This window comes from Ceratotherium simum, chromosome 8, assembly GCF_057802395.1.
Source record: "Ceratotherium simum simum isolate JZ-2026a chromosome 8, ASM5780239v1, whole genome shotgun sequence".
Lineage (NCBI taxonomy): Eukaryota > Metazoa > Chordata > Mammalia > Perissodactyla > Rhinocerotidae > Ceratotherium > Ceratotherium simum.
In genome coordinates this window covers 83,383,436-83,527,614 of record NC_141907.1, presented here as the reverse complement: position 1 = coordinate 83,527,614, position 144,179 = coordinate 83,383,436, and positions in this window count along the sequence as shown.

Sequence of the window (144,179 nt, the reverse complement as noted above, 5' to 3'; positions counted from 1 at the left end):
TTTTACCCATTGGATGCAATCTGGTGTTATAGCATGTGATCCATGTAGTTTCTTGGGGTTTTACTTTTAAGCATCAAAAATACTTCAAAAAGTCAGAGCTTATTCCTCCAAGGGTAGCATCTGGAAAGGCTGTTCATCAGTTCCCACAGCCGAGACGCCTCCCTGGAGCTGATTGTGGTCCTTCCCTAGCGTGGTTCTTTCCTTTCCTTACGATTCCGTGAGCTATTTCAATACAGTCCCTGTCTGTTTGTCAACTTTTGCTGCTGTGATCTCTTAGAAGATTGCATTATCTTTCCAGACAACCATTTATACAGCCAAAGCACATTTTACTTGAAATATTCTGACCTCAGGTGGATGTAAACAGCGTCAATCCTCAGTGGTTTGTATAGAAGAGAGAGGGAGATGGAGATGACAATGGAGAAAAAGAGAGCAGAGACAAAGAAATAAGATTAGGAAGCCAGTTATTCTAGGACAAACAAGGCTTAAATTAAATAAATGACATACTGTGCCATAGCTGATATGTAAACTGTCCCCGTTTAATTACTCATTCTGTTTAGTACTTACCTACAGATCCAACCCTGCATAGCAATCCACAAGTCCTTCCATGGTCCCACAGAACCAGTAGAGTTTAGCTGGGTAGACAATCAGAGGCCAATACTTAAGATTTGTGTGATATGCCAATTTTAAATCGTATGATATCATTTTTAGCTGTTCCAAGTAAAGCAATGATGAGCTTAGTTTACTTACACTTTTCTCCCTCTTTTATTCTCATTTTTATACTATTTGTACTTTTTCAAACTACGTTACATTTTCTTTTCATTTTATCACTTTTCACTCTGTTTGCTTTTAGCTTAGATGTGTCTCAAGTATGTTAAAATCTTACCATCTATACTTTCCTGCTATTTTCTAACATACTTTAGTTAGTTGGATTTCATCTCTCAATGATATACTTAGGAGAGGCTTGTGCGAATGATGTTCCTTGAGTTCTTGCAGATATGTCTTAAAAAATCATATCTGGGGGCCGGCCTGGTGGCGTAGGAGTTAAGTCCACACGCTCCACTTCAGCAGCCTGGGGTTCACAGGTTTGGATCCCAGGCGTGGACCTACACACTGCTCATCAAGCCAAGTTGTGGCAGTGTCCCACATACAAAATAGAGGAAGATTGGCACAGATGGCAACTCAGGGACCATCTTCCTCAAGCAAAAAGGGGAAGATTGAAACAGATGTTAGCTCAGGGCCAATCTTCCTCACCAAAAAAATAATCATCATCATCATCACTATCATCATCATGATAATATTTGTCTACAGCCTTTATACTTGAAGGACAATCTGGCTAGGTATAAAAAGCTTGGCTGGCACTCTTTCTCCTTGAGTTTTTTCCTTTCTTTCCTTGGAAGTGTTTCTTCACTGTCTTCTGGTAGAAAATTGCTGGGAAGTCTGATATCAGCTTGATTTTCCTTCATCTAAAATTATCTTGATATTTTTCCTGCTGCCCAAAGATTCTTTATCTTCAAAATTAAATAATTGTTTTCAGGTTCAGTCTCAATATTGACCATTCTGTGTTATAGTGTTCCCCTTCTCTGAGTTATGGTTTCCCTTTCAAGAAGTAGATTCAAGTCTTCTTTTATTTAAGAAACTTTTCTTGAGTTATATTTTAAAATATTGGTTCTCTTCCATTGTTTTGGTTTTCTTTGAGGTTCCAGTAATGTGAATATTGGATATATTTTGCCTGTCTTTCATGTATCATATTCTCTTCAATCCTTTTTATATCTCTATTTCTGTTTATTTTCATTTAGTTTTCTCATTTTCTCACATACATGTCTGATTGTGCTTTCTATGGTGTCACTGTCTCTGTCGCTGTGAGCCTGTAGTTTAGTTTTATTTCTAAAATAATTTTCTTTTCTTTCCACTTTTTTTCTGAATTTTATCAGATTTCACATCTCTAGACATCTGGCTTCTCTTATCCAGTCATATCTTCCTGAGTCCTTGTATTTCCTTCGTGGCTGTAATTGCTTCTTTAATTGTGGTGAAAGGATGTGTTGCAATTTTACCTTTTTGAGACAACATTTTTCTGGAGAATTTTATTTGAAAATAAAAAATTTTTGTTGCTATTCCCTATTTTTATAGTATCTTTGAAAAGATTATATTAGTTTCCTGGGGCTGCCATAAAAAAACTACCACAACAGATGGCTTAAAACAACAGATATTTATTGACCCATCGTTCTGGAGACTAGAAGTCCAAAATCAAATGTCAGCATGGCCATGTTCCCTCTGAAGCCTATAGGGCAGAACCCTTAGCTTCTAGTGGTTTGCCAGCAATCTTTAGCATTCCTTGACTTGCAGCAGTGGCACTTCAATCTCTGCCTCTATCACCATGTATCATTCTCTCCTTGTGTCTCCGTGTCTCTTCTTTTCTTATAAGGACATCAGTCATATTGGATTAAGGATGCATCCTATTCCAGTATGACCACATCTTAACTAATTACATCTGCAACAATCCTATTTCCAAATAAGGTCATATTCTGAGATACTGGGGGTTAGGATTTCAACATACCTTTGTGGGGGACACAATTCAACACCTAGCAGGATGCTGGTTTTTTTTTGTTGCTGTTATTACTTAGATTTGAATGAATTGAATTTTCCAAACAAGATATTAGCAGGACTTTAGTGGGAATGGGGTTTTCCAGGAGTGTGGAGCTAAAGAGATGAGCTGTCTGATATAATATGACCCCTCTGTGCAGCCATGCCTCCTCTCCCTCTCCGACCAAGCCTGAGACTACTGTTCCTTCATAAACACTGCTCCCAAGAGCACAGTCCCTGCATTCCAGAGTGTCCTCTTCTCTTTTGAAAGATGGTGCTTTCTTAGATTTGCCACTGCCAGGTTCCCAGGAGACTTTCAGTACTTTATGTCACAGCAGCTATAGTGATTGTGCATTGTCACAGTAGTTTCCACCTAAGAGGGGTTTTCCTTTCTAGGAGTTAATATGTGCTGTGATTAATATTTTCTAAGATCTGCTGCCTCTAGTCCACTGTTATCCTCTTTTCCCCAGCCCTCGCATTGCTATAGCTTTCATGCCCATTTGCTGGTTTTACTTGCTTTTGCTCACACGTACAGTTTGGAGTTTCCGATGTTCTCTGTCTCCTAGTTTTACTGAAGATAAAGCTTGTAGGCTTTTCCTTCCTACCCTCCTTGTGGCTCTATTTGCTTTCCTAGAGGAGAAGAAAGTAGATTTGGGACTAAGTTGCTATCTAGTTCCTGCTGGGACAAGAAGCTCTTGAACTGCTTTCTACGACAAGTAGACTGAGCTAGCGACATGGATTCTTCCTCCTCCTTCCCCACCCTCCTCCTCTTCTTCTACCTTCTTCTTATATTTTTTTTCTTTTTGAAAAATGGAGTATTAAGATTGGATCCAGAGTTTAACTGCTTTAGATCAGCATTATCCAGTAAAAACTTCTGCAATAACGGAAATGTTCTTTATCTGTGCTGTCCAATATGGTAGCCACTGGCCAGACATGGCTATTGAGCACTTACAATGTGGCTAGTATACCTGAGACACTGAGATTTTAATTTAATTTAATTTAATTTAACTTAAATTTAAATAGCCATGTATGGCTAGTGGTTATCTTTTGAACAATGCAGTTTTAGATGATGGGCAGGAGGAGGCAGAAGCTAGGAGAAGGAGAGGAGGAAGGAAAGAAAAGAGACAAGATACTGTGGTGCATGGGGTGATGGAATAAAAGAGAAATAAGGATACCCAGTTGGGACTTTATTGAGTTTTTCCATCTAATACATGATGTAATATCTCCCTCCATCTCCCTTTCCAAACTGAAAGTAAAATTTCTGTTCCTTACTAATTCCTTTTGGAAAATATTTTCTTTTCCAAAGAAAGGAAGAAGAGAATGAAGAGAAACCCTGAGTTATGCTCCAAAGTTGCTGCAACGTTGTGCATGTGGATCTGGTCATGTTTGGGCTATAATAGTGCCTAACTGTTGTTATTAACATCTTTTTATTGTTTCCTTGGGAACAGGGTGCTTGCAAGTGGGGCGGCATAGATTGTCCACTAAATTGAAGCTCCCAGAGGCCGGGGGGAGGGCTTGAGCCCAGAAAATATATATCTGCAGAAAGGTCAGGGTCTACTGTTGAACATAAGAATTACATCCCAGAAGATAAATAGAGATTAGAATATAGCAGTTGTCTCCTAGAACATGGAAGCTTAGAAAACAAATCTTTTCAGTATTATGTGCACAGACAGGTATTCCCATCACTGTTATTTGAACATTTTGGATACGGAACCAATATGTAGAACTCTGTAGTTATTATAGTAATAGCAAGATGATCTTTTCTTCCCCTCTGGTCATGGGTAAAGCAGGGCACATCTCATGGCAGTGAGTGATGAGTTCATCAGAAAATCAAACTTTTTTTTAAAAACAAACAGTCTGAAACATAATTACAGATGGAAATGGCACCCAAATTAAATTCCTACCAAACACAATGTGTTACCACCGGTGACCCATGTGCACCACGACCCACTTCATCGGTCTTGCCATGTGGTTCCTGCTTGGTTTTGTACATGTGGGTCTTCATTTGCTGAGGTGCATTCACTGTCAGCTCGCACAACCACTTGTTCTAGGAACAGATGCCCCCATGCAGGATCTGTTATACATGGAAGTCAGCACTCTTTGGTTGACTCTAGACTGACAGTGCTCTCGTGTAACCATTCACATTCGCAAATAAAATCACATACTTATCAAATGCATCCTCTGTTTTCTAACGCTTGAATGTAATTCAATTGTTTTCCGTTTTAAATATCTCATCATATACTCACACATATACCTGAATCGAAACATATATTATATTATGGGATGTGGACAGTTTTCACCGTAATTGTACATTTTGGAATATTTATCTCACCCCTGATTTGCTAATGGTCCTGCCTTGTTTCTATGGCAGTGCCTTCAGTTATTACAGCTTCAAGCTTTCTGAAAAAATTTATCTGGTGACACCAGAGAGATGTGGAAGAGGAATGACTGCTATAAACTCTGGTCATCCTCAGGCCCGTGAGTTAGGGACAGATAAACCCAGATGGCTTTCCTCATGCACACATGGTTATCAAGGATCAGTGGGTCAGGAAGCTTGTATTCCTCACTCAGCCACTCTTGCAGGAAGATTTATATATGACAGACATCTTCACAACAGCTCCAGATTGTGGGGAAACAGATCATGGGCCAAAATTCACATCCGTTTCAATCAGGTTAGTAGCATTAAAGAGCTCTTGATTCTATTTGATAAACTGGTTTCCAAGTGTTGTTATCCATTTAAACTTTACTAAAAATCACTACTCCGGAGCCTGTAACCAACTGAGTTTATAGGTTGCAAAATCCACAGGTACAAAAAGCCCAAGTTCCCTCAGCGGAAGAAGTAAACGAACAGGGTACCTTCTATGCAGGCTGCAGGAGGCTGGGACTTCAGGGATCCTTGCAGGTTTGGTTCTGAATTTAGTCATGCTGCTTGTTCTTTAAAAAAGTAACGCTCCTAAGTTTTGGCATAAAGTAGAAGTTCAGTAATTCAGGCACCATTGATTTGGATTTCTAAAATTATTTATTTAGGATTTGAACCATGATTTTCTTTTTCATCTTCTGGGATATAAAAGTTGACTAAGCAAAATGAGGAAAATATGACAACCTATTTGAGAGCTGTTTAAAAAACATTTAAAGAAAATGATTTCAAAAATAATTAATCATAAATTGCAATCAACCTTTTTGTTGTTGTTGTTTTTATTTTTTATTTTCTTATTGAGTCCATTTTACTAAAAAATACAAAACATTTTTAATATATCTTAGAATATTAGCAAAAAAAGTTGAGCATGTTACATTGCACAATATTTAGATAAGCATGCTTTAAAATTATATTTTCTCCCCTTTCAACATAACACATCATAAAAATACATGTAAAAAATTTTTTTGTGTATAATTCCCATAAATGATCATATCCCTATTTATTAAGGAAAAGGCCAGATATGACAAGCATTCACACACTCCTGAAATTTTCCATATAGTAACTACAGAAGGAAAACCAAAGGGTCTGTCAGAACTTTGACATTTGAAACCATTTTAAATACTAGGAGGAATTCAGTTAGCATGAAAATATCATTCCAAATGGGATTTACTTAGTTCATTTCTGTGCTGTCTTTGATTTGTCGTATCTATCTCAGCCAAAGCATTGTTTAAAAGGATTTTTGCCTCCTTGAAATAGTGCCACTGAAGCCAGATGTAAATCATAGTGCATTCAATGAGAGCAGGTCCAGCCTATCTCTGCAAGCAGGGTGCGTCTCCTTTTCGAGATCCACAGTTTTGATGTTCCAGGGTATACTGGCTGCTTCCCCTCAGTCTCTTCCTGCTGTTTGTGGCCTCTAATTACTGCCCTATCTAACTTTTGCTCCCAGACAAGCTTATTGAAAGTCGAGCCTACCCTCACCATCTTCACTTCCCATTCATTCCCTAGCTCACTGCAATGTAGCCTCATCTTCCATTTTTTTCTCAATTAAGTCACAAATAGTATTGCTATGGCCAAAATCAACGGATGCATTTAACACTTTATATTATTGGACCTCTCTACTTATCTTACACAGTCTCTCTCTCTTGAAACTTTTGTCTTTCATGAGCTGTCATTCTTCTTCTGAAATCCTTCAGTAAATTCTCATTATTATTATAGAAAAGTCCAAAGTTATCAGCCTGACTTAGAGATGGCCTTCAGATTCAAGCTCTTGATTACCTCTTTAGCTTCATCTTTGCCACTCTCTCTAACATCCCCTAACCCCTCTCAACATTCAATGTAACCACTAAACTGAGGCCATTCTGAGTCTCTTTTGATTCCATGAACTTACCGTGTCCTTTCTTGACTATTTTCCCTTCCTGAGAGACTCCCTTAACACTCAGGTTTCAGCTTAGCCATCGTTTCTTGCAGAAAGTCTTCTCTGATATTCAAGTCCTAATTAGTAGCCCTCTCTATATGCTTCTATAGGACCATGCATTTCCCTTACCATTAGCGTTTATCAGAATGCACCATAATTGCTGCCTCTATTTTCCTGGCAAGTTTTGGTATAGTATCAAAGAAGAGTATCCACAGTTATCTGAAACAGTATTTAAATACCCCTCCCTTCTCAACTACATATCTGTGTGAGGCCATCATGTCTTCACATACTTGAAGCAAAATAACATATCACACTAGAATAAATGTAAAAGCTGTCTTAGATAAATGAGAATCTGCTATCTTTTATTAAGCCAGATAGATTTGTAAGAAATGTGAAATAGTCTTTTTTTGAGTTTCAGCGTCCTGCACCGTATGGACTGGGTGTGCCCACAGGAGAAAAGTTGCACAAATGCAAACTCATCTACTACAGTTTCTTTATTTTGAGAGTTGATTATCCTTCAATTCTTGATTACTTCTGATGAGTCTCCTGTGCCTTCTAATACTGGAAGTGGAATTACTGATAGCTTTAAGTCTTTCCTCTGAAACAGTGAATAAAATAGCTCAGCGTTGTTGGCTAAAAGGGCAAGAGTTCCTTTTGGAACAAACCATATTTAAGCAACATTTAAATTGAAAACTCTAGTTTTGTCACATTTAACTAGCACATAGTTTTGTGCTATGCTAGAGAGGAAAAATCATTCTCTGTGTTTGTTCCTTATCACAGATAAAATTTTCATGGCTTAGTTATGTGGGGCTAATCAATGGGTACTCAGAGGTTATGTTTAGAGAGTCTTTGCCATGTGCTTGGAACTGTACTAAGTACTTAATGCAGATTATTTCATTTAATCCTTGCAGATCTCTAATAAGGTAAGTGCTAACATTGTCCTTATTATATAGATGAGGAAGTTGAGACTAAATAACTCGCTCTTTCACTACTGGTAAGTAGTAGAGTTAGAATCTAAAACCAAGAACTTTGTCTTCAAAATTAACTCACAACTCTGTTGGTTTACCCTCTCCCTGTTACTACTGAGGGGACATCTGGAAATTCCCTTTCAGGGGAAGCTGGCAGCATGAGGTCTTTCCTGGAACAGAATGGTCAGATAGGTTCCAAATTTTGTGTGCCTTCTCTGTACCAGACACTTTAATCTGCTTATAAATATTATCTCATTTAATTTTCTTAATGGCCCTGTGAGCCTGATATTATTGTTACATTTTATGGATAAGAAAACAGAGGCCTTGAGAGGTTGTATAACAAGCCCCAAATCAGCCCTTGACAGAGGCAGGACGGAGAATGCAAATACCCCAGGCCCTTACTCACTGCACACTGCCCTCTACTCTTCAGCATTGCCTCTTCTGTCCCAGCCACCCCTCCACATCCCTCCTGACCTCCTCACCTGTTACTCTCACTCCAGCCTAACTCTGAACCATAGATGTGATTGCAAAGCCAGTGAAATGGGCTCCAAATGAAACAAATTAAAATTAAAATCCTTTAGTTATCTCTGCTCTTATAAAATGGTGCTTGCTATATTCTTGTCACATGCTCCCTTTTCTCCTTTTTTCTTATTGAGTACACATTTAGGCTTAAAAGATAATACTGGAGAAATTTCCATATGCAGATGCCTTTTTTTTTCTGCATCACAACATTGGTTTGGTTTCTACAAAAACATGAGCAAAGTCTCAGTGGCTTCCAAGGACATGAATTATTTAATATTTTACATTAGTTCATCTCATTTACTGGAGTGTCTCTGGGGCATATTCATTTACAAAGCAAGGATGTCAGGGAAAACATTTTAAAAACTATAATAATAATAACGGCCAAATAGAATTCTGAAATCATTGTAAACCACCTTCTACTCTCAGACTGCATTAAAGTGCATGGGATATTTACAAAATGTTCATGAGGCCTTTAACTTGGCGGAGCTTATTCAAGATGTCCAAAGTACCTATTTGCATCCTGCTCTGAGTAAACTGACTAGATTCAGTTACCTGATACCTCACTCTGAGTCACTGTAATCCAGGTCCCTAGTTAATATACCCCTCCTGTTGTTTGATTATCTCATTCTTCAAGAGCAAAATTATAAAATCAAGCCTTCAAATGCATAAGTCGACTTTCCTCATATGTGCAATAACATTGAGTTACGGAAATTTACTTGAAGTAAATTAGAGTTAATTAGTATCCTCCCACTCGCCCCTTATTTATCCTTCCTTCTTGTTACTAGTTTATGCTCTGACTAGGCAGTGTGTTGTCACTTTCAGTTAAACCAGGAGAGATAATTTCCTGCATCTGCCTCTCTCATCACCACTCCAAGAACAGAGAATTAAATTTGAGTCAGTTGGGTTTGTCACGGCAGATGATTTCCAAACCATCTGCTATCTCAGAAAACAATCCGTCCTGACACCACCCCCCTCCAAGCCAAGTCACAACTCTGATATCGTACTTGAAGGCAACACAAAGATTAGCAACCTGCCATGGCTAACTGTCAAGCTTTGTGACTGAACAAAAATAGAGACTCCAGATTGTACTATCTGGCAAGATGTCCCAAGTGATAAGGTGAACTCCTGTGTTAATTCTTCATTAGGATGGGAAATGCCTGGAGAACTTGTTAATAATGCCTGTGTCATCCCATCTAGGGGACTGCTGAATGGGAATTTCCCTTTACCTCTTATCCTAGAGAAGCTTGCCAGGCCATAATTAAGTCATCCATTAGCCTTCACAAATGGACTGACTATATATTTACCTGAGAGAGATAGGAGTTGCTAGTCATGTTTTGTGAGAAATAGAGTTTTTAAAAAATGTTTTTTCATCTTTAATGGAATGGAATGGAGAGTAATCTCTCATGTTTTCCTATGCTAGAGGACTACATTATTTCCAATCACCAGGTCCTTTTAACTCAATTTGAAGTATTCTCCCCAATCTGACCACTCTCCTCACCGCTCATCCCTCTTCTCCTTCTTTTTGACCTATTGCAACAGCCTCTTTACTGCCCTCCTCCTCGCTGGATTCTTCTTACTTTGGCCCATCTTTCATATTCCACACCCATGTTATCTTTTTTTAGGAGACAAATCTATCTTGCCACATTACCCCTTAAAAATCTCTGTTGACTCTCCATTCCCTCAATTATGAAGCTCTAAAGCTTTACGACAGCATAAAAGAATATTTATAATCTGAAGAAAAATGACTTTGCAGTCTTCCTTTCCTGATGTCCAGTCCCCAATGTACTGAGTGGTACAGCCATGCTGTCACAGACCAGGTGCCTCAAGAAACTCAAAGGTGGGTTTGGAAGCAATTAACTGTTTTTCCAAGTTGTTTCTTTTCCTTTTGTGTGTTAAGGAGATGTAACCACCAGCCATCCTGAAACTGACCAAGCCTGGCCACAAGAGCTAGGCCCATGACCTCTGCCTTATTTTTAATGCAAAGATCTCCCCAAGAGGAGCTTAGGCCTCATTATGTGGAAGCCTGTTCTCCAACTGAGCTTGTGCAAGGGAATACCTGCCTTTCCCTTTTGAATATTCATTCCCCAACCAAATAAAAGTTCCTGCTTCCCTTTGTTTGGGGACGCCATGACTTTGGAAATGATTCCTCGTGGCCTCCTATTTGCTGCAAATACACTTTACTTTGTGAGACAACTTCCACTGGTGTAGAGTCTTATTTAACTCATCAGGAGGCAAGCCCACTTGGTTCAGTATCAGTGCCACACTCCTCCCTGTGACCAGCCTGCCTGGTTGCTCCTCTCTCTGGCCCTTTGACATGCTCTCCTACTGCAGTGTGTTTAGAAATTCGCTCCACGTGGCACAGTCTCTTTCATTCTTTAGAACTCAGTTCATAGGTTTCTTTGCAAAATCTTCCTTACTACTTCAGCCACAGTCAGAAACTACTTTTTCTGAATACCCATAGTACTTTTGTCATAATTCTATAATAGTACCTACCAATTTTTATTGCAATAATATATTTACATGTTTTTCTCTTAGCAGACTATAACATCTTTGAGGAAAGGGTCAGGGTTCTATAGGTCTTCCTATAACTAGGACTTAACAAAATACCTGCCATACATCAGGCGCCCAACAGTTGTTGCTTAATGCATTGATTCAGCTGACTGATCATTCTAGGAGAGCAGGTATTTATCTGAGTTTTCAAAAAAAGAATAGCTTAAAGTAAAGGGTGAAAAAGGAGAATTGCTTCCCTGGTCACATCTTTTTAGAGACTCCTGAGGTATCCCTGGGAGAATCCTAAAGCTCCAAGTTACAGAGTTGGAACTGGACCAGCCCCCTGGTTTTGCTTACGAGGCATCTAAGATGGAGAGAGGCAAAGTGACTTGATAAAGTCACAGTGTTAGAAAGAGAACATGGCTGGATTCACTGACTTCCAGTTGTTTGTTTTGTTTTTATTCATGTAAACCAAGCTTGGAGGATCAAATGTAAACCTGACATAAAAAAAAAAACCATACTCCAACTGAGTAGTTGCAAACTATTCCTACAAACTACAAATACTCAAAGTGCCAGTGGGTAACAACAAAAGACAACCATTGCGGAGGCAATAAAAAATGCTCCCGTTGGAAGTCGACTCTTAAGATAATAATAAAAATGGTTTGGAAAAGAAGAGGTGGGAAAAAGTTCCAGAATAAGAGTAAAAGATACCTGCTCAGGAAAGTTTCTGGGCTGGAGTGATGTTCACTTGTGCTAGGACAAGGAAAAGGGCCACTTGTGAAGTGTTTCATGTTCTGATAATGCCGTTACCTTTTGAACTAACTATTAAAAGATAACTATTTTTAGTAAAACTGAATCTTGAGGTTTGTGTAATAACAAACATGGAGCGGAATGAAGCCATTAAATGTGACCTGTCAGTGTCTCGTCCTCGCTTTGCTGTCTTTGTGCGCAAGCATGTGACTGACCTGATTCCACTCCATCAACAGCCCCCCGTTGCCTTGAGAATGAAAATCAAATTCGTTAGCAGAACATACAGGTTATGTCTTCTTTCACTTTTCCAACCTCATCTCTCCTAAAATTTCCATTTCCCTTCCCAGCTAGGGCTGTACTCACTATTGCATACTTCTGCTTCCTCTCAGTTCTGCAGTTTTGCAATTGCTGTTTCCTGACTGCAGTGCCCCCACCATGCAGTTTTACTACAGTGCCCTATGCCCCCTTCCCTCTTAACATTCACCAACCTGTATGAGAAACATCTGCTGTACTCTGTGCTAGACTGGGATTGTGTGGGATGCCATTACAGTGTCCATATTTATCACAATACCTGACACCAAGTGGAGGCTCAGTAAACAGTTTTGGATGGATTGATGAATGAATATACTGATAGACTTTCAATTTCATCTAGATTCTATTTGATTGGAATAATGCAACTTCAGGGATGCCAACAACTCTGTTTATTTCTACATTTTGCCTAATGTGCTTGCCTGTAATTTATGTCTTTTCCTTGCTTTTATTTTGCAGTGTTCAGGACTCTCTGAAGGTTTTACAAGGTGCGTACATTAAAAAGTGAATCACCAAAAAAATCATTCTTTAGGTTAAATTTTAATCCTATAAATCCAGTTAAAAAAAACAAATCAGGGGCTGGCCCAGTTGCCTAGAGGTTGGGTTCGTGCCCTTCGCTTTGGTGGCCCAGGGTTCGCAGGTTCAGATCCCAAGCACGGACCGTCGCACCACTCATCAAGCCATGCTGTGACAGCGTCCCATATATAAATTAGAGGAAGATGGGCACAGATGTTAACTCAGGGCTAATCTTCCTCAGCAAAAACAGGAGGATTGGCAATGGAGGTTAGCGCAGAGCCAGTCTTCCTCACACACACAAAAAGGCAAATGAATTATTTGCTAGAAGTAAGATGTTGATTTCCTTCACCCAGTGTTACCTAGATGGGAGACTGGAGGCTGTAGGAGTAGACTGGTAAATTCAATAAAAACTCCATGGATCATGATGGCAGGAAACTGTGGGCAGCCTGGAGCAACATAATGATTGAGGAGAGTGAGGCCAGGAGAGGAGACTGATGTTTCCAGAAGCAGAGAAGATAGCAAAGGAAAAAGATACTAGAAGATACTGAATTCAAACATCAACTTATTTTTCATAAAATTTGTAGAGCAGGCTTTCTGATTATATAACATTTCTCTTAGGAGTAGATGATACACATTTTGAGCAGGAATACCCCATGTCCAAGATTATAGTTTCAAATCTATACATCACTAAAAATGAGGCTCGTACAGCAGTAATGGCTGACCTCATCTGAAATATGATACAAATAAATACCATAACCACTCAATGTTGACAGAATCAAGATAAGATTTAATTATGATTTAAAGTCAATTTCAGAACAGCCTCCTTTAAGATCCATAACTAGAATGGTGACCTAAATCATAGATTTTAATTTAGACATTAATCAAAATCACAGATGCAATCCTGACATTAAAATTTTTGACTTTGATAAAAACTATTGTCACAGTTGATCTGATAAGCTGTCACAGTAATAAAATTTAAACACTGACCAGAGGAGGAATGTTAAATAAATTATGATAATTGATATAACTGAAGAAAACATTGTTCTCAATAATTAATAAAATACAGACATATCTATTCTATCTACAAATATAAATGGAATGAATTTATCTATAATAATATTTTCAGATCTCCTAGAAGAAAACATAGGAAAAACTTCCTTGACATGTGTCTTGGCAATGATTTTCTGGATTTGACACCAAAAGCAAAGGCAACAAAAACAAAAATAAACAAATGGGACTATATAAAACTAAAAAGCTACTGCACAGCACAAGAAATGATCAAGAAAAGGAAAAGGCAACCTAAGGAATGGGAGAAAATATTTGCAAATCACACATCTGATGAGGTGTTAATATCCAAAATATGTAAGGAACTCATACAACCCAATAGTAAAAAACCAAATAATCCAACTGAAAAAACAAAGGACCTGAATAGACATTTTTCCAAGAAATATATTCAAATGCCAACAGGTACACGAAATGGTGCTTAACATCACTAATTATCAGGGAAATGCAAACCAAAACCACAATGAGATATCACCTCACACCTGTCAGAATGGCTATCATCAAAAAGTCAAGAGATAACAAACGCTGGCAATGATGTGGAGAAAAGGAAACCCTTGTGCACTATTGGTGGGAATATACACTGCTGCAGCCACTATGAAAGACAGTATGGAGGTTCCTCAGAAAATTGAAAATAGAAATACCATATAATCCAGCAATTACACTTCTGGTATATATTCAAAGGAAATGAAATCACTATCTCGAAGAGATATCTCCACCTGGGGGTGTTTTTATGTATCTATGGTACTTTCACAAAAATTATAAGTATTTTGGGCCTCAAAAAAAATAAAACTTCAATAAATTCCAAAAGAGAAATATTACAGACAAATTCTTTGAACATTATAGCATAAAATGAGAAATCAGTTACAAAATCAGAAAAATCCTGGAAATGTAAAATGTCTATTTTAACAACTCTTGGTCCAAAGGGGAATAGAAAGCAAAAACAGAAACTATAGAGTACAGTGAAAGCCCTGCTCAGAGTAAAGCTTATAGTTGTGAATTTTTAGCAATAAAAATAAAAATGTGAAAATATAAACTAAGCATTTGACTCCAAAATTTAGAAAAACAAAAGTGGATAGGCAGAAAAAAAAGGATAAAGGCAGAAAAAGAAATAAATATAAAAACAAAATTTAATGAATTATAAAGTAAAAAAAGAACAGATATATAAACAAGCTAATTCATTAAAAAATTTAAAAAATAAGTAAACTAGTCTAATCACAAAATAACAATGCACAACTATATAGAATAAGAAATAACAACGAGGAACAACCACATAAAATAAAGAAATAGAAAACTATGAGTTTAAAAAAAACTCTATACAAATAACATGTGAACTTGGATAAAGGGATAATTTTCTAGAAAATATAATTTATAAACTGACTCAGAGAGGAAGAAATAATAAACACGTTTCCAGAAATGAATACAGTTGTCAAAGGTAATCTTCCAAAAGTGTCATGTATAGACAGTTTTACTGGGGAATTCTACCAACCTTTAATTCCAATATTATTGAAATTAAATTTTTTCCAGGGCATAGAAAATGTAGAAAACTTTCTAATATTTTTTTAATGAAGTGAATGTAATATTGACAGCAAAACTGGGAAAAGATGTTATGAAATCTACAGACAAGTCTTTCTTATGCAAATCAATATAAACAATTCAAAATAAAATATCAGAAAAGAGAATTAAGTAGTTCATAAAAAGAGTAACAACTCGAACAAGAGAAGTTCATTCTAGAGAAACAAGGAGGTTTCAATATTAAGAAACCCATAAATGCAATACATGATATGTGTATTATATGATCATCTTTGTAGATGTTGTGACATTCGACAAAATTTAATCCATGTTTGAATTGTAGGAACTATCACTTACACTAAATAGGAACTGAAGGATACTTATTTACCAGTTTTGTGTGTGTCAATGTATAATCAGCCCCAAAGCCAGTAATCACACTTAATGCAGGAATTCCTGATAAAGTTAGGAAAAACACAAGGATATTAGCTATAACTAATTACTGTAACTAATGTTACAGTACTATTGACATGCTACTGGAGTTATAAGTCAATGCAATTAGACAAAAAAAGATATTAGAACTACAGAAATTGGAAAGGAGGAGATGAATTACAACTATTTTAAGAAAAAATAACTAACTGGAAATGCAAGATAATTAACTAAAAATAAGAGAATTCAATAAGGTAAGGAATGTTAGAATTAATATTCACATATACATAGCTTTCGTATACATAAAAATCACCAAATACAAGAAATAATGAATCAGAAAATAACATACATGACACTAACAAAAAAAATCTAGTAACTAATTTGATAAGAAATATGTAAAACCTATATGAGAAAATATTTAAGACATTTCCAAAATACACAAGGATTATATTAAACAAACACATAACATGTTCCTGGTTAAGATTCAACGTTTTAAATATGTCAGTTCTTCCTAAGTTAATTCATATATTTAATGTGATTACAATAAAAATACCAACTTCTCTGAAAATAGACAAGATGATTCTAAATTTCATATAAAAAGAAAAACTAAGAAAAATAAAGAAAACACTCAAAAGAATTAAAATGCTTAATGTGTAGAATTACAAAGTAAAACAAATAGATATAGGCAGCTCACTCAGTAATACTCTTGGTGGTCTTGCCTTTCACCCCAGATGTCTTGTCTGTCTACACCCCTTTCCAAATTGGATCCTTCCTAGGAAGGTGAATTTGCTGCTAAGAAAAGTAAGATTTTGATCACTTGGTTATTTAACTGTTATCCTGATTAGCCAGATCCCTCTGCTTCCCTGACCACTACCCTCCCCAGTCCTCAGAGTTACTGATTGTTTCCCATCAGTCCCTCTGCCTTCTACAACCACTCACATTAACCATAAATTCATAAAGGTTCGGAAAACAATTACTTTTTTCTACCTTCCTATGAACTTGCATCTCTTTTCAGACGTATTTCCTAATAGTATATGTACTCATGCAGGCAAGAAGGTGCACCTGTTTGGGTCTCTCTTTAAGAAAGAACTCACTCTTCAGCTGTAAGGCAAGCAGTCAGCTGATAGCCTCCAGCTGTCCCGGCCCTCAGAATCCATCTCAGCCTTCCAGCCAAGGCCACACTCTTCCCAGGAGGTCCTTGACCTTATTGGCCGGGCTACGAGGGCGCAGCGTTTGTGCTCAACATGAGACTTCTCTGATGGTGGTGTCTGCTCCAGAGCTCCCTGTTGGCTTGGCCAAGAATTTCTCAGTCTCCATAGAACTCTAGGCCCTCCCTGAACCAACCTTCTCTCTTCCCTCCTCTCCTTTCTCGGGATTCAGCCCCCAGTAAACCTCTCCCTCCTGACTCCATCTCAGTCAGCTTCCTGAAGGACCCAGCTGACCACACACTGACTTGCTCCAGCCAATCCAAGGTACCCTGGAAATCCTGTTCAATAAACTCAGAGACGCTTGTGTCCAGAGTGAGGGATTAAGCCCCTCAGTCCTCCCAAAGTTGACTAAGTTAGAAATATGGTAAAACACAATTGCAATTTAACAAGATTGGAGTGGTGAGAGCTAGAGACTGAATCAGTAACAGCCAAAAAATAAGTTTCAGCTGAAAACAAAGAAAGTTACAGAGGCCTAAAAGCATAATAAACTGAAATCCCTTAGTGTAGGGGCAAATCTTGGTTTTGGGCAGGTTTCTGCCTGAGGACCAAGTTTAAGGGATTAGGGCACAAAACAACAACAACATATGTTCATACTGATGACCCTGAATCATTAAGAAAATGTCAATTAATTGATTTCCTCTTTATGGATACAAAAGAGCAGAAAGTATATTTTTGAAAGTTTTTTTTCCTTCTAAAATGTTAAAAATGTTAAAAGCCATCGTAGTTGTAGGACCACATTTTACTAATGGAATATGAATGAATGTAGACACGTCCACCAAGAATCCTTGATGAGTAAGTTAGTGTTGTATCACATCTTTTCAATTACATCTTAAAATGTACAACATCTAGGCTATAATGGAATAATCGGTCTGAAAATCTAACAATGTCAAGACTGGTGAGAATGCCTTGGTGGCCTATGTGAAATTAAATCTGTGATCAAAAATCACTTTTGGCATTTGTCTTTATGGTAGCAAAAAATGGTTTTCTGGGATAAGTGAAAGAAAGTGTGGGTGAAAATAACTGAGCACGTCTTCTTGACACTGGAGCAAGTTTCGGGGCCCAGGAAGGTAGCTGGGGCAGTAGGTATTGGGTTCTCATTACAGCTCTATTTAGTTGGCCATTAAGTCTGTTATAATGTGCTTCCCTGATGGTAGTTCTAGAGTGAAAAAAATGAAGCCATTAGGTTTCTGGAGTGTTGAGGTTATAGTAGTTTTGTGAATACTCAGTAATTAAAATAATCTAGTTTTTACATTTTCAAATAAGTTTGCTGGAAATGGCATATATAAAACCTCCAGTTTAACAAAAGCTCTAAACTAGACATCTATAAAGAAGATATGTGTGTGTGTGTGGGTGTGTGCACGCACGCACCCACACACAGTGATCTGGTTTAAGGTTATGCTTTCGCTGCGTATACACTGATGTTACGCTGAAGCAACCAACAGAGGCTTCAAGTTTTAATTCAACTAGTACCAGCCAATACTTAATTTCTTCTACCAAGCTCAGCAGCAGAGACTTGGGATACAGAGATGATTAAAACTTGGGATACAGAGATGACTAAATCATTCTGTTTTCAGGCAATCTATAATTTAATTAATAGAAAAGACATATATGTAAATAAATTAATAAAATATGGAGCAATAGAAATGTAGTCAAGATGCAGAAGAGAGAGAGTTTCTTTGTTGAGGTGGTGGGAGAAGAGGATAATGGGAGTGCTGCTGGGAAGGTGTAACAGAGGAGAGATGCTGAGGGTGGGTCTTAGAGAGTGAAGAGGAATTTGCCAGGTGAACAAAGGTAGAACACATTCTAGCCTGGGGGCCCCAACACACAGACATGTGAAGAAACTTGGCACATTTGGGGAAATGCAAATCCCAGTTTGGCTGGACAATAACTTGGAAAGGAGGCAGCTGTGAGAAAACCTGGAGCAGTGGGCAGGGGCTGCATCATGGAGTAATTTGTATGACACGTTAAGAGGCAAGGGTGAGGGCCGGCCCCGTGGCTTAGCAGTTAAGTGCACGCGCTCCGCTGCTGGTGGCCTGGGTTCGGATCCCGGGCGCGCATCGACGCACTGCTTCTCCAGCCATGCTGAGGGCGCGTCCCACATATGGCAACTAGAAGGATGTGCAACTATGACATACAACTATCTACTGGGGCTTTGGGGGGAAAAATTAAATAAATAAAAAATTAAAAAAAAAAAGAGGCAAAGGCGAGGAATTGAATTTTTAAAACATTATTCTTCTGATTCTACAGATACCTGCTCATCTTTGTTTTTCACTAGAAAATATGACTAATATTCTGCATTCTTATTTTTTAAAAAATCTTTGCTAATTTGATATGTAAAAATGTTTCAATTTGTAATCTAATTAGAAATATTCTTAAACGTTTTTAAAAACAGAAAAGGTTGTCAGTTGCACGCATTTTCTACTTCAAGAATTATCTGTTCATTCCGTTTGCTCATTTGTACGTCAGCATGTAGTGATTTTCTTATTATTTCTAGGGGTACTTTACATATTAACAATTTAATACGGAGTGTCTGAAAATGTGTTCCTCATTTTTTATTTGACCTTTATTTTTTATGTAGAGAATTTTAAAGATTTGTGTAGTTAAATCTATTGCTCTTTCTTTATTTCTGTCAATGTTTAGAAAGCCTCACTCACCTCAAAACTTTAATATTCACATCAAATTTCTTTTCTTTTTAATTGTAGGGCTTTAAGCAAAGAAATAGCTTGATCAAACCTGCACTCAAGAAAGATAACACCAGCAGGAATTTAAATGATACATTTTTGATATGTACCTACTCTCATCCTCCCCTCAACTTTCCTCCTTTGCTCCCCGTACATTCCTAGTGACTAAGCGATTAACTCACCAGTTCAAACTCTGTCCAAGTTTATTACCACCTCACAACATCTTATCCCCTTGGTTTGACCACTTTTGCAACTATCAACTCCTTCCCTCCTTGTGGCTGGCTTTTCCTAATCCTCGTATAGGTCTCAGGCGCTGAGAAGTCAATGTGACTCTAGTTCTTTCTCTCACACATATGCATACAGGGTGGCAAATGACTGACCTATTGCTTGTTTTGAATAGGTAACAAGACCTCAGAAGTCTCCCATCAGCTGTGCATTTAACAAGGCCTCAGGGGAAACACCTACCAGACACCACCATCTGTTATTTTTAGGGCATTTGGGTTTATTGCCTACCTTCCCGAGGACACATCAGCCAGGCAGTTAGAAGACAAGTGCTTAGTGAGTGCCCACAGCGTGCAATGTGCTAGGTACTTGTCAGTTGCTTTTTTACCACAGTAAAATCTCTGGGAAGGGAGAAGTTCTTCAGAATTGACAAGGATTGATAGAAGCGACAACAGTTAAAAATACACATCAGCAATATGGCACAGTTAAAACTAACAAGCCTAAAAACTAAATGTTTAGCAGGAGTAAAGCATGCCAAAACTCCAGGGTACAGCATCTTTGTCTACTAAGCGTTGCTTCAGCTTATGCCTGAACCATCTTTCTTAAAGTTTATCATTTGAACCTAGAGGAAAAGAATTGGAGAGGGCTCATAAAAAATCAAATTATTTGAACTCACCTCCCTTTCTAACCAAGCAAGCTATTTCCCAGTTTACCCATTTTTCTCAAAAAGTTATCTTTCGTCAACTAGCAAGTCCTCTTCTCTACTTCCTCCTATATCCTACGTGACTCCAGTTGCTAGAGTCTTCCCTTGAGCAATTTCCAAGAGACACTTCTTCTCTCCTCCTTGGCTTCTTCCCTCTAGCCGCTTTTCCTCTGGTTTCCAGCAATCGTAAAGACCTTGCTCATAAATGTAAATCTCCCCATCTTCACACCATTCTTTATAAACTGTCCTGCAAATGCTGTCTACAAATTCTACAAACACATTTTTTTATCAGGCAGTTCTATTGCTTAAGAATTTGAATAATCCTCCACAGACTTTCACGGGATGTGGTGCTAGTGAAAAACTGTTGAAGTTTTAGAAATGTCTTATAGATTCCAAGTCCTTATGCCTATTCCTCACGTGGCTGCTACATTAGGGTGGCACAAGTACTTCAGTTAGTGTTACGTTAAGCATAAACATACATGAAAATAACATGAATATAACACTGATTGCCATCCCATACACACCCATGATAATGCATAGATTTCAACTTTGACAAATAAATACATACATAAACAATAAGGTATCTGCATGACGCAATTCCTAACATTATACTTATTTATTTAAACTTAGATTGGGGTAAAAAAAAATAAGTAACGTAGTTGTTGGGGCCAGCCCTGTGGCACAGTGGTTACGTTCACACACTCTGCTTCAGTGGCCTGGGGTTCGCGGGTTTGGATCCCAGGCGCAGACCTGTGCACCGCTTATCAAGCCGTGCTGTGGTGGTGTCCCACATATAAAATAGAGGAAGATGGGCACAGATGTTAGCTTAGGGCCAATCTTCCTCAGGAAAAAGAGAAAGATGGGCAATGGAGGTTAGCTCAGGGCTAATCTTCCTCACCAAAAATAAATAAATAAATAAAGTAGTTGTCAATCTGTGTTCCCTGGTTCTGATAATGAATGTTTCAGGTCTAAAATGTACAATGGATCAGAAATAACATTCTACTGGTCACGTCAGTAAAAACTGACTAGACAAATGTTTGACTTCCTACTACAATTGTTATAATATAGTCCACCAGCTTCAAGTGCAAATGTGGACACAGATCCAATACTTGCCTAATTAATCACTTGAATTCCACACACAATGAGTGCAGGAAGTCCAGTATCTTCTTCTTGACGCCTTCTCCTTCTACTCCAATTGTCTGAGCCTCAGCAACTTACACTCAAAAAATTTAATCTTCTGTCAGTAGTCCTGTGGAAATATAAATGGAATCTCGTTAGTCCACCAATATTGTGCTGCTTTTCATAGTATTACTTTTGAACTGATGTTGCAGATTTACAAGACAATGCTTGTGAACTGCAACTGGGAAGATCTTGATGGGCTCAGGTGACAATGGCATCTGTATTGTGTGATTCAGCTCTTTTTATTGTAAGTTTCCATGCTCAGCTGTTGTACTCAAGCGTAATCACTCTGCCAGAGTAACTGGGCCCAAGGAACCTTCTACCAAATGCCATGTGCTATGCCAAGACAATTCTTTCATGTGGTCATTCATTTTTTTCAACAAATCTTTATGGAGTATCAATTTTGTATGTGATGTGTTTGCTGTATTATTTAAGACTATTGCATTCTGCTAAAGAAAATAAGATAAATAAGGAGGATAGATACCAAATACAGATGCAAGTAACTTGTGTGAATTGTTAGACATAGATAAAGAAGAGCACATAAGTACTAATAATTCACAAAAAGGGTGTAAAGACCAAGAAGTCCCCTAATTGTACTTGAGCCACCAATGCTCTTAAACTATCCAATATTCATACAGACTTAAGTTGGCCACCCACTTTTGACTCTTTTGTTCTCCACCAGATGCATACAGATAAAATCCATTGCTTTTCATCAGGTCATCAGATGATTTACAGCTGTGTTCAGGCACACTGACTCTTGGTTTTTCTGATAAAGCAAGCTCCAGGCATCTTCTATCTGCTTCCATCTCTCTCAATTCCAGTCCTCATAACCACACCATCAGTAAGAAAGACTGATATGACACAGAGAGAGACAGACAAGACATATGCAGATAATGAACATTTGAGATAATCTGTCTCATTGTGTACTTGGAGGCTACCACTGCATCAAGGTAATTTCCCACATCAACATTGTGCAAGGCACTCTCCTTTAGGTGCTGCAGAGACAGCAGTTAACAAAACCAACGGAAACCTCTGGCTTAGATGAGCTTTGCATTCGGGTGGTGATGGAATTAACACTTGTGCACTACCATAGGTAATCAACCCTCTTCATGAGTGGAATATCCACTCTAGACATTTTTTTTTTAACTCAAAGAATGATTATTTCAGGGGTCTTTTTTGTCATTCTCTTCCACTAGGACTTGATTGGGATGATTCTGATCCATTCCAATTGTTCTGCCTAATTTTTATTCCCAAGGGATTGGGTTTGGATTTCATCCCACCTATAGACCCTGGGATTCTGAGGTAAATCAATTCACCAATTCCTTAATTTGGATTTGGGGAATAAGAGGCCTCGGTTAATCCTCAGTCTATAATATCCTCCCTTCTAGCTTAGCCAATGAATAACTCTCACTTCACAGTTGCATAAGAAAGAGGGAGGGCATTCAAATAACTATTCTCTAAACAAAGAAGACTCATTCCAAGGTTACCTATGAACTCACGCTGAGGCGAAAGGAGGCCAGAATGGTTTTTAACTGCTTCCTCTGCCATTGTCTTATTTTATCTGTATTAGCAGATAGCCTGTTCCGTTAATATTATTTTCCACTAAAGTGAGTTAAAGCAATTAAACAAGTTTTAAATAGCCCCTCATCCCTTTGGCTAAGTCTTCCAGTAAATACGAAGAAATTGCCCAACCTCAGTCTTCTAAAATAAAAACCTCAGGTAGTATTGATGAGTCGAGAGCTGGGGTATTTCTGTTGTACAGAAGCCACAGTGCGAGAGCTCTGTAAGAGGGTTGGAGGCTACTGGAATATAGACTTCCTTTGCTTAGAAGATGCCTGAGACCCAGCTCAACCTCCTTTGACTGCTGGTGTAAGAATACTCTAAGAAACAGAAGGAGGTCCTACACAGTCCCAGCTGTGTTCAAGAAGAATCATTAACATCTCCCCCTCCTCACAGCTACTCTAAGGAAAACGTTCAGTTCTGATGTGCAGCCTGCAGTGGAATACTCCAGGGCTGACAGCGTTCAGCACCATTCATAATCTCTGTCCTTCATTTTCTCTGCAGCACTCTAATAAGAAGGCCTCTCTCCACAGTTAAGTGGAACTTGCCAGTGAGTGAGGAAAACTTGAAAAAGGCCACCATAAATTATTCAAGATAGCTCAAAAGCTGTTTAGCAGGAATACTCTAGAATACTAAAAGGATTAAAAGAGATGCCTCTTAAGTACTGATTAATTACCTTCTCACACACTTCTTTTATTTATTTATTATTTTTTTTCTGTTCTTTCTGACCCTTATTTTTTTTTTTAATTTTTTGTTTATTGCAGTAACATTGGCTTATAATACACTTCCTTTAGAGTTCTGAATTTTTAAGTCATTATTGTTTAAAAAGAAAAACAACTTTCTCCCTCCATTGAAAGGCTTCTGTCCTTTTCATAGCTTATTTATTACAGTTTATATTAAGCTTCTACTTAAAATTTCAGTGATAATTACATCCTCAACCCTGTCCAGCTACTTATTTCTAGAATTAAATGGGTCCACTAACTTCCTACCTCCCAACATGGAGAGGAAGTGTGTGTGTTTGTCTGTTCTTCCTTCTTCACTCCCAGTGTCTCCAGTTACTTCCCTTCACTATCATTCATTTAATTTCTGAATTGCTTTTAAAAATCATTTCACCTAGAAAGGGGTAACTACTCCAACTACACTTACATAATTTATTTAGCAACCCTTGGAACCTACCATTTTTCCACTTAACTGTTTAAAGTCATCACAGACTTCTAATTCTCCTGATATTTTAAAGCCATGAAAAGAAGCAAAGAAAGATTAAGCATGTTTAATAATTCTATTCTCAAATCTCATTTCCTCTTGCTGACATTCAATGCCTTCCAGAACTGTGTCCAACTTTACTTATCCTAGCTGTTTGTCCAGTTTAATTCTAGCCAGGGCAATCTTTGACCATCCCCTATAAACTACCCTCAGGACCACATCTAAGAATTATCTCAGAAGTTGTGTGCTCTTCCCTGAAGTTTTTGTATTCAAGTTCTACCACATGTACGTGACTCCAAATCCTCGTGAATGTATCAGACTTTATTTTCTGTTACCTTGGCACACATTGGTGTATTAAAATATCATCTCACTAATAAGTTTCAGGAGCACTGGAGTAGGGATCATGCTATCTACTTCATTTGCATCCCCAGGGCCCTAGCACAAGGACAGGCATGTAAAGTTGATACATAAATAGTTGTTCACAAACAGAAGAACAAAGTGCTTTAATGACACCCTCCTTTAGAAAGTCTGATGAGTTACAGCTCGGGGAATTTAGATAGTGAAGAATATAAACCAAAGTGGCAAAAGCAGAATTTAGGAAACTTAGGAAATACGACAAAATCTTGTCAACTACGCACACTTGAGTGGGTTAAAGAGTTAAAGACATTTAGGTCCGAGACCCGTAAGGACAACTTAGAGGGCTGTGTTTTCATGCTCTGTGAGGTACTGATGGTTTGCACAGTACAGATGGGATTTTGATATCCTAATAGTGCTATGCTATCAAGAAATTCTAAGAAGGCATTGCTTCTGTGGCCCAGTGTAGCAAAAATGGGAAAATACATAAAATTCCAACCCATATGGCAAAGGCATTTTTGAGAAAACTTGATTTTAACTTTTAAATAAGAAGGCAGCAAAAAAAATATAAAAATAAACTAAAAATTAAAAGGAAACAGTGTTCTTGAACTTCTTAAGGAGAATTATTTTAGTCAGAACAAGTGACTGAGCCTTAGTCATACACTTCTCCTTTGTTCAAATCTTCAGGAGCATATAAGAATCTTTTAGGAAAAGAAAAAAGAGGAATCTGGGAATTATCGTTGTTTATGTTAGGAAAAAGGGGAAATAGTAGAATCCTTGAAAGACTGTCATTTTTTTAGACTGAGGGGAAAGTGAGACAGATTATGACTCTGGACCACTGAAGGATAGAGTTTTAAAACAGATGTAAGGGTAACTTTCCTGCCGGGAGTCCAGGTTAGCCTTTCCAACATTGTCAAACATCCCTGCCACGGGAGGTCACACGCAGCCATCCGTGTTATAATAAACCAGTGCTAGTGAAGCTGACTAGTTTGATATGTATATTACATATACTTCCCAACTAACCTTTAGTTTTCCAATTTCTTTCTTCACTGTAATACTTCAGCATCCTCGGGCTGGGTGCCAGGTGATTGATGGTTGGTACAAGTTGGATCGTATTAAGAGTTAAACCAAAAGACTTCTCCTTGAGAACCCTCAATAGCCCATGTTAGCTGACCTCCTTCCATTTATCTGGATCACCTCCTCTCCTGTGTGTGTGTCTGTGTGTGCAAGGGGTGGGGCTGGAGATGGGGTGTCTCATGTATGTTCCCTTATCCTCACCCCGGCTGTGCCTCTGTGGTTGTCCAGCCCTAGACTCCTGATTTCGGCTCTGTCCAAGGGCCACCATTAATGCACCGACGGTCACCTCCTCCCGGGCTCGCTTTTCTTACTCAAATATTTCCTACATGCCACATTCACTTTGGTTGGGGAAGGGGAATGCGGCTCTCAGATGATCAGAGACACAGCACGTCAATTCTCCACAGCACAGCTGATACCAAGTTGCCACTTTTACTGGGGCTTTACTGAAGGCTCTGGGAAAACAGAAAGGAATCACAAGAAGAGTAACGTTCCCACCACATTTTGCAAGTCACAGCTTGTAGACTGTGCTTCATGGCCCTGGGACTCCTCACGAGGTTTCTCTTCGCCTGGCTGTGGAGCGCTCTCCTACCTTCTCTAGACCCGCTGCCATTTGCTAGCGGCCTGCTTCTCCTCACCCTCAGGAATGCCCTCAAGCTCCTCTAACAGCAGGCTCCAGGCTTGCGGCATTCTGGCACAGAGAAGGGATGGTGCTTTCACTTTACCTCTGATTTGAGTTTGATTTCAGTGCCTTATTTCTTCTTCTACTATTTGTTTCCTCTCAGGATGAGTGACAATGGGAAAGAGCAATCCCTTAAAGGATCTGTCTGCCTAAGGAATACAGCCTCGCCCTTTAGTCAAAATAAAATTATAAAATGTATACACACACATATATAGATATAGATACACGTGCATGTGTATGTAGATACATGTGTATGCGTGTGAATGTCCACACGCATACACACGTATCTATCGATCTCTATCTGTGTCTCTGAACACCACTGCATTTCTCAAGGTCTGAGTTACCCAGCCTTAAATAGCACGTGTAGACCGTGTAGACAGAAATTGTGCAGTCTGGGCTGTGCTTCACCCAGCCAAGTCAGTCTTCACCAGAATGAAGTCAAGTTTTCGTGTTCTTCCGGCTTTTAGATCTTAATCTCCTGTGAACCCCTACTCAAATATAAGCAAGTCTCTATAAGAGCAAACAAGAGTTTTTAGTCACTGAGTAGCCCAAAAGCACATTTAGCAACAGAACTTTCACGTTGACAGAGACGAAATTTTGCCTACAACATAAAACACTGTGTTAGCACACAGAACAGTTTAACTCACTAAAACCTAGTTTATCAAAAGCTTCATTTCAGAAGTGAGTCTTTGTTCCACACTGGTACAATCAAATGTGAAATTCAAGTGTTTACTGGATTAAATAATATCTCCCCCAAATTCATGGCCACCTGGAACCAGTGAATGTGATCTGATTTCAAAATAGGTTCCTTGCAGATGTAATCAAGTTAAGATAAGGTCATACTGGATTAGGATGGGCCCTAATCCAGGGATTTGTGTCCTTAAAAGAAAAGGGGAATTTGGACACGAGGACACACAGGAGAGTGCCATGCGACAATGGAGGCAGAGATTGGATGATGCGGCTACAAGCCCAGGAACGCCAAGAATTGCCAGCAACCACCAGAAACTAGGAGAGAGGCACGGAACAGATTCTCCCTCAGGACCTCCAGAAGAAACCAACCCTGCCAACAACCTGATTTCAGATTTCTAGCCTCCCAAACTGTGAGAGAATAAATTTCTGTTGTTTTGAGCCAGCCAGTTTGTGGTAGTTTGCTATGGTGGCCTTAGCAGTCCTAATACAAAGTACATTTATTACCTTAAGGTATGATCTATAATTTCATTTAAATCTTTGCCTAGTGAGATAAAACATTTTCTGGAGCATCGCAATGAGTTTGTCAAGTCCCATGTAGGTTGTACAATCTTGTTCGAGCCATTTCTTCATCTGGCCATGAAGTTGCTGGGTTCTACATGAGTCCTCTCTTCACACAATACTGGGGAGTCAAATTGAAGCCAGGAACAAAATAAAAGGATGACAGTCATAACTAAGGGGGGGGCGGTTGTCTTAGGCAGGAGGGTACATTTACTTTAACATTTAAAAATCAATGTAATTTACCACATTAAAAGAATATTTTCCATTTTCTGAAAGCTGTTGCTATGATATTTGTTATGTAGAAATTTGTAATTATTGTATCTTCATTGTTAATTGTGACATGCCCTTTAGGTCTATAAAATGTCCTTGTTTTCCTCATTGAATGCTTTTATTCCTGACCTAACTTGTCTAATATTAAGATTACAACTCCTGCTTTCTTTTTCTTTTTGTTTGTATTTGTCTACTATATAATTTTTAATCCTTTTGTTTGGGAAAACGGGAAAAAAATTACTAGATGTCCGCTCTAGCATACTGTTCCTTGCTATTCATGCCTTTCATTGCCTTTGAGCTTTTTTACAAGTCTGTAATTTTAAAAAACTAATAGCAATGCAAATGATTCTTGTCCACAGAAATGCAAAAGAACCAGGTGCAGTGAAGATGCATTGATTATTGATTGTAGCTACTGACCAGTTTTGCATCTATATGTATATACTCATTTCAATATTCCTGATTGCCTGTGTAAATGTGTCCTTTTTGAAATCTACTTTGAAGGGATTATAATATCTTACTGGTTCCCTCCTTAGTTAACAAGTTAAATGAAATCTTTGATATCTGTTTATTCTAAAAATAAATATATATAATAAAAGAATAAAAGAGAAAAAACATCACCTATCATCTCAATAGATGCAGAGGATGTATTTGACAGGTAACATCATAGTTAGTGGTGAAAGACTGAATACTTTCTGATGTTTGGGAGCAAGGCAAGGATGTCCACTCCCATCGCATCTATTCCATATTGTACTGAGGTCTTAGTCATTGCACTGAGGCCAGAAAAAAAATTAAAACAAAAAGAATGTACAGGAAGAATTAAATCTGTCTTGAACAGACAACTTGATAGTGTACATAGAATACAACACTACTAGAACTAATAAATGAATTTAGCAAGATTGCAAGATACACGGATGGCCACACCAGGATTGGCTAGAAGTCTCAAGTCCATTGCGCTACAGGGCCAGCTGTAAGATACATGGATAACACAAAAAAATTGTATTTTAATGTGCTATCATAAACAAATAAAACATGAAATTTAAAAATTATCATTTAAAGAAGCAATTAAACCCAAACATTTAGGGATAAATTTAACAAAAGATGTACGAAACCTCTACATTGAAAATTATATGACGTTGCTCAGGGAAATGGGAAGACAGAATATGTTTACAGATTGGTAGACCCAATATAGTTAAGATGTCAGTTTTCCCCAATTTGATATATAGATTCAATCCAATCTCTATCAAATTCCAACAGATTTTTTTTTTGATAGAAATTGATAAGATGCTTCTAAAATTTATGGGGAAATTCAAAAGACCTAGACTAGCAAAACATTATTGAAAAAGATATCTCAGTTTTAGCCATCCATTATTTTGATATTTATTGACTTAAAAGTACCAAATACTGTTCTAAAGACTGCGTATAAAAAGATAACTAAATTGTGGTCATTGCTTTTATTTATTTATTTATTTATTTTGTGAGGAAGATCAGCCCTGAGCTAACATCCATGCTAATCCTCCACTTTTTGCTGAGGAAGACCGGCTCTGAGCTAACATCTATTGCCAATCTTCCTCCTTTTTTTCCCCCAAAGCCCCAGTAGATAGTTGTATGTCATAGTTGCACATCCTTCTAGTTGCTGTATGTGGGACGCAGCCTCAGCATGGCCGGAGAAGCGGTGCATCGGTGCGCGCCCAGGATCCGAACCCGGGCCGCCAGTAGCGGAGTGCACACACTTAACTGCTAAGCCACGGGGCCGGCCTGTGGTCATTGCTTTTAAAGAGCTTGCAGATCAATGAGGGAGAGATTCAAATTTAGACAATTTACAATATTAAATTCTTAAAAGATCAAATGCAAAATTAGGTGAAAAGAACAGTTTTGAAAAGTTCCAGTGGGCTTCACAGGGTATTTGATAACTGAGACCTAAAAGGCCTATTCTTTTTATTAAAATTTCTCAAGAAATTGTGATCAACTTTACTTGCAGGTAGTCATCTTTTAGAGCAGAGTAGATGTTAGATCTAACAGTAGAGATTTCTAGGCTGGGGGACACAAGGTGGCACATTCTACCCACAGGAAGCCAAGACAAGAATTGGGAGAGAATGAAAGAATTGTACACAAATACTCTTATTCAACACAGGAGCTCTTAAAATAAGTCTGGCAAGAAAAAAATAATATAAATAACACAAGAGCTTGTGCTAAAGCATAGGAATAAAATGAGGGATTCAATTTATTAGGCATTCCTGCGTAGAATGGCTAGATCTTGTAACGAACCAGAAGTGCAAGATAAGAGAAATCAAGAATGAATATTTCTAAAAACCAGGAAAATCAAAGGAATCAAAATCCCATTTTTGACTTATAGCATATGTTTGAGACTTAATTGCCCTTTAATTAGGTCACATATTTTACTTTGGGTAACTAATCATCCAGATTAGGTGTTTGAAGCTGGAACACTCTCTTCAGCATCTCTTAAATTATTCCCTTTCTTTCCATCACTATTTCCAAGTCTCTAATTCTTATCTTTACTGCCACCTGGCCGGATTTTGCAATAGCCTCCTTAATTATTTTCCTGCCTCCAATATCCCTTTCCTTCTGCTGCTTCTTGCACACTGCTACTATCATGTCTTGACTATACTAAAAATTAAAAGAAAAAGAAAAAGTAGTATCCTACTATTTATTTGATACATTTCTAACTCCTTACCCTGCCTATATTCAGAGCCTAAGATCTAACCCCAAGTTTATTCCCACCTAAATCCTATTAATAAATTTACATGGAGTATCTTCTCCAGGCAAAAAGATCCACTTCAGAGCTCCAAAACCTGCCTTAGGATTCCAGCCTCCATGCTTGCGCAGCCTGTCTCACTGGTGGAGGATGGTCCATTTCCCCAGACCAAGTTCTCACCAAACCAAACCTGACAGCTCTCCAGAGGTCCAGCTTTTGTCTCATCTCTTCCAAGCCTTCCTGCCCACCCCTGCTGGATGCTAAGTCTTTCCACATTCAATTTCTCTACTAATCATTGATCAGATTGTTTAAATGGCATCATCAATGGGCTGGTATACTAATATTGTGGGTTTTTTTTTTTAATTTGAAATACATTTTATTTCTCTAACTAGATGGAATGCTCTTGAGTTCACAGATGGTGAATGTTCATTTAAATTTGGATTTAAATGTTGATTCTATTGTCTATCAATTTTGTGAATTCATCCACCTTTTTAACCTCTGAATAAACTTCAATTTCCATAAACTTCAATTTCATCTTCTCTAAAGTGGGGGTAATAATACTGTCCATTAATTCATTCTTCATCCCTGACTTATTCATTAAATATTTAGTAATTGTGTTCCTGCCACACATTGTGCTAGTTGTGCATATAAACAGAGAGAAACAAAACAGAAACAATCCCCGCCCTCATGGAGCTTTCAGAAAGACATAAATAGAACAAAACTTAAAAGAGCACTCAATACATTTTAGTACCCTTCCCTCCCTAACAGTAATAATAATAAAAGCTAATATTTATTGATTTCTTATTACGTGCCAGGTATGTAAAACATTACATGTTTTACATATATAAATGTTTTACATATATCACATACCCTGTGAGGAAGATGCTATTACCAATTCCATTTTTCAGATTAGGAAACAGAGGCCCAAAGACCTTGAGTTTTACCCAAGATCACATACTCATGGACGACGGTGCTAGGAATAAACACAGAAATATGGACTCCTTAGCTCATGAACTTCACTGCTAAGCTACACTGCTTCCTAACCCACAGAAAATCTCACACAGTGTCCTGCTCACAGAATATGCTTAGTCATTGTTTGTAGTTGGTTTCCGTTATAGATTAGTACACTGATATCCAACACAAAAGTAATGCAAGCACAAATGTAATTTGTATGTAATTTAAAATTTTCTAGCAGTCATGTCAAAAAAAGGTCATGCCAAAAAAAATTTACCTTTTTTAAGGTAAATATTAAGGTAAATTAGTATTAATAATATATTTTACTTAACTCAATATAGCCAACATATTATCATTTCAACACGTAATTCCTATACAATTATTAATATGATATTTTGCTTTCTTGTATTTTTTTTCACTAGGTCTTCAAAATCCTGTGTGTATTTTACGGTTACAATGCATCTCAATCCGGACTAGCCACACTTAAGCACTTGATGGCCATAGGTGGCCGGTGGCTGTTGGATTGGACAGAGTAGGATTGACTATTGCTAACTAGAAAGCTTACACGTCACAGAAGCATAACTCGTGTTAAACTGGAGCCATAGGGTCCAATCTTGGAGCACAGCTATGATTAAAGAAATATAGTCCTGAAAATCAAGGTAAATTGAAAAATTTTCAAACTTTTTACTCGTGTTTCACGGAAGCCCTGCAGGGTGACTAAACACAGGAAGCTATAGCACACCTGTTAAAATTCTCTTTTATCGTCTTGCTACGTCCGTTGTATCCTGCAGCAACTCCAACTGCCCCAAACCCTTACATCTCAAATGCTTTCCTAGCCACCCCCATCCCATGTGGCTTTTCTCTCCTTCTTTTCCAGCCTTCCCTCATCATTTGATCATGCAAAGCAACTTAGCAACTTTGGTGAATTCTTCTTCTTTTCCCACTTACTACATTGTGATTCCCTCTATTTATTACAGCATCACAAAAGCCCAAAGAACCCATCAGACAGAGAACACTCCTTGGAAAGTAGGGGAAATGTAGAGAACAGAAATAGGGAAAAGCTGATTTTTCCTTGGCTGGTTGGGTTTTGGGGGGTGAAAGGGTGGAAGTCTCTGATTATTCTCAAGGCAGCAAATAGCTCCAGTTCGGTGGGGTCTTCCTTTTTCCTCACTGAAATGCATAGGCAGTAAGATTGAGTTGAGAGGCACAATCTCCATCAGGAAAGGAACATTCAAGTTCTTCATTCCTGTTCGATTTAAGGAATAAAGGACAATGCAATCCATGGGAGTTAGAGGAACTTCAGCCTGGACAATGCGCAAATGTGACCTTGTTATTTTGCCTCGGATACAAAATCCCTCAGCGTTTTCCCCGTTAGCTAATCTGTAGTGAGGAAGGATGCCAGAGCTTTGCAATTTGTAAAAAAATCAAATTACAGTCCTTTGCTCCTCTTTTTCATTATTAAGTAGTCATTAAGATTCCATTTTTTTTTTGTGGTTCTTATAACAAAACAAACAAAAAAATAATACCCTTATTGAACTAAGGCTTCAAACTTAAATTCTGAAGACAGATAATACTGACGTGCAAGAGCCTGTGTACGATGCTTCGGTCATGGCTCACTCGATCCTTGGTTACTCACTTGCACGCCATGGCTCCTAAGGGAGGAGGGCTTCTGTTTTCCTTCCACTTTTCCTTCTCTCTTTCTGTCTCCCTGGCAAAAATTTACTCATCCTCCAATCCCAATCTAGGAAACTTCTAGGTGGGCTTTTCTGATCCCAACCGCAAGCCAGAATGGAGACCTCCTTCTTTTGTGCTCTGACTGTACCCGAACGGTAGCTGTTGACACCATTACAGCGCATGCCGTTTCCGGGGGTTCCCGTGTCTTGTTCACGTTTCTATCTCCAGCATCGGATGCAGCGGCTGACACATAGTAGGCCCTTGATAAGAGTTCCATGAATGAAATAATAGCTCTCTCCCTTTAAGCCCCTGACACCTTTATCTCAAACTAGCAAAGTTTGTCAAGACTTTGGAAGTCAGTACTATTAAATAAAGATAGTTCTTTATTCTCTGTTTCTCTGGGTTCTTCCTAGACTTAGGAGTAAGGATGTAGTCCAGACATAGATGGATAGTGATTTAGATTGAAATTATTAAAAATGTTAAGAAGTTTAAAAGTCTGGCTTCTAGAATGTGTTCACCAAATAGAGAAAAATCATAACTTTTAGAAAGAAGAAAAAAATCTCGTTTTCACTTGACATCAAAAAAAGTAATTAATGAAGGAGAGGAGAAGTAATATTCTCCATTTTAAGCATTTAAACATCTTCGAGAGCTAGTGATGGGCATCTTGATACCAGAATAATTAATTCGGTGTACCTGTTTTGCTTGTTTTCTCTTCAGAGGGAATTTAATGTCTGAAAGAAGGCAAGCTACAGACTTGGACGTGACAGTGTTTAACAAAAAATAAGAAAAAATTATTTTTATGACAATTAGTAAAACAGAAAGTTAGACTATTAAAGAAACTTTCCTTATATTTGTTTACATGAATTCTCCTTAGAAGGCTGTGGAAGCATTATTCTTCACGATATTCTAGTAACATAAGATGAAAAACAAATGAGCATATCACAATGAGCTGTCCCCAGAGGTGGGAGTAGGTGACCTAATAGCAACTATCAGTTTCTTTCTCATGGTTCTCTCCCAGAAAAATAAATCAACTTTGGTCTTGGAAGATGGTCAAGACTGATGTTAGTGTCAAAGCTGATTTCAACTTTTCCACCTCATAAATGTTTCCAGAAGGATGCGTAGGCACAGATATGCTTTGGTGAAAGGCTCCCAGGGAGTTTTTACAGGGATCAGTGAAGCATATGATAAAGCCCCTCATTTGCAAGTATAACGGGCATTTCCTTCACTGCTGGTAACAACCTGCATTTCCTGATAAGGTTTCTGTATCAAGTAATCTTCCCCGTCTATAATTTTTGTGACCCCCAGAATGAATTGCCAACCTTCTGTCCTGGATCTGTCAGGGAAGGACACACTGATGACGTCGCTGGTAGGTTTACATGCTGCGTATTGTCTCAGGGCAGTCACTCAATTTGTGTAAGGTGGCTAAGCCCAGCAACAAAAAGAGGTTCCATTTCACAGCAGATTTTGTTGCAGAAATTTTCCTTGTTAAATTTACTTTATCTTCTCAGTTCCTGAATATATAGACGTTAAGTATCGAGTAGTGGGAAGATGTGATTGATACAAAATGAGATTGTGCTTTATCAGGAACAGCAGGTTACCACAGTGCAGGATAGTGAGAAAGACCGTGCACGCAGAGGCTGTTTCATCTGATATTCTGGTTGCAGCAAAAACTGGTTTCTGGAGGTGTGGTCAATACTGGACAGAATGGAGAAGGCACTTAGGATAAATTACACCTGGTGTTAGGGAGTCGCAAAGCGTACAACTGTTACCCAGATGCCAGCTAACGTAATCACCTTGTCCCTTAATACCCAGGTAAGGGTGTTCTGAGCCCCTTGTAGAAACTAACTTCCAAAGGTTTCTTTGAGTTGCTTCCATGCTTATCTCGGGCTCTGAGCTTCTGTGCGCACTGAAGTATTTCAGTTGTGGAGAAGGTTTTCCATACTATTCCAGTTGTCCTTCTATCGAACTGTGTTAACCCTGAAATAAAACAAAACTCTATTTCTTACGTTGCATAAGATGTAAGCTACAGAACATTTGCGTGTATAAAAGACCTTACTGAAGGTGGGGACAGAAGCTCACTGTGAGAAACAGGAACGGAGACTTCATTGTTGGGCACTTCTCTTCCTAAACGTGTTTCTGCCAGCCCGCCTCAGTGTTGCTCGGCCCTTGTCTCCTCTCCAGGTTCTCTTCTCCTTGCTTTTCTCTTTCTAGATTTTTCTCACCCCACAAATTCCCCATGCATAATGCTTTAGCAATAAATATGGTGAAGGAGGCCAACAAACGAATGGGCTGGACATGGACATTTGAGTCGGGATAGATGGAGACACCTTTACAAAATCTGCTTGTAGCCTGAGAACGTCGTTTTGTAAAAGGCTGGGAGCTAAAGTAGCTCTTTGACCTGCTCTCACTTGTTTAAAACTAAATCTCCACATTTTAAGTTATTTATACCTCTTGAACTTGCTTTTACCTTTGATTTCTTTGACCATTTGGCAATAGTTGTAGCTTTGAAAATTAAAAAAATAATATTCTTGGTTAAGGGTAAATTGGCAGCTATTAATATGAGAACTATGAAATTTGGGGTAAATTTCTTTTCATTTCATAAACTACACAGGTATGGGAAACTCAAAGACTATCACAAACTGTTGGAGAAGAAAGTGGAAAATTACAATTTGTAACAATAAATATCAGTAAAATTTGAATTTGTAAGCAGGACTCAGGGCGACCAAGTACTCCAATTTGCCTGGGATGATTGCAGTTTTAACAGTGAAAGTCCCAAGTCCCGTCCAGGGAAGTCCCTCAGTCCTGAGCCAACCCACATGGTTGGTCACTCTGGTTGTGATGCTGGCTTCTGCCTCGTATGCACCCAACAGAGTCTCTGTCATCTTTTTTTATCTGGAAATGGAGAGATGTTATTTCCATCTGCATTTATCGAATACAATACACCTGGTAGAAATAAGATTAAATTTTGGCCTGAAGAAGTATGAGAACCACAAATTTCTCTCCACCTAGGATGAGGTAAATATTGTGTACCTTGAAAGAAAGGGATGGAGTAGATGAACTTCCAAATTTTCTCCTAGTGGCTTCAGAGTTTCACTGTGGGCTATAGCACTGGCAAACAGCTGTGCAGTGGCTTGGGTAAACCCTACAGTTATGGGGTTCATATTTGTTAGAAGTCAAATGAGAGAAAGAAATGAAAATTGAGTCTGCTCAGCCTCCTTCATGTTGAAAGGGAGGGTCTCAAGAGTTTTTAACTTAAAAAAAGTTGAGGTTTTTAGACTCTGATAAGTCCTTACTCTAGAAAAGTAGAAGCTTACCCGATCCCCTTCACCTACAGCTGCCCTCACCCCCACCAATGTGAGTGGTGGCAGTTAACAAACACAGCTGCCCCCTTTTATAGAGAATTGTTTTTGACCAAATAGGGGCGTCTTTGCCTGGCGTCCTCCTCCCCATCCTCCACCTCAGCAGACATGGGTTACAGATGGCCAAACCTGCTGCCTCAAGGAGGACAAATTCTGAGCTGTAATTTGTGTAGCAGAGCTTCCTATGCGGCAGCTGAAGCTAGTTCCCACCTGAGATCGCATCCTTCCTTAGCTCCTCCCCTGCCACACAAGAATGGAGATTCATTCTTTGTCTAATCTCCAGAGGCCCAAACAGTACCTAGAAAATACTCAACACTTAATAAGTATTCTGTGAACAAACACATGAGGGATTTCTGATGGGAACTGTAACTGGTACAAGCTTTCTGGAAAGCAATTTGGCAATATGCATCAAAGCATTATGTGATTGTTATTTTCTCATCCATCCACTAGTTCTAAATTTTTAGGAAATTATCTTTTAAAAATATAGTCAAAATGTTGGACAAAGATTTATACAGAGGATGTATATCTATGAATTTTAGTATAATATATCAAAAAGTAGAAATAACACAAAGATCCAAAAGCAGATGAATGCAGTGAAATGAATTAAGGTACCTCCTTCCATAAAATGGAACATTATTTAGCTATTAAAATCCTTGATATGGGGAAAACAGTAGTGGAAATATGAAGTGGAACAGCCATTCTGAAGAGAAATCTGTCAGTGTCTAGTTAAATTAAATATTATATAACCTATTACCCAACAATTTCGCTCCTATGACTACCACAGATTCTCAAGGGACATGTGAGGGAATATAGATTGGAGGCAACATAGGGGCCCATCCCTAGGGGAATACAATATGTGTGCTCCTGAAATAAACACTTCTGCAAATCCATGCACTAACACAACAGGGCTCATGGGAGAAATAGGATAGTCCACTCCAAAGCTTCACAATTTTATAAAATAACTCTAATATAGATAATAATAATCTTAATAAAAATACTGGTACCATTTAAAAAAGACTTGCTAGGGACCAGCCCAGTGATGTAGTGGTTAAGTTCGTACACTCTGCTTCAGTGGCCCAGAGTTCACTGGGTTAGGCATGGACCTACACCACTCATCAAGGCATGCTGTGGTGACGTCTCACATTCAAAATAGAGGAAGATTGGCACAGAGGTTGGCTCAGGGCCAATCTTCCTCACCCCCCCCAAAAAAAGATGTTCAATTTGTAATTAATAAATTTTTTTAAGTACTATTATAAAATATAGATCCTTATCCTTGAAATAAGAAGACTATTGCCTGGTACCAGGAAAGAAGTGTAAAGAAGAGAATGCAAGTTAAAGAGAGGAGGACAGAGAGACATCTTCACAAGTTGCAGATGGAGAAACAATTCGTTTTTGAACAAAATGTAGAGGTGCCAGAAAAAGATTCCTCTGACTCTTGTCTTGTATTTGCTTCTTTTGTGCAGTGATGAGACAGAATCATACAAAAAGCACTTTCAAGACAGTGCCTGTGATCAAAACAGGCAGAAAGGAAAAACATGTGTGGTTGGGGGTCATGAACAATAATGTATTCCTGTGTTGTTTGCTGCATTCAACTGTGTTAGTGTATTTTGTTCTTGTGTATTATTTGCCGATACAATAGATTAACGTGTGTTCACCTATTACATAGCTAAATGACAGATAGATACCTAAAAATTGGTGTGTATATGTACCCACAAACCGACATTGTGTTTTACAAGGATATACACATATCCAAAGACATATATCAAATTTTTTACATGCAGTGTATGTGTAAGGGTAGTGGAAGGGAGCAGGGATTGAGAATAAAGGTAAAAATAAAATAAACCAAGAATGGACCTTGTATTGACCAATGATGATAGAGTGCCTTGAATGGAGTTTCATTATTAAAACTCTTCATTTGTGGTAAAAAATAAACCAAAAACACCCTAAAATTTTAAAACTCAAAGAAAAAAGATCCTATTATCTATATTTATTGATATGGAAATGTTAGCACAGCTACTGGTGAGTTAAAAAGAAGTTACAAAAGAACATCAAAAATTATTTGTGTATCTCTGATATATCTGGAAACCCTATTTTTAAAATGTTAATTTTGGTTATCTTTCAGTGTGATATTTCAGGTGATTTTTATTTTCTGCATTTAAAAAGTATTTTAGAAGGAATTTGTAATCTTTTTATAATCAAACAGAATAAAAGCTATTTTCGTATTTTTAGTAGACAAGAAAAAACTTTAAATATCATATAAGTAGATATCGAGAGTCAGGTGTTTTTGCTTTTGTAAAATACATTCAAACACATTAAGACCTAGTGTGAGAAAAATCAGTTTTCACTGAACAACAGGCATTAAATACCCTAATTAAGATGGAAGAGTGTTTCTTTTGGAAAATATTGACATTAATATTTTTTTTTGAGGAAATTTGACTCTGACCTAACATCTGTTGCCAATATTCCTCTTTTTCTTTTTTCTCCCCAAAGCCCCAGTACATAGTTGTGTATCATAGTTGTAGCTCTTCTATGTGGGATGCCACCTCAGCATGGCTTGATGAGCGGTGAGTAGGTCAGTGCCCAGGATCTGAATCAGCAAACCCTGGGCTGCTGAAGTGGAACAGGCAAACTTAACCGCTACACCACTGGGCCTGTCCCAACATTAATATTTTTAATCCGTGAGAGAATATTACATGGTATTTTTCTACATTTATAGCTTTTTTAAGGAAAATTTTCTGAAAACTTACACAATATGATGTGATATTTCAAAGGGATGCAGCTATTTCTTTTATTAAAAACTTGCTATGTTTTCTGACATCTGGGGAATTTGGCATAGGTTGGTAAAGTGGTGAGTGGCCCAGTGCTCACATTCATTTGTGAACATGCACAGGTGTAACATGTTCTTTACTGAAAGAAAACAAGTCCTACAAGAAGGATCTTGCTATTAAAAAATACCATGTGGGAGCTGGCCCTGTGGTGCAGCAGTTAAGTGTGCGTGCTCAGGGGGCCCGGGGTTCCCAGGTTCGGATATCAGGTGGTCACCAATACACCACTTGTCAAGCCGTCCTGTGGCAGCGTCCCATATAAAGTAGAGGAAGATGGGCACGGATGTTAGCCCAGGGCCAGTCTTCCTCAGCAAAACGAGGAGGATTGGCACGGATATTAGCTCAGGGCTAATCTTCCTCACAAAAAAAAAAACCCCAAAACAAAACACAAACAAAAAAAATGCCATGTGAACCCAGTGGACAGTTGGATGGAAGATGTGCAAAGCTTCAGGCTTTGAACTAACCACCTAGGTAATTCAAGAACAACTGAAAAAAAAGAATGGAAGTGTTACATGAAATTGACCCCTGAAATTTTAAAATCTTAGTTGTGGAAAAAATGGTGAACTTGTACAATCCTGAGCACTATTTATTTTATGAAGACAGCAGATTGAATGGAGCTATAAGTGCTGAATCAGAAGGCCCTGTGTGGTAGGGCTAACATGACTGTCCTGAGACAGCTTCCTAAGGCAGCCTGCGGCGGAGGTCAGTGCACGGGCCTCGGGGTTAGAAGACCTGGAGCCCGCTTTACGGCGGACTAGCCATGGGCTCTTGACTTCTAATCTCTCAGAGGACAGTGACATGCCTCTGTTCAGGTAGCCCTGCTTGTTAGATCAGACGGGATACATTACGTGAAAACACTTAGTAAATTCTAAAGGACTATTCAAATGCAGTTTGTTATGTTTTAATATTCAAAACTAATGGAGTAGCATGTTAAGTGATAAGCATACTTCCTCAGTCAGGAGGTCCGGCTCTAGTTCTGCTCCTGTCACTACTCAACAGCCTGAGCTTAGGCAAGTCATTGACTTCTATGGGCCTCAGTTTCACAAATGCTCATTATGATGTTACCCAATCAACCTACTTCACAGGGTCATTGTAAACAAGAAATGAGATTATGTCTATATAGGTATTTGATCTGAAGTCTTGAGTAATAAGATCATTTATTTCTTTGTAGATGTCCCATCTCTTAAATGTAGAGTGTGGAAATAGCTGAATGCTGAAACCAATTCTAGTTTCAACCTTCTACAACTCTGTTTTAGCCTTTCCTTAAAAATAAAAGCTACTTTATATATTTTGTCTACTTACTATATGCCAGGTACTCTTCTAAAGACTTTACATAAATTAACTCCTTTAATCTTTTCAACACTTTGAAGTAAGTACAATTATTATACATATTTTACAAATGAGAAAAAAGAAACATACAGAGGTTAAGTAACTTGTCTAAAGTCATATGGCTAATAAGTGATAGAAAGAATTAGGATTCAAATTTAGGCAACCTGATTTCAGAGCTTATTTTCTGAACTTCTCCATCATGCTGCATCGTTTACCTCACAAAATCTTTACCTCACAGATGGCATAAACATCCTAGAATATTTGTTTATTGCAGAGTGAGAAATTAGTTTTCACCTAAAAATAATGACTGATGGTGGACAGACCTGGTGCATTTTTGATGGGAAAGGGGAAACAGCTACATCTAAAATTAGAGAGAATTGTGGGAATGATGGAAGTAAAGAGGATATGAATGAGGAGATGGAGGGAAGATAAGGGAGGAAAAGTTATTTTAAGCTTCTGCAGCAGCAGTGACATGAAGGAATTGCAAGGAAAAAAGAATATTATTAATTTTGTTTAGTCTTGTTTTGTCTTCCAACCGAAGAATTAGCAAGATTGAGGCCCTGGAAGACAAGAAAATTAAATGAGAAAAGCTTAGAATTTTCAGGTGAGAAGTGATCCAATTCTGAAGAGAAATCAGTGTATGTAAACAGGGTTTCTGGAACAGCACAGTAAGGAGCTTGGCCAAACTTTCTCCAGCAAAATAATTGTTCAAAATTATTTTAAAAACTTATTCAGGGGCTGGCTCGGTGGTGTAGTGGTTAAGTTCGTGTGCTCTACTTTGGTGGCCTGGGGTTTGTGGGTTTGGATCCCTGGTGCAGACCTACACACTGCTCATCAAACCATGCTGTGGCGGTGTCCCACATATAAAGTAGAGGAAGATAGCCACGGATATTAGCCCAGGGCCAATCTTCCTCAGCAAAAAGAGGAAAGATTGACAACAGACATTAGCTCAGGGCCAATCTTCCTCACCAAAAAAAAAAAATTAAAGTCTATAAATTGTCCTAAGGACATACAGCGAATGGAGAACACTTCATTCAAGAAAATCTATTCAATCTTGGTAAGAACAGTGAGTCTATGGCATTTGAGTCATGACCTGCTCCCTTACCCACCGTCTTATCCCCAAAGCCTCGTGTTATGGATGTTCTACATTGGGCATGAGCAGCAAAGAAGACAGGAGCCCCCTCTCCCCCAGCTCCTGGTCTTAGACTACAGTTTCATCTGAGAAAGAGCAGACTGCCAAGATGTCTCATCTCCCTCCCCCTTAGCCCCAAGTTACAGAAGCATTACTCCGGGTAAGCACAGCTGAAAGGACTGGGTCTTCCTTCTCCCACCTAGCTCCCACTCTTAGAGTGAATGACCTACCTCAGTGTTGGCAGCCCATGAACACTGGCGCTCAGATCACCGCTGCCCCATCTTACTCATAGAGTAGAGGTTCCACTACAGGAAGGACAAGCTGAGAAGGGGCTACCATTTCCCCAGCGCCTAGTCATAGAGTAAGGGTGTTACTGTGAGAAAAGTGGGCCCCTGCCCTCAGGTTTGGTGCATCGGTGCGTAGGTGCTTTTCCCAGTGAGAAAGGCAGGCCATAAGGGAAACAACTCTTCAGCTCTGCTGGAGGAGACTGCCTATATTAGTAACAGAGAATGGAGAACTCCTTGCCTAAGGACTTTGTTGAAAACAATGGAGATCTTGGCAGAGCAATCAAGAGGAAGCTGGTAACTCCATGATACAAGCAAAATGGCACAACAGCCAGAAATTTAATAGAAGAACCAGGGAAAGAGGCCGCTAAAAAGAGTCCTCCTGTGATCATAGTCCCATCTGGGGCTTGGGAAGGCCACGCCCATGCGCTAGGCGCCACCCACTCAGGAGCAGTCAGAGCAGGATGTTGGGCAGACTTGAAAGCATTCCCAAAGCTGCACACAGACCCATCAACACAGGGCAGAAGGCCTGCTGAACAAGGGGCTTAAATAGAACCTCTGACTAAACGCTAACTGAACAATCAGCTACTCTCATGCAGGAGCAACTCCTAGGAAACCAGATTTAAAAATAAAATTGCTTTCATCCCTGGTAGTCTGGAAGACTGTGTGCATGCCCGAAGCTGCACCCTCTCAGAAAGGATTGGAGAGAGAACCTCCAGTCTTCTAGTCCTTGGCTAAACATAGGGCAAACCCCATAAACTCCCTGAACTATGACAGCAGCCTCTGAGCCACACATATGGGAAAGGGTAAAAATATACTGATTAAGAAGGCATAAGCACAACTTTTGATCAATAAGTGGCTTAAGCCAACCCAGGATCACCCTACGGTGATCCGTAGGTAGCCAGAATAAAAGATTAAAATAAGGGGAAAAAAATCTGAGCAATGACATCAGAAATTGCCTACTGCAGGCAAAATGGACTTCTCAGAATTAGTTGAGCAAAGTCACTAAACAAATAAACAAACCAAACAGACAGTAGTAGAGCCCAGGTTGGGAGGAATCAGTACCTATACTTACTACTATACAGTTTCTAAAATGTACAGTTTTCAACAAAAATATTATGAGACATGCAAACAACCCCATACAAGAAAAAAAAGTAAAGCAATAGAAAATGCTTTTTAAGGGGCCTGGATGGTCATCTTAGCAGACAAGGACTTTAAAGAAGCTATGATAATTATGTTCAAAGAACCAAAAGAAACCATGCTTCCCGAATTAAATGAAGATATGATGATGATGTGTCATCAAATAGAAAATATCAATAAAGAGATAGAAGTTATAAAAAAGAACCAAATGGAATTTATGGAGTTGAAAAGTAGAATAACTAGTAGAGAGCTTCAACAGTAGATTTGAACTGACAGAAGAAAGAGTCAGTGATCTTGAAGACAGATCAATAGAGATTACACAATCTGAAAAACAGAAAGAGGATGAAAGAAGATGAACACAAATTCAGAGACAAGTGGGGAACCATTAAGTGGACCAACATATGTGTAGTTGGAGTACCAGAAGGAGAGGAAAGAAAGGGACAAAAAAAATTTGAAAAAACAATGATGAAAACTTACCAAATTTTTTGATAAACATTAATCTATACATCCAAGAAGCTCAACAATTTCCAAATAGAATAAACTCAAAGGGATCCACAATCTGATACATCATAGTTAAAATGTTGAAAGCCAAAAATAAAGAGAAAATCTCAAAAACAGTAAGAGAAAAATGACTCACCATGCACAAGGAAATCCCATAAGATGAATGGTGACTTCTCACCAGGAACAAAGCAGGCCAGACAACAGTTGAGGACACCACCAAAGTGCTGAGGGTAAAACTGCCAACCAGGCATCTTCTACTTAGCAAAACTCTCTTCCAAAAATGAAGGCAAAATAGACATTCTCAGATAAACAAAAACTGAGAGATTTGCTGCTAGCACACCTGCCTTTAGAAATATAAAAGAAAACTAGTAACACCAGATGGTAATTCAAATCTATATGAAAAATCAAAGAGAACCAATAAAGGTCATTATGCAGGTAAATACAAAAGACAGTATAATTGCATATTTCTCCTTTTTTCTCCTACTTGAGAAGGATTAATTGCCACGAGAATTGCCTTCTTGCTTTAGACAACTAGAATAATGAACAAAATTTGTGAAACCTGAGTTTTCAGACATTGGATAACAGGCAGTCCAGATCACTATCCAGAAGACAGAAGAAACAAACTGGGTGAGTCCTGTGGTTGCACCAGCTTACTTCCTGAAGGCATGTCCAGGCCCAGGAGCAAGGAGGGGGATTTGACATAGAGACTAGTGGTCTCACTGAATTGAACAGACAGAGGTCAGAGTTCGGGGAAACCAAGGTGGATAGAATTTGTGGGGCAGAGTATCAAAATGGAGCTAGCTGCTTATAGAGAGAGACCACAGCATCTGCACAGGGGTCCCACTGGACATTTACACCTATCTGTCTGTGTGTAGGATAAAACTCTCCCATGTCTGAAGGAAAACACACCAGAAAGCAGTACATAGAATAATCTTCTGAGTTTACACTGGAGGTAGTTTGTGTTCCCACCAGCAAGAGTAGAGAGACCTCATAATATGCACGCCATTAGATACAGCCCTCAAAAAGGTCATCCTTTAGTAATGAGGCTAAACGATCCCCAGAAGCAAGGAGTTCTGGGCTCACTGGAGCAAAGCTTATAAAGTAAGTCTCAAAATGCTCTAACTGATCCTCAGACAATTTAACACCTACCAGAGCAAAATCCAATACTCTTTAAAGGGGGAAAGTCCCTGACGAAATCCAGTGCTCAACAATGTAAAATTTACAGTGTCTGGAACCTGAGGAAAAACTACCAGCGATGCAAAGAAGCAGAAGAATATGAGCTGTAATCAGAAGAAAAAAATATCACTAGAATAGAAACAGAAATGACAGAATTGGCACATAAAGGTCTTCAAAGAACTGGTATAGGCATATAAATACGTTAAAGGAAGTAAAAGAAAACATGAAACAATACATACAGAATTAAAAAATAAAAAATGCAAAAGAATTTTTAAAGATTAAAAATATAGAATCTGAAATGAAAAATACACTAAGTAGTATTAAAAAGAATATTTGAAATTGAAGAGATCAGAGAACTTGAAGACATACGAGTGAAGACTATCCAAAAAAGCACACCAAGAAAAAAGACTGAAAATTAACGCAAAAACCCTCAATGACCTATGAGAACCAAAATGAGACAAGCATAACAGGTCACACACTGCATGATTCCAATTACGTGAAATTCTAAACAAAGCAAGCCAATGGGGTGGAAAGATCAGTGGTAGCTTGGGCCTGAGGGAGAGAGAATGGACCAGAAAGGTCCACAGGGGGACTTTTTTGGGATGATGACAATGTTTTCAATCTTGATTGCTATGGATTTCATCAAATTGTCCACTTAAAATTGGTGAATTTTATTGGATATATTATACTTAATAAAATTTATGTAAATTAGAGAAAATGTTTACTAGGCTTCCAAATTGTGGGGAAGAAGCAAGAACAGTTCTTAATATAAGGCAAAGATGAATGGTTTAGGAGAAACTCTTGGAAGTTTGTTTTTTTAACAGAATCTTGTTACATGCTGAACTTGAGAAAGACAACTTCTCTCTCTAGCTCAAAAATAACCCTGAAAAACACTTGAAATAATAATTTCTTAATAATTTATTTGTTCTTTTATTTTTAAAATAATCTGTTCAATTAGAAAGAACTTACGACTTGATTCTAGCGTCATTTTGTCAGTAATTCCTTTCATTTCCTTCAGGGAAGGAACTCACAACATGAGTAAGAAACTACACAGATCTATCTGAGATGTGCTTTTGGTACCAATTTTGGCATTAAATTCACACGGAGCCTCAATTCTCCTGATTCCTGCCTATCTTATATGGTTCAATTGATGTTGGCAAATGGATAATAAGAGCCATGAAAACCTGGCCAAGTCATGGCTCCCCATAAAGTTCATCAATAGCTCTCCATTGTCCTTAGGATAAATCCCAGATTTCTTAAAGCGGCCCACATAACGTGGCTGAACTAGCCTCCTGTTCCTTGCAGTCTCCTTTATCCCCCTCTCTCATCTCTTCACACTGCGCTGTGGTCGAGCCACACCGTCGCATGCTCTCTCCACTTCTGTTTCAAGCATTTCTTTTCCACAACTTTGCTGCTGTAATTTTGCTCATGCTTCAGATGTCATCTTAACGTGACTTCTTCATTGTGACTTTCCTTGATTCCCTGATAAAATTGTTTTACTATGTACTCCCACCATAGCACCCTGTATTTGTCATTTTAGTAAAATTGATTACAGTCAATTCTCATTATTCGTTGTAGTTATGCCCCAAACACTGAATTATCAAATACTGAAACACTGCTCCTGGGGAAATGTATCTTTATATATCTACATGTAGATACATTTATATCTATTTCTATATCTATACATCTCACACAGTTTACAGTCTGAAATCCTCAAAATAACTCCTGGGAGATTCTATTTTCTTTATTTTACAAGAGAGAAAATGAGCCTCAGAAGTGTTAAGTGACTTGTCTGAGGACACTCCATTAACGCGTGCCAGGTTGGGATTCAAATCGGTCTACTGGCACTGGAGCCAGAGCTCCTTGCACCCCACTGCCCACTATCGTGTCCATCATCTGGTCATCTCTGTCTGAGAGAAAGCTCACGTAAGAAGGCAGACTGTCTCTTAGTTCAGCCTCAGTTGAACTTGTGCATGTGGTGACGCTAATTTATCACAGCTCTGAGCATATCCACCTATGACCGCAAAAGCACAGTGGGTATTGATTTAGGGGTTATGAATAAATTGTAGCGAGCTGGTGAATTCATGAATATAGAATCTGAATAATGAGGAACGACTTATTTTTAATTCTTTCTTTAATAACTGTCTTGCTCATCTGTAATTTTCAGGAGGGCAGGTACCATCTCTATCTTGTTTACCGCCACTCCATCCATATACCCAGCAAATTGCTGGCTATATCAGGTCTTCAGTAGTGACGGTGAATAAAGGAATGAATGGATGAATGAATGTATTAGCAGTCCTCCTAGACCTAGAGGAAGTAGCTTCTAGTGGTTGTAGTGTTGCCTGCTGGATGAATTTCACCTGTCTAAGTATCTATTAAAGTGTCAGCTGTAGCTTTCCTATCTAACTTTCTCTCCGCAGAGCGATCCTGGCTCACCCACAGTACCTGCATCCAAGCTAGGAATCTCACCCCTGCCGATCTTTTCTTCTAGGGCTGAGGCTTGTTTCTATTATACCTAACATAGCCTTTCTCCTCCATGATTCATGGCCCAGCTTTCTACTCATACTGGTCCAAGTTCTTGAGTGCATAAAACAAGAAACTGACTCAGATTAACTGAAGCAGAAACAGAATTTTTTAGAAAGTGTCAAATCACAGAAGTAATGAGAAGGATGGAGAAAGAAGTTTGAGTAGTAAGCAAAGGAATTCTAGACTGTATCTGAGTTTGCACCAGGCTTCTTAAATAGCTTCCTTCACCAGATTCTCTTTTCTCCTCTCCCCATAGAAGATGCAAGGAGATAGGATCATGTTTCTCAAAATCTAATCAAATTTTAGGTTCTTTGGTTAGTGTAGCAGGTACTTTTATGAGGAAGCCAGTCCTAATTTAAGTACATATAAAAGAAATAGATCTGTAATACCCTGACAAGGTCATTTTTTGCCACCTCCATTCCTCATCCTTGATTCAGGGAAAACATAAGGTGTGGGCTACGGAGAAACTCTGAGGTGGAGGAGAAGAGATAGATCACCTCCTCTGTCCCAAGGTGTTTCATATTTTTCCAATATTGTCAAAACAATGCAATCACTCTTTGTTGGATCTTTAACCCTTCTGTTGTATGTCTCTGGAGGCTTTTGAAAATAAATATGGATAATACCAAGCAATTAATTTTTATTTAGAGAGTATAATTAAAATCCAGAATCTAAAGTCTTTCAGAACCTAAAACGTATTCAAAATTTTAAACAAGTGATATTTGATAGCATCTATCTTTAATGTGTATTGCTTGTTTGTCTTTTCCAGTAGACTGCAAGTTCCACATAGACAGAAGCAGTCTAGCTTACTTACCATATCTCCAGCACCCTGAACAGTAACTAAAACAGAGAAGCCAAGAATATATATATGTATATTCAGCTCTATAAGATTTCCAGTTTCTAATTTTGTTGTGGATACACAGTAGACACTCAATAAATGTTTGATGAAATTAGTTGGAAGAACATAGGAAAGGAAGATAAGTAAAACTACACACGTAAATAAATTAACTGAGAAGAGGAAACTTTTGTTGTTGAAAAGAATTTTTGTTTTGTATCAAATTGGGCAGAAGGAAAACATTATAGGTCCTTTGTAAGAGCAAATTTTCTCATCTTCCAGTGGAAAATAACGGCCTTGAGTGAAGGAATGGGCTGACACTATTAAGGGTACTTTCTATAAAATGCGGCAGTACATCTCGAGATTAACCTGGGCAGACTGGCCACATGCAGATCCCGGGACCCACTTCTCCAGGACTCTGACTTGTGGGGTTGCATGCAGCTGGAATCTGCATGCAGCTGGTTCTCAAACACTCTGTGAGAGAGAAGGCAACTGGGAATGGGCTGCACAGGCTGGGGTTTGACTTGAGGCTGCTGCTGCTGTCTACAAAGTGTGAGGCTCTGGAGCCTTGTTCCTTGAATTTTGTGGTTCCAACTTACTTATTCACTTGTTTGTTTATTTACAAGAGAAAATCTTTTATTTCCCTCAGCCTCCAAAGTTGGGAGAAAGTTTTTACAGAAGAAGAGCTTGGATCAGAATGTCCTGAAATCTCTTTTTGAGGAGGAAATTCTCCCTAATCATGAATGGTTAACCTATCTGGCATCCCACACAAAGTCTTTCATTTTTTTTCTGTACACTATAGACCCTTGGCTACCGGGTACTGTTGGAACCCTGAATTGCTTGCTTGTGGGGGAGTTGAACAATTTCTACCTTAACCTTACATTACTGTAGCATTTTGCATAATATATATAATTTTTAGTGAAAGCTTTTCATAAAACTGAACACTCTACAGGTATGCCGCCTACATGGCTGTCTAATTTCATACCCCTGATGGATTTCCCTACAATGTTGCTAAGAGACCAAAACACTTCTTAACAAAGGATGCAGAATGTATCAACCATGTGGATATCTACTCCTCCAAATCCATTTGCTTATTGCAAATGTGACTTCCTTAAAATGTGGTGTTTATGACAATACAAGTAACAGTGGGGAAATTGCTCAGCACACTGACGTAGGGGTGCAGTACTCTTCTGAGCAATATCATCATCTTGCTCTTCTCCTTATTTTATGACCACAGAGGTGGAGAGGGCTATGGGGTTTTACGTCTTCATGGGACAAAGACTTACATTTTGCTGCTGTTCTACTCCATTTTAGAACTACAGATAAGAGAACAAGAATTGGAGTGCAAGAGTCAAGGATTGTTGGGAAATAGATTTCTTGCAGTGTTTTCTGAAATTCACCCCTCGTTTTCTTCATTTTCATACCCCTTTGAGGTACATTATGTCAGCCATGGTAGGCCAAGATTCTCTACTGGCATCGTAATTTAATCCTAAAGTGGCAGTCTAATTAGCAAAAATCATATTAGCAATTTTTAAGTTTTAAAAATAATAGAAGTTTCTGATGATAGGTTTTGTTTATCATCAAATGAAACTGTGGGGGCGGTCAATGAGATATCAGTGCAGAAATCCTTTTGGAGTGAGGTACAGATAGAAACTGTCTCCATGGCCATAAACCTGGAACAGCTAAGATTCTGAAAAGCCCAGAACTGGCTAGCCCATGCTCCAGAAGTATTTGACCCAGAAAAAGTTGCTCCTGAGATCTGACACCCAACTGAGCTCTAGCCCTCCATTGCTTATCCTCCCAATCTCTCTTTCTTCTTGACACTCACCTTTTGAATATGTTCCCTTTCTGCTCCAGCAGTCTCCTCTGCCTAGAACACTTCCCATCTGTTTAACTTCCATTGGGCCTTTAAGATGGCAGCTCATTCGTGCCTTTCTCAAGGAAGCCTTCTGTGAACCCTTCCACCTCATCCCAGCTGAGGCCCTTACTATAAACTGTCATGGTAGCTAGTATCTTTTTAAACATTTACAACTGTTGGTGTGATTATTAGATGAACATAATAATGTTCCCCCTCCTGGTTCCATGAAGGCAGAGGCCATGTCTAGATTTGTTCACTGTTACCATCGCAGAAGCCACCATTTATTAGAGGTTTATAAATTGTCAACGTATACTTGTTGACTAAATAACTGAGACACGTAACACTCTCTTCTCCAGCACTCTAATCTCTGTTTCTCTTACCTTTCGTGACCTCTCCTCTGTACTTTCTACTTCCTGGATTTTAGTTTTGTTTCTTTTTCTTCCACCCATATTCCTAAAGCCTGAAGTGATCACCTACTTCCCAAGCTCAGCTAGTCCTGCTGACTTCCACATCTGATGATCCAGCCTTCACTTCTCCCTCTAGCTCTTGTCTTCTATTCTATGCTGTATTTAAGACACAATCACTTGAAGCTTCAACTGTCGCTTCAAATTCTACTTGGATGAAATAGATGAAAGAGCTGAGGCTTTGTTCTTAGAAGTCATAAATATTTAGGGCTGTGCAACTTTGGGAAATTATTTTACCTTTCTGAGTCTCCATTTCCCTACTTATAAAATTGAAATATTGTTTCAATTTTATTTCAAATACTTGTCTTGCAATATTGTTTTACTGAATGAGTACAATACACACACCTGTGTGTGTATATGCGTGTGTGTGTATGTATATATTATGCAAAAATCTTCCTACGTCCCTTAGTACTCAATGCTTGAGACAGTCAGCAGTCAATAATAAGCTATTATTACTTTATATATTTATTAGAATAAATCATCTCCCCAACTTTTTACCTTTTCTCATTTTACTTATCTTTAAAACAATAAAATCCCATTTTTCTTAACCACTTAAGCTCAATATCTTAGTGTTATTTTTCTTTATTTTTAATTTTATTTATTTATTTTTTCCCACAAAGCCCCAGTAGATAGTTGTACGTCATAGTTGCACATCCTTCTAGTTGCTGTATGTGGGACGCGGCCTCAGCATGGCCGAAGAAGCGGTGCGTTGGTGGGCGCCAGGGATCCGAACCCCGGGCCGCCAGCAGCGGAGCATGCGCACTTAACCGCTAAGCCACCGGGCCGGCCCATTAGTGTTATTTTTCTACTTCATAAATAAGTCAAATCAGAAATCAAATCCTATTACTTTTTCCTTCAAACTGTGTCTCTGATTCAACATGTTGAATTCAAAATATTGTTCTCATTTTTACCACCCTGACCCTGGCCCTCGCACTTGGCCCTGGCCATTTAGTTAGACTTCTCAACAAATGTTCTGCCCCATCTCTAACACTGTGCCTGTTACCAGTTTAATCCTCTTAGAACACGTGGTTTTACTCACAAGATCCTCATGGAAATCAAGGCCAGGTTTCTCCTCCCACTTTCAGCTCTTCTCTCTCACCTGTCTAGCCTAACCTCCTTGTGGATCCCGCGAACCAGAGAGCCAGGTAATCTTTTCTCCTTTCTGGACTCCACATACTTCGCACTTCATGATGGTCTCCAGTTGTCTGCTCTTTATCAGGCTGTTCCTTCTCCCTCGAACGGCTTCACAGTCCTTTTCTGCCAATCCCTTTTCTCAAAGCTCACATCCAGGCACATACCCAAATTTCTGTGGCTTTCTCTATCTAAACTCCACGATGATGTAATCTTTGTGTGTTACTTTGACCCTGAAGGTTTCGTGTATGACTTTATTCTAAGTTCCTTGAATATGTGGCTATGTCTTCTATTTTTTCCCCCTTTGTGGGCCCTAAACAATTCTGGCTTTATAAATAGAATTTTTATTTGCATTGTTTACTGTAACCACTCTGGGTTGAAGTGCCGTAGGGAGAAACTGAAAGTTAATAGGTTGAACCGTATGAGGTTATCAATAGTTGACCAGTTTTGACCTATAACAACAATTTTGTATGGTTCTACCTGGTAACTTAATGTCCTGATCTCAGATGACTTGCTAAAATATCGAATGGACTCTTTCTCAGTTTAGAAATAGTTCTTAGAACTTAGAAAAGGGATCGGTTATTGTCCTGCTCACATCTCCTTCCTCATGTTCTAGAAAGCACATTCTCCATTGTTTTTTATTTAAAAGGTAGTCCGAGTTTATTTTCTAAATAGGCTGGTGAAGAAAATGTTAGAGGTGATTAATAAACTTCAGATCCATATTTATTTCTGAAAGAGGAATTTTTCTGATGTACAATGGAGTTATTAACATTTATACCAGGAGAGATCTAGGATCAGGTCTTAACTCTGCCACTACCTTGGGTAGTCTCAAGCAACTTATTTAAATTTCCTGTGTCTTTGGTTCTTTCTCTATACAAAGAGATTGATAACACAAGTACCTACCTCTCAGCCCTACAGTGATTAAATGAATTAATCTAAATAAAGCCTTTAGAACAGTGCTGGCACATAATGAGCACTCAATGAATGTCATTGTTTTTATTACTTCTAATTTTAATAAAGGAAGAGTCTCTGATCTCCCATGGATGTAACCCAATACCATTAAACATAATAGTATCTCTCTGTTTATGTCATGAGGTAACAAATCATCTTAGTTATTCTTCCTGAAATTTTTTTTAGTGAGATTTGAGGCTTCTCAAAACCAGCAAAAATAAATAAGTAAATAAACAACCTCTTCCTATAAAATAAATCATCATAATTTCATATCATCTCTCTTTCTTCTCCTATGTAGATGTGAGGTCAAAGAAGCAGTGTTAAACGAAACCTCTCTCCCTCACTTGTTTCCAGAATATCCCGAGCTTTCTGTAATTGATCATGTTTCCTTCACACCTCTCCCATCTCTGACAAAAACAAAAGACATAGCTCAGAAAACAAATTATCCAAGCAAAGCCCAATCCTTCTTGGACAGTAAAATAAAAATAAATTGAAACCATAATACTGATCAGTGGTATGGATCATCCATGAATTAAGAATTTGTCTGGCTGAAAAGATTTAACACGATGATTGAAAGCACACTGAAATTGTCCAATACTTTCACGACAGCAATGTATTTATATAGGGTTTATTCCTGAATGATTCAATATATTTATAGATTTAACAAATTACTATGTGTAAGCCACTTTTTAAATACCGATTAGGCTGACATAATTTCTGTTGATTCATCTATTTATTAATTTGACAAATATTTATGAAAGGGTTACTATAGGCTAAGCACATAGTAATCCTCGGCTTACTCAAGTTAGGGCTGTCTCTCCTCTTTGGATAAAGCTACTTTGATTCTTTTCTATTGCAGTTTGTCAAAAACTTACATAACCTTTAAGGGCAGACATGGCCAAAGGGTTTACGATCTTTTTATTTCCAGTTTTAAATGGTGCCAATGTAATCATTATTGCCAGCTTCATGTCTATTCCCTGCTTAATGAGATGTGTGTTTTAATTGTAGGACCAGCCTGACTCCCAGTGCTGGTTTCCCTACCTGGCAATGGTAGAGAAGACAGCGGGGTTGCCCCTTACATCATCAAACCTTTGTGAGTCCAACTGAGCAACTATTTCTGGGGAGTGTTCTGAGACTTTTTTTTTTTTTCCTACCTTCTTGGCAGAAATTGATGTTTATCTTGGTGACCTTTAGCACCATGTTCTTACCTTGTCTGGTTCTGGTTTCTCTCTATTCAAACAATCATAATTCCTCAACAAAGGGGCTTGAAGCAAAGGCCTTATGTATATTACAAACCTTTTCCCTTTTATGGATTCTCACCCTACCTTTTAGAACGGGTCCAGAAATCTAGAAATCTTGCTAAGCGTTACTTGAGAACAAAAGTTAACAGTCCTTTAATTCCATCTCTTCCTGAGACAAGGAAAAATTGTTACACAGTTGTGCTGGGGGATTCAAGCCCCATAAATGGTGCTTTCCAAAGGGTCTTTCATCATTCATAATTACATATTTTGGATGAAAAAATTAAAATCAGAGTCAGCTAGATGTGGTAAATGCAGCAGATAAGGCAAATATGTGATCTCTGCTTTCAAAAAGTTTAGAATCTGAGAAAAATAGGTTTTGCAGAAGTGAACAGAAAGGAGGGAAAAGAGCGTTTCTGGGACAGCGTTCCATAGAACCTGAGGCCGAAAAGAGCATGGTGGTTTTAAGGAAATAAAAGAGGATCCTATGGCTGCAATCCAGAAAGATGAAAAGAAGTGGTCTTGGGCCGGCCCCATGGCTTTGTGGTTAAGTGCGTGCGCTCCACTGCTGGTGGCCTGGGTTCGGATCCCGGGCGCACACCGACGCACTGCTTCTCCAGCCATGCTGAGGCCGCGTCCCACATACAGCAACTAGAAGGATGTGCAGCTATGACATACAACTATCTACTGGGGCTTTGGGGGAAAAATAAATAAATAAATAATTAATTAAAAAAATTAAAAAAAAAAAAAAGAAAAGAAGTGGTCTAGATGCTGCAGGCTAGTGAGCTGTTTAGGGTGTTTGCACTTGACCCTAGAGCCAGTGCACTCAGGGCAGGATTTAAACATGGAATGAGTTGTCAGATTCCTGTTTTCAAGGTGTGGAAGCAGAGGACGAGGGAGAACAGAGGGGAGGGAGCCAGCTGTCGTTACAAGTTTCACTGAATTGATCTTTTGTTGGGTTGGGATTTTTTTTCTTTTTTTTTATTGAGGTCATGTTGGCTTATAACATTGTGTAAATTTCAGGTGTACATTGTTATATTTTGGTGTCTGTGCAAACTGTCTCGTGTTCACCACCAATAGTCTAGTTTTTATCCGTCACCAGACATATGTGTCCCTCTATCCCTTTTGACCTTCCCCCACCCCCTTCCCCTCTGGTAACCACTAATCTGTTCTCTTTATCTATGTGTTTGTTTATCTTCCACATGAGTGAAATCATGTGGTATTTGTCTTTCTCTGTCTGGCTTATTTGCTTAGGATAATACCCTCAAGGTCCATCCATGTTGTTGTAGATGGCATGATTTTGTCTTTTTTATGGCTGAGTAGTATTCCAATGTATATATACACCACATCTTCTTTTCCATTCACAATAGCCAAGACGTGGTTGGCATTTTTTAAAATCAGTTCTTAAGTCTTCTTTTAAGTTCTCATCTGTATTCCTCTTGTAGCCCTTTCTAAGACAGTTTCCTTCTGTTCTCTTGTCTGATCTTACCTGTCTTCCGAGGGCCTTGTGGAAGAGCCCTTTTTTAAGGAAACCTTTCCTGATTTTACCATTCATTTATAGTCTTGTGCTATTTGCTTCTTTGTATCATTTTAGCACTTGTTGGCATGGCTCTTTAGCCACTTCCTATAGGTATGGCATGGCGTAGTGAAGAGTTCTTTGAAGCCAGACAGAACTGGGTTCTAATTTCCATGTGATTTAGGGCGTGTCACTTAAACTCATGGAACTTTGCTATTTGTATGTATAATGGAATGTTATGATAATTAGGTGATAGAATATGTGTAAAGAACCTAGCACAGTTTCTGAAATGTAGTGGTTTCTGATTAATAAAGTAGTTTCCTCTTTCTTCCTCTTCTTTCTTTCCTTTTTTAGTTAATAGAAGGAGATCTATCTTGCTTAGCTGTGCATCAGTTGCAGAGCCTTGCATACAATAGCAAATAAATAATTGGTGACCTAAGTGGAAATGATGTCATATCCACACTCTTAATAAATTAAGTTACTTGTTCCAGTGGAATAATGGTGTAACCCAGAGTTAGTATATTCTCTTCTTTTATCTCATGGTATTAGGTATGACTTTGCCCCCATAGATTGCTCTTAAAATTTATTTTTAGTGTGTCTGGAAGAGCACTAGTACTTATGAGCCTGGGATTTTATCTCTACCCTGATTTCCTATTGTTTAGACAGTGATTCATTGTTCTAGAGGCTGGTCTGATTCTCTTTAGATCCCAAGCATTCGCCCCTATTCTTCAGGTTCTCCATGATTTCTGAGAGGTTCCGGATGCACTGTGGAGATGAGCTTCAGTGCCTAGGACCTTCTCTGTGCCACTCCAATCGCGTCTCCTAGGTTCTGTGTTTGTACTCCTGTGTAATTGAATTATAATGAAAGGATGAATAGTTCTGTGATAAAGAATGATGACATTTTTTTTTTGTTCTGTGTCTAAATGGACTTAGGCAGCTTCCAAATGTAAGCTAAGTGAGAGAAATAGTACAGATAACATTAATTGAAATATTTAAATAATATTTACAACATAGGTTGAGGGGCATAGATTATTTCCCTGAAATAAAATAAATAACAATAAAAAACACTTCTATAACATTCTTTAATAATCAAGATAAGTAAAATCTCTGGTCTGTGAATTGGCTTAGAATACTGACATTTAAACCGTGAAGAAATATTAGTGTTAAAAAGCTTAAAACTGACACAACTTCCTTAAATTCCCTAAAGGATGGTTTGTCAACTTTTATGGTTTCCAGGAAAAAAATATCAGATCTTATGAAAAAAATTCTATCATTTAATTGTGTATGTGATAAATTAAAAAAAAAAAAAAAAGAAACTTCAAAAAAAATCTTTCTTATCTGGTGTACTGAGGAAGATTAAAAAAACAAAATTTAGATGGAGTAATATATCTAATGTTATTAATATTAACATCAATTTATAGTAATTTATACTAACTTAATAAATACTAGTATTTACTTGACACTGAGTAGGATAATTTCTTTCAAATCGTTGAGTAATTCTGGCAGAATACATTACTTCTTCAGGGCTAATACTTTCATTTAAGAAAGCTCAGAGAAATGGACACTTGGAAAATTAGTGTATCTGTTCATTTCCATGGAAAGTGTTATTCTTGGTAGAAATAGTCAAGGCATGTACGAGTTTTAACTTATAGGTGGATGTTAATGGCACTTCACCATGTTCCTCAGTCACAAAGATGACCAGGAGCTTTCCTGATAATGGTTATGCAATGAGGTGATCTGCTCTTCAATTTTTCATCTTCAGAAAAAAATATGAAACTGAAGATATTTTAGCAATACATTATTTTTTTTCCTATACCAAATATAAGACAAAAGTGATAGGAGGAAAATTTACTTCTAGAGTTTGAGCATTCCATGATTTCATAAATGATTCTTTAATTACTGTGCTCAGAAATCATTGTCACATTATATGAAGCAAGTCAAGTTGCAGTGGCTCAGTATAAGACACATATCCAAATTCCTTTTGGTTTGCAGCATTAGATATTTTGACCAAGAATATGGGAGTAATTAAACAACTTTATTGGCAAAGACATCTTATGAAAGACATGAAGAGAATTTAAAAAGCACTATTTGTAAGGAAATGTTGCTAAATTGAACTACACTAAAATTAAGACCTTCTATTAATCAACAGACGCCAAAAAAAGAGTGAAAAAGAAAGCCACAAAGTGGGACAAATAGACAACCTAATAGAACAATGAGCAAATGTTTGACTAAGACCTTCACCAGAAGGCAAACATTGATATAACTGCTTTGGAAAACTTTTTGGCAATATTCACTAAAGCTAAATATCCACATACCTATAACCCAGTAATTCCACTTCTCTGTCTATATCCCGCAGAAATGCAACCACATGGTCATCAAAAGATGTGTATATGAATGCTCATAGAAATATTAAGCTTAGTAGCCCTAATAGAAGCAAACCAAATGTCCATTAAGAGTAGAATAAATATTGGTATACTCATACTATGGGATATTATACAACAATGAGAATAAATGAATGAAAACAATATACTGTAATATGGATGAATCTCACAAACATAATTTTGAGTGAAAAAAGTTAGCTGCAAGAGAGAACATATTTATTATTCAATTTACATAAGATTCAGAAATAGGCAAAGGAATCTTCGGTGTTAATCTTCAGGTTAGTAGTTGTCTATGAGGGACCTGTGACTGGGAGGGGAAAGAGAGGATGTTTTAGAGAGTTGGTAATGATCAGTTTCTTAATCTTTGTGATAGTAACATAGTGTATTCAATTTGTGTAAATTTGTCAAGCTGTTCACTTATGATTTGTGCACATTTTTGTTGGTATGTTGTGCTTCAATAAAAAGTTTACTTAAAATAAAATTGATGATGACCAGTTTGGCAAGGCTTAACAAGCCACTGTGGGAAAATTCCTGTCGATATGGCAGCCATTAATGAATGATCCCTCTCCAGAGTTTTGTTGGCATAGCCCTCAGCGCCAGTGTGTAGAGACAACACAAAGTCAGATAAGTGTCAACTCTTTTAAACAGATATTTAAAAAAAACTTGTTGCATGAATCAATACTATCTACTCCCTCAGTCTTCACTCTCCTTCTCACCATTCTTCTGAAATCCATGGATTTATCATTGATAATCCCTTCCTCTCACCCTAAAAATATCTTAAAAGCTTCAAGCAAGATTTGGAGCCACTACAAAACAGTTGGGAGCCACTGTCTAGAATTAATCTTACACCTCTCTTACATGAAACCAGCTATTACTTTAAAATAGAAAATGAAAATTTAGATCTATGGCATCTAATTCAGTGTCCATCATCCAGTGTCTACCTGGATACCTCCAGCAGTGAGGAATCTAACTACTTCATGAGATAGTTTATTCCATTGTGAGGCAGCACACTTTGCTGACTCTCTTCAGCCGTCTGAAGTAATAGAAACAGTCTTTTTACATGAGAATCCTTCAGTTTATCTTAAGGGACCTATATTCTCTCTCCAAAGCTACATCTTCTTTAGTTTCTTTAACCATTCATTTTATGACATGATTCCAAACAATCTCCTGTTTTGCATCTTCTCTTCTAAACCAAATCTGGGTCGATGTCTGTCTAAAGATAGCGGGCCCAAAGTTAAATATAATACCCATATGCGGTCCCTCCTATCCAGAATACAGTGGTTAATTCTGTCCCATGACCTGGATTCTAAACTGTTTTTAGTGTGCTTCAAGTTGCCATCAGGCCCACACCCTGCTTTACTGTTAACTGACTTTGATGGCTCTGAACACGGCAGTTCTCTTTTTCTGTTAGATTCCACCTTTTCAACTACTTCTTTTGTTTCTCCTCCAACAGGGAAACTTTTTTTATATGTTTTGTGGAATAGCTTAACGATCCTTCTTCTTCCCCCACTCTTGTCTCTCTCCTTCCCCTGTTCCTCAGTAACTCTGTGAAGGTACTGCCCTTGGCTTCCTGAGATTCTTTTTCTAGCTGGCTTTCATCTCACTCTGCCCATAGATCAGTTCTAGCTGTGTGTTCAAGCGTTAGCAACAATTCAAAAGGACAAAAAAACATCTGCCATTTTCACCCAAAACCGTTCTCTCAGTCGGCATCGGCCTCACAGTCAGCATCCACTCCTTGCTGCCAACACACAGAATGGTGGGCTCTCAGGGCGTTTCCCAATCATCTTATTGGATCATTTGATCTTTTCCTCACTTTCCTATGCTATGTGTGGACTAGAAACTCGACTTCTACTCTGGACTAATCTTTCAGAATTAAGCAATTGCTTTGTGAGGAATACTGGAGTCAATACTAAAAAGAAAAATATTCACGTTATAGTATCATGGAATATTAGATGGAATATTAGAAATACTGTCTAGCACAACACTCTAATCAGAGTAGACATTCACCTTAACACATCCCTGCCATCTAGCCTTCTAGCTGCTGCTTGAAGGAGAGGAATGTCAGGGAGATTACTGCTTTTGGGGGCAGCTTATTTAATTTTCAAACATTTCATTCTGTGGGAAGCTTCTTCAATATAAGATAAGTCTACTTTCTTTTCTGGAGCTTTCTACTAAACCTTTCTAGTTATACCTTCTAGTTCAAAAATGAATAAACCTCTTTCACAGACAACCCTAAAAACATTTTATTTATTATGTTTCACCAGGACTTTGTTCTTGAAGAGGCCATTTGGTAGTAGAGTATAAAAATCATATTAATATAGCTGATATTAAGTGCTTTGCTAATTACATTATGTGTTTTTCCTTTGGATATCACAGAGTACTTTTAGGATTTATTGGGCTCATAATTTATAGAGGAGAACCCGAGTAACGGTCACAGACTTAAAGAGTTTGTTTAGGGTCTCTCGGGTAGTCAGTGATGGAGCTTGGTTTTAAATCCAGTTATTTCCTGTAACAGAGCTCAAAGCCTGAAATGCTTCACTCTAGTGTCTACAAGATGACATGGTTTCCATATTCCTCACCATCGCATGTGATCTCCTTTAGATGTCTTTGATTTAAAAATGTGCCTCTAAATGCAGTGCTCAGAAACGAATGTAATGCTCGAGGTGGGAAGTAACCGGCACAAAATGGAATAAAACGTCCTTCCCCTGAACTAGACTTGAGACATTAAGTCCTGCAATGTTTACATAACTTTTCTGTACCCATATTACAAATGCCTTCTCTCTGGTTGTTTGTTTTTTTTGTGTGTGTGTGGAAGATCAGCCCTGAGCTAACATCCAATGCTGATCCGCCTCTTTTTTGCCAAGGACCGTTGGCCCTGAGCTAACATCCGTGCCCATCTTCCTCCACTTTATATGAGACGCCGCCACAGCGTGGTGTGACAAGCAGTGCATCAGTGCGCGCCTGGGATCCGAACCTGCGAACCCTGGGCTGCTGAAGCGGAGTGCGCGCACTTAACCACTTGCGCCACCGGGCCGGCCCCACAAATGCCTTATTGATTAAATACGATTTGTGGCCATCTTCTGTCCAACTCAAAACTTCTTTCTTTTTTTAATAAAAGATAATACTCGGATACCACAGCTCCTTACGTAATTTCACTGTTGACTGTTTAAAAAAATTTCTGTAAAATACATACAGCATAAAATTTACCATCTTAGTCATTTTCAAGTGGGTAGTTCAGTGGTGTTAAGTACATTCACAGTGTTGTACAACCAATTTCCACAATTTTGGATCTTGCAAAACTGAAATACTATACATGTTAAACAACAACTCTTCATTCCTCTCTCCCTTCAGCCCCTGGCAAAACCATTATGCTTTGTATCTCTACAAATCTGACTACTTTAGGCGTTTCATATAAGTAGAATCATACAGTATTTGTTTTTTTGTGACTGACTTATTTCAGTTAACATAATGACCTCAAGATTCATCCATGTTATAGCATGTATCAAAATTTCCTTCCTTTTTAAGGCTGAATGCTATTTCATCGTTACATATATACCATATTTTGCTTATTCATTCATCCATTGATGGACGTGTGGGTTGCCTCTACCTTTTGGCTATTGTGAATAATGCTGCTATGAACATGTATGCACGAACATCACTTTGAGATCCTGCTTTTAATTCTTTTGGATATATACCCAGCAGTGGAATTGCTGGGTCATACGGTAATTCAATTTTTAAGTTTTTCAGGAATCACCATACTGTTTTCCACAGTGGCTGCACCATTTTACATTCCCACTACCACAAAGGTTCTAATTTCTCCACATCCTTGCCAACACTTGTAATTTTCTTTTCCTTCCTTCCTTCTTCCCTCCCTCCCTTCCTTCCTTTCTCCCTCCCTCCCTCCTTCCTTCCTCCCTGCCTCTCTCTCGCTGTCTCTCTCTCTTTCTTTCTTTTTTTTCTTGATAGGAGCCATCCTAATGGGTGTGAGGTGATAGCTCATTGTGGTTTTGATTTCTATTTCCCTAACAATTAATGATATTAAGCATCTTTTCATATGCCTATTGACCATTTGTATATCTTCTTTGAAGAAATCTCTATTCAAGTCTTTTGCCCATTTTTAATTAGATTATTTACTTTTTGTTGTTGCGTTGTAGGAGTTCTTTTTATATTTCGGATATTAATCCCTTATCAGATATATGATTTGTAAATATTTTCTCCCATTACATAAGTTGCCTTTTTACTCTGTTGATTGTGTCCTATGATGCATTGAAGTTTTACATTTTGATGTAGTCTAATATATCTATTTTTACTTTTGTTGATTGTGCTTTTGTTGTGATGTCCAAGAAATTATTGCCTAATCCAATGTCATGAAGATTCTCCCCTATGTTTTCTTCTGAGAGTTTTATAGTTTTGACTTTTACCTTTAGGTCTTTGATCCATTTTGAGTTAATTTTTGAAAAACAATTGACTTTTAACATAAATTTAAGTTTTACACTTAGCTACTTTAAATTTCATATTTTTATTTTGGCTATGTTTCCATCTTATCAAGATCTTTCAAAATCACAATTATCAGTTATTATATTGATTCTCTTTTTTTAAAGAATCTGTGTGTCATCTTAAATTTTTATCAGCATGACGTCTATGTCCTCAACCTAATAATATTGTTTATAAGTCCAACATTCAAGTCCTCCCTCTGAGTTGTCGTGACCAATACTATTTAAGTGGAGTTTTCAATGTTTTTTTGTAAGTTCGATAAGGAAATTATAGGTATTGAGGATATTTACTTTGTAAAGTTTTGCTGAAATCCATATTTACTATGCCCACAGTATCTCTTTAATTCATCAGCCCCAAAATTACATTAATTTGAATTAATGATAGTGATAATATGAACCATTTAATTTAGAATGCAAATTGTAGAAACGATTTTAATTAAATGCATTTTCCATTATTTCCTAGTCCACACACTGCTGAAACATGCTGAAGAGCAAAAGTCCTTCTACACTTCCTCTAATGGAGACACAAGAATATTTTCTAATTACATTGAATAAAACTTTTAAATTAATTGTTTTTCATTTTATATATTGAAAAATCACCTTACAATCTTATTTGCATTAATTTGCTTTCAAATTCTATCTTCATACATTGTACAAAGTACAAAGAAAAACTCTTGATCAAGGCTTCCAAAATTTCATATATTCAGGAGCTGATTATTATGGAAGTGCACAGAACTAATGAGAAGTTAATAAAAACATATTCTTAATGACTGTCTTGCTGTCTGATTCATCCTTCCCATATATATTGGTATGTCACCCAAAACAAATAAGAAATATATGTATATCTATATATGTGTGTATATATATATAGATATAGATATAGATATATATGTTTTTTACTTACAGTCTGCTTATGCTAGGAATTTCAAGACAGAGGAGCTGTAGCACGTTGTAGTCTTATACCAGAAGAGAGTCCCAGGAAAACTTGCATTCACTTAAATCCAAGTTGCTCACTGATGGTTCCTGAGAAGGATGTGACCTCCAGATTAGACAATCAAGGTCTTGTTATTTTTATCAGATCTGCCAAGAAAAATCAATTACTTCCTTCAAAAACAAATTAAACAACAAACCTTTCCTAAGGAAGTCAAACACATTTGTTTATGTAAGTTAAGATCGTTTTTGTGTTCCAAAATACTCACTATCTCAAGAATGCATTGTTAGAAATGAGTCTAAAGTATAAGATTTTGGTATTTTAGATAGATAGAAATACAATATATAGCAATAGTTGGGTCAGCTTTCGTACCTGGTGGTGGAAACTCCACTAGGAGTGTATTTAATGTGCTCCTAGTTTATCATACAAAACCAGAAAATGTGGAATCACTTGAACTGTGAGCATTCAATCTACTATATAATTTTATAGATCTGCATAGTCAAAAAGTGATTTTTTTCAATAACAATTTCTCTTTCCTTTGAATCTATAGCTTTACTAATGTAACTATATTTGTATATATCTACTCTGAAATAATGCAATATGCCCTTTTTGTCTCATCTGTAAATTTATTTCGTGTCTTTGGTTAAAATTCCATACATATAGGATTTGATCCATGACTAAGAATTTTATTTAATAGAAAGAAAAAAAAACAAAAATAATTACATTATCATAATTATACTTTATAATGTATACATATAAATATATTATTAAAGTATATTATTGATAAACTATTATTCATAATTAACAGAAAACATATTTAAAAAATAACTTTAAGCTGAGAGTTTGCAAATTGCAGTACATGAATGTGGCATTGAGGAATGGGAAAACTCCAGTCATTAACTTGCCTACAGTAATTCTTCATAGCATTCTAGAAATCTCATATTATATTTGGATGCTTCTTGTGGCCTCATAATAAGCAAAATAACCTTGCTCCAAAGCCTGGACCTTTACCTTTGCATATCCATGAGTAACAAACAGAAGATTGCAATGTTAGAGAACAGAACAATTCACGTATTCTGAGTGTGCTATATTAAGGGATACAAACAAATTGCAGCAAAACTATTTTCATGAAGCAATGGAAAGGTGTGTATAAATCCATATACATTGACACCAACACATGTATAATTATGTCTAAGTCATGAGGTAGGTTTATTGTATGGTGGTTAATAATGTAAGCTTTGTGCCTGGGTAGAAATCTTTGCTTCTTATGGTCAGATTACTTAACCTCTAAGCTCTTGTTTTCATTCGTAAAATTGGTGAAAGACTTTATACTTGTAAAACATTTAAAAACATGTTTGCATGTAGTAAAGATTCGTAAATGTTAGTTAATATTGTTAGAAATAAACTGCAATGTTAAATGGGTTAAAACAGATGATATGATTAGTGCACTGTTTGACACATAATCGATGTTTTTGTCATCTTTACATCATCTGTGCCGGACTTGCTCAGTGTGGATGGAGTGTTGCTACTCTCTAAACTGCCTCCAGCATTTTCTAGCAATGGACATTGTTTCAAAATGAAGATTCTTGTATTCTTGATGTGATCCTGAAGGTCATATTTTGCTGTTTCAGAATATTCTCAAATGTGCACTATCATATTTGACCTTAAAATATTTTCTTCCGGGAAAAGGGAGAAGTTGTGTAAAGTTTATATGAGGTCAAAAAATGTTTATGGCATACCTGTTGAGTGGAAGCATCTCAAGATATATTACTTCCTTTAATGGGATTTAAAATCAGGATGAGGTTACAAGATAATAATATATAAATACTATGCAATATTATCGAAACTTCAGACTTGATGTGAGACATTAGGACAGCAATTATATAACTGCATCGTTGAAGGTACATAAAGACTTATTCTTTGGTGTTAAGTCCCAATTTTTACTGCTATCAAGCAGAGTTAATTTTTGTAGAAGTCCTGGAATATAAACCTCTGTGGTTCTGAGTTCTAGGGAATTGTAAGTCTCATGATTCCTTTCGATTACTTTTTAATTTCTACTCTTTCTTTTAAATGGTGGGGTGGTTGGGAGGAGGGGACTGCTCTAGCTTTCCACTTCGAGTGTAAATTCGATAGTTCCATTGGATTTCCAGAGCTGGATGTTGCTCCTACCCAACTGGCTTGTTCTGTATCTTAAGATTCATCAGGAAAGTCTTTGTTAGCTGCCAGATGGTATGTTGACCTAAGGAAATGAGTCTTTAACTACTGGAAATCCATTGTGCCAAGTATAACATTCCTAAATAAATGTGGAAGGAGAGATCATTTTTTATGGTCCACATATTCACCTAGAAGAGTTGCTGAGTTCTGGCATTCCAGTAGGGCTGAGGATGGTGAAGTGACAGAAGACTCAGGAGACTACTTGAAAGTATTTTTCCCCACTTAATTAGGCAATAAAGATTTTCCAGGAAACTGTACTTCCTTAGATTAAGAAGATCCTTAATATTGCTGATCTAAGATATTGCAAAAATATGTACTTGAGGCTTAATTTTCAAATATATCCCAACCATCTTATCACCTTCATCACTTCAGCCCTGATCCTAACCACCATCATCTCTCGTGAACCACTTGCAATAGCCTCCTACCTACTCCCTCTGTTTAGTCATTTCTACACACAGAAAACAGATGAACTATTTTAAAATGCAAGTTGGATTGTGATAATCTTCTGCTAAAAACCCTCTAGTGGCTCTCTTTCTCACCCTAATCGAAAGCCAGAATCCTTATGATGGCCCATAAGTTCTAACAGACATTATTTCTGCATCTTATTATGACTCTGCCCTTGCTCACTCAGTTCTCACAACACTGCCTTCCTTGCTGTGCTTTGAACACGGGGTCTGCTCTGACTCAGGGCTTCTGCATACTGTTCCCTCTCTGGGAACACTCTTACCCCGATACCCACAAAGCTTTCCTCTGCTCCTCACTTGCTTTAGGCCTTTGCTGAAATGGTACATCCTTAGCAAGGCTTTCTTTGACCACCCTATATAAAATTATAACACTTCCCAACTTTAACAGTCCATTACACATCTGTAATTTATTTTCTCCAGTAGTGCCAACACACATTATTATATAGTTTACTTACTTATGTGTAATCTACCTCCCACAACCAGAATATAAATTAAATGAAGACACGAATGTTTTTTAAAATTATTTTATTGAGCACATATTGGCTTATAACATTGTGTAAATTTCAGGTGTACATTATTATATTTCAGCTTCTGTATAGACTGCATCATGTTCACCACCAATAGTCTAGTTTTTATCCATCACCATACACACACACCCTTTCACCCCTTTTGCTCTCTCCCCACTCCCTACCCCTCCAGTAACCACCAATCTGGTCTCCTTATCTATGTGTTTGTTTGTTTATCTTCCACACACAAGTGAAATCATACAGTATTTGTCTTTCCCTGTCTGACATATTTCACTTAGCATAGTACCCTCAAGGTCCACCTATGTTGTAGCAAATGGCAGGATTTTCTCTTTTTTTATGGCTGAGTAGTATTCCGTTGTATGTATATACCACTTCTTCTTTATTCATTCATCAGTGGATTGGCACTTGGATTGCTTCCAAGTCTTGGCTATTGTGAATAATACTTCTATGAACATAGAGGTGCGTATATCTTTTTGAATTAGTGATTTCATGTTCTTTGGATAAACACCCAGTAGTGGAATAGCTGGGTCATATGGTATTTCTATTTTTAATTTTTTGTTGAAAATCTTTTCATGTGCCTGTTGGCCATCTGTTTATCTTACTTGAAAAAACATTTTTTCATATCTTGTGCCCATCTTTTGATCATGTTATTCATTTTTTGTTGTTGAGTTGTATGAGTTCTTTATTTATTTTGAAAATTAACCCCTTGTCAGATATATGATTGCAAATATTTTATCCCAGTTGAAGGATTGTTTTTAATTTTGTTGATGATTTCCTATGCTGTACAAAAGCTTTCTAATCTAGTGTACTCCATTTGTTTAGTTTTTCTTCTGTTTCCCTTTCCTGAAAAGACATGGTATTCAAATAGTTACTGCTAAGATCGGCATCAAAGAGCCCATGTTTTCTTCTAGGATTTTTTTGGCTTCAAGTCTTTAATCCATTTTGACTTAATTTTTGTGTTTGGTGTTAGGTAATAGTCTACTTTCATTCTTTTGCATGTGACTGTCCAGTTTTCCCAGCACCATTTCTTTTTTTTGGTGGAAGATCAGCCCTGAGCTAACATCCATGCTAATCCTCCTGTTGTTTGCTGAGGAAGACCCACTCTGAGCTAACATCTATTGCCAATCCTCCTCCTTTTTTAAAAATTTTTCCCCAAAGCCCCAGTAGATAGTTGTATGTCATAGTTGCACATCCTTCTAGTTGCTGTATGTGGGACGTGGCCTCACCATGGCCAGACAAGTCGTGGGTCAATGCGAGCCCGGGATCCAAACCCGGGCTGCTAGTAGCGGAGCATGCACACTCAACCACTAAGCCACGGGGCTAGCCCCCCAGCACCGTTTATTGAAGAGACTTTCCTTTCTCCATTGTATGTTCTTGGCTCCTTTGTCGAAGATTAGCTGTCCATAGGTGTGTGGTTTTATTTCTGAGCTCTCAATTCTGTTTCATTGATCTGTGTGTCTGTTTTTGTGCCAGTATCATGCTGTTTTGATTACTATAGCTTTGTAGTGTATTTTGAAGTCAGAGAGTGTGATACTTCCAGCTTTGTTCTTATTTCTCAGGATTCCTTTTCTATTTGGGGTCTTTTCTTGTTCCATATAAATTTTAGGATTCTTTGGTTTATTTCCGTGAAAAACGTCCTTGGGGTTCTGATTGGGATTGCATTGAATATGTAGATTGCTTTAGGTAATATGGACATTTTAACTATGTTTATCTTCCAGTCCACGAGCATGGAATATCTTTCCATTTCTTTATGTCTTCTTCAATTTCTTTCAATGATGTCTTATAGTTTTCAGAGTATAGGTCTTTCATCTCCTTGGTTAAATTTATTCCTAGGTATTTTGTTCCCTTTGTTGCGATGATAAACGGGATTGCATTCTTGACTTTTCTTTCTGCTAATTTCTTATTAGTGTATACCAATGCAACTGCATTTTGTATGTTGATTTTGTACCCTGCAACTTTTTGTATTTGTTAATTATTTCTAATAGGTTTTTGGTGGATTCTTTAGGGTTTTCTGTAGAATCATGTCATCTGCAAATAGTGATAGTTTTACTTCTTCCTTTCCAATTTGGATCCTTTTTATTTCTTTTTCTTCCCTAATTGCTCTGGCTAAATCTTCCAGTACTATGTTGACTAAGAGTGATGAGAGTGGGCATCCTTGTCCTATTCCTGTTCTCAGAGGGATAGCTTTCAGTTTTTCATCATTGAGTATGATATTGGCTGTAGGGTTGTCATATGTGGCCTTTGTTATGTCGAGGTACTTTCCTTCTATACCCATTTTATTGAGAGTTTTTATCGTAAATTGATGTTGGATCTTCTCAAATGCGGTCTCTGCCTCTATTAAGATGATCATGTGATTGTTATTCTTCATTTTGTTAATGTGGTGTATCACGTTGATTGATTTGTGGATGTTGAACCATCCTTGCATCCCTGGAATAAATCCCACAATCGTGTTTTATGATCCTTTTCATGTATTGTTATTTGATATGCTAATATTTTGTTGAGGATTTTTGCATCCATGTTCATCAGTGATATTGGGCTGGAATTTTCCTTCTTTGTGCTGTCCTTGTCTGATTGTAATGTATTGTAATGTTAGCCTTATAAAATGTGTTAGGAAGCATCTTGTCCTCTTCAATTTTTTGGAAGAGTTTGAGAAGGGTAGGTATTAATCTTCTTTAAATGTTTGGTTGAATTCACCAGAGAAGCTGTCTGGTCCTAGATTTTTGTTTTTTGGGAGGCTTTTGATTCCTATTTCAATCTCTTTACTTGTGATTGATCTATTCAGATTCTCCATTTCTTCTTGATTCCGTTTTGGGAAGTTGTATGACTAAGAATTTATCCATTTCTTCTCGGTTATCCAATTTGTTGGCATATAGTTTTTCAAAGTGTTTTCTTATAATCCTTTGTATTTCTGTGGTATCTGTTGTAATTTCTCCTCTTTCACGTCTAATTTTATTTATCTAATTCTTCTCTCTTTTTTTTTTAGTGAGTCTGGCTAAGAGTTTGTCAATTTTGTTTATCTTCTCAAAGAACCAGCTCTTAGTTTCATTGATCTTTTCTATTGTTTTTTTAGTCTCTATTTCATTTATTTCTGCTCTGATTTTTATTATTTCTTTCCTTCTACTCACTTTGGGCTTTGTTTGTTCTTCTTTTTCTAGTTCTCTTAGGTGCAGTGTAAGCTTATTTATTTGGGATTTTTCTTGTTTGTTAAGGTAGGCTTGTATTGCTATAATTTCCCTCTGAGTACCGCTTTTGTTGCATCCCATAATTTTTGGTATATTGTGTTTTCATTTTCACTTGTGTCTAGGTATTTTTTGACACCTCCTTTGATTTCTTCATTGATCCTATAGTTGTTCAGTAGTATATTGTTTAGTCTCCCCATATTTGTGACTTTCCCAACTTATTTTTTTACGGTTGATTTCTAGTTTCATAGCATTGTGGTTAGAAAAGATGCTTGATATGATTTCAATCTTATTAAGTCTTGCTTTGTTTCCCAACATATGGTCTATCTTTGAGAATATTCCATGTGCACTTGAGAATAGTGTGTATTCTGCTGTTTTTGGATGGAATGTTCTCTATATATCTATTAAGTCCATCTGGTCTAGTGTTTCATTTAAAGCCACTGTTTCATTGTTGACTTTCTGTCTGGATGATCTATCCATTGATATAAGTGGGGTGTTAAAGTCCCCTAGTATTATTGTGTTTCTGTCAATTTCTCTCTTTAGGTCTGTTAGTAGTTGCTTTATATACTTTGGTGTTCTTGTTTTATGTGCACATATGTTAATAACTATTATGTCTTCTCTGTAGAATGTCTTTTTTTTTTTTTTTTTTTGGTGAGAAAGATCAGCCCTGAGCTAACATTTGTCACCAAACCTCCTCTTTTTGCTGAGGAAGATTGGCCCTGGGCTAACATCAGTGCCCATCTTCCTCCACTTTATATGGGACACTGCCACAGCATGGCTTGACAAGCGGTGCATCAGTGTGCACCCAGGATCTGAACCCTGGGCTGCCACTGCAGAGCATGTGCACTTAACCGCTATGCAACCAGGCCAGCCACATAGAATGTCTTTTTTATCATTATATATTGTCAGTTTTTGTCTCTTGTTATCTTTTTTGTCTTGAAGTCTGTTTTGTCTGATATAAATATGCCTGCACCTGCTTTCTTTTGGTTGCCATTTGCTTAGAGTATCATCTTCCATACCTTAACTCTGAGCCTATGTTTGTCTTTTGAGCTGAGATGTGTTTCCTAGAGGCAGCATATTGTTGGGTCTTGTTTTTTAATCCATCCAGCCACTCTGTGTCTTTTTTTTTTTTGCTGAGGAATATTCTCCCTGAGCTAACATCTATAGCCAATCTTCCCCTTTTAGCTTGAGGAAGATTTTTCCTGAGCTAACATCTGTGGCCAACCTTCCTCTATTTTTTCTGTGGGTTGCCACCACAGCATGGCTGATGAATGGTATAGGTCTATGCCTTGGATCCAAACCCATGAACCCATGCCACCAAAGCAGAGCATGCTAAACTTAACCCCTATGCCACCGGGCCAGCCCCCATTCTGTGTCTTTTGATTGGCGATTCAATTCATTTACTTTTAGAGTGATTATGGATATATGAAGGCTTAATACTGCCATTTTATCTTTTGTTTTCTGGTTGTTCTATATTTCCATTGTGTTTCTGTTTGCCATTTCAGTTTGGAGGTTTTTGGGGATGTTTTTCTCAGTTTTCTCTTTATTTATGTTTTGTGACTCTGCTCTCATTTTTGTTTTGTGATTACCATGAGGTTTGTACAAAAGATCTCATAGATGTGATAGTCCTTTTTCTGATAGATTCTTGTCTCCCTTAGCCCTGCATATTCTGTTCTTTTCATCATCCCCTCGTATGTTTTTGTTGTCACAAATTATTCTTTTTTGTTTTGTGAGTTTGTGACCACATTGAAGTATTTAAAGTTATTTTTGATGCTTTCTTTCCTTTTATCCTTCATGTTATAATTAAGTGTGTATTAACCTATTCTGATATAGCAGTTTTCTGATTCTGTCTGCCCATTTATCTCCTTGCTCAAAGTTTTGTAAACCTTTGCCTTTTTGTTTCAGGTAGGAGGGATCCCTTCAACATTTCCTGTAAGGCAGGTCTAGTGGTGATGAGTTCCCTGAGCTTTTGTTTCTCTGGGAAAACTTTTATTTCTCCATCACATCTAAAGGAGAATTTTGCTGATTAGAGTATTCTTGGCTGATAGTGTTTTTCTTTCAATATTCTGAATATGTATTTCCTCTCTCTTGGCCTATAGGGTTTCTGCTGAGAAATCTGTAGAGGTTATTTTCTTCTCTCTTGGTGCCTTTAATATTCTGTTTTTGTCATTGACTTTTGATAGTTTTAATATTATATGCCTTGGAAAACCTACTTTTGCATTGAGATAATTAGGAGTTCTATTAGCTTCATGTACTTGTATGTCCAGTTCCTTCCCCATGTTTGGGAAGTTCTCAGCTATTATTTCTCTGAATAAGCTCTCTGCCTCTTATTCATTCTCTTCTCCTTCTGGGATACCTATTATCCTTATGTTACTTTTCCTAATTGAGCTGGATATCTCTCATAGAATTTCTTCATTTTTTTAAATCTTAGTTCTCTCTCCTCCTCCACCTGTAACATTTCTAGATTTCTATCTTCAAGTTCACTAATTCTTTCTTCCATTTGGTCTGCTCTATTTTTAATGCTTTTTATTTTATTTTTCATCTCTTTAATTGTATTCTTCATCTCAGAATTTCTGTTTGTTTTTTTTTGAGTTTCAGTCTCTTTGGTGAAGTACTCATTCTGTTCATTAATTTTATTCCTGAGCTCGTTGAACTGTCTTTCTGAGTTTTCTTGCAACTCTTTGAGTTTCTTCATGACAGCTATTCTGAATTCTCTCTCAAAGATTGTAATCTTCTGTGACTTCAAGTTTGGTTTCTGGAGAGTTGGCATTCTCTTTCTGTTCTGCCATGTTACTATCGTTCTTTATGGTACTAGGTAAATTGATCCTCTGCCGGTGCATTTGTGGTAATAATCACCTTTCTTATTGGGTACTGTTTTGGTTACACTGGTTCTGATCTCATTCTGGTTGTATTTGAGAGCCTGCACTTTCCACCCTCCACTGCCTCTGTTAGAGGTCAGTGTCCCCTTGTGCTGCTTGTGCCTCTGAGGTTGTTGGTGCCTTGCTGCTCATGAAGTCACTGCAGTCTCAGGAATCCCCACTGGGTCACCAGGCTGTGCACACTTCTGCTGCTTCTGAGGACACTTGGATCTTGTGTTCATCCCCTGGCTCTCCACAGGCTCAGCTGCTGATGACCCCTTCTCTACCTGTGTTGCTCCTCCCAGATTGTCTGGAGGTGCTGGTTGTACCACTGCCAAGGGTGCTGAGTTTCTTGGAGTTGCTGTCACTGTCACCTTCAGGGCCCTGGGGACCTGGGGACTTGTATGCAGCCCCTGATCCTGTGGAGCCAGTGTTGGGGGTGCTGCCACTGGGTGCTGGGTCACTGGTTCTGCTGTGGTTCCTGAAGCCTCTGGTCACAGTTTCCACCTGCAACCGTGGGGAGTGGTGATGCAGAGGCTAAGCAGGGACAAGCTGTTGTTGCTGCTAGCTCATGCAGCCTTTGGTCTCTGGAGTTAGCTGGTGTGTTTTGAAAACTCAAGTCAGGGCACTCTACCCCAGCTGGGAGAATTTGAGTTTTGTATCCTGTCTCCACTGTTTAAAAGACCAGGCTGCTGCCAGGGGCGGGGGAGGGGGTGTGTATACTAGGTCTGTTGGGGGATGGGCAGGGACCCAGCTCTGCCTGTTGTTTCTGCTCCTGCAGCATCCGCCCATAGGTGCCAGTGTGAGGATCCACTCCCTGGAAGGGGTGGGGGCTTCTCCCATAGTTCAACTACCTCCCGGGGGTCGAGTCCACCCACCTTCAGATGTGTAGATGCATGGATCTCAGGCATCCTGTTGTGCTATGTAGGGAATCCTCTTTTGGTCATGGATGTCTGAGTGGTTGTAACTGAGAGGCAAGAGACAAAGGGAACAACTCACTCCTCCATGATGCAGACATCACTCTGGAAGATAAGGATTTTTGTCTGTTACATTCATCGCTAACTCTGGAAACTGGAAGAGTGCCTGGCCTATAGACAACATTCAATAAATGTTTGTTGAATAAATAAAATGAATGAATTGTTCTGGAGATTAAAGTCTTTCTAACCTCCACAGATTTAAGAATGACCTTGAAGTCTTATCAAAATGTCTGAACTGCCTCTTCCCCTCCAGCTAATGAGGTCTGAATAAAGACATAACCTAATGGCTCAATTCGACAGGGAATTTTAGTTCCAATTCTTTGTTTCCTGTGTTATTACATTTTTCCTAACATTAAAACTGGCCACTTTGTGCTGGCTATAAGGAGCATTCTTACGAGACACTTTGGCATGAGAGTGTGAAGGAGACAGATGCATACATTCCAAAGTGAATCTAAGTCACTTTCATGGAAGTCCTTGTAGAGTTCAATGGAGTAGTGGCATAAAAACTTTAACTCTTTAGTGCTTCTTAAAGGGCTTTCCAACATGGACGTTTGAAAACATTTTCCCCACCTTGACTATAAGACAAATATAGAAGAAAGATAGAAAGTATATGTGGATAGAGCACTTCAACAATTTGTGTTGCTAGAAGGCGGATGAAAATAAATGAATTTTCACTTCATTCTAAGCATTTAGTAGAACTTTCAAGTATACTAAATTAATAGAGATAATTGATTAGGTGATTTTTTTTGTATGTGTAATAGGCAAATTGATTCACTATAAAATTCAACAGAGAAAGGAAATTAAATAATTTTAATTCCTATTTAGGATATTTGTAATACATGCTATCAGATGTGATAAAAAGGAAGGTATGATGACTTCATAATGAATGATTGCAAACTGTCAAAGTCAAAGTCTCATATAAGTGATGACAAAAATTATCCTTATGTAATTTTGTCAGATTTCCATTTTCCTATGAAACATTGCCATATTTATACTCAATCTGAAGAGAAAAAAATTTTATTTCACTCAGGTAAGAAATAACAATTGAGGAATACAATGCACAGGTATATGTGTTTTTTATTTTGAAAGCAGAAAAGTTAAGTGACAAAAAGCAATTTTATATTCCAGTTAATACAAGATTTTATTGTTAAGATAATGTCCTTATTTTCATTATGAATGATAATCATTTATTATCAAATGTTATATTTCTATTCTTTCATTACAATTTTTGAATTTCTAGTCTTCTTACTTTACTTCTTACACTCCACCCATGACTGACCTCTCTCCAGCATGACCTCTGATAATACTGACATTGTCCTCTTTAATCCAAAGTTGGAACAGTGAACAATGCCCGTGACCGTTCGTGGGTGCTCTACCTAGTCACGGGCATAATGCTGGTTACTTTGCACATTTAATCACTCAAAATCTTACAAGGTAGATATTTCTATCCCCATTTCATCAATGCAAAGGTTGAGATTTGGAAATTACAAATCTAGGAAAGAGATGGTAAAGCTGAGAATTAAATCAAATCTCTATGATTCCAAAGCCTGTATTTTTTCCTCTATACCACACTCACTTCCTCAAACTATTTTATGTATTTTTTGGATGAAAACTGTACCAGATATTCATGATAACAATTTAATACATGTGAGGAAAGTGTAGGAGAGAATAATACATATTAAGTATTTATTATGTGCAAATCTGTGTTCAATGCTTTCATTATATTATTTCAAAGTAGAGAGGTGAGTGTCATTATTCCAATTTACAGATGAGAAAACTGAATTAGAAAGAAGTGAAGTATAAACAGCTATCAAGGAGTTTAATTGGGATTCATATTTGAATCCACTTGGCTCCAAATGGCACATTACTTATATCACACTAAAGCTGGCAGAAGTAAATATGCCTAAGATATGAGTATATATCATTCATTGAATTAAGGCTACCTTGTTCTTGCTCAGAGAGAAGTGATCAAGTTGAAAATATAAGTGAAATTATAATATTTAGTAATTATTTTTCTGGTACTTTCTCTGTAATCCCTAATTCAGTCGTTATTGACATATAGAAACTGAGCATTTTTCTTGACTTTTATGACAATTCTTGAATATTTTCCCAACTCAAATCATTTAAGAATGTGAATTTAACAAAAAAATTTTTCTAATTATTTGGCCTAACTTAATTTAGACTTAAATTGGAGTTTTTCTCCAATATGTGTGAGAGAGATATTTAGAGAAGAATGAAAAAGAAATTTAAGTTGAAAGGTCAATTGAAAGTGAAACTATAAAACTTCTTCATGCATTTTAAAAACCTTCTTCTGATACTTCTATTTTTTTCCCCTTTCAAATAGATGAAAGTGTACTGTTAAAGTCAGCTACACAGATTAAAAATGGTAGCCATCTTAAATGAGTATTTTCAGAGTAGTTGAGATACTGTACTACACACTTAATGAAAGACCCTGTGTCCCAGGATAATCCTTATGCATGAGAGGGAGAACTAAAGTTGCTGTGGGAGTATTCACACTGGAATTGCTGACTTATTTGGGATTCAAATCAGATAATTAACATTCTGCAAACACAGCCTGCAGGTTAAATTCACTTGGAAGCTAGAATTAGAACTAGCCTCTGAATTTCTCCTCTGGACAAAAACAATAAAACTGACATGGTTCTAATTAATGGCCCTGACTTTGTCTGGGTCCCACACAAACTCCCTTTGTCCCCTTCCACATGGTCACTCACTTCGATCATGCCCTGAACGTCTTACTTTCAAGAGAAATGAGTACAGAAAAAAGGAGAGAAAAACAATCAAGACTTTCTCAAAGGCTGTTCATTATTCCTGCAGTTTTCATGAGGTGGGTGAGATAATTTATTTCTGTCCTCAGAATTTCCATTCACAGACCAAGGATGGGGAGCTGCCTAGTATTTCTGTATTATAGCCAGTTCCAAAAAAAAAACTCACGTTACAAATTTTTATGCACGTACCAAAAATATTAAATAGGAGAAAATTGCTGAATGGATGAAAATGTGACTACCCACAGACTTTCTGTGATTTTACAACTTGTCTACCAAATAACTCTTATCTTTAGAAACTTCAGCAATATTAGTGGAAATTCACAGTCCATTTAAACCTATAGTTCAAATGTACTAATTAGTAAAGCTATACTGTTTTTTAATGGTACAAAACACAGGACTGGCTGACATTGAGTTCATCTGTCTTTGTTCTGTCACCACACCCTATTTCTACACGGGACCTTAAAGTGGGAACTTCTCACCTTGGGAATGCTCAAGGAAATACTCCCCTGCCCATGAAAGATTATGTCTCACTCAATGACTATTATGTGGGCAAGTGAAGTTATTGTTAGTTTTTTCCCTTAAGTTCTAAAGATATGTTTGGAGTTTTAAAGAATAGAAAATAGAGGGGCCAGCCTGGGGGCATAGTGGTTAAGTTCGCATGCTCCACTTCAGTGGCCCAGGGTTCACGGATTTGGATCCCAGGCACGGATATATGCCCCACTTATCAAGCCGTGCTGTGGTGACGTCCCACATACAAAATAGAGGAAGATAGGTACAGATGTTAGCTCAGCGACAATCTTCCTCAAGTAGAAAGAGGAGGAATGGCCACAGATGTTACCTGAGGGCCAATCTTCCTCACCAGAAAAAAAAAAAGAATAGAAAATAGAATAGGTATATATTTACATCTATGACAGAAGTTGAATCACTTACTGAACTATATCCTAAAGTTTTCAAATTGTGACATTTGATTTCTCCTAAATAAGAGATGAAAGGGGATCTAGAAATTGTAGAAGATGTGACAGATTCCAGGAATATTTTAAGATACACCTTAATGTACTGGTATTCTATTTACATATAAAATAAAATTTAAACTAAGTCTTGATTTGGCATATTACCCAAGAACTGGACTTCATGTCTGACACTTAGAACTCTACAAGTTTAGATGGAGAAAGGATGCTTTTCCCTGAGTCACTCATCTAAATAGTGGGAAATGCCAAGATTACAAACCAAGCCTTCTGATTTTCATTCAAGCTTGGGTTTTCTTCAATGCAAAGTCTTATCTTTATGTCAGATGCAGAGTAAACTATTGCTAGGTGATACGTTTGACTATTTTTGTTCCTGGAACCCTTTACTCTTTTGAATTTTGAGTAGTCCTTACTTCTTACATTTTCTTCTCTCCCAGAAAGAGAATAATCAGGAACCAATTCTCATACATGACTCAGCCAAAGGGTCAAATTGCCACTATTCAAAGCCAGTAGAGACACCATCAATAATTCTAACCTTAAGAATGGGAGTTGTGGGGCCGGCCCCGTGGGTTAGCGGTTAAGTGCGCGCGCTCTGCTACTGGCGGCCTGGGTTTGGATCCCGGGCGCCCACCAATGCACCGCGTCTCCCGCCATGCTGAGGCCGTGTCCCACATACAGCAACTAGAAGGATGTGCAACTATGACATACAACTATCTACTGGGGCTTTGGGGAAAAAATAAATAAATAAAATTTAAAAAATATTAAAAACAAAACAAAACAAAAAAACAATGGGAGTTGCATGTCGGTAAATTATGGTCTGCTAATCAGGTAGCCTAAGGCATACAGATGAAAGAGAGTAATAAACCACAAGCATATCAGGGAACCAATCACAGGACACAGGATGGGGAGATGACAAGGAGAAGCTGACATCAGCTCCTTTTCCAAGGAAAGAGTTGATGTTTCATAGTGTTGACAAGTGGAAAAGTGATGCAGTAGCTGCTGCAGCATGGTGCTTTGCTCTTTACCAGGCCCGCCTGGCTGCAGTCCTGTCAGAGGCTGAGGTTTTATAACATGTCACAAGGGAGACGTTACTTCTTCTTAATGTTTTGCTTCTAGTTATGGCCACCAGTTCCATTGGTTAGATGTGCTAGTTTGGATTTAGAAACAAGAATGAAGGAAAAATACTTAAGATCTCTGTAGTGGCCCATCTGGTCTCCTTCTTCCAGGACTGCCAACTGTGAAAACTGACTGCCTTTACCTCCACCTGCAGGCTCAGTTCCACCCCAACCACAGTGACCGATTATTTTTATTGATAAACCAGTTGGTAAATCTTTCCAATTTACATGGAGAAACATAACAGCCATATTTACATTATCCAGTCGTGCATTCTCTCTGGTTGGAAAGGTTGTTTGTGAAACAAAATTAAGATCAGAAGATTGTGAGTTGAATGCCATATCACAGTAAAAGTAATTACATGATTAATTAAAAGATAATGACAATTAATCTATAAAATTATTATTATTAAATACTTCTGGTGTTTAATAGGGGAAATATATTTAATTGTAAAAGACAGGAGAGCTTATAGGATCAGAGACCACCAACTTGCTAAAGGAATGTTGGTGAGATCTTCTGTATGGAGACTGCGGGCATTAAAGAACTATCTCAACTATTAAAATATGTCATGGGGGCAGGCCTGGTGGCATAGTGGTTGAATTTGCATGCTCTGCTTCGGAGCCCCAGGATTTGCGGGTTCGGATCCAGGGTATGGACCTAAGCACTGCTTATCAAGCCATGCTGTGGCAGGCATCCCACATATAAGGTAGAGGAAGATGGGCACGGATATTAGCCCAGGGCCAATCTTCCTCAGCAAAAAGAGGAGGATTGGCAACAGAAGATAACTCAGGGCTAATCCTCCTCCCCCAAAACAAATAGTAATAATAAATAAAAAATAATAAAAAATAATAATTAAAAAAAGGTCTCATAGGAAGATTCTTTCCTGTCTGAAGGCAAGCTGACTCTCCTGGGAGAAGCTTGTCATCACAGGAAGGCAGAATCAGCTTTGGCTTCTTTCTATCCACAACCTCTAATTGCTAGGAGTGTCCTACTGTGAAATAACCTTTACCTGACGTGAAGACCTAGCTTATGCAACTGAATTCAGAAGACACAATTTATGGCCATTCCTTTCTTAAAATGTGAATTACATCTAACCTTATGATATTTTGCTCGTGAATGCTTTACTTTTGCAAGCTTTTCATTTTACATTTGCTTATAAAGTAACTATCCTCCATATCCTTTTTTTAAAGTTATTTTTTATTTTTTTCATTGAGGTAACATTGGTTTATAATATTATATAAACTTCAGGTGTACATCATTGTATTTTGATTTCAGTGTAGATTACATCATGTTCACCACCCAAAGACTAATTACCATCCATCACCGTACACATGTGCCCTATCACTCCTTTTGCCCTCCTCCCCCCCCCCCCCCCCCCCCCGGTAACCACTAATCTAATCTCTGTATCTACGTGTTTGTTTGTTGTTGTTATTGTTTTTATCTTCCACTTACGAGAGAAATCATACAGTATTTAACTTTCTCTGTCTGACTTATTTCACTTAACATAATACCCTCAAGGTCCATCCATGTATCACAAATGGCAAGATTTCATCTTTTTTATGGCTGAGTAGTATTCCATTGCCTATGGTGCTATATATATATATATATACCACATCTTCTTTATCCATTAGTCCCTTGATGGGCACTTAGATTGCTTCCAAGTCTTGGCTATTGTGAATAATGCTGCAATGACATAGGGGTGCAAATATCTTTTGGTATTCATGCTTTTCTGTTCTTTGGATAAATACCCAGCAGTGGAATAGCTGGATCATATGGTAGTTCTATTCTTAATTTTTTGAGGAATCTCCATACTGTTTTCCATAGTGGCTGCACCAGTTTGCACTCCCACCAGCAGTGTATGAGAGTTTCCTTTTCTCCACATCCTCTCCAACACTTGTTGTTTCCTGCCTTGTTCTTTATAGCCATTCTGATGGGTGTGAGGTGATATCTCATTGTAGTTTTGATTTGCATTTCCCTAACAATTAGTGATGTTGAACATCTTTTCATGTGCCTGTTGGCCATCTGAATATCTTCTTTGAAAAAATGTCTGTTTAGATCCTTTGCCCATTTTTTAATTAGGTTGTTTGTTTTTTGTTGTTGAGTTGTATGAGTTCCTTATATATTTTGGATCTTAACCTCTTATCAGATGTATGATTTGCAAATATCTTCTCCCAATTGTTAGGTTGTCTTTTCATTTTGTTGATGGTTTCCTTTGCTGTGCAGAAGCTTTGTAGTTTGATGAGGTCCCATTTGTTTATTTTTTCTCTTGTTTCCCTTGCCTGGTGAGATATGGTATTCAAAAAGGTACTGCTAATACCAAAGTCAAAGAGCGTACTGCCTACGTTTTCTTCTAGAAGTTTTATGGTTTCAGGTCTACATTCAAGTCTTTAATCTGTCCTTCTGAATTTTAATTCTAAATGCAAATTAAATGATAGTTCTATTTGTGTCATCATTCAAAGAGTTATAAAAAGTTTACGAATGTAATCTGATCTGCATTTCTCTTGCCTCCAATAACCTTGCAGTCACAAGGTCATTCTGAGTCCTCCCAGAGCAGAAGATAGAGAATGAAGAATCAGATTAGATCCCAGACCCACTTCTTGTCCAAAGTCCGTGGGTCCCAAGCCTTCTGAACCACATCCCCATTGGGCGTGAGGGTGCTCTTTATCATCACAGCAGTTTGTTTCAGTTCTACTTAGACATTCTTTTGTCCTCAAATAATATTTAAAAATTTACTTCTAGAATTCAAAGCTGAGACAATATGGAAGACAATCACTTCTTAAACAAGTAGAAAATGAAAGAGAACTCTTAGCAACGTTTATAAACTGAAGAATTTACTTGTAACAGCATTTTTTTTTTTTCTTTGCTGTCATTATATTTCTAGTCCTCGATTTATTCCTAATTTCTTATTCTTCCTATTTGCATTCTGGGACAAATATCCAAAGTTGAGATGATTTCTACCAGCAAGTAAAGCAAACTCTCAGAATCCCAGGTTAATCAGTAATTTTCCCAAGAGACAGCTCTTCTGGGATGAGATGATGTCATGTAACTGGTAAGTGGAAAACTGCTTCTTTTCTCATTTATGAAAAGTGAAAAGTTTAGCCATCCACAGACCAATGGTGAATGAGGCAATGCTTTCTCAAGTCTTTTGACCCTGAAGATAGCTATGATTTTTCTCCTTATTTTATTATTCTGTTTGTATCTGGTCCCTGTACAGAACACAAATGATCAGTGTAAAGTTACAAATTCCCTTTCACACTTTCCTTCCAGACTTTTACATTAAGCCAAGTATTATTTTTCCTATTTCTTTCCCATTTTCATTATAATAAATAGAAAATTCCAAATTTTCCTCATTACTAGACAATAATTTGAATTATAAGCCCAATATTGCAAGATCAATAACATCATCTTCATATACGAAGGGAAGGAGATTATTCTTATTACACTATTATTAGTTAAACATTTAGCAATTAAAATTTCACTGTAGAAAAGAAGATAACTGTTCTGATAGAAAAATTCATATTTGTGTGATACTATGAAGATTTTGAAGTGATGAACATTCTATTATGGTTTTCTTTGCTCACGGTAGAGGGCTTTCAGGTATTTTTGAATGGGAGACACACATTTTTTTCCTCCAGCTCCTTACCATTGCTATCTGGAGAGGACAATGCCTCATAAAGAAAATTAGGTGGGTGATTGCTATGGCTGAATGACCCTTCTGTCAGCCCCTGGGCAAGAATGGAGCTGAATTTAACCTTTAGTTCTCAAGGTTAGAGATAGATTAGATAAATGGGAAACAGCTGCTCCTCCCATATCCTGTTCATGGAATGTAGGAAATGACTAAAATAGGGACCAAAGGAAATTTACTGCTCAAACATATCAAGGATTAGATTCTGCAGTACTTAAAAAAAAATCCCAAACTATTGTAAGGAAGAATTCTATTTTCAAAGATGGATTATGTGATTTTGGAGTTACTGAAAAACAATTTTATTTTCCAATTTGTATTTGTCATTGAGTAAACATGGAATCACGTTTATGCCATGGAAACCTGTTACTTGGTTTTCTCAGAGTAAACAGAATTAGTAAAATGCTGCTGACTCATTCCCCTGACTGCTGGGTAATTTACTGTTTGCAATCAATAAAAATAGAGCTCTCCTAACACTGACTTCAAAATTTTGTCAAAGATTGGCGTTGTTTTAGATTATAAACTGAGAATGTATAGATGTGATTTCTGTAGCTTTTCACATACCCAGCATGTTGTACTCCATTAAACACACATAGTTGCTTTAGTTGTTTTAAATAATGGTAGAGACAGAACAAAGGAAAATACAGTAAAATAATTTCTCCATGTACACATCTATGAACTCGAAGCCCTTCTTGCATGTTCCCAAGTCCACACGTCTCTTACCGGCACCTAAGTCCCATTAATGTCAAAGAAAGGACGCACACAGTCGGCCACACGGAGCCCTGAAGGAGGACCAGCTTCTCCGTTGGTTGCTCACAAGCTGCTCTGTGATCAGGGGACTTGACCTTGCCTCTGCTTCAAGCCGCGGAGCTCGCAGTGGTCCCCCTTTCAGAACTTGTTTCCTTGTACTGATCTACAAATAGTCCTTCTACAGCAACAGAGAAAAGTTTGAACCCCGTCTCTAATTTTAAAAAGGTCAAATACTGATTTTTATCATTTTTAGGATTCTCTGTATTCCCCTCCTCCCATATTATCATCACTGCTCTTCTGTGTATCCGCCCACCTCTCTCAATTATTTATTTATTTTTTTTGTGAGGAAGATCAGCCCTGAACCAACACCCAATGCCAATCCTCCTCTTTTTTGCTGAGGATGAGTGGCCCTGGGCTAACATCCATGCCCATCTTCCTCCACCTTATGTGGAACGCCACCACAGCATGGCCTGACAAGCGGTGTGTCTGCGAACCCGGAGCCACGGCAGCGGAGCATGCGCACTTAACCGCTGTGCCACTGGGCCAGCCCCCTCAATTATTTTTATTTTCAGCACAAGCCAGTGAGCAGTGCATGAGGCAAGAGGTGACTGATAAATAATGACTGATAAATCATAATGGATGAAAAAAGTCAGGTTCGTTCTTAGTTACTTCATATTTATTGTTAGAATGGAGAAAGACAAATGGAAATTCCTTTCTGAAAGGTGGCAATGAAGTAAGGAGACTGGATTTTTATGTATGATTCCTCCATTTTAGCACTCCACAGTCCGGACACATAAATAGGGTGAGGGAATGTCAGTTAATGTGTTGTAAGCAAAAGTAGTCACATCAGAGTTACTCATGCTTGGAAATGAAAATAAATGTTAGGAGAACCCCCTACCTGCCTGTCATGTTTCACTCACAGTTTGTACAGGTGAGGCGGGAGAGTCTGGTGATGAAGTCATTCTCCTAGATGTGTAATCTTCGCAGGGGCAGACAGGTGAGTAAAAGGTTTATAGACATGTGTGTTTTCTTTAGTTATAAGAATGCTATTAAAGGAGGATATTGAGGAATAAATTTACCTTGGTTGCCAATCCAGTGCAGAACTGTGATGCTACTATGGGTTCTTGCCTCTAACTCCTCCCACGACCGCTGCCTGGGTGGAGAGTGCCTTTGAGGACCACAGCAAATCCTGAGTTGCTGCAGGCTCTCTCACGGATGGAACAGGGCACCTCTATTTTTAGCAAGTATGAGATTCAAAATTACACCACTCAGGAGCTCAAACTTCACCATTTGTCTCTCTGTAGTCTTTCTCTATTGATCTTGTTCTCTCTCTCTCCCCTCTCTCTCCTCTCCTATCCTATAACTTTTTCTGAATGAGGCTGTGTTGTCCTGATTCTGGACTAATGGTCAGAAGTGGTGAAGGGACATGTCATTTATTTTAAGAATCCTTTGTAGCCACTAAGAAAATTGGCAGAAACTAAGGCGATGCGCTGAGTCTGCAAATTAAAAATGTATTCACGTTACTAATCCACAGGAAGAGAAATAGAAATACCAACAATCACAATCATATGAAAAGATGTTCTATCTCACTCATAATAAGATGGCAATTAGAACAATGGGATACAATTTTCCCCATTCAGACAGGAAAGGTTAAATATGCAATATTACCCAGTATTGGAGTGGATGGGGAAATGTATATAGGCATGTTCCTCTTGGGTAACAATTTGGCACCATCAATCAAAACTTAAAGTGCGCACGCTCTTGTGTTGGGGAAGGTCATCAAGAAGACGTGACCATCCATTTGACCTGAGTAACGGACCTGGGCAACTGGAGGCTCCCCACCCCTCCCCTGTCTTTGGAATGCGTGCCGCACTTGCCTTCCCCAGCGGCAACTCCCAGAAGCTGCCCCAAGGATACAGCCATGAAATAGTAATGTGGTGTTGAGACTATCTGGCCTGGGTTCAGGACTGAACCCAGTTAAGGCCCCATGTGTACGTGACTGAACCCAGTTAAGGCCTCCATATAAACGTTTAAGATTCTGCTGGGCAGGTATGGAAAACTATTTGTCTTGTGGCTGCCTGAGACAAGCCTCGTAAGTTCTCTTGCTTCTTAAACCTGCCACCCGCCCATCTGGAGTGGTCTTGTATTGGTTTCTCCCTGCCCTCCACTTACAGGGGCTGGTTTCAGATTACACCTGCGAAGCTCAGAAGCATGTTGTGTAGCAGTATCTTGCACCCAAATGTTTCATTTCTAAGGACTTTTTCCTATAGATCTATTAATTCAAGCAGTCGAAGATAGGAATGCAAGGATGTTTAATGCAACATTTTGATATTGTATTAATATATAAATATATGCTTTTGTGTGTGTGTGTGTGAGAAAGATTAGCCCCGAGCTAACATCCAACGCCAATCCTCCTCTTTTTGCTAAGGAAGATTGGCCCTGGGCTAACATTAAATATATGCATTTTTATATTGTGTTTTTCAAATTGGAGAAAACTTTTTTGTCTATCAACAAGAGACTAGCTAGATAAATTATGGCATAACCATTCAATAGATTTTATGACAGATTTTAATGTGATAGATCTATAGTTTTCGTTATGGAAAAATGTCAAAGCATACTAAGTGAAAGCAGGATCTATACACACATAACAAGAGCTATATAAACACAAGAAAATGGTCACAGTAGTTGCCTCTGGGGAATGAGAATGAAGATCAGGAGCATTTGGTTTTTTAAGTAAAGAAAATTGGAATGGAGGAAATAGTAATTTTTTTCTCCTGGTCAAACCTGGTTGTCTGTGTTTTCTTTTCTTTTTTAAAAACTTGTTTTTGAATTGAATGACTGTCATAAAAATTTCCTTATACTAATAAACTCTCGAATATAATTTATGCCATATATTCATACTAGACTTTTCCCGTGACTGTAATAAATAATGAAAATGTGAGCCCAGTGAAAGCTCCAGGCTGGCCGGTGAGGCTCCTGGAGACGACGCCTTTGCCGAAGGCTCAGGGCGCTGCCTGTAACTAGCTCCCCAAAGAAAACTGGGTTTCCTGTAAAAATCTCTCTCCAGTCACCGCTCCATAAAGTTCTGAAAACCTGCTTTCTTTATTGCATAACCAAAACTGTGTTATACCCTTACAAAATGCCATTTAAATTTGATTTAATACTTCAATGTGTTTTAGTTATTTGACTACTAGAGGAGAACTTTTGGGGATAAACATTTTCGTTAAATGGTAATCTCTTCTTTTCTCCCTGTTCAGGAAAAGATAATCATCATTAATGAAAACGACACCAGACATTTACGTAAGGCTCTTAAGCCTCAAGGTAGCAACATGCCATTTGCAAGGTATTTCTAGGAATCACTTTATGCACTAATGACTTAGACTCCTCTGGTGTGGAAGCACTTTACAGCTTCTGACATTACTCAGCTACTTGAGTCAGAAAGGAAAGATCTCACACTCTTGTGACTTCATTAAGGTACCCATAGTTTATATAATTACATTTGATATCTGCCTTCAAAGATAGGACGAGACCTATCCATCTATCATCTGTCTGTTTGTCTATCTATCTATCTATCTATCTATCTATCTATCTATCTATCTATCATGTGTCTATCTAAGAGAGACAGAGAGAGTGAATGAGGTAGAAGCACAGAGAGAAAGGGCGAAAGGGGAGAGAAAAGGGAAAGGGAAAGAAAAAAGGCAATCCAAAGGAAAAGAGAAAGAATTAAAGAAATAAAGAGAAGAAAGAAGAGAAATCAATACCTGTAAAAAAGAAATCGAAGTTGCATTAGAAATTTATGCTGAGATTTTTAAAAGATCATTTTGTCTAAGCCATTCATTTGACAGCTGAAGAAACTGAAACCCTGGGAGGTTTCCCTAAGGTTATAAGGAGTCAGGATGACATCGACAATGACAGGACATCTTAACTTTCCCTTCCCCACCTTCTATTTTATACTATTTATATTATTTATCTTGATAGTTAAATATCAAAGAGTAAAACTAAAAGATAGAAATTCAGCCTTGTTTAAACAACACAAGTGGCCAGTGCTCTGAGTGTGCTGGTAGATATACATTGTGTAACTGCCCATTCAAACTTGCAGCACATATTTTGGGTGCCTACTATATGCAAGACATTGTGCTGAGTTCTGGGCATAAGGTGGTTAACAAAAGAAATAAGGTCCCTGTGTTCATGGTGTTTCAGTACTGCAATATCTCAGCTGCTTGCTAGAGGTAGGGTTTCTCTCTCAATAACACCCAGGGAAATCTTTCGGCAGCCTTACCTCTGTCAACCATTTTCAATTATCGTGACAAAGCAAGAGAATCCTTACGCATGCTAGTTTGTGGACCTGACTTCACATTGCCTTTCCCAACACTAATCTTCCTGATAGACCTGGGTAGAGGACAGCTCTATCCTCTTTTAAATTTCCTTTATGTATGACTTTAAAGTATTAAACATTTTCCCTTAATCTAATATACACTTTTTAATTTTATTTAGACTGTCTAAACCCAGAGCACGCAGTGAGCAGTTGGCAACAACAGCACACCACCGCCTTCCAGATGGACAGAGCTGTATGCTGCAAGGGCCCCCCATGGTGCCAATCTTCCTCTGCTCTAGAAGGCAAACCAACCCATCTCTACAATCTTCAGTGTTGATTCTAAATCTGATTGCTTTGAAGTCCCAGGGAACATTCCATTCTCTCTAGGGTTGTGTCGATAAGTGCAACTTCATATCTGGCACTCTGGCAGCCTAAGAATACATCTCTCTGGGTTTGGGTAACTTTAGTATCTTTCCCCAAGAAATTTTGAAGGCTGGTGACAGCTTTGAGAAAATGGAGGAGGAGAAGCTTTCCAATGACAAAAATGGTCTAGCATGAAAATTTACCAATTTGCCTGGTTGAAATTCTTTACTCCTACTCTTGCCTCTTATTCCTTCAACTTTTTAGTGTCTATCATTATGTATTTACAGTAACAACGTCCATTTCAAAATGACTTTACTTTTACACTATTTAAAATGTTTATAATACTGTTTCTCAGGCCACTAATGGCCAATCACTTGAGTGACAGATTCAACTCTCTTCTGCAAGAAAGTGCTCAAGGAAGAACAAGTGGTTTATTCTCAAGGATGCAGTGAAGTCATTATTCTCCCTGTACTGAGAATGCAGTTGAGACTAGCAATGCAGTTTCCCCACTTTACAGTGGTTCTCTTTATCCACAGGTTGACTCAGGTTTCAAATGTGGGTCTTTTCCTGGAGGTTAAACTGGGTAAAGGGAGAGAAGACATGTTTGCTAGAGTTCTCAGAGAATTGCAATTTAGAATACTGAGTCAGGGAATTGCTCTGTGTGTGCGAAATTGAAATGTGGGATTGGGCTTGAGCCTTTAATGTGAAAAATATGTGTCCAAAATTCTAACTAGGTAAGTTTTAAATATGATCCACTATTCATTTTGGTAAATTCTTTAATTTGTTTAAATAGGAAATTAAGTCTTTTTATTTAAGCAATTTTATTTACCTCCACAAACATTTTTGGAGCATTTTACCGGGAATGAGACAGTCTACTTTGTTCAAGAGGGAATTAAAATTAACAATTCTGGTTCTAATAGCCAAGGAACTTACTGGGAGAAATAGGCAATACATAGACATCTCTATATCTCTACCAAGAGACAAAATGAGGTGAATGCTAAAAGAGGGGCACACAAATGTTACAGGAGGACAGAAGTGGGAGAAATTAAATTTGATTAGAAATATAAAGGATGACTTGGAGGAAAGGTACACTTCCAAAAACAATATAGCAAAGATCTTCTAGGCAATGACTTCCAAAGGAGGACTTGCCCAAAATTTTAATTAAGTAAAATTGGATCAATTAGACAGAAAATACTAAAATATCTTTTAATATTTTTAAGCTAATTACTTGAAATTTTATTTTTTCTAACGTGCCAAATATTTTTGTTCAATAATGTGTGATAGTTAATTTTGTGTCAACTTGATTGGTCCACAAGGTGTCCAAATATTTGGTCAAACATTATTCTGGATATGTCTGTGGGGGTGTTTTTGGATGAGATTACATTTGAATCCGTAGGTTCAGCAAGTTGCTCTCTCTAATGTGGGTTGCCCTCATCCGATCAGGTTGAAGGCTTGAGTAGAACAAAAAGGCTGGCCTTCCTGGAAGTCAGAGGAAACTCCTTATGCCTGACTGCTTTCCAGCTTTCAGACCAGAACTTAGACCATTGGATCTCCTTGGTCTCCAGCCTGCTGACTTCAGATCCTGGGCCTTCTCAGCCTTAGTACTCATGTGAGCCAATTCCTTACAATCTCTTTCTCTCAATCTCTCTCTCTCTCTTTTCTACTGTTTCTGTTTCTCTGGAGAACCCTAATACAAATGTATATATTTAGTTCATAAATAAAAAAGCACATACTGAGGTTACACAAGACTGCCCAACTTTTTCTGCTAATAGAGATATGTATTCAAATGTACTACTCTTGAATATTAGAAGTGGAAAGATATTTTTCATTTGAAAAATCAGGAAGTGACAGTTGACCACTGCCCACAGATATTCTCTCTTTAAAGAAAAATTTCTTTTTTATCTTTCCTTAAGACTTTCCTTACTCAGATGTTGCCTCCACTGCCCCATTGGCTGAAACTTAGTAAACGCTTAAATACAAATGGAAAATGAAAGAGAAATAATTGAAAGCACGTAACCCCTCACCCCCACCCCCCAATACCACCACCACCAACACCAACACCACCACAAACATAAAAACAAATCAGGCTTTTAAATGACAGGTTTCTGGTATAATCAAAGCTCACATGCCTGTAAGAATTCTAGACACTGTCCTATCCACACTTCACCCAATAAAATCATCACAGTCCCACTACAAAACACTTAGACGCTCACTTCTCAAGCACTTTGTTTCACATTTCTTTAATATCTCCACATGGTATGTTTATCTTAAATCCTGGTGTACTGGAGCTAGTGGTAACCACGTTGTCATCTTTACAAGTAATGTCCCCTCAAATAATTCTTCCTTTGTAGCTTGCTCAGTACTTGCCAGTGAGTTCCGGTTTCTTGTTTGAAGGATGTGAGTAGAAGGATTATACTGTTGACGCACAGTCACAGTGGATGACAGTGGTTGAGATTTCATTGTATAAGGCAAGAAGTGGTATTGTCCCCATTATTGAGCCCTCTTATAGTAATACTTGAACAATAAATGTAAGAGTCATAAAAGAGTTGTATGTATAAATAAGAGAAGATATATTTATGTTGTTGGGATAAGAGATGTGATAAGATATTCTAGGTCAAAAGAAAAGCAACTACAAAGATGTAAACAGGGGTTGTCCCAGTGGCGTAGTGGTTAAGTTCGCGCATTCCACTTCAGCGGCCCAGGGTTTGCAGGTTCTGATCCCAGGTGCAGACCTATGCACCGCTCATCAGGCCATGCTGTGGTGGCATCCCACATACAAAACAGAGGAAGGTGGGTAGAGATGTTACCTCAGGGCCAATCTTCCTCAGCCAAAAAGAGGAGGATTGGCAATGGATGTTAGCTCAGGGCCAATATTCCTCAGCAAAAAAAAAAAAAAAAAAAAAAAAAGAGTAAACAGCAAAAAGACAGGATATGTTGGAAACCTGAATAGTATGATCTGCCTATAATATGTGATGTTCAGAGGGAGTAGCGATAAAAAAGACCGACAGATGTGGAGAGAATATATTGACTAGATTTTTATTTGTCATGGCAAGGGATCGTGATGATATTTATGGGCCCGTGGTTCCCAACTTTGTGCTGAGGGATCTGTCTCAGCACAGGCACTGATACTCTGGTGACAAACAATCTCTATCAGGTCCCACTTTCTCATGCCTGCATTCTTTAACTACTATTAAGTCTTTCCATTTCTGGTTCAGAAATGAAATTCAGAAAGCATTATTTTTCTTTGTTTTGATCAATTTCACACAATCAGAGCAGAGGAGCTTCAGTGTAAACTCAATCTGCCATCTCAACTCAGAAGTCCCGAAATTCTTCACTCAGGATTTAGTGTCATCCGGTTAGGTAATGACATATTCATGTTGAAACTCTCCAGTGGATCCTCATAGCCTACCTTTTATTCACGGTTTAAATACCCTACAAGAATTGTTCCTATGCCTTTCTTTCTAAATGTTTCTCATACCTACATATCCTGGGCTCAGTAAATTTCCACTCCATTAGTCTTCCTTCTGTTTATTAAACATATCAGACTTTTCTCATCCAGACACTTTACTTTGTTCTCCTGAAAATGCTTGTCCCTCAGATCTTCACATGACTGGCTACTTCTAATTTTTCAGAGAGATGTTCCCTGATCACTGTATCTAATGTAGCACTACTTTGTCATTCTCTATCCAGTCACATTATAATATTCTTCACAGTACTGAAGAATATCCAAAGTCAATAATCATTTATTTTTAGCTCTGTGAAAACAGGGACCATATACTCCACTCTACCCTCAGTGACTAGACCATTGTAACATAATTTTGAACAAAAGAGCTAGTGAATGAGTGATTGAGAAGGTAGTAAATAAAGATTTAGAGAACAGAGATTAGATTTTATAAATGCAGTAGTGCCTAAATTAAAGAAAGCGTGTGTTATTTACTTAGAATTCAATCTCAAATTAAGGAGATTCTATATTATTTATTTAGAATTCAACCCATTCAAAAATGAATAAACTAAGATGGTGGAAGGGAAAATAGAAATTGGAAACAAAAATAATTTTCAAGGAAGTGTCATCAATAGATGGCGGCTAATTTAATATGGGAGAAAAACTATTAGTTGGATAAATAAAAAAAATTGACAGTGAGTCCTCAGTCCTGAGTATCAGGGAAGATAATTTTGTCATTAAAAAAGACTGGGAAAACCCTAAGGGGACATATTTGGATGAGAAAATGCATTTAGTATAGAACACATTGAGTGTGACTGCTCAGCAGGACAGCCAGGTGGAAACATTCAGTGTGCAGCTGAAATTATGGGCTCGAAGGCTGGGGACACAGGTTTGGAGACACAGATCTGGGAATCATCCTCACAGAGGTGATAATTGAAGCTGTGGGAGCCCGTGAGATCAGGTAGAGCATTTTGTCTTTGCTCTTCCTAGACAGTCACAGAAATCATCTCTGTGGAAAGCCTCTTCTTGGGAATGTATGGCCTTTCATGTGCGTCAATGAAAAAGGCTTTGATTTAAAATGAAGAATTGCTGACCTTTAGACAGTGGCATGAGACAGTGATATTTTCTCCTAGCTATTTCACGAGCGTGTTGCCTTTGATAAATGTTAGCCAAACCTACAACTCTGGGTTAAGGGAGTATGGAATACAGCACACTAAGCCTATATTTTGGCAGCACAGATCAAGAATCCAATGGAGAGTAAAGAAACCTTCATTTTAATGCTAAAGTTAATGTTTATTTTAATAAGCTATTTCCTATTTTTGTGTGGAAAACCAATCTAGCATGATTCAGGTGAATTTTCAACAGAGATGCCTATCAGTCAAGGTTTCTCATTGCTCACATTAGGATTCTCTTCACAACGTGTTTGGAAGCAGATTCAGGAAGATAAATCATTAGGATATAACCATGCATCTGATTATCCTGGTGCCTTGAAATGAGAAATTTTTACTTCTCCTAAGGTCTGTCTTAGATTTTAAACATGAAGTTGGTTGGAAGAAATGAGAAGAAAACTCCAGTAGAAAATAAGCTTTTGAAATGGAATAAAGGAAATACCAAAGCTCTGTTGCTTGGTTTCTCAAAATTATAATGAACTGAATTTTCCTATTTGTTTTGCTGGTCTTTTGTATTAACTATCCATCCCTGGCTGATATCTGCATTATTCCTGAATGCTGATAATAGTTGGTCTTTGGACATCTGGACTTTGTTATCTATGACATTTCTCCCATACATGACCTTTAAAACAGTGCACTTTAAAAAGTGCCCACTCTTTTGGTTAGTATCCATAATCACTTCACAGAATAAACAGACCTGAGAAATTTAAGTTTTCCTTCTAAATTCCAGTTTACAGCCCATTAAAACTGCGATGTTATGGCCATTTTAAATCACTGAAACTACTTTAGTACTTAGGAAAATAACTGAAAGTGAAGTTAGATTTTTATATGCATCGAGGAGAATATTGCTTTCATAGTTTTCTAGGTATGAACCATATCTGATGTTTCAGACACTTGGGAGGCTATTTTTAAGAAAATAAAGGAGAACTATAGACACAATTTATTTGGAACTTCCAAAGGATTTTTCTAAAGCACCACACTAGGGGATTAAAGAATTTTGACAAGTATAATGTGAGAAACAGATCACTACCATGGATTTTAACAGTAGTTGTAAGAGAAGACTTGTAAACTTGAAAAAAGTAGTTGATATTTGGTCCAGAAAGTTTCAGGCAACTTAAAGACCTGCATTGAGGGTAGTGTTAATAACTTGTAAGGAGAAGTGCACAATGAGCCTCCTTGACACTGGTCCACTCGGTGAGAGGGGAATCTGATTTTGGTTAAATAGGAAACAAAATAAAAGTTTTACATTATATTTTTTAAAAGACTAACAAGGAAAGAAACAAAATATGAAAGACTTCTTAAATTAAATTTTTTACTTTAAGATAATTGTAGATTCACAAAAAAATCATACAGATAATCTATGTATGACATGCACACTTCTAATAATGCAAATGTCTGATAAATAATTATCTAGAATTCATGTCAGATGGCACTCAGATAGTCAAATGAAATTTAATATCAGTGTGGTATATAATAAAGACAGTGCTCTTTTGTGGCCTATTAAAATTGGAATCTAATGACTATGTGATATAGATTTTAAATAGATTTCTTGCTTTAGTTCTGTAGTGGAGATCTATTGTGGTAGGCCTCCCTTTCCTTGGTGACATCACCCTGATTTCCTTTTGAGGAATTCTTTCTCTTGGATGGCCTGTTGTATTAGCGGGTTGTCAAATTGTCCCCCACCATCACCAGGGGTAGGCATAAGACCCAAGCTGGCCCAGTCAGACTCTTTTGAACAGAACGGCACCAGGATAGAGAATGCAGTCAGGATCAGGCATTCCAGCTGTGACTCACTGATAAAATTGGCAGTCAACTCCTGATGTCCAGACCCCCCAGAGTTGCCCAACTCCAGGTCCTCCTAAGGCGTGGTGCCTCAGCAGCACCTTTGGCTTACTAAGCACCGGAATCGCCTCCTTGTAAATTCCCTTTTAGCCTAAATTATACCAAGTTTTTCTCTGTTCATTGCAACCAAAGACTAATACTGATAAAAATCAGTCTTCCTCTCCCTTTAACAATTGAATATTTTTTCTAATTGTCCAAGTGATATGTCTCAGTGTAGAGAATTTGAAAATGCATGAAGAGTATAAGAAAGAATATAAAAATACTCTGTAATTTTACCAATCAGAGATAGCCACTGTTATTTTCATATTTTCCTTTGTGTTTTTATGTATAAGCATGTGGCTATGTATGTTAAAGAAAATTGAGATTGTAGTTTAGTTATCATGTTCTATTTTTATTATTGCAACTTGGTTTAAATCATGAGAATTTCCCAAAGACTATTTTTCAAATTTTCTTTTACATTTCATTCTTTGAACATATCAAATTTATTAAAATACACCCAAAATACTTCTGGTAAAATGCCAATATTTATTCATAACTTTTTTGGATAAACGTAATTTATCTTTGTTATAGGCTGAATTTTGTCCCCCCAAATTCATGTGTTGCAAGTCCTAACACTCAGTACCTCAGAATGTGACTGTATTTGGAGATTGGGTCTTTAAAGAGGTGATTAAGTTAAAGTGAGGCCATTAGGGTGGGCCCTAATCTAATCTGATTGGTGTCCTTATAAGAAGAGGAAATTTGGACACATAAAGAGACAGTAGGAACACATGGACGTAGAGGGAAGACCATGTGAGGGCACAGCAAGAGGGTGGCCATCTGTAAGCCCCTAAGGAGAGAGGCCTCAGGAAAAACCAAACCACTAATCCCTGATCTTGAACTTCTAGCCTCCAGAACTGTGAGAAAATAAATTTCTGTTGTTTAAACCACCCAATCTGTGCTGCTTAAGTTTGGTAGCCTTAGCAAACTAATACAGATTTTGGTACTGGGAAGTATGGTGCTGTTGTAACAAATACCTAGACTGTGGATATGGCTTTGGAATTGGGTGATAGGTCGAGGCTGGAAGAGTTTTGAGGTGCGTGCTAGGAAAAGCCTAGATTGCCTTGAAGAGACTTAGTAGAAATATGCACCATAAAGGCGCTTCTGGTGAGGCCTCAGATGGAAATGAGGAACGTGTCATTGGCCACTGGAAGAAAGGTGATCTTTATTATAAAGTGACAAAGGACTTGGCTGAATTGTGTTCTGGTGTTGTGTGGAAGGTAAACTTTGTAAGTGACACACTTGGATATTTAGCTAAGGACATTTCTAAGCAAGGTATTAGAGGTATGGCCTGATTTCTCCTTACTGCTTATAATAAAATGTGAGAGGAGAGAGACAAATTGAAGGAGGAATTGTTAAGCAAAAAGGAACCAAAGCTTGAAGATTTGGAAAATTCTCAGCCTATCCACTTTTCGAAAAATGAGAAAGGACGGTCTGGAGAGAACACCAAGGGTGTGGCTGGACAATCAATTTCTAAAGAGATCAAAAGTGTGACTAATGGATGAAATCAGCCATCTCAGCAGAAATCACGAATAGAGATGGGGTTATACCAGTAGAAACACTGCCGGCTTGGACTAGAGGGGACAGGGACGGGACTAAATGAAGGAAAGCGGACAGACTTCTCGGATTCTACAGGATGGGATAATAATGCTATCTGACCAAGGACACGCGTCATCCTTCAGGAAATAGGAGGAAGAACCCAAAAGACGATTCAGAGGTGGGCAGGGCCGCCACTGCCACCACAGTTCTTGGGGATGAGACTGTGTCCTCCTCAGTTTGGAAGGCAGGGCTGCCACCCAGGACCTCAGGGGTGGAGCTGCTCCCTCAATGGGCCCAAAAGTGGGACTGCTACCCTGGTGGGGCTGGAGGACAGGTCATGGAGCCAAAATGGATTATTCTTGAACTTTGGAATCTAATGGAGTTTGTCCGGCTGGGCTTTGGACTCATTTGGGGTGTGTGACCTCTTCTTTCCTTCTGATTTTCCCCTTCAGGGATAGGAATGTCTATCCTAGACCTGTCCCACCATTGTATCTTGGAGGCAGATAATTTGTCTGTTTTCAGGGATTCACAGCTGGAGAAGAATTCTGCCTTAGGATGAACGATACCTCGAGTTTCACCCAATCTCGATTTAGGTGATATTTAGATGAGATTTGGGACTTAGGATTGAGGGTGGAATGACTTAAGATTTTAGGGCTGTTGGCATGGAAGTAAATGTATTTGGTTTGTGAGAAGGACATGAATTTTGGGGGTCCAGAGGGCAAGTGCTATGGGCTTTATGTGCCCCCCAAATTCATTGTCGAAGCCCTAACCTCTAGTACCACAGAATGTGACTGTGTTTAGAGATAGAGCCTTTAAAAGGGAGATTAAGCCAAAATGAGGCCATTAGAGTGGCTCCTAATCCAATATGACTGGTGTCCTAGTAGGAAGAGGAAATTTGGATACACCAAAAGACATCAGGAATGGTCATGCACAGAGGAAGGGCCACGTGAAGACAAAGGGAGAAGGGGGCCATCTGCAAGCCAAGGAAGAGGCCTCAGAGGAAAACAAACCCCCCGACAGCTTGATCTTGGACTTCTACCTCCAGAACTGTGAGAAAATAAATTTCTGTTGTTTAAACCACCTAGACTGTGTGGCACTTTGTTAGGGCAGCTCTAGCAAACTAATACAACATTTGTGTGCAAAATGGGTCCTAGTTGATGGACTATCACACTTAGAAAGTGTAAACAATTTAAAGCAGACATGGTATTCAAGTGTGGTCTAGGGACAGTGCTTCCCAATCTGCTCACTTCTGTACCCCTCATATCTTAGAGCAGCCACGCTATCCTCAAACCATGTAAGTATTCTGATTCCTTTTCCTACTTCAATCTAATAATTGGTCACATATTGCTGAAACTATCTTTACTATGGCTTCTGTACTTGAACTTCCTTTTCAATGCAGCAGCCAGACTGCAATCAATACCTCTCAACTAAAATAATGACACAGCTTAGAAAGGTTCTCTGAGACAATTCCTTCCCACTCCCTTTAAATTCAAAGAAAACTTCCTAAAGCACAAGTGTGAGTATATTATTATTACACCCAAAACTCTTTATTTTTTTGTAAATTATTCTTTTCCATTAAAGCAGCAATAAATGCGTTTTAGAGAGAATCTGAAAACACGAAAAAAATTTAAGAAAAAAATAGGAAGTATCATTCTTACACGCATAATTAAATAGTAATAACGTTTTGTGGGTTTTTTCTCAAATTTTTATTTTCTGCATATGTGATTGTGATCATGGTAATATAGTTATGCACAATGCTTATACATTTAAAACAAAATTGCTTATCACAACAATATAAACTCTATGAAGAAAACTAGAAAAATATTGAAAAACTACAAAGAAGAAAAGGAAAAAACACCAAGAATTCTACTCTGAAAGAAATATAAATAATAAATCCTAAAAAGATTTTAATGCTTCCCCTAGCAATCTTTCCTCTGACTTTTTTATATATATTTGAGGTCTTGCATACAAATTTTAACTAGAGTCAAATAGAAATAGTCATAATTCCTAGATAAAAACAAAAAAAGGAAAGGCGGCCCCATGGCCTAGAGGTTAAGTTCAGCATGCTCTGCTTGGGTAGCCTGGGTTCGGTTCCCAGGTGTGGACCTACACCACTCATCAGCCATGCTGTGGTTGCGACCCACATACAAAATAGAGGAAGATGGGCGTAGATGTTAGCTTAGGGTGAATCTTCCTTAAGCAAAAAGAGAAAGATTGGCAACAGATGTTAGCTCAGGGCGAATCTTCCTCAGCAACAAAACAAAAAAACATAAAAGGAGGAGTTTATTGACAAGCAATATCTACCACTGGATTTTTTTCAGCCACCACCAATTAAATAGCAAAACACGTGCACAAAAATACTTGGGAAGTTCAGTATGATTTTTCAAAGGTACTGATAATCATTATTGAGTTTCTTAGCTATAAAAATGGCCATTGCTTTCCCCTTCAGACTTATACTTAAGGATAAGGAAAGAAGCCTTATGAGTATAATCTCCTATACCATACCCTAACAGTATAAATTATGAGACTTTGCAGGGAAGGGCTGAACCACAGTAGGACCAGTAATTATTTAAATGTATTCAAATATAGTAGAGATTCTTTATCCACCATGGGGTGAAAGATATTTCATCTTGGTAATAGCGAACTGAGTAATTAGTACCAAATCCTCTTGCTGAGGACAAGTAAAAGAGCTGGAAGAAACGTTAAATGAAAGCAAAAACAAACAAAAACAAACAAACAAAAAAACTAACAATATAGTTACATTTGGCCATCCAAAATCTAGGCAAAGATTTACCCAACTAAAACCTAGGAGAAGGCAAGCACCTGGAGGGGAAAGCCTAAAACACAAATCCGTTTTGCCCTGAAGGTCATTTATCCAATTGGGAGCAGCAGCTGTGAACTGAGCTATGGTTTTAGCAGCTTGGCAGGGTTCTGGGATAAAAAGAAAGAAAAAAAGCCCAGTGTTCACCAAGGTAAGGATTTTGAACTCCCCTACATTCCCACTTTGAGAGACCGCCCCCCCCCCCCCCCGGGCTACACCCTTATGGTAAGGATGACTAGACGTAAACCAGCCTTTGTTCTAGACCACCTGGGGCATTTGGTGACCATGAAGTGGAATTCAGATGTAAGAGGACGCTGGATTGGTACCCTCCCAGAGGCCTGGCAGAAGCCGCAATGATCCTCTCTAGAGGGATGTATAATCATCCTGAGCCTCAAAATTATTCCTCCAAATAATTTTCCAAATAATTTGCTGTCAAAGATAACAAAACACATGGGGAAACATGGCATCTGCTGTGAGTGAGAACCAGAAAAACAGGCAATAAAAACAAATGCACAGGCACTTCAGCTATTGAAATTATCTGACATAAAGTATAAAACAACTATGCTTCATATTTTTTAAAAAATAAAAGATCTTGAAAATGTCTGTGGGGTACAAAAAATATAAAAGGTGACAGCAAATTTGAAAAAGAACTCATCAAAACTCATAGGATTGAAAAAGATGATAACTGAAATTAAAAATTCAATGAACTTCACGGTAATTAAATTTAGATAAACACAGTTGAAAAAAGAATTAGTGAATAGCAAGTAAGATTAGACAAATTATCTAGAATGCAATTAAGGGAGGCAAAAATGAAAGAAACAAAAAAGAGAGTATAGAAGACATAGATTGTTGAAAAAGAAAAACCTAACATACAGGAAATTGGAACCCTACAGGGTGAGGTAAGGAAGAATGGGACAGAAACACTATTTAACAAAGTAATAGCTGAGAAATTTCCAGATGTGGTGGACAACATCAATCAACGGATGCAAGAAATAAAACATCTCAAGAAAGATAAATAAAAACAAATTCTTAATTAGGACATGGGATCTAAACATAGTATAATGCATAAAATTATGGTGTGGAGCCTACAACTCAGGAAAAAATTATCTGTGAGAGTAGGTGTGGTGTAAGTCCTAAAATTAAAGTCTGCTGCTTTGACATCTGAAACTGGGAGGGCCTCTAATGATCTAACCTCAAGTTCACCTTCCCATTGTGCTTCTGCAGATAAGGGCCCCGAGCCAAACAACCCTCCTTATCACTGGAAGCAGGCACAGTGTCTGCTTGTCCGTGAGTATGGGGCTTCAGTTCTCTGCCAGCCCGTGAAATTATTCAAACTAGCCAATTACATCCTTCCACAGGGATCACAGGGCACCTCGTGCTCTTTTTACTATAAGATCTGCCTTCCACAGCCTGTTCTTGTTCATTCTGTTGTTGAGGGCAACCCCTGTGAGGCCCTGCGTGGCGAGCGGTGTCCTCCTTCACCCAGGCTGTGAGTATATGTGACTAAAACCTGCTGTTGATCTCATCTGTCCCGTGTCAGGTGCTGTGTGTTCAGCTATGCCTGTAACCCTAGGGCAAGAATCTCTCCTTCATCAACAGGGTGAAGAAAAGGTGATCGTAACGGTAAGAACATATCTGGTTTGCTGTTGCTGTGTTCCCAGCACCTAGTATAATGTCTGGCATATCATAGGCTCACTAAACATTTGTTGAATAAAAAAGAATAAAGAACAACTAAGTGAGTATCTACTTGTCAAGGTGTAATGCAACTGAATAACTTAGTTTGGGTCCAGAATGAATAGGGAAGGAGCTCTCAGTTTTTCTGACTAACATCATTACACTTTTTGAGATTTTAAGTGATTCATCTCTTGTCCAGTTAAAAGACAACTGCATGCATTTTTTTCAAGAAAGACAATCAAGCAGACGCTATTGGTTGCCTGCTCGCATCCTTTTCATGCTTCTCCATCTGTATTGTTTTTACAGAGGCGTGATTTCGTTCAGGCATCCACCCTTCTTGGTTTAAGTAAATTGTGACAATCATATTCCTCATGCAAATAATTGGTTTATGAAGGCAGAGTAAAGTGTACATGACCTAATTCTGGTTAACAAAATGTGTGAGTAAGTATACTGAGACACTTCTGGGAAGTGATTCTGCGCTGGTAGTGCATACACAGGGAGCAATCAACTCTCGTCATTTTCACCTGGTACATCAGTCTTGCGACTAAGATGGAAGTTAGACTAAGAATAAAACAGGATGGCAAGAGACAAAAAGGAAAGGATTTGAGTCCTTGATGTTACTGAGGCACTGAATTATCCAATCTAAAACCCACCGTACTTCTGGATATTTTATTATCATACTGTCCAAGCCACTGTGAGTTTTTGTTGCTGTGGTTGTTGTTGACATTACTTGCAGCCAAAAGCAACCAAATAATACATGTGATTTACATGTTATATTGTGTAGACTCTTGAATATGTTAGAATGTTTTTATATTGCTCCAGCATATAGAAGATAGGTGTGTTAGACTACTTAGACAAGAGCACTCTTTTAAAAACCCTAGATTCTGCAGATGCTGTTCCATTGTCCTCTGATAAGTGATGTTTCTTAGAATTCTGAGATCACTCTGATTTCTATTCATTTGTGAAGAAATAAAATCTTTTTTATCTTCCTAAGGGCTTGTGGATTGTATTTGTCTTATATATTTATAATTTTGCTGGAGTATTTTAGTTGGATTCTATTTCCAAACATTTTGCTTGGAATTCAGTTAGCCCTTTGAAATTGTGAATTACGTAGGTTTTAATTTTTTTTTTTGCTGGGGAAGATTGGCCCTGAGCTAACATCTGTGCCAATCTTCCTCTATTTTGTGTGTGGGTCACTGCCACAGCATGGCTGACAAGTGGTGTAGGTCTGTGCCCGGGATCCGAACCCATAAACCTGGGCCGCCAAAGCAGAGCTCGCTGAACTTAACCACTACACCATGGGGCCAGCCCTGGTTTTAATTTTTTTTTAAAAAATAAAAGTCATGATAGTTTTTATTACTTTATCTTGTCTTTGCTTATTTCTTCTGTCCCAATTTTCCTAGTGTCTTCTTAAAGAATGCCAACAATTGTTAGATTACATTTCTAATCTCTATCCCCATATCCATTGTAGTAGACACCTTTGGTGTCCTTCCCAGGTTCCCTTTACTGGACCTTGTAGCGCTTTCCCAGCTGCTATGAGTATTGGCTGCTAATAGCTAACAGCTGCCTCCTTCTCCTCAGATCACCCCCTGCTCACCCTGGAAAGTATAGGGTCTTATTTGGGAGTACAAAAGGCCAGCCAGCCCGCTTGCCTCAGGGTGGGACATATATCATGTACCTTCCAAAGTTCCCTGTGGGACACACTGAACTTAATCTGCACTAACACCTTTGTCTGGTTGCTTCCTCCCCTTATATGGCTGTACATATCTCTTCTCCTCTTATAAGGACACCAGTCATCTTGGATTTGGTGGCCACCTTACCTCAGTATGACCTTGTATTAACTAATTATATCTGCAACAACCTTATTAAGGTTATTGCAAATAAGGTCACATTCTGAGGTACTGAGGGTTAGGGCTTCAACATATATTTTTGGAGGACACAATTAGACTTATAATAGTATCAGAGTTCCATCTACATGTGATGCCATTGGCCTAGAATTTGTTCTTTTTTTCCTATCCACACTGCTTAGCTCTTGGACACCTTAAAATAGTGAAGACGTGAACACCTGCAATTCATTTGCATACAATATTTGCTATTCTAAATGCTAACCCTCCTTCTGTCCCCACCTATGGCGATTTCATCGGGACGCCTGTCCCTCCCTTGCTGAAATGAAACACCACCAGTTTCCCTTTCTTTTACTTCTTGACAAGTAGGATGTGTTTCCCCATTGGTACAGGAAGTATTAGTGAGGAAACAGAATGAAACATGGAGGAAGAGATTGTTCAAAAAGTCTTTGAAGCAGTAGCACCTACAAGATCGTTTCCAGGTTGTTGAAGACACGTTTCTAAACGTGAAGGACAGAGAGGGGGCAGACACAGCTACTTTCAGGCAGGTGGACCAGATGCTTCCAGAGGAAAAGCTGGTCTTCCAATTATTGTGCTTTTCAATTTAGATCCATCTGCTTTATCACTATTGGATAGTCTTCTTCCCATATTCCAATGAAACATTGACTCTCAGTCCTTGTTTTTGGCTTAAATATGACTTTTCACTTTTTTTCTTTATGTCTATAGGTTGTACTAGGACTGCTAGACAAATTCTTTTTGAAACAGAAAGCATTTTAAATTTAAATGACTACCCCTTGCTTACCAAATTAAATCACAGCTCCTTAGCGGTATGTGATGAAAGACACTTCCTGACATGGCTTCAAACTACTCTTCTGCTTATGTCATCTAATATCACTACATTAACCTGACAGGTGAACTTACCTCTGGAACCAAAGGCGTGGAGGAATCCTAAATAATTCATAACATTTGCAATGCACTAAGTAAAGCACTTTAAATACATTACTTCAATTAATCTTCAAACCAACCTGATGAGAAAAGTCTTATCCTCATTAAAGAGATAATGAAAATGAGCACAGAGAAATCAAGTCATTTATTGGGGGCCATAGAGCTAATAATTAATGAGGCAGAATTTTACCCTTTACTTTGTTGAATTCTAAAGCCCGTGATATTAACCACAAATTATATTTTCCCCTATTTTGGGAAGCCAAAAGAACTTGGTAACTCAGACTCAAAGCAAGCTAGCTTTGATATTCTAAGGTCTGTTTTGTTTCTGGAAGGGCAGTGTATTTGTTCCCAATTGCTGCTGTAGCAGATTACCACAAACATGGTGGCTTAAAACAGCACAGATACACTGTCTTGTAGCTCTAGAGGTCAGAAGGCTGAAATGGATCTCACTGGGCTAAAATCAAGGTGACAGTAGAGCTGCATTCCTTCTGGAGACTCCAGGGTAAAATCTATCTCCTTGCCTTTCCCAGCTTCTAGAGGCTACTTTCCTTCCTTTGTTTGTGATTCTATTCCATCTTCAAAACCAGCAATGACCAGTCAAATCTTTCTCATGCTGCGTCTCTCTATCACCAACTCTCCTTCTTCCTGCTTTCACTTATAAGGACCTTAGTGATTACAGTGGGCCCACCTGGATAATCCAGGGTAATCTCCCCATCTCAAGGCCAGATGATTAGAAACCTTAATTCCATCTTCAACCTTGTAATTCTCCCTTGGCATGTAACAAAACGTATTCACAGATTCCAGTGATGGGAATGTAGATATCTTTAGGGAGCCGTTATTCTGCCTACCACAGACAGGATGAGCGTCTTCACGGTGGTGATGCTCAGAGATAGGCATTATGACAGATACTAATCTGGTTTGGAATAGAATTATTCCAGAAAATGTGGGTTTAAGAAAAGGGGTCCAGTTCTTGGTTGAAAAGTCAGCAAAAATTATATAAGATATCTAATTCCCAGACAAGTTAATTAGGATTCAGAGAAGGATTCTAGACTTGACAGTGGGGATAAATTACAAAGCAGAAGACTAAGACAAAAGTCCTGTTACAGGATCAGGTCAAGGAGATGAGAGAAGGCTGCTGTAGAAAGCTTAATAATTTCACAGGAACCCACAGCTCATTCCAAGCAACTTGGCTTGAGGCAGCAAGGTCAATTCCCTACCCCACTTTCTGCTGGAGATAGTACGTTTAATATTCGTTCACATTTAGTCAGGATAATCTCAGGAAGTAGGTAGTATGGAGCCTTTGCAAGGAAGCATCAACGCCCATAGCTGACAGAGGGCAAGAGCCGGCATTTTCTTCTATTTAGAATGCTATCCCTCCTTCAAAGTTGATGCAAATGCCTCATCCACCTTGGAGCCTGTCCTCGTTCACTCAGCAGGAATCATCTCTCTTTCTTGGATTGCCAAATTACCTCCTCTGTATATCCCTATAGCACTCACAACTCACTTTCTTTAGCCATCACAGTGGTTATTTGTGAATGCCTATACCATTTAGCTGGATGTGTCAGTATCCTAAAGCTGCCTAGGAAATGTACCACAAATTAGATGACTTAAAACAAAAGAAATTTACTTTCTCACAGGTATGGAGGTTGGAAGTCTGAAATCAAGATGTTGCCAGGATCGTATTCTCTCCAGATTCTCTAGGAGTGGATACTTCCTTGCCCCTCCCAGCTTCTGGTAGTCCTAGGCATTCCCTCCTTTGCGACAGCATCCCTCCAATCTCTGCCTCTGTATTCACATGACTGTCTTCCCTCTCCGTGTATCTATGTCCAAATTTTGCTCTTCTAATAAGGACACCAGTCATATTGGATTAGATAGTGCTGAGAACATAGGGGAAACACACACACAAACATTGCCAGTGTACCATCATGGATTATTTATGTATTTATCAACATTTTAGTTAAGAGGCTATTTCAGAAATAAATAGCTTTATATTCCAGCAGCATTTATCAAATAGTATTCAATGAAGAATGCATGTATGTCACTTGTTCATTATAAACCTATAAATTCCCGGTAGTTATTAGCAAAAGCTTTATACATAACACCTTGTACATGGTAAGGCTCAATAAATGCTTCTTAGTTGTTATGCCTTACACTGAAAGGAGTATTTTATAAATATAAAATTTTAAATAAAGAAATTTTCAATTTATCAGATGTTTTTGAATATGTGTGTGATGGGGATGTGTGTGTATCACAGAACACATATTTATCATAGAACGTTCTGGCTAGGCAAATAGTAAAGAAGCCAGTTTTATCTATTACATTATTAATTGCTTGAAAAGAAGTAGGTTGCCAGCAATAATTGTGAAATTATACTTCCGGTAAAACATGTGGAATTCTGCCTTTGTCTACCAGATTGTGGTAGACCAGATTATGTCTTTTAATAGAGAGTATTAATCCTGAAAATTCTAGTTTTTCCTTACCATTTTTATTTGAAAAGATTGCCATCATTACTTGTAAATACACAAAAGAAGGATATATAAAAATGTTTTGTGTATTATCTCATTGAGTATTTTCCATTCATAGAATAGGAATAGATCATAGCCACATAATCTATCATTTGTTCTTTTGTTATTTATTTATTTACTTATTTACCAAGACCGAGGCACAACTGAATCTTCAACTAGTTCTGCTAGTTTCTGTTAGCACTAGAGAAAGTGAAGAGATATTGACCAATTTTGGTTGCTGTGGAGGTGACAGTCTAGCAAAGCAGAACCCAAGGTGTTTAGTTAGCAAGATAGCCTACCTAGTTTTGAGTTTAGGATGTTTTCTTTCCCTCTTGCTTTGTACCTCCTCCTGCCTCATTTGCCTTTGGTTAGAACACTTGCTTTACTTTTGCCAAGGTACTGTCACTTTGGGTATAAATGACTGGGTGGAGGATGTGGTTACACAAATGCTCAGGACTCCCATGATGGCAGCCACCCATGATATAGTCCTTTCACAGGTGAGTCAGCGTTGGAGTATATAAAGGACTATTGTATCTTGGCATCCATGGCTACATCCTTGACCTGTCAAGTCAAAATCTCACTGGGCAATTACAGGATTCTCATAATGCTCCTTAAGTCCCTTCTTTGGCAGACATCTCACAGGTTATGCCATTTTGCATGACATAAAAGGAAAAATGTAGGTAAGACAGAAGCAATAATAGTGGATGGACTATGCCAGTAAGTGTAGAAAATGAATGAGATGACCAAAACAGCAGTTGAGAAGTCAATTTGAAATAAATTGATCAAAGGTGCTATCAGTAGCCCACTGAGTGATGCTGGTACAGGCTTAATGTTAGTGAACCCTAAGACTAGGATATCAAACTGATGGTTATGATTATTCTCAAAGGACCATGGCTAGACTAGTCACAGTCTAGACAACTCTGAGTATCACATGGCCGTAAAGATAGAGCAATGATTGTGTTCCAAACAGGAATAAACCAGCGTTTGAAATATCACGCAACTGGGATACAGTGGAGAGGGATGATATACCAGGTTCTCAATAGGACGTCAGGGATTTAGATTGGTGGTAAACAGGATGATGATTCAGTGAGTTGGGAATGGTGTTTCTGCAAACAGTTTTTTTTTCAAAAGTCTAAGAGGTAATTTTGCTGCACATATAGGTTTAATGATTATTGTTATACATTTATATCTGTCAATCTCATCTTTTTAAAAGCTTATTTAACATATGATATTTGAACTACTGGTTTTTTCTCTGGCAAATTATTGACCAAATCTCATGTGTATTTATTTTGTGACTTACAATGTTTGAAATGACTTTATACTCCTGGTCCATTTCTTAATGATCACAGAACACAATCTCAAAAAAAATTTGATTCTAATAAGTCACAAAAACAACTATTTGTCAACTATGTTTTGGTATCTAACAGGCATCATTACATTTTCAAAGACACGTGAATGTCTAAGTGGGAAGATGTTTGATTTATTGTCCTTACCTTCCCAAGCAATGCTGTTGGGCTGTTTAAGTTGTGAATTTCAAAGTACAGTTCAGAGTAGACTTTGGCTAGGAAACAAAGCAGTTGACTTTATTTATGCACTATGTGAGCAGTTTAAAGAGGACCATATTTACATAACTGCTTATTATGCTTATATTATGTTTCCTAAGACAGAAGTATTTCAACTCACATAAATTATACCAGAGTTTAGCAAACTCCATCAATTGTTGATGAAATGCCTATAATGTGTCATTCTACTTCCTTCCTTCTCTCTTTCCTCCCTTCCTTTCAACAAACATTTGCTGAGTATATACTAAAAACCAGGCACTTTGCTAGGTACTAGACGCTACAGAGAGAATTATAAAACACAAAGTCCCTACCCTCAAAGAGCTTGCAATCAGATGGAGAACAAGATTTGGCGTAGGAGATGGAGAAGCAGTCAGGCATTACAGTATTGTGTGGGGCAGATATGATAGGAAGTCGCACAAGCTGCTCAGGGTGCGGGGGACAGGCAGCCTCTGGCAGAGGAGAGGTAGAGCAAGAGCTATTTATTGGAGGCTTCCAAAAGCCCCACTGCATTACAGATCCAGGAAAAGGGCGGGGCTTGCAATGCAAAGAAGGGAGATAAAAAGTACTACCCAAGGAGGGATCAACGAAGGAAAAGACCACAAGGTAAGAGAAATCCCAATGTGTCCAGAAATCCAAAAGACGTTCTTATTGCTGAAAAGAAGAATGAGAGGGGGGTGGAGGAGAAGGTGATAAGGCTAGAGAGAGAGAAGCAGGGGCCAGATCACAATGGGTCTTGGCTTTTGACCTAAGAAATTTAGACTTTTCTTTAAGGCCACAGATAGGGAAAAATGAAATATTTTTAAGCAGAATAGTGGCACTGTAGTAGTTGAGTTGTCTTCCCTCCTCAGGACAATCTCTGTTTTCAGAAAACTGCACCCCTTCTGTACTATATGACTGCCCATCATCACCCCAGCTCCCAAGGTAGTTTGATGTACCAGTGGTGTCACCTGATCAAAGTTGAGGCAGTCATGTTATCTCTATTAGGGATTTGCCACTCTGACTGACATACTGTGTTCTACACAAGCTGAAAGACGGAAGTGGTGGTCATATGCTTGAAAAAGCAGAGAACGTCAGGATATATAGAGACAGTGAATCAAATGGCAGAATTGCTGGTAAGAAAATGAAGCCTGTGATTATGGCCACGTTGTGAATGCCAACCTAGGAGGATGAAAAAGGACATAGAAAGTACCAAGGATGACAGTAGAGTTTGTGCTGAAAAGCAAAACCATGAGGCAAATTCCAACATATTCAATGAAAGTGGAGACACAGCTAGCAGGTTGTTGTGCAGAAATAATGAAGATGGGGTAGAGATAGCTACTGCCAACTGACAGCCTTCAAAAATAATTTTTAGTAGAATTTAGCATAAATATATAGGCAGCAATGGAAGTCAAGAGAATTATGAGATGCGAGAAAATGAGGCGAAAAAAGGAGTATGGTGTACTCACGGCAAGAGCCATGTTCTCCTTAAGGCCAAGTACTACAGAGAATAAATTATGAAAAAGGTACATATGTACAAGAATTTGTCCTGGAATGACGGTTTCAGAGGGCACAGTGCAAAAGTTTGGGGAGAATGCAGAAACAAGAAATTGGGTTAGGGAGAGGAAACACAAAGTATTAAAGTTGTTTTGGGGACCATCTCACCTGTGCAATGAGGAAAAGAGAGAGAGTATCAGGGGTGCATATAAACTACACCTAGGTTGACAAGGAAGCGTAAATAACTACAAAGTATTTGTAGGCAAAGGTTGACCTTGCATGTTTTAGTTTTAATACTATAAAACTTGTCTCACAATGTATGAAAAGCTGTTGAGCCAACAAAAATTTCCGCGTTCTTGTGGATGGGTTCACAGAGCAAATTGGTAAAGGAGATTTATGTCTCTAACAGTCTTGAAGGAGGTGGGCTGGTCTCGAGCAGCCTGCTTTCTGGTGAGAGGACTGACCTCCAGTCACGGGGTAGAAATGCTGCAAGGAAGCCCTGCTTGTGCTGACGACGTGCTGAGACCTACTTTGACTCATCAGTTCTCCTCTTTTGAAAAACAAATTAAATCTGGGGAACCATACAAGTAACAGATATCAGATTCCTTCAGCAACGGTGGATTCTGTCTAAGTAAATAGTAACATCATTGTTGTTCAGAAGCTCTTGTGTAGATACACGGTGAGGAAAATGACTGCCGTTTACCGAACACTGCTGGACTACGACTATGCCAAGTGTTTACAGCACGCTTTCATTCAGTCCTCCTGACAAAGCTATGCGGGTGGCTGTGGTTATGCCCATTTTACTGATGAAGAAATGGAGGACTAAAAGATTAAATATCTTGCCCAGGTTCTTACCGTTAGTAAGAGTCAGAGCTGAACGGTTTCCACAGTCCATGGCCGCTTTGCAGAATTGCCAACAAATCAATAAAAGAATGGAGAGTTCTTTTCTCTGTTAAGAGTAGCTTTTCCAGACAGTTTCTAAGATTCTTCAAATATCTGTGATGTTTTCTCTCCACTTACCTTTTTGTTTTTTATCCCACATTTACTTATATTATATAAATTTGATGATTTAGGATTAGTCTTCCAGAGGCTATTCTGCATTTTTCCAGACACTATATCTGAAATTTTAGTAAACTAAAATTTTAGTTTTAGTACGGTTTAGTAAACCTCCATGTAGTTAAGGTGTCTGGCCTGCGTTATAACATGTGATCCTGTGGTCTAAATAGCCAGAGTTTCCTACAGATGAGGTTAACTGCATTAAAAATCAACTCTTTTTTCCAATTTCAATAATAAAAATAGGTTAAAACCCTTATGTTAACTGCAACTTTATATTTAACATTGAGACAAAATTTAGATGGAGGTTTTAAGAAATAAGTTGTAGGTAAAATAGATTATCTTTTGTATCAATTTCCACCTGTGTTCAATCTCTTTTTAATATAACTATGGTTTCAAATAGAACACCATTATGTCAACCTGAAGTTTTTCTTAAGGTCAAAATTTATCTAGGGCATTAAAATGCCTCACACTTTAATTTGGCTTTTCTGTCAAACTGGTATCAAAAGTCTTGGAGATAGTTCTCAATTTAACAATTTTCTTTCTCTTTAATGCTAAATACTTAATCATTTCTAACACAAGCAGAAAAGTAAAAGTGCTAATTGGTTTTCTTAGAATTACTTTTAGCTTTTTAATTCTCTTACATCTTCCCTTACTTTTTACAGGAAAGAGAAATAAGTTGCAATACGATTATGCAGAATGCTTAAAATACAGTCTTTTCTCTGTTAAAAGAAGCTTTTCCAGACAGTTTCTAAGATTGTTCAAATATCTATGATGTTTTCTCTCCATCTATCTTCAGCTAGTTTCTTTATTGCCTTCTACCAGTCTGAAGTAATTTTATTTCATGATCTCTGACAGCGTGTTCATTCTTACAGAGGGAAGTCTCATTTTTCTGAGACTATTACAAGACCTAACTTTTAAAAATATTGAAGCAAAACATAATAAGTTTTCCAAGTAGTTCTTCAATAACATAATTTTGCCATAATGTCTAACAAATTCCTTTTAAAGACACAATTCCAAATTCAAGAGGTTTCTATTGTTTTTAAATTACTTAAAATTATTTTCTTTTGTCAACATGGATTTCCAGTTCTAATCTCTTCGTTTTAACTGTATTCTTTGCCTTCCAAGCATTCCCACATGTCTCCCATGGACAATTGGGAATTTTCTGGTAAATTTTGTTGACTCTTGTGTTTGTCTCTCATTTAAATGCAATGCTGGATATCATGCCTGAGAGAATCTTACTTGTTTTCATGATATGAAGCAATTTAAGAAATCTAAATGATTCCATATTACGTTGTTAATCCATTCTCATTTTTTCTGTCTGTTCCTCTCTCTTCTACTTTTGCTCCTAAATTCCTAATTCTAATTCTAAAACCCTGCCTGTGCATATCCTTTAAAATAGATGAGCTAAATGGTGAATTACATAAATCTTTTCCTTTTTACATAGATAAGTATAGAGAGAATAAATATATTCTAAAATATAAATATTTGAGAATAATGTAACCACAGCTATTATTTAAATCTCAAGACTTCCTTAACGCGTATATAAAGTAGTGGGGCATGTTCCTGTCACGTATAAGAAGTTAAGATTTTTGTTTCATCTGCACAGAGAACTAAGCTCAAAGAGAGGGGCATGCAGAACTCTATCTCAACCTAGAATTCTACAGCTTCCAAAAAAAAAAGAAAATTGAACAAACATCATGGAATAGAGTATTCATGCTTGAATATTTGTCCCTATGATTCTTTCACATTCACTGCAAAGTCACCTTAATGTTCCCTGGAGACTTAGCCCACTTGCACAATCTGCAAACAGTGCTGTTTTAAGGAAAGGGAAGTAAAAGGAGGCCAAGTTTCATCAGCTTTGCTATTGTCTTGCTCAGACTCTCTTCCCTGCCCTCATGTGACTGACTTATGATCTAAAAGGGGAGACAGACGATAGATCATCATTCTCTTCTCACTTATTCCCAATTTCTTGGTTGGTTCTTTTCCAATATCCCATTCCAGGGTCTCATTTCTTACCTTATTCTCCAATCTTTCCAGAGACTAAAACCATGTACTATCAGACCCGCCCAAATGTCCTTTTGTATGGATGATATGCTGCTGAACACCTCCCTAATGTCTTGCTCTGTTTAACTCTTTGGATCTTTGCCTGAATCCAGTGTTCCCTAAAAATGACTTTCTGACTGTCTAGAACCCAACTGATTACCTGTGCTCCCTTTTCAAAGCAGACTGGTCTCCCAGGCCTAACCATTCTGTCTCTGATCTGTTGTCACTTTCATAGTATACTCTTTATGACAGTGCAAGAAAGGTTTTGAAATTCTAATCATAACATATGTTGCTAATCACTTAACCAATGATTAGTTGTTTTTTCAAAGCAGGAGAATCAGAGAATGATGGTACATAAAATAAAAGTTGGAAGCTCAACACAGGATTACTGCAAGAGAAAAATGAAGTAGTTTAAATGGGAAAGAAAATGTAGCATTTTAACAACATATAATGAATGATGTTGCATTATTATTGTCAATATTTACATTTTTCGTAGTGACATCATAGTAAGGGTGCACATTGGCAAGTATAATGAAATGAAAATAAAATCTAAATATTTAAATGGTTACTATGTGAGTTTAACTTGAAAGGGAAAAAAAGTTAGTTGTCAACCTAGTTGTCACTTATTGAAAATTATTTTATAAAATAAATTGAACTGAGACTCAAACAGATATTTGTAAATCCGTGTTCATAGTAGCATTTCTCACAATAGCCAAAAGGTAGAAGCAACCCGAGTGTGCGCAGACAGATGAATGGATAAACAAATATGGCTTATACTTACAATGGAATATTATGCAGCCTTAAAAAGGAAGGAAATTCTGACACATGCTACAACATGGAAGCACCTTGAAGGCATTATCCTCAGTGAAATAAGCCCATCACCAAAGGACAAATAGTGTCTGATTCTACTTATATGAAGTACCTAGAGTAGCCAAATTCATGGAGACAGAAAGCAGAATGGTGGTTGCCAGGGGCTGGAGGGACTGGAAAACATGCAGTTCTTGTTTAATGGGTACTGACTTTCAGTTTGGGAAGATAAAAAGTTCTGGACATGGATGGTGGTGATGGTTGCATGATAATATGTGTTTTCTTAATGCAACTAAACTGTACACTTAAAAATGGTTAAAATGTCAAGAGAATAAGAAGACAACCCATAAACTGGGAGAAAATATTTGCAACAGATACATCTGCTAAAGGACTGTTATCTAAAATATAGAAAGAACTCTTAAAACTCAACAATAAGACAATGAACAATTGGATTTAGAAGTGGGCAAGAGACCTGAACAAATACCTCACCAAGGAAGATATACAGATGGCAAGTAAGTATATGAAAAGATGTCCAATACCATATGTCATTAGGGGATTGCAAATTAAAGCAATGAGATACCACTACACACCTATTAGAAGGACCAAAATCCAAAACACTGCCAAGACCAAATGCTGGCAAGGGTGCGGAGCAATAGAAATTCTCACTCATTTCCAGTGGGAATGCAAAATTGTACAGCCATTTTGGAAGACATTTTGGCAATTTCTCACAAAATTAAACATACTTTTACCATACAATTCAGCAATCATGCTCCTTGGTGTATACCCAAATGAACCGAAAACTTGTATCCACATAGAAATCTGCACACAAATATTTACAGCAGCTTTATTCATTATTTGCTGAAGCTTGAAGGCAACTAAGATGGCCTTCAATAGGTGAGCAGCTAAATAAACTGTGTTACATCCAGACAAGAAGAAGCAGAATGAAAGCTGGAGATGCTGTCAAGGTTGCAGAGGAGGTGCCCCCTCCACCCGAAGGGCTGACCCAGCACCTTCAGTCCCAGAAGCTACCCCTCCTCTGCCTGCTAAGACTGGGAACTGGGAGCCTCCAGTGGATTCTACTACAGGTGGACTTGAGCAAGACATGGCACAACTAAATATAACAGAACAAAATTGGGGTTCATTGATTGTAGGTTCATTGATGGTAACAAATGGACCACCCTGCTGGGGGATGTTGATAATAGGGGAGGTTGTATGTGCGGACAGGAGGTATACAGGAACTTTCTGTACTTCCTACTCAATTTAACTGTGAGCCTAAAACTGCTCTAAAAAAAATAAAGTTTATGCATTAAAAAAAATTGTTAAAATGGTAAATTTTATGTCATCTATATTTTACCACAATAAAAAAATACATTGAACTGAACATTTTAGTTGTCAAAATATTTTAATAAATATGTTCATGTTAAAATAAATATTCTCTAAAATCAGAGAGCCATGGGGACATGTCTTTGTTGGAAATGATGTCTCAAGATTGTAACTATACTATACCTATAAATATGGGATAGTGAAAAATGAAATCAATTGAACAGCTCAATGATAAAAAATTTTTAACACTTCTTCCTAACTTCCACACAAAGCTAGCCAATGCACACGATGAAGCTTGAATTGTAAAAATTTAAGATTATTTATTATTTTGGTGACATTTTCATTATTTGTCTCATTTTCTTTAGTCTCATTGTTCTGTATGTTAAGGCTGTTCACCCAGAGCCTGACAACATTAGATCTTCAAAGGGGCCATTTTCAAACACTTTAAACAATGTCTTTAGGATTTTATTCTTCAAGAAGTGGTCATATCAGTTTGACTATTTGGGGTTATACTGCGCTGACACCTTCTTTACATAAAATCAAGGTGATTTTACTTTTTTAAGAAACAATTGATAGACTAACCTTTCCAAATTGATCCTATTACACCTTTTCTTAAAAAGACTTAATAGCTCTCTACCAACTGTGAAACAAATTATTGAAAATCTAGCTCTATTCAAGCATTTTTTCCCCTTCCAGCCACCTAACACAAACCCTCTACTTCATGGATAATTGTCCTCATCAAAAGTTCATCCATTCTAATGCTGGGCTTATGCTCAGTCTATTACTCTTTTCCAGAAAGTTCTTCCCTGGTCCCTTACTTATCCAGATAATAGCAAGTCTCAGTTAACAGAGCTTCTAGCTCTAGACTTGAGAGAATTACTGGTGCTGGATTAACCATCCCACTGTCAATGATGAGAGCTGGATGGATGGTAAAAGGCAACAATTTGGAGGCAGTGGAGTACAGCCAGGCAGGATTTGAGGAGCAATAATCCAGAAAGAAAAGAAGCAAAGATGATCAAGAGGATCTGCTGGTGCTCCATCTGCCTGCCAAAAAAAGGCAAAAATAAATCTAAATAAATCCAAAAGAAAAAGAAAATGCTAACTCTCTTTAGATTACGATGGTAATACCTTGAGTCTCCATAATTTTTCATCCACAATCTCTGGTATGAAATAAAACATTATGAGACAGGTAAACAGCAAACAAACAAAAACACCAGATGACCAAAAGCCAAGAAAAAAGCAACAAACATTATAAATAAACTACAGAGTGATACAGATGTTATTGCTATCAGACAGGGACTTTAAAATCATTATAATTAATATATTCAAAATTTAGAAAGTAGTATTTAGAATTTTAGCAGAGACCTAGAATGCATTGAAAAATAGACAAATTGGAATTCTATAACTAAAATATAAGATAACTGAATTAAATACAATATAATTTCAATGATTCATTTAATAACAGATTAGGCATAGCAGAACAGAGGATTAGTGAACTGGAAAATAGATCAACAGAAATATTCAAACGGATCCATAGAGAGGAAAAAAGTAATGGAAAATACAGAAAGGAGTATAAGAAACATACGGAATATGATAAAATATCTAACACATATAATTAAAGAGAGAAAATGGGACAGAGTCAATATTTTTAAAAATTTTGGCTCACAATTTTTCAAAACTAATGTAAGACACCAAATAATATGGTCCAAGAAGTTCTCCGTTCCCCTACCTTCTAGTGTATAGAAAAAGTAAATTTGAGATAGATGACAGACCTAAATAGAAAAAAAAAAGGAAAAAAAAAAAACTTCTAGAAAAAAACTTAGGAGTCTATCTTCCTGACCTTGGAGTTGGCAAAGATGTTTTAGACAGAATACACAAGTACTATTAAAGTCATTGGTAAAGTTGACTTCACTACAGTCAAGAATTCCTGTCATTAAGGATGCCTTAAAGAGATTAAAAAACAAGCTACAGACTAGGAGAAGAAAATTGCAATGCATTATTCCAACAATGGATTTATATCTAGAAATTTTAAATAATAAATAAATAATAAAAAACAAAAACAGGAAACATAACTACAATAAAAAATAGGCAAAAGAACTGGAAAAGCACTTTACAAAGTGTGATATCAAATTGGCCAAATGAGCGTATGAAAAAAAAATGCTCAACATAATTACTCATCACAGAAATGTAAATTAAATCTGCAATGAGATACACCTCACCCAAAGGGCTAAGATTAAGAAGGCTGATCATATGCAGAACAAGGATGTGATCACCTGGAACTCAAACACATTGCTGATGATGTAATAGTTGGTACAACGAATTTTAAAAATTGTTTGAAATATACAGTGAATCTATACATATACCATTTAATGTATATACCTAAGAAAAAAGGTAAATACGTTTATGTATACACCTAAGGAAAAATGAGTTCTTTTTTTTTTTTTTTTGTGAGGAAGATCAGCCCTGAGCTAACATCCGTGCTAATCCTCCTCTTTTTGCTGAGGAAGACCGGCTCTGAACTAACATCTATTGCCAATCCTCCTCCTTTTTTTTTTCCCCAAAGCCCCAGCAGATAGTTGTATGTCATAGTTGCACATCCTTCTAGTTGCTGTATGTGGGACGCGGCCTCAGCATGGCTGGAGAAGAGGTGCGTCGGTGCGCGCCGGGATCCGAACCTGGGCCTCCAGTAGTGGAGCGCGTGCACTTAACCGCTAAGTCATGGGGCCGGCCCAAAAAATGAGTTCTTAATATCCACAAAAAGATCTTCATAAGAATGTTCATAACTGCTTTATTCAAAATAATCAAAAACTGCACTGCAAATATCCATCAACGGGAAAATGACAGTGAAAAAGAACAATATGGATTAAATCTCACAAACATAATATTGAGCAAAAGAAGTAAGAAACAGAAGAATATGTACCATATGATTTTACTATATGAAAAGCAGAAATAGGCAAAACTAACATATGATTATGGAAGTCAAAATAGTGGTAACCTAACAGGGGAAATTTGACTGAGATGGGTATAGGGAAGACGCTAGGGAGCTGAAAATGATCTACGTCTTTATCTAGATGGTGGTATATAGATTTTTACATATTTAAAATTTCTGAATCTGTATGTTATACTTCAGTAGAGTATTTGCCAATAAAATAATAAATATATATCTTGATGCATTTTCACAAAGTGAGTATAACCCTTTAACTTGATAAAGAAAAAGAACATTATCTGCCTCTCAAAATGCCCTCCATATCCCTTTCCAGTCACTTCCAGTCCCAAGAGTAATCACTTTCCTGACTACTAACACTGTAGATTACTTTTGCCTGTTTTTGAACTTTATATTAATCGAACTGCTTGTAGTTGTGGTTTATTCTCGTTACGTTTTAGGATCCATTGAATGAATATACCACAATTTTATTTTCATTCATTCTACTAGAGATGGCATTTGAGACTTTTCCAGGGCTATTATATATAGCCCTTCTACAGACATTCTTATACATATTTTTGGTGAACATAAATATGTACTTCCGTTAGATATATTCATTTGAATGGCATATCTGAATCTACCAAGATGTCTTTATTGCCCTAAGGTGAAGCATAATTACCCATCCAATGCAAATCTCTTTTAACATTTAACAGTCATTAAGGTTTATCATCTCTGAAATCTAAAAGCACTTGTTCATAATCAGTTATTTGTGCACTCCATCAGTATTCATCTTTACTCAACGATATCTTACGCTTGTTTCTTCTTTTTCCCAATAAGAATGTAAGTTCCCAGAGAAAGAAAGTGGATCTCTCATTCTTTAATTTATAAACATGGTTAGCTCCTTCCTCTTCTCTTTGGCATTAGGCACTTCTTACCCCTAGATACTTTTGCATCTGCTTAGCTTTCCAGCCTTGCCTTCCAAATGCACTATTTTCCCAGTTATCTGTCGTTGATTTATCTCTTTGAATACTATCCTTTCTTCGAATGCTCCAAGGAGCACATCTTCCTTGGAATTTGATGATAAGGACTATCCCTTGTTTCCCAGGTCATCTTTAACCAGGATTTATTCTTTGTTTCTCCTTTGCTCCATGACTCATAGCCTCAGGGCAGTCTCAGTGAAAGGAGAGGTTAGACAAGTATTAAGTAGTTATAATTTTAACAATATTAAGTTATCCTTGGTGAGGGATACAAAGATGAGTAAAAATAAGGTACAGAACCTCTCCTCACGAACTAGTTTGGTTAAAGATATGCCAAGTAAATTCAAATAATGATGTCTGATTAGTACTGTTAGAAATGATAAGCAATGAAAAGATCATGGTGCCCAATATTATCCAAGATAAAAATGACACAAAGCCATAAAGTAAGTGTAAGAATATCCAAATTATTTTCAGTTTTTCCATGATGACAACATCAACCTTTTTTTTTTTTTGCTTGAGGAAGATTCACCCTGAGCTAACATCTGTGGCCAGTCTTCCTCTGTTTTGTATGTGGGTCGCCACCACAGCATGGCCACTGACGAGTGGTGTAGGTCCATCCCTGGGAACTGAACCCAGGCCACGGAAGTGGAGTGTGCCAAACTTAACCACTAGGCCACTGGGCTGGCCCTGACAACCTTAACTTTTTAAAAAAATATATCAACTATGAAATTATTAAAATAAAAAATTCTCGTCTTTTTTATACACCTATATCTTAACCCAGCTTCCCTAGAAAACATAGACAAAGCCATCACTTGTGCATTAACACTCTGTTGGGGAGTGCAAAGCTAAGAAGCAGGAGTCAGTGGAATGCAGACAGAGGCACAGAAGGGAGAATGTATGTAAGAGAGGTCATTGCCAACTGACAGTGGTTTTCTGACAAGCTGATTGTCCAGTCCTTCAGGATGTTTTCATAGAGACCATATATATTTACTGCAGCTCCAAACAGTCCATGGTGGTAGGGGAGTAAATTGATTGTTGTGTCTATTCCAATGTGTGTGTGTGTTTTCGGGAGGCGATTTTCACACAGCACCAAGCAATCATCAGATACCAGGAGAGTGTCCAAGAATTCAACTCAATTCTGATGCTATCTGACCTGGAGATGGCATCAGATTCCACAGCTTAAGAGTTCAGTCCTACAAAACTGCCCCCCGCAACTTCAGACACCAGTCGCAAGCGCCCAGGTCATTAACTGTACTTCTGACTGACTTGCTATAGATTGGAGGTTCCCATGACCTGTTCCTTGGACTTCAGACACCAGTCACGAGTCCAGGCTGTTACCTGTACTGCTGACCAACTGGCTATAAATCAGAGGTTCTCATGACCTCCTTTTTGGGTTCAATTAATTTGCTGGAGCAGTTCGCAGAACTCAGAGAAACATTTTACTTACTGGATCACCAGTCTATTATAAAAGGATATAACTCAGGAACAGCCAGATGGAGGAGATGTATACGGCAAGGTATGAGGAAAGGATGCAGAGGTTCCATGCCCTCTCCTGGTGCACCACTCTCTCCAAATCTCCATGTGTTCACCAACCTGGAAGCTCTCTGAACCCTATCCTCTTGGGTGTTTATGGAGGCTTCATTACATAGTCATGATTGATTAAATCATTGGTTACTGGCAACTGATTCAACCTCCAGGCCCTCTCCCCTCCCAGGAGGGTGGGGGGTGGGACTGAAGTTCCAACCCTCTAATCACATGGTTTGTTTTCCTGGCAACCAGCTTCCATCCTTAGGTTAGGTCCAAAAGTCGCCTCATTAACATAAGAGATACCTTTGTTACTCTCAACACTTGGGCAATTCCAAGGGTTTTGGGAGCTGTGGATGAAGACCAAATATGTATGAGAAATATATTTTGGTCATCTAAATAACCAAGTATATATTTTTCCTATAAATCACAATATCACAGGGAGGAAGAGAGAAGAATTTATGTGTTGACTCCCAACTTCCCCAGGTCCAAACTCCCACCACGAAGCATCTACTCTCCCAAACTTCCAGGTTGCATGTTTATGGATGCCAACTGAGTCCTGAACTATCTCGTGTCTTGGTGGAATCAAGGAAGCACCTGGCATGAAATAAAGATACATGGCATGATGTAAGACAAGGAATATTGAAGCCTGCATGTAAGCAACAGACATAATTGGGAGCAATCTGCAAGGTAGGCTATAGGTCTATAGGGATATTGGTGGCAGCAGCATCAATCTGCAGAACCATGGAAATAGTGTAAGCTGCTGCTCAGGCCCACTCTGACCCAAAAGCAAAGCAAGTGCATGAATCTGGGGTGTCACATAACAAGAACTCTCTTTCAGATCCATTCATTTCTTCTAATGACATCCATGTCTCTCCTAAGGTAAAGATGCTCTCATTTCTTCCTGGGATATGAAGTACAAGTCCAATTCATCAAGTTGGACAGAAAGTTTTAACCTTCCAAAGAACCTTAAAAAGAGTTAGCAAGGCAAGCTCCAGTACCCACTGCTACAATTGGTTCCTAGTCTGTGAGTGATGCTCATCATTTTCCTTCACTATCTTCCATTTTAGGTTTCTCTCACTCTCAGCTAGCACTCTTGCTGGCCTGGGCTGCTAACCTACTAGGATGACCCAGATGTTCATTCCTAAGAGCTCTAAGCCATAGTTGCCTTGCCCTCATCAGGCTGTGGTTGCTACAATTGCCCATTTAAGGTTTTCATTTGACATAGGAGTGCCAAGAGACACCAGTTAATCCCCTGTTCAAGATACTCCTCCCTGTCTTCGTTGTGTAGTAAAAAGCCTAGCTCCTCATGGTATTCAGGCTTGATTACCTCCACTAGTACAATAACTCCTTTCTTTGCCTAAAAAGAGGCCAGATGATACCTGCAACCTCTAGTTCAGTGTAACCTATATTGTGTTCCCTCGCATTCCTCCCTTGATTACACATAATTGTGTATCCCAGAAAACAGCACCCCAACCTCATAGGGTGCTGTCCTCAACTTGGCACCTCAGCTGAGCCCTCAATGGCCTTTCTATCTTTTATCAGGCTGGCTATTTCTGGGTTATGACTACATAGAAAATGAGTGAATGCTATGGTCAGCAGCCCATAGTTGTATGTCCTTCCGTTTAGAATGTGCCCATTGGTCAAAGATGTTGTGTAGGACACTATTTTCACAGATAAGGCATTCTGTTAGCCCTTGGATGATGGTGCAGAAAGAGACACCACAGACAGGGACTGCAAGTCCGTAATCAGAATATATAATGATTCCTGTAAGAACACATCACTGCCCTTTCTAAAGTGGAGAGAGTCAGGTGAAACTGACCTGTCACCAAGAGACTAGCTGGTCTCCTTGAAAAATGAAGCTATATTGAATGCTTAATGTTGGTTTATGCTGCCTGCAGGTTAAGCAGGAGCAGTAGTTAGATCAGCCTTGGTAAGGGAAGGCACATGTGGTCAGGTCAAGGCATAGTCTACAACTCTGCCTCTCTTCTCCCATTACACCAAGTCTAACCCATGGGACTTGAACTCCATCTCGATTGTGGGCCATTCATGTATGGATGTTGAGTAGTTTCTATGGCATCTCACGTCTGCAACAGGAAAGCCCTAGACATAAAATGAGAAGCACGTGGTACATATTTGAAACCTACGTGAGGAAGAAGTTGCCAAGCAGAGCTCCAGATTTATAGTGATAGAGGAACAGTGTATGCTGGTGCTAGGAAGCTTCTGGCCTAAATGCAAAACGAGTGTGTAGATCATGGTGACATACAAACTGAATCTGCTGTGTCCTGATTTTCTGGTGCCTTAAGCAGCTTCTTAGTCTGCTTATTGGGTAAGTCAGCCCTGCAAATATAATAAAAGGCAGAGTACGTGATATACCAAAATTAGGACTGACATTTGCCAGCAGGTACCGCTATGGCATACCGACTAGTGGGTCTGATGGGTCGGTTTCCCTCTGATAAAATTTCAGAAGGCATAAATAGTGGTAAAGAAAGAGATTTATAAAATGGCATCTCAAAGAAAGGCAGAAAGGTAGGAAATAAAATGCATCACAGTGGAATTACTAACCAACTCATTGTTTGTCTTAAATGATACGTTAAAGGCAGGATCCTGAAGGGACTGGGATGGAAAACCAAGAATTTGTTGAAATTTAATAGACAATTAAAGGAGGACTATCAAAGGTTTTTGCCAGAGGAAATATCACAATCAGAACTTGGTTCTAGGACAAGTAAGTCGGTAGTAGTATTTAGGAGAAGAAACTTAAAGGTTAGGGGATAAAATGACTTTACCCTTAGCTGACGCATAAAGAGTCTTGAATTCCACTAACATCAGTGGGAATGGGTAAAAAAGAGGAGATCAAAGTAAGACACTAATAGGCTTGCACACTGACTGGGTGGAAGCAGGGAGGAAAGATACATCAAAGGTGACTTGAAGTGTCAACCCCATGTTGTTGACATGATAATGGGGCCATCTTTCAATTTTGGTCACATTCAATTTGAGGTGTTAGAATAGAGAGGGATTTAGCAGGTAGTATATATGCATATATGCATGTATTTATGTGTGTGCATATGTACGGATGTGTGCACATAGCTGATGTGGACATGAAGATACCCAGATCGCCCTTCAAGAAGGGATTTGCTAGTTAGCAACTGAGCACATAGTCAGAAGTCAGCATCCAGATCTGCCTCAGCGTCAGATAACTCCCTGTGTGATGTCACTTTCCTCCCAGAGCAGCTCGCGTCCAGTGACTGAGTGAGGCAGGAGTGTAAACTCTGGCCACTGTGACCTGTTGCATGACATGCTAATGAGCAACAGTTACTTCAGAGCTCTCTGCCAGTTCGACTTCTTTCTCTGCCCAATTCTGCTTCCTATTCCTTCCTTTTTACAGTTGTTGGTCTCTAATAAACATCTTGCACCTAACCTACATCTCAATGTGTGCTTCCAGAAAACCCAACTTGTGGCTGTAGTGATGTATCATTTGGGGTTCTTTTAGATGCATATAGTGGAAAAACCAACTAAACATGTCTTTAAAATTTATTGTCTCATAAAACAAAAAGTTCTGAAGCAGGGCATTTACAGAGTTGACTAATAAATGACTCAATGATATCATGATACCCTCAAGCTTCTTCCATTTTTCCATTGCCTCTTCCTTAAGCTTTGTCCCCTCAGATCTTTTGGACCTCAGGTTTTTCCCCTTATAAGCAAAAAGATGGCTGTCACAAATCCAGATGTTATATCCTCACAACCAAGTCCAAAGACAGAATGGTAGTTTCTTTTTGCATGACTTGTTTTGTTTTGTTTCAGTCAGAGAAGAAACTCATTTTCCAGGTCCCAGTGGCCTGGATTGAGTCACATTCCTATAGCTTATAAGGAGCTGGAATAGTAATTTCTGGCATGTTCAACTCCTATAGCAGAAGGAGCTGCCAGCAAGGGTAAATTTGGGAAAAGAAGTAGTTTTGGGTGAGTAACTATCAGTGTCTACCACAGAAGTGTCTGAAGTGGATTTCATAAATGTGGCATGAAAGAAATATCTCATTTCATCATTCCTTTCAAATCAAATTGCGTTAGACTCTAAGTCCCCGTACACTATACATAGGCAGAAGTGCATAGGGGGAAATTCAATCATAGTCTATAATCTGGGTTCCCCCTGGTGTGAAGGTTCTGTGATATTATTTGATACCAAAACATCAAGGAAAACCCTGTAGTCAGCAGCCAACACTGGTTTCCACTGAAGCACCCATTGTTGCAGTGCACACAGCACCTTCAGGTCTGATGTGTCCACTGCTTCTGTGTCACTCACTGCTCAGACACATGACCTGATAGTGAGGCCAAGAAGCTTGGTGTCATGGTACTACCTCCCTAAATACACCATTCCTCCAAATCATCCTCTCCAAAGTCTTGCCATTGTCCTGCTATAGTGCTTGCAAGCAATGTGTTGGCCCCTGATAAATGCAAGACCTGCCAATCTCTGATTTCCCACCATCTAAGGAAAATCTCCCTCTCAAGACACCCTCCCATCTTCTCTGTCTTCTCTCTTTCCTCTTCTCTTTAAACAATGAACATAATTTTTTCATTGAGTTTCGGCTTGGACTTTATATCCTGCAAAAATCCATGAGACAAGGAAATGCTTAGGGCTTGATTACTGCTCGGAGTTGGGAGGAGGGAAAAATGCAGAGATCAAAACACAAAAGAACAAAAGCTCATCCCAACTCCCACCCCAGGGTTGCCAGAATTAGTAAATTAAAATACGGGAAGCCTAGTGCAACTTGAATGTCAGATAAACAACACTTTTTTAGTGTAAGTTTGTCCCATAAGTTTGGAACAAATTTAAGTGGGTGTCATGCATTTTATCTAGTGACTTTAAACCTCCCCTCTCCTGTAAAAAAAAAAGTTTCAGTATGTAAAATTGTTAATGTTGCTCTGAAGCTTGGAAGAGAGGTTGCTATTGAAAATACAGATTTCAGAGACTTCCAACTAGAATATAACTGAAGCTACGTAAAAAGATGTATATTCCAAGAGATAAGATGCACAGAGAGAAAGAAAGACTATATTCTTCTTGGTGTCTGGAATAGTCCTAGACATAGAGAGCTCAACAAATTTTGCTGCTGAAGTAATGGATTCTTTTTTCCCTGTTTTCTTATCTCCTTAGTAGATTATGTCACACACACATATGTAGTAATTATTGTGACACCTTTTATATATTCCCAAGAGTAGAAGAGAGATTGGCGTTTATATTATACTTTCATGATTATTCAAATTGTCCATGGATGTGACTTGGATATTACATTGGTAAAACATGCTCCTAAAAATGAACAATTAGAAAAATTAATTTGAGAAATCAGTCTGTTTCCAGATATTCTCAGACAATGCATAATATCAAGAAAGCCTTAAACCGCAAACAGTTTAAAAAGCTACACAATAGAGATACTGTTCAATTTTTTTTATAGGTAACTTAAATTTGTCAGACTCAGAGCTTCTTGGGGAGATTCAGAGCTGTTGTCTAGAAATCAACATTAAGTACTCTAACATGCCAGATTCCAGAAAGTACGATTCTAATTGTATTGATCCCATATGCTCTGCAATATAATCCATATAACTGGCTTTTTTCCATGAAATTATCAAGAACACAGAGAACCTACTATATAGAGATGGCGGGAGGACACTCAGGCACAGACGTGATTGGAACTGCAGCTGTGGGATAGAGACCAGGTGGCCAGGCGATAGTGTTGCCAGTACAGACCTCAGAGTCACTGCTTCCAGTTGCCCAGAAAATGCCGTGTTCCACGTAGCACTCGCAAAAGCTACCCATTTGCTCAGCCTCCCTACAGGCATTCAATAGCTCCCTCCGCAGCATTGTATTCAAATGCAGGACTAGCACTATTCAGCTATTTTAGAATCACCTTAACTTGGTAACATTTCCAGAAAATAAGAATACCTTATGTTTAAATTGCCAACAGATATGATTTTGAAATGAAGTAGGCGGAAGTTTCCTTGGATCAGAAAGATTGTGCAGTAACTTCAGTAGTGATTATTATTCCATCTGTTGATGTGATTATGGAAATTCTGGTGCAACTGTGAAGTCTTTGCACTTTGTCTCCTGCACTCCCCAAAGGATGGAGGGCTGCCAGCTATGCAAAGTGCTGGAAAGGGATGAAAGCAAACCACTGACCTTGAAGCACTGTGCAGGAGATTGTAACCCCTTTTTTAGAGGTAGAGTGAGTTTGTTTATGCATATTTATACAGCCTTGCAAAACTCTTCAGATGTTCTTAACTGAGATTTTTTTTTAAGCTGACCCCTGAACTTCGCTGCATGGCACCCAAAGGAGCTGATGAAGCTCGGAGGGGACAGAATGAAAAGCAGGAGTAAGTTTAGTTGAAAAAATGGGATATTATATGCACTTGGCAATGTGAGCAGCTGAGGAAAATGTGAGTGGATCAATGCTCATGTTATACAGCCAAAACCAAAAATAATTCTCTTTAAGAGAAATAACAAAATAAAGGAATCAGCACTCGTAGCTCTTATGTATATTTTATTGCTGGCAATAAAGATGGTCAGGGGATGTAAGAAATGCTGCTACTTAAAAAATTATCTGACTTCGAGTGGTTGATTTATTTGTAACAGAAAAGACCAAGACTGAGAGGATCACTTGATGACATCAAATTTCTCAAGGAGAGTGAAGAAATGCAGTGTCCTGGGGATTCTTCCAGCTCTCCGGCACATATGGCACCACGGGGATTCAGTCTGTGTCTCTAAGATGGTCCTAGCTCAACGGCTTGGCTCCCTGAAGGTGCTCTCTTCCACCATCTGCGTGTCTCAGTGAGGTGAGACATCTCTCTGAACATGACAGTGTGGGCAATTTTGAATGCCCCTTTAGAGCACTGGCAGGAAAGGCTTTGTACCTTTTGTGATTGAGCTTCTCCAGTGGGCCATAAGAGCTGACTTCTGACGTTGCTAAGGATGAAAATGAATCCTCTGTGCATCAGAATTTGTTGCAATGTTTTTGACTGTGCAGTGACTCATTTCAGCCTTTGAGAGACAGTCTTGAGTAGATTCATTCATATTATTGTCCACTGAAGCTATTTATTACCTAGAAGTTTTCTTTTTCACTTCTAACTGGTTATTCCCCTCACATCCCCAGGGGAGCAAGCCTGAGGACAGAGATCAGTCCATGGCAGCAGCTGGACAGTGTTGTTGAACATTTAATGAATTTAGGAGAGTGCTGTTGACTAATTTTTAGTAAATCAGTCTTTAAAATTGTTTCCTCCTTCCTAAGTGTTTGCTCCCAAATACTATAGAATGACATCTGTTGGGCCTGGGAGCCAGATGCAAGGGGTCGGCTGACTGTTCCGTGGAGCCACGAGGCCAGGGCAGTGGGGGTATCAAACCTCTCTGGAAGGCCACAGTTTCCTCAGAATTTCTTCTTCCTTCTCTTTAGTTATGAGTCTTGGAACTCTTCGGATGAGTTTTGCAAATATCTGTACTGAAGTAGAGCAGGATTGGTCTTATACGTAGTGCACTCGGCATTATTTGAAGAATTCTTTTTATCGTTTTAATGAATGTTTATTGAGGACTTACCTACCTTGTGCCACTATTATAGTCACGCTGGAAACAGCCATAAACAACAAACAAATAAACATCAATAGTGGAAGAAAACAGATAATAAGTAAATAAATAAAATTTGTAGTTTTTGGAGATAATTACTGCTACAGTAAAAACTAAAGGAGGGAAGAGATCAGAAAATCCTGAGAGTGAAGGAAGAAACTTCAGTTTTGAACAAGGTGGTCGTGAAAGGCTTTCCCGTTAAAGTAAATATTTTTGACCAAAGACCCATAGTAGGTGAGGAAGAAAACTAGTGAGCAAGACAGGGTGGGCATGGTGGTCAGAGAAGACATCATAAAGGGAGAGAAGGCCTGAGCACGCGGGCCTTTGAGGACACTAAATAATTTGGAGTTTACTCTGAGAGAGATGGGTAGTCATTGATACGGTCTGGCATAAATTTAGCAATATCACTTAGCTGCTGGGTTGAAAATAGACCACAGAGGGGCAATGGTGGGAACAAGAAAACCAATTCAAAACCCATTGTGATCACAAAACTGGCGAGACAATGACTGTCACTTGGCCCAGGGTGATGTCGCCACTGCTGGTATTTGCAGCTTGATTGGATATGAGAGGATAGGAGAGAAAAAGAGGAGTCAAAGATGACTCCAACTGTTTGGTTTGAGCAATTGGAAAAATAGAAGTTTTCGTTTATTGAGACAGGGAAGAACGCATGCTCTCGAGCTCCTTGATATTTGTTCCTTGGCCTTTGCTCTTGATCCCTGTGGTTCATCGGGAGAGACAAGCCTTCATTTCACTTCCTCTCTGCATTTCTCAACCATTTGGAATTTTGAAAACCTAAGCCCTCTAGTATTCACCTTACAACTCAGAATATGGACGACCCAATAAGTTTTATATTTTATCAATATGATAATTTTCCAACATTTTATAAACAGAATAAAGGTATGTGTGTTTGTGTGTGTCTATTGTTGTGGTGGTTGTTTAAACATCTTAATGTCCTAAAAGGACGGTCATCAGATTCTTCGCCCCTCAGAATCTCGCTTTGCCCCAGGCAGAAGGCACTTTGAGTGCTTGACTCACTTACATGGATGACTTGTAACTACACTATTGTTCCCATCTTGGACACTTGTTTATTTTAGGCCTCATGACAGATGAGCTTACCCAGATCTGAAAACGCAGAAGTTAAGGTTGTGTCAGACTATAATTTAAGCTAACTTTGTTTATTCCTCTCTTCAATTACTGAAGTTACCACCCTAGACTCTGGAAAAAAGAACCGGAGACAATGTTTGTTTGGTGGCAAATTAGAAGCTGACGTTCCAGCTCCCCCTGCGTGTGACTATGTGTAAGCAATTTAATTATATTGAAACTGAGCATTCTGGTGTCTAAACTAACTTTCCTTTATTCCCTGAGATTTACTTCACGTTTGGGAAAAGCAAGGGAAAGTGGTGAATGTCTTCTAAAGTGGAAAATTTTAAACCCTGAGCTACAGAGATGGAATATCACATCTGTGACATTCACGTAAAACATAGTCGTTTCTTCTGTCCTGACCAGAGAGCTGAGAGCAGCACAAGGGAGGGCGTGAGCTGCCGCCTGTAACTGAGTTACAGGAGTGGGTGTTTCGAGGCCTCTATCTTCAGGCAATGCAGTAAACTATGATTATGACTGTGGTTGGGAAAACATTTTAAATGTAGATTAAGATAGCAGAGGACCAAGAAAGTCTACTTTATGGACTCTGTGGATTTTATTTTCGGCATTTGTAAGTCTATGGTCCTTTATAAACAGAACAAAGTGGTCCATTTTCACAAGGGCTGTGCTGGCACAATGGTACCAAGGGCTTAGTTTGGGAACAAAGTCATTAAAAATAACTATGTAGAAAGAACTCGGTCATAAATAATGTGCCACAAAGGATCAGAGAAATTCAAAGGCAATAAATTATTTACTTCAATGTGTCTAAAAATTCGCTACAGGCTGCCTGGCCCGAACTACGGTGAGTCCCCGAGGAACTCCTCCGAGCCCCTCCTCTCTTTCTCTCCTTTCTCCGTCTTTCCTCCTGTCCTCCCCTCTCACCCCATCTTCCTCTCTCCGAAAGCTGGCGGCTTGTGAGTCATTCAGGCAATCAGCTGGAGAAGGAGAGAAAGAAAACAAAAATAAAAATTCCCAAGGCCTCTTTGCCTTTCCACTTGGGCCCCAAATTGTGATGTAGCCTTTCTGTGATATCCTGTCCCCTGTCAGTGCTGCCTTTATAGTGTAGTTCTCACCAGGATGAAACATGTTACAGAAAAGGAGGGAAACTGGCACTGCTTGGAAGCAGGAATATAAAGGCCACACAAGACCTCGAAGATTCAGCTCATTGCTTGTCTTATCTTTTCGTCTTTCTCAAATTTTGTCCCTTCTGATTACTTGTGGCTTCCTCTTTGACTTCTCTCTTCCTCTCGCAGCAGACATCCAGTGCTGAAGGAAATTCTGTTGTCTCGTTCATGTCTCATTTGTGGGTCATTCATGTATATACAGTGACCTCTTCTTACTGTCTCCGCAGGCCCTGCCTTTGTCGCTCCAAGACTTAACTTACTCTGGGGTCTGTAGTTTATGGTCTTCTCCTCTATAACTTTCCTGACTCTCTGTCCTTCCCGTATAGAAGTAACCCCTCCTTTCCTTGGGCCCCAGCTACATGCTATCAAGGCAAACACGACATTTGATTGATTAAAAAAAAAACAACTGGGGCCAGCCCGGTGGCGTAGTGATTCGTGCATTCCACTTTGGAGGCCCAGGGTTAGCCGGTTCTGATCCTGGGCATGGACCTACTCATCACTCATCAAGCCGTGCTGAGGCAGCCTCCCACATAGAAGAACTACAATTCTACATCTATGATACACGACTACGTACTGGGACTCTGGGGAGAATAAAGAAAGAGAGAAAGTTTGGCAAAAAAAAAAAACCCAAAAAACAAAAAACTACTCTTCTTTCTTTGCTAGCTGAGGGCCAAGAAAACCTTCACCTTCTTCACTTCGTCCCCAGTGCCTGTCACATATTAAGCGATTATGATCCCTGACTCAATGTGTACATCGTATGCCAGGTGCTGCCTGTGCTTTCATATAGATCGTTATTTCATCCTTAAAACAATTCTATGATTATAAACATAATGCATGTTTGCTTCTTCTGTTTTTGGTTTTTTTAATGAATGAGAAAATTGAAGCTCAGAGGCTGTAACTAGTGGGAAGTCCCAGGTCTAATTACTGGTAGTGACAACATTCAGCTGTCATGTCCTCTCCCTTTCAGTGGTTCTCTAATTCGAGCACACATCAGAATCACCAGGAGGTCTTGCTAAAACAGATAGCTGGGCCATATCCTTAGAGCTGCTGATTCAACAGGTCTGAAGTGGGGCCAGATAATTAGCATTTCTAACGAGTTACCAGGTGATGCTGGTGCTGCTGTTCCTGGGACTATGCTTTGAGGACCACTGCCTTGCATCATCTGTGCATCCTAATCTGTGAGCAGCTGTGCTCTAAGTGGGACAGTGGATGGCTAAAACTTTGCAAGGAGTCTAAGAGTTTATTTGTGTATCAAGTATACCACTAAATTGAATAGTCCTAACAGCCTATCTGTCTATCTACCCACCTAACTAACTAAATTTTCAAATGCAGATAGACTCTGTTCTGGTTACTAATCTACAAACTCATTGAAGGTGTCACTGAGCTCTTGGGAGATGGTTGTCATTATGTGTTCTCTCCTTCCATGGGTATTGGAAACACAATTGCTGTATGTGAAGAGAAACAACATGTTGAACATTATAAAGGGAGATTACTATACGGTTATGATAATTGGGTAAATTATGGCTCAACATTATGATGGATAACTATACAGCCAATAAAAAAGATGTGGTCAAATGTATTTATGGTCGTGAAAATGTGATAAAGATCAGACATTGCGTGAACATAGTAGGTTACATTTTAAAAGATATCATTTTAAAAATCTGCATGTATTTTCATAGAATTTGTATTCAAAAAAGAATAAAACATAAATAGTACTTATGTTTGGCTGGTAGCTTAATAGATGATTTCATCCTTTTCTTTCCTCTTCCATTCTCATCCATTTCTTCTTTTCTCTCTCTTCTTTCTATATATCTGTACCTTCTTAATTTTCTACAATAAGTATATACAATAAATTTTATAAATTTCTATAATATATATTACTCATGTAAAAAATGCATACTCGAAATGATGAGAAGCACCCTTCCACAGTACACTATACATATAGACTGTGACTTCCTCTTAGCCTGGAACTCTCTAGAAAGACTCTGGCTATGGGAACTTATATGCAGTACAGCTCTCCCCACCCACTTCTAGCCTTGTCTTCTTGAGGCCATAAGTTCTGGACAGCCTAAGTTCAGAAAGGCACAGCCTTGTCCTATAATACTTCTGGGTGGGGCAAGTCAGAAATCATTGCCCCTTGCTCCATCCCAAAAAGAAATTCAGTCAGCTTATTTCTTTTCACAACAGAGAGCCTGTTTGCTTAAAGAACAAGAGAGTTTGCTTGTAGTCTCTTTGCCATGGTTGGCATAATTAGATCCTCTTACATTAAACAAAACAATAAAAAGGGGAAATATTTCTGTTCCTGAGATTCAGATACTAAGCAGAATTGCTAATATTTATGGAGGACTTTCTAGGCCCTGGGCACTGTGAAAAGCATGACATGATCTCATTAATGATATCATAGTTCACCCAGCTTCTCAAACGTGGCAATAATCTTCCCAACATGGCACCTTGTAATTTCTCTTTCCTCTGGAATCTTCTCTCCTCCAGTATTTGTGTGGCTTGCTTTCTCACTTCATTCAGATCTCTGCTTAAATAAAACCTTCATAGAGCAGCTTTCTCTGACCACTGTGTTTAAAGCAGCACCCTGTCATCCTCTATCCCCTTAGCTTGCATTCTTCTTCACCATAGCATTTATCATAGGAGGCGCCCAATATACATTTTTAAATATATGAATGAGTTTTATCCTCATCACAACCCTATGAGGTGGGTACTGACATGATCCCTATTTTCAAGGCTTAGAGAGAATTAACTAAATTGCCTATTTGAACCAAGTTGTCTGACATCTGGTTATATGTTCTTAATCACCACATATTGGAATGTTCTTTTATTGACTGGAAGAAGTCTATTGTCTCAATGTTAAAAACAGGCACTTGAAAGAGCAGAGACGGATAGATAGTAAAGTATCACTGATAATGAAATGTGCAGACACATGACAAATTACTAGCGGGATGAGTATGAGAAATGTAGTGTACTTCCAAGCTATCAGCAAGCAATTGAAAATACCTTCTTTTATGAGAGGGTCAAGATGGTTTTATTTTAAGATCTGTACTTACTGGAAAAATTGATTGCAGTATGTACGGGGAGAAATATTTCATTCTTCTCTATCTCTGACAGAAAGTGGAAAGAGGAAATACTGAAAACAGGAAAATATGTGTGATATCTATAGAAGAGCAGATACGTAACTCGCTAAGCAGCCGAGGAATTAAATCAGAGGTATGTTCTGGCACCCTTTACAGGCTCTACTCACTTCCCTTAGATTCTTTTGTTTTTATCATGCAGGCCTTGGAGCTGGTGCCCCTTTTCTGTCCCTAGGCCTGACAGTTGCAGAATATCACTGGCAAGACTCTTCCTGGTATCAGTAGGAAGTCAGATGGACAGTCAAGGGACCAAAGAATGGAGAACCCAGCACAGGGCTGAGTCAGCTGTGGACTGCAGTCCCTGCAGCTGCCCTGGACCTGGTCTGAACCATAACCTTAGGGACTCATTGGCCAATGTGATTATTTCTCTGGTGGAAAACCTACGCTTTTTGGTAATAAATCAGTTATGATAAGGCTTGATGTTCTTACACCCTTTCCTTCAGGGACAGTCTGGTCCACTCTCTTTCTCATTGCCAAGCCAGATATCTGCCATGGAGAATTACTCTTTTGTAGTCTGTACTCTTATAAAATCTGATTTGTATTCTTTTGGAGATTGTCTCTTAATATACCATTAAACATCTTCAGATTTTTCAGAAAGTTTTATAAGGAGATGGGACAGCATATAGGAAAAGTTTAAAAAATTTACATTTCAAAGTCTGTAGAGTAAACGTCACTGTGTTGTGGGTAGATGACATAATATTGGGGGGCTTCAGATTTCCCTCCCATCATATTGCTTCTTGATACACTGGACCAAGACTCTGTTTCAAGCTCCAACAGAAACAAAACCTACATACCTTCAGCAATCTGGGACCACCCACTTTTCATATCTCAGTGTACCTTCAAATGAGACCTGGAGGTCATTGCTTAAATTACATGCTGATGTCTGACCATAATCTAGGCATGTGTACTGAAAGAAAATTTATTTACTTCTCACGGCCAAAATTCTTTTTTAATTTCTTTTTTTCATAGAGAGAAAAAGAAAAAAAATAATAGAAAACTAAGGGTATTCTATTAAATCTTCACAGATATGGAAGATAGACCAAGATATCGTAGTAGGAATCATAGAAGAATATACTGAAATAAAAGGGGACAACACAAGTATTTAAAGATATAGTTTATTAAGACTTTCCTGAAATAAAAGACCATTTCAACCTATATATTTAAGAGGAATACCAAATACAGTAACTTAGGGGAATTATTCCCATCTGTTCTTGAGCAATCTAAAAGTGAGTAAGATTTAGCCAATGGAGAAATGACTGGAAAAGCCACAGCAAAGAAATTTGTGGTGATCACTGGATCTATTTAACCATAGAACAAAGACTGAAACAAATGTTAAGATTATGAGATCAGGTCAAAATGTAAATAACATAATCTGCAGTAATTAGAAAATTAACCAAAGTTAGAAGAGTAAATATTCTAATCTCTTCTTTAACAAATCAAAGAGTAAAGATGCTGAGTATAATGAGTATTTTTAACATCACAAAGGTAAATATACCCAGCACAGAGGAACCCTCAACCCATACACCACCACTGGATTCCCAGGGAGCCTGTGAAGTATTTTTAAAGCAATGAAAAGAAAAAATCTAAAATGATATAACAGAAAAAAATCAATCATATAAATAAATGTAACTAGACTAAACTCAAATGAAAAAAGACTATTTGGACTACAAAGCATAATGCTATGCTAAAACAAAAGAGGAAAGTCATGCCAGGCCAGTGCTAACAAAAGGAAAGCAAGGTGCCCACCCTGATGTGAGACAAGACGTCATTGTGAGAGAAATAGAGGAAGATGTCCAAGAACTTCCTGTCCAGCTCTCCTATAAGCATTGTACCCGGATCACATCACCAGAGAATTCTACAAACTATGTAATAAGAAAGAATAAATAAAACTGTTCTGGTACATTAAAAAAGAGTGGAAGAGCCTAACGTCAACACTCACACATTTGTTTATATTTGCAAGATGTATTTCTGTAATGCTACCCAAAACACAATAATACTGAAGAGGAGTATTGCATAGCAGGACAGGAGTGTTGAGCTGGGGGAACTCTTCATCACACATTCTTTACCACAGATAGGAAATATAAATACAATTGAATAAAATTAAAGTGGTCTATAGTAGTAGAGCTGCTCATTTTGTCAAGGGTCACCTTCACCAGATAAAGGCTAAAGGAAGTCATACCCTCTTTCAAACCTCAAAAAACTACTGTAGTCTGGGCTTAACTGACAGGACCAGTCCTGGCAAGGAAGTGAGGAAGAGGAGACAATGGCCTGAGTAGACCAAATCTCTGAGTGCTACCAAGTCTCCAACAGGTGGAGATAACCTCAGTAATGGCTATGCACAAAGCATCCAGACTATCAGGATCCAGCGGTTCTGGTGGAGTCCCAGGTAATTAGCATGCACCCAGAGGTGACGCCATCTATGTAGGCAGATGTGAATTTATCATGAAGTTTCTCTTTCAAGACTCTCTCTTAGCCACCTGAGAGTGTGGAGGAGTTGGTGGGAGTTTAGAATGTTCTATAAGGGGAGGAAAAGCCAGACTGCACTCAGGGACCATTTCAATGAAGCATTTCTGGCAAATTGCCTAAAGTAAATCTTAAAAGAAAGGGACCTGAATCTCTGAGGATGCTGCAACATATTAACGTGTTTCCTTGTTCTAAATAAATATTTACTTTTGAACCTAATTATGTACCTAAAACTTATGATTTTGTATTTTTTTGTTAAAAAGGACTCAAATTATACAAGATTCAGTCCTTACAAAAATCTATTATTGCCCTTCTCTGTGCGCCTATACTTTGCTGATGCCAGAGACCTCACTTAGGGATCCACTTTTTCTCCTACCCTTTTAGCCAAGTGTAACAGAAGCAGTGCTGGGAGCACAGAGAATGCCCAGGTGCAGGGGGCACATTGTGAGTCCAACCACTGTGGGCCGAGTGATTTCTTGCCCCTGGGACAGCAGCAGGCTCATTTGTACACTGAAGGCTTTGGGAGCGACCAACAGGTGGCCACAGTGAGGACTCCCCAGGCCTCTAGGATGAGTTGGGATTTGTGATCCATCAGCAAGCAGCTAGGACAGTAGGAACCCATGGGAATCTTTTACATATCAGACTGGGAGCACTGTTGAATTGAGCAGGTGGCAGCATTGAGTTTGGGTACTCTGGAATATCAATTAAAGAATGACATTGGGGGCTGGCCTGGTGGCGTAGTGGTTAAGGTTGCCAGCTCTATTTCAGCGGCCTGGGCTTCGCAGGTTTGGATCTCGGGCACGGATCTACGCACCGCTCATCAAGACTTGCTGTGGCAGCATCCCACATACAAAAACTAGAGACAGATGGCCACAGGTGTTAGCTCAGGACCAATCTTCCTCACAAAAAAAAAAAAAAAGCCCTGGGCTGATGGCCATACTAGTTATATTGAATTCTGAAATTCCATCAAGCATGTTTAATTGAATCAGTGTGCCCCCATTGATACCTTTCAGCTTACCAAACATATGGAAGAAAAAGTAGGTTTAATGGGGTTCCAAACATCCTTGAAACCACTTTTTTATACCAATTTCCTTATTATTTTTTTAATTCTCACGCTGTTTCTCTTTCTTTAAATTCCTTATATTTTTCCATCCAGGACAAACAGTCTCTCTTCTGTAATGATTATTCTAGTCTTCGTCTACCTTTCAGGCCCAAGGTTACAAAAAAGTAAACAACCTTATAACCATTTCATAGCTGCTATACAATAGCATGAAAGGTTCTGAACATGTGATTATTTCAGGTAAAGGAAAATTAATTGAGAGAAGAAAGCAGACCATGCACAATTCAAGTTTGATCACTGTTTTATGACAGTGTGCTCAAGTAAGAGTGTAATCATGGCAAGGCTTTCAATTATTGATTAGTTAATTATAAAGAGGATATATATCATTTTTACCTGCACTTAGCCTTCAAAGAGGAAATATGTTAAAATAATAGAAAACTCTAGTAAGATAAATATTTAGTTGGCTATTTTTATTGACTCATGGGGGCGGGAGGAGAAATAGAAAAAGTAATGCCAAAACAGCTGTTGAGGAATTTCTGAGAAAGAATCATTTCTCCAGCTCCTTCTTTTTCGCCCCTGGCTCTAACCTCACAGTCGGAGACCTGATACTTCCATCAGGTGGTAAGTATCTGAGGAGGCAGCCAATCCCCTCTCTGGCCTCTCAGGAAGGGTAACTCTCAAGTTAACACCGCATGAAGCAAAGGTCTCCCGGCCCTGTCCCTCCTTTTTCCAATTACCTGGAGGGAAACCAGCACCAGAAGTGGTTTTGCCAGGTCCCTCCCCTTCCTGTGCACCTTGAAAGGCCTTGGAAGAGGCTCTAACAATGTGTCATTTGGTTATATGTTGTTGCCACACTTGAGTATTTTCCCAGATTTCCCAAATAAATTCCCAAACAATCCTATACATTTATATAATATTATATTAATAAGTTATGAACCTGAAAGAAGCATTTCTAAAGTATCAATAATTAAAAATTGATCAATTTTAATCACAGAAGATGCACAACAAATTTATCTCTCTATTTTTTCTATAGAAAGTGTCATTACAAAAACTTTGTCATAGGAAGAGATGATCAAAGAGTATGCAGAAAAAAATATAGGAAGAAACAGTACAGAAATGTGTCCATTTGTTAACTTTTAAGAATTATGTTAATTTTCTAGATTTTGTCATGCTTCTGGTATTGGACAGCTTTTAAAATGTGCAATTTGTTATAATTTCTTTTCTCATTCTAAATATTTACTTCCATGTCTAATTTTGTAGCTATAAATTTGTGTTCTCTTCCTTCCTTCCTTCCTTCCTTCCTTCCTTCTTTCCTTCCTTCCTTCCTTCCTCCCTTCCTTTCTCTCTCTCTCTTAAGGAATATTGGCCCTGAGCTAACATCTGTGCCCATCTTCCTCTATTTTGTATGTGGGATGCCACCACAGCATGGCCTGATGCACGGTGTGTAGGTCTGCGCCCAGGATCCAAACCCACGACCCCCGGGCTGCCAAAGCGGAGCAAAGGAACTCAACCACTATGCCACTGGGCTGGTCCCTTGTGTTCTGTTTCTTAAAGAGGTCTCCTCAAACTGCATATGCTTTAGATACCACAAAACCTGGATCAGGAATGTTTTCAGTTGAATGGTGATTGGGAGTTAGAGATCTCTAGTCAGCCAGACTTCGTTCAGATCTTGCCATTGGGATTTCTAACTATATGACCTTGGCAATTCTTTAAGTCTCACCTGTTAAGTTGGAAAAATATTAGTATCTACTTCATAGGATCAATAAGACAATATAACGCATGACACGGTGCATATGAAAGCAGTTGACTCAGTTCCCAGCATTTCTATGGATGTCTGAATACCTGCCAAACAAATTTATTAAACTTATAAAGCCCCAAACAAAACTCTTTTTTTTTCTCTCAAACTGACTCCTCCCCTCCCCTCCCCCACCTGGTAGTAACACATTCATCCAGTTTTTCAGACCAAATACCAAGGAGCTTCATACTGTACATCTAATTCCATCAGACAACTCTATTGACTTTATCTTCAAAAAACAACCCCCAAGTGACAATTCCTCACCACCTCCACCTCTACTACCTAAGTCCAAACCACTAATGTCTCTCTCTACAACTGTAATAGCCTCCAAATGATCATCTTGCTTCCTGGTTTGACTTGCCCCTCCCACCCCAGCTCTATTCTCTTAGCCCCCTATTGCCACTTCTAAGATATTAACTGGCCACTCTCTTCTTCCTCTGAATATTTAGTTGTGTGTCTCTACTACTCCTAACTCACTCCTTCTACCTACTGTCACCTATAGACATCTCAGTCACTTCCACCTTCATTGGACGTATTGGACATGATTCAGTGTCCACATCTCCAACTCAACTCTTGACAACCCAACCTAGAACCTAGTTCTCTTTTCCTTGGGCTTCTCCACCCATCCCCCATGCCACACAAACCTCAAACAAAATCATTCTACTTCATGCTGACATTTTACTTTAGTCTCAGACTGAATCTTATCACCTAGAAACTGAAATACTTCCTAAATAATACATTCCAATATCCCATTCTGTGACAAAGCCAATCATATTTTCAGTCTCTCTCTCTCCTCCCACTATTCCTTCTCTTTGACTCCACTGGATCTTCTAATCTCTATACTCTTGCCTTCTGTCCCAGTTTCTCCATCCTCTATGGAGTTGCTTTTCTTCCTATCCAGTCTACATTCCATGACACATCACAGTGACATTTACTAGACAGGAGTTCAATTATTTTGGGGGGTGCCAGTGTTAGGCCAATACAATCATCTGCCTCCTTATCCTCACTAGCTGAGCGGTACTGGAGGAAATCATACAATCATGTAAATTGGGGGCCACTACACACGCATGTTTCCTCAGCTGGGAAATCCTTTGGGCATCTCTGATTGGGTACTGTTATGATTCCCCACCGTAATTATTACAAACCATCAGCATTTCTTTCAAACCAACATTACTCCTACTTTCTTTCACTATCCAACAATTAACCTGGTCTCCTTCACGAAGAAGGAGTAAAGAATGGATATCTTTAATTCATTCAACCAACAGTTATTAAGAATCTCTTATTTGCAGGGCACTGTTCTAGGCACTCAGGATATATCATTAAGTCAGGCAAAGTCTCTACTCTCATCTTTAACTTATCACTACTTATCTAAAACAAATTCAGAAAATATCCAACAAATATTTTGAAGTGCCTGCTTTATGCCAGAATTTTTTTTTTTTTTTTTTTTTTTTTGGTGAAAGGAATGCAATGATGAAGAGAATAAATAAAATAGTCTTCCCTCATAAAATTTTCATTTTAGTGAGGGGATAGAGAGAAAGAGTCTGTAAAAATAAATAAATGTAAAGGTGTATATATATATACACACACACACATATTACAAGGTAAGGGGGCTAGGAAGTAGTAAGGTATAGAATGTAAAGTCAATAAAATTATTCATTGTTTAAGTTACATAACTTTCAGAAATCACATACAGCTTGTAAATAATGGAAATGGGACAACCAAATCTCAGATTCTGTACCCATAAAGAGAGTTGACTTACCACAATAAGCAGCTGAAAAATGAGAAGGTCAATTGATCCATCTTTCTTTCTTTCTTTGCCCTTTCCGTAAGGACAAAGCTGAATAACATTGATAATGTTCAAAAGTTCTAGACCATAAGTTGTTATGTTAACAAATATTCCAAAAATTTTAGGTTTACATAAATTCTATGATCCCTAAAGTTAGCATTGGCCTCACACACATTTTGAAAGCCTCCCCCACCTGGCCATCTGCACCTCCTTCTCCAGCTTTCCATGCCACCAAGCAAGAGAACACAACCATCTGCCTTCTGCAAGTACACCCAGTTTCCTTATAGACAGATTTCCATGAATTTCGAACAAAAAAAGAAATGAAAACAATGGACTTAAACGTTTTTTGCCAACATCTGCCCATCAGTTTCTTCACTAAATGTCCTGAGTATATGTTTATTAGTTGCTGTGTTTTATTGCATTATTATTCAAATAGAAACAGATTTTTCCTTTAATTATACATTTCTAAGTTTAAAAAGCTGTCATTTCTAGCAGAGTTTTCTATACATAATGGAATTGTATAGTAGCATTTTGTTGATCTTTGGCCTCCTGGGATCCATTCAACCTTCCCTAATGGTGCCCAGTTTCCCTCTGGGGAACCACTCCTTCCCCAACCCTCAGTATATGGCTTATAGTGGAGCTGACTCAAATATCAGCTACAGCATGAACCTGTGGTGTGGGCCTGAGCAAATAGAAGCCCAGTAATTGTTTGAAGAAAGTTGTATGATACAGGCAGCTCCAGTAAGGTCCGTGAGACTTTTACTTGGGCTAGTGGGAGAGAGTGAACCGCTTCCTCCAACCATATGTTGGTGAGGATGAGGTAAAACTAGAGCTCTCCTACACTGCTGAGTCGGATGTAAAATGATACAACCACTTTAAAGAACTGTCCACTTTTAAGAGAGTTAAGCATAAACCTACTATAAAACCCAGACATTCCACTCCTAATAATTTACCCAAAAGAATGAAAACATGTATACTCACAAGATCCCCCAAAGTGTAAACAATGTAAACGTCCATCAATATGTGACTGGATAATCAAAATGTGATATATACATTCAATGGAAAACTGCTTAGCAACAAAAAGAACAAACTACTGATAAATGTAACACAATGGATGAGTCTCAAAATAATTATGTTCAGTGAAAACAAACTAGACAAAAAAGAATATGTAGTATGCGATTCAATTTATTTAAAATTCTAGAAAATGCAAATTAATCTATAGTGACAAAAACCATATCAGCTGTTGTCTAGGGCTAAGGGTGATGGGACAACAATGGGGTAAGAAGAATCTTTTGGTGGTTATGGGAATGTTTGTTTAGTGATGGTGGTGGTGACTCGCAGTGTATACAACTGTTAACATGCATTGAATTGTGCATTTTGAATATATACAAGTAAATTATACCTCAATAAAGTTGATTTTAAAAATAAAAATTAAACCAATAATAAAACCAATTTGAAATCAATGTTTTTTATCACCATGTACCAATAATTCTAAATGATCTTTTGTCAATCTAAGTTTTAAACAATTTCTCCAGTTATGTTGCTTTCTATTGAAAGTTAATTCAAAGAACTCCCAATTGCACAGTTGGCTCCCAAGTTCACGGACTTACTACAGATGATTGTTTTGAGAGTACCTTCTCAGCCATTTGAAATTGTTCGGGCTCGCTTTGAGTACAGTTTGATCTGTGATGTACTGGTAAATGTTTAACAATTAGATCCTTGAAGAAATAACCTTGATTTTTTGCACTCCTGATTTCTTTAATCTCAAGCTGCTAATATGATGTCACTGAGCAAGGTGTTGGGAAGAGATGCTGACAATAGTCACTGAGCCAATGTGAGCCTACACCAGGACAATGCCAAGTTGGATTATCCAGTCTCTGCAGTACTACAGATCACTACATTTAAGCATTACACTTGAATAAACATGATCCCAGTGATTATATATTCAAGGAAACAGAACTTCAGTTACTTCAATTCATCATTCCGTTTGCAAATTATTATCTAAAACTTGCAGAGTTTACTCTTTGAAAACAATTATTTGTGTGTTTATTATTTAAAAAGCTGCATTCATGTAATTAAAATATACTAACTACCACTCTTTTTAGAACATTTAATTAATTTGTTTCCATTTGCATTATATATACTAAGTATAATAAAAGAATATTTTTATATCTATTGCATAAATAGTATTTATTTCATTTCATGAATATTACTGAAAATAATTTTATTGTATGGTGGAGGTGTGTTAAAAAATGATCCAGGGAAGAGTGACGTTAGCATCATGGTGGAGTGAGTTGTTTCCTTAGTCTCTCCCCTTTAAGTTACAACTAAATGGACATTCATTAACTAGTAGGGGATTCCCTGAACAGCACAACAGAACATCTAAGAGATCCACCTAGCTATACGTCTGAGACTGGATGGACTGGATCGCCAGGGAGGGGCAGTGGAAATAGGTGAGCGCACACCTCCCACTCCCCAGCAGCAGTGAGCCAGGTCGTGGCTCCTCACACAGCAGCCAGTGTGACTGTAAGAGGACCTGGGGACAACCTGGCCTCTGCAAATGCTTTCAGAGTTGCAGCCTGGCCCGTGGGAGTGCCCACCATGTCATGGCAGCCCCGCCAATGTGATCGCTCCACATCAAGTTGCAGCAGCTCAGCCCCCACAAAGGCACCCACCTGCTGAGCATAGGGCAAGCAAGAAAACAGCCCACCCACTCAGAAGGTGCCCCAGCCTGTGGAACACAGCAGCCCATGGGACACACCAGGTAGCAGCTCAGCTCCCGTGTGGGTGCCCACCCACTGAGCATAGGGCAGGCAAGAAGGCATCCTGCCTGCAGAGCACAGCAGCCTGCAGGATCCACCAAGTGGCAGCTCAGCCCCCATGTGGGTGCCCCTACCCCCTAGCACAGCTTAGGCAAGAAGTCAGAAGGCGATAACCTCAGAAGGTGAAGGGGAAGGCTGCTTAGGCTAATGGAGATAAGATGCTATCATAAAATCGACTATCTCATCTATGAGATCTTTTATACAAACCTCATGGTAACCTCTAAACAAAGAATCAGAGTAGAGCCACAAATCATAAATAAAGAGAAGCTGAGAAAACCATCACAGAAAACCACCAAACTGAAATGGCTATCAGAAATACAAGGGAAGAGAAACAGTGGAAATATAGAACAACTAGAAAACAAGAGATAAAATGGCAGTATTAAGCCCTCATATATCGATAGTCAATCTCAATGTCAATGGAATGAATTCTCCAATCAAAAGATATGGAGTGGCGGGATGGATTAAAAAACAAGATCCAACAATATGCTGCTTCCAGGAAACACATCTCAGCTCTAAAGACAAATATAGCCTCAGAAGGAAGCAATGGAAGCTGATATTCTAAACAAATGGCAAACAAAAGAAGGCAGATGTTGCTTATGTCTTTATATCAGACAAAGCAGACTTCAAGGTAAAAAAGACAATGAGAGACAAAGAGCGGCAGTATATAACGATAAAAGGGACATTCCACCAAGAGGAAATAACACTTATGAATATATATATATATATAATAATATATATATATTATATAATATATATTATATAATATTATATATTATATAATATATATATTATATATATATTTTTATAAATATATTATATATATTATAAATATATATATTATATATATTATATATATATTTTATATATATATATATATAAATATAATATATAATATATATATATATACCTAACACAGGAGCACCAAAATATATAAAGCAACTATTAACAGAACTAAAGGGAGAAATTGACTGCAACACAATAATAGTAGGGGACCTCAACACCCCACTTACATCAATGGGTAGATCATTCAGACAGAAAATCAACAAGGAAACAGTGGGCTTAAATGAAACACTAGACCAGATGGACTTAATAGATATATATAGAACATTCCATCCAAAAACAGGAGAATATACATTCTTCTCAAGTTCACATGGAACATTCTCAAAGATAGACCATATGTTGGGAAAGAAAGGAAGCCTAAATAAATTTAAGAAGATTCAAATCATATTAAACATCTTTTCTGACCACAATGCTATGAAACTAGAAATCAACTACAAGAAACATGCTGGGAAAGCCACAAGTAGATGGAGACTAAACAACTTGCTACTGAACAACCACTGGATCAAAGAAGAAATCAAAGGAGAAACCAAAAAATACCTGGGGACAAATGAAAATGAAAATATAACATACCAATTCTTATGGGATGCAGCAAAAGCAGTTCTAAGATGGAAATTTATAGTAATACAGGCCCACCTCAACAAACAAGAAAAATCTCAAATAAGTAATCTTAAAATACACCTAAGAGAGCTAGAAAAAGAAGAACAAACAAAGCCAAAAGTCAGCAGAAAGAAGGAAATAATAAAAATTAGAGCAGAAATAAATGAAATAGAGACTAAAAAACAGTAGAAAGGATCAACGAAACTAAGAGCTAGTTCTTTGAGAAGATAAACGAAATTAACAAACCCTTAGCCAGACTCAGTAAGAAAAAAAGAAAGAAGGCTCAAATAAATAAACTTAGAAATGAAAGAGGAGAAATTACAACAGATACCACATTAATACAAAGGATTATAAGAAAATATTTTGATAAACTATATGCCAACAAATTGGATAACCTAGAAGAAATGGATAAATTCTTAGACTCACATAACTTCCCAAAACGAATCAAGAAGAAATAGAGAATCTGAATAGATCAATCACAAGTAAAGAAATTGAAACAGTGATCAAAATCCTCCCAAAAAACAAAAGTCCAGGACCAGATGGCTTCTCTGGAGAATTCTTCCAAACATTCAAAGAAGATTTAATACTTACCCTTCTCAATCTATTCCAAAAAATGGAAGAAGATGGAATACTTCATAACTCATTCTATGAGGTTAACATTACCCTGATACCAAAACCAGACAAGGATAACACAAAGAAGGAAAATTAGAGGCCAATATCGCTGAAGAACATAGATGCAATAATCCTCAAAAAAAATTAGCAAACCAAATACAGCAAGACACTAAAAGGATCATACACCATGATCAAGTGGAATTTACACAAGGGACACAGGGATGGTTCAACATCCACAAATCAATCAA